Genomic DNA, 142,792 nt, shown 5'->3' on the forward strand with positions numbered 1-142,792 from the left:
AAAAAACACAACTCAAACATCCAGACAAATACAGTTTTTCAGCTCATCTTTCCTTCTTTAAAAGCCAGTCACAGGCTTTATCTGGCTAGGGCTCTGCAGAAGTCCAACTTGCTCCTCAGAGCAGCTCCTTCCACCAGCCCCAGCTGGCTTCCAAACAAAAAGTAGGACAGGCCCCACTACAGCTTCTTGTGGCCTTTATATTAGAATCACCTAATTCCTCTTTGGTGGGGCTCATGTCGTAATCAGGATTGTCTTGGGCCCAGGCACTCCAGCCTATGGGCAAGCCACCCAGTTACACTTGGGACTGTGGTGAAATATTTTACAATGGCTGAATAATAACTATAGTTCTGGGCAATGATGATTGCTGGTTTGAAGAAATGGATCTTTCACAACATTGCAAGAGTTATATATGTTTTTATTGTTTTCTGGTAGAAATTAGCAGGTTACTAATGCAGTGTCTCTCATGAGGCCATGAGGGGGTTTTCCTGCAGCCACAACAGCCTCCTGGGAAGTGATGGGGCGAGAGGGGGAGAGACAAAGAAGCATTGGCTTCAGCCCTGGGGTGCTTGGGAGGTGGGCTTCAGGATTTAGGGAGCCTGGCTGTGCAGACCAGGACTCCAGCCATGGGGCTTCAGGTGCCAACACTGGGCTTCTGCCCCCAGCTCCGGGCTCTGGCCACTGGTACTGACCCCAACCCTGGCCATGCAGCTCCTGACCCTGTCAGGCACTGACCCCCAACTCTGGCCATGCAGCTCCTGACCCTGTCAGGCACTGACCCCAACTCTGGCCATGCAGCTCCTGACCCTGTCAGGCACTGACCCCAACTCTGGCCATGTGGCCCCAGCTTCAGTTCAGGCTCCAATCCCTGGCTCTGGCAGCATAACGCCGGCCCCAAGCTCTAACCGGTTTCTAAGGCATAGAGTAAAATGCTGTTAAGATAGGTCACATGTATCTGGGAGGGATAAGCAGTAGGACAGAGTGGGGTTGAGGTTGTGTGACTTTCCCAAGAAGCTGTAGTTTATCTGCATGGCACAGCACAGATCTTATGGGGCATTGGGGGCGTGGTAAACCCAACTGCCGGGGTGAGGTCCAGGTCTGAGCTGGTAACTCCAGGAGGAGGATGGAAAGTGAACCTCTGCAGGAGGCTTGTAAAGAAGAGGAAGAGCTCCATTTTGGCAAGAGTCTCGCCTGCACAGATCCTCCGACCTGTAATGAAATTCACCAAGGATGGAAGGATTTCAAAAGTAACAGCAACACAACAGATTTGAGTTTTAACTCTAGGAAAGAGCTGTAGATAAGCGCTTAGCAATTATGAGCTAATTCATCCTCACAACACCATCTCAGAAAGCAAGTGTTATCACCTCCATTTTACAGATGGGAAAATATGACATAAAGTGGGTAAGTGACCTCTTTGAGGTCACACCGGATGTAACGGGCAAAGGAAGGACTAGAAATCAAAAGCTCCCCATTCGTAGTACCTTGCTCAGTCCACCAGACCATAAGGTCATCCAGGCAAGCTAGTGCCCATATGCAAGGGGACAGACAGAACCTCCTGAACAACCTAAAGGCTGGAATTCTCTCTAAGGACCATTTTAGCTTGCTCAAGGAATGGCAATGACAGATTTTGGCAAGAGCCATCTCCAGCTCTCCTTTGGCTCAGGGTCCAGAATCCACAGCCACTAAGGTTTCAGAGTGTCTGGTTCTGGATTTTGGTCCATCTCTGGAAACAATGTGATTTTCATGCTTAGTCCTTTCATGTATTTTACTCAGCAGGGATTGGAAGTGCAATGGAAGTAACAAACTCAACCCACAGAGACAAGGAATATCTAGCATTGCTCCGGAACAGCACTGAGAGAGTTTCGCCCAGCCCTTCCTTGAATGCAAAGGCAGATTGAGATCCAACATGATGCCTTAGAAGGGGGAAGACACAAGACAAAGGCAAACTGCTGTCCTTGAAGGGAAGTTACCTGCTGAAAAAGGCATGAATGCCTCATTCTTCACGAACTTTCCATCTGTGCTGAGGAAATGCTGAGGATAGAATTCTCCAGGCTTCTCCCACTGAGTCTTGTCACACAAAACAGAGGCCAGTAAGGGGATGATATAAGTACCCTAAAAAGTATCACAAAATAAAAATTAGAACAGTCAAAACTTTTCCATTGAACTGTGATTTCAACCAAAAAAAAGGTATTTTGTTGGCAACAAAAAAATTCGTGGAAAAATTCCATTTTCGGCAAAATTTTCCCCAAACTAAAATTTTTTACTGATAACCAACATTTTTACTAAGAACTATTTTCGAAAATATAAAATTTTCACAAAAAAATTATTTTTAATCCCAGAAACAGCTTCTCTGTTTTTTTCCTGGAAATTTCTGTGAAATTGAAAAAAAAACCCTCTCAATTAAAAATAAAATCCTTAAAATAAATAATAAAAACATTTGCATTTTTCTACTAGCTCTAATAAAAATATAAAATTGACGATAAACTGTGAGCTTCATTCAGAAAGATAACAAGCCAGATCATCAGATGGTGTAAACTGGCAAAGCTGTGCTCACTTCATTTGCACCAGCTGAGGATCTGATCCAGGAACAGTATCCTGCAGGTATATCCATTCCGGGGGTGCCCAGAGAAGGGCTCTTTCCACTTCTCACCTTGCCTTCTTAATATTTCATGTCTTCATAGCTGACAAACACTCAGGACAGCACCCCCCTGCCCTCTTTCCCATAAACATATCGGAGGTTTGATCCAGAGCACTGCAGACATCACTGCATGTATTACTTTGTGGTTTGCCTTATCTGAGCCCAGCAGCTAAGAAGTTTAAAGTTTGATTAGTCTGTGGATGGGAATTGTCCAGATTAAGTCAAGAATGCGGCCAGAAGTGGTGTGGCTGGCTTCCTGTCCTATGAGCCAGAACTGATTGTGTTGGGTAGGAGGTGGTGGTATGTTGTTTGGGAAGCACTCAGCTTCAGTGAACTCATCACCACGTGTGAAGCCAAAGTGCTCACAGAGCATTCAATCTGCTGTTAGTTTCATGATAGAACATCTTTAGTTTCTCTTAAAGAGAAAGGGGAATATTCAAAAAATGTCCTCCCTTCTCATCCAAATCTGCTTATGTGATTGTGTGTCTCTCTGGGGTTGTGCTAGCCCCAGTGAGAAGAAGGGCCTACTATCTTATCAAGAATTATCAGAGTAACTCCTTTAGCTCCAGTTAGATGGGCTAGAATTTTTGATGCTGAAGCCCCCAGGTTCAATCCCTACTGATCACCATGGTGTTTATGTGCATGAGGTCATGTGATTTCTTGTCTGGAGGAATTTAAATAATCCATTGTTATTCTGTTTTAATTGGTGAGTTTAAAAGTCCCAGTAATTAAAGTACCTCTTAAAAACTTACTTTAGGAATAACATAGCCATTAAGTCTGACATCCTCAGTAGTCTCATGAGGCAAGCTCATTGGCAGGATATTAGCAAACCTCTGAATTTCATGGATAACTGCGTCCGTATATGGCATTTGTGTCCGATGTTCATAACGAAGCTGGGCAGATCCTATAACTCTTTCGATCTCTTCGTGGACTTTTTCTGAACAATTAAAAGAGAGTGAAAGCAGGTGCTCAGATACTATGGTGGTGGGAACCCCTATGAGAAACTAGACAGAGAGAAGAAAGCATAAAACTGACACCTGCTAAACAATATAATCGACACTCTTTAGGACACAAACATCTTGTTTCTAAAATGCTGCTGCTGACAACCTTAGTTACCAAGGCTGAAATGGTACAAGGCTCAGATGGGTAATTTGGGAGCAGAGGTAAGCATGCCTCTTTTAGCAATGCATAGTAGTAACCTACTGAGTGCAGAGAAGATACTGTCTCTGTGCAAAGGGTCGGGCTTTTGCTTTGAGAGCTCGATCCTGTGAAGTGCTAAACATCCTCAAGTTCCACTGATTAATGAGAGTTGAGTGTGTGCCGCATCTGCTATGATCAGGCTCTTGAGGTTTACAATACACTGTGGTCCCTCCCATCCTTAGTGCAGTCTAAAATTTAGGGAGACCCTGTGTGGGGACATTAGGCAGCAAAGAGTGATTTAGTCAGAGAGCTAAATGACCAGGGAAAACTCCAGGGCCCTCTCTGAGTCTAGCAGCCTCAATAAAGAATTCCCTTTACTTTCATGACAGCCAAGTCTGTCTTCTCCCTACTGCAAGGGATGACATCATGCCAGAGGTCTTGCATTTGAACATGGGTGAGGACTGTTGTGTCTATATGTGTATGGACATAGTTTGTACAAAAGCACACTCAGTACATACAGAGCAGAGTAAGAGAAGTGATGAATAGTCAGAAGGGCTCAGAAATCTTACTCTGAATAGCTGGGTATTTCATCATAAGCAAAAGGCCCCAGCGGAGTGTGGTAGAAGTTGTTTCCATCCCAGCCGTGAACAGATTACTCACCAGGCTTTGCAAATTCTCATTTTTGAAATGGGAATTGGGATTATATATTTCCTGCAAGTACAAAACTCTCCGTTAAAGTTTAAAGAATATTGGTAATCAGAGAAAATCTGCATTAACCCCCTCTACCTTTCCCAGCCCATTGGTACCTCCTGCTGCCTGACGAGAAAGGCATCAATGAAACTTCTCTGGTCATTGGGATCTAATTGCTTCAGGTATTCGATGAAAGTCTGCTGAATAAAGGAGTACAGTTCTTCCATGTTATTAAAGACAGTCTTGTGATTTCCTGGTAGGAACCCAAGGGCGGGAAATATATTGAACACCTAAAGGAAGGGAATAGCACAATTAGCCAAAGGGAACACAGATTATAGTGGTTAACAAATAATTCATGATCAGCCTGTGGCTTTACAGTAATACGTATTGGGTTGATAAACATGGTCTTGTAAATAACAGGGCCTGTTTCTATACGTCTTCCACATGCAGATCTCCCATTGAGATTAATGAAACAACTCTTGGAACTCATCTCCTCCTTCTTCTTCTGCTTCTTCTTCATATGGCTGGTGTAAGTGTAGAGCAACCACTATAATTTTACATTCAGGAGGTTAAGCCGGCCAGGCTCCTGGGATGTGTCTATAACCTTTGTGCCCTACCACTTTATGCGGTCGCTACCACTGATGCTGTTGTGCGGATGATAGCAAAGGTTGGGGAGCTTGTGTAGGGCGGTCACCAGCCTTTTAACGCCTGTGTCAATTGACTTTTAGAAAGGGTGTAAACTCTCACGCTCGGGGCACAAGCCAGCCAGCTAACTGATGGTGGTGAGGATTATGGGCAGGGATTTCCATGGACAGGTTATTCACTGTAGGCAGGTTATTCCACCATTGCCCAACATAAGGGTTTCTTGCTTGTTCCCCTGGAGCATCTGGGGCTGCTTCCTGTTAGAGATGTTAGAGCTGCTCAGCAATTTTTAGATGAAATGGTTGAATCAGAAAATCCCAAATCACTGAAACTAGAACGTGTCACGGAAACCTATTGTTTCGATGACATTTTCAACAGGAAAGGTTTTGCAGCTCCAGAATGAATTTTTGGCCAACCCTCAAGGGGATGGGGGCGGGACACAAACAATTCCGCAGAATAGCCAATAGCCCTGTGTTTATGGCACTCGTGCAGGATATGAGAAACCCAGGTTCAAATGGCTGCTTTGCCTGATTCTCCCACACCCGAGTTGAGGGCTCTAATCATTGTGCTATTGGATAATCTGGGATTAGGATCTCTCTCCTTTGGAAATATTTTGAAATCCCAAAAATAGACACGGGATAAACCAGACTAATATTACCGTAACCATGGGACTCCCACAAAGCCGGACACTTTCATTAATTAAATAGATAAGCCTGATAAACTTTGGGTCCTCGTAATCAAACCGGTGTCCGAGCATTATCGACACAATGACATTGGAAACAGCAACATTCATCATCTTCATGGTGTCAAAGGAGCTTCCTAAAAAACATTAAACAGCAACATCCATCATTTTGTTGGTAACCAACAGGTTTCATACTGGAAACCATTGAAATAACAGGCCGCCCCTGCCCCTTTTGGGATGACTTGCATTCCTTGGGGCAATAGAAGGGAGCAGTCTCTGGGCTCCTTTAAGCAGAGGCATTACTGGTGTGCAGAGAAGGAGGACTCATTACACCTTTCCCTTGTGTCAGATCCTCAGGTCAAACTTCCCTGAGAGTCAGTCTGAGATTTGCCTTAGTGAGGAACTGGACCATTATTTTTAGGCTAATCCCCCAGCACCTTCCCCTCCCACCCTTTACACAGCAACCAATTGCTCCAACTGGTTCAGGCTCCTCCCCTAAGTTCTGACTAGTTGGAATCAAAGGCAAGAGTCATGACTGAGTTAATTTCCAAGTGAGGTGACTCCATGAGGGTGGGAGAAAGGGGGCTTCACAGGCCCCGATGTGGTTAAGGACTTTGAATGATTACCAGTGTTACACTACGAAGCTCAACACGTACTTACCTTTGCGAGATTCAAAATCCTTTATCAGATAATCACATTCTTCCAGGATTTTGTTCTCAATGGTCCTCCTGCCCATACCAAAATCCCGTAAGGTCATGAGAGTGAATCTTCTCATCACTTTCCAGTTTTCACCATGAGCAAAAATAACACCTGAAATATCATTCCTTAGATTTGAATATGAGCAGCCAGTATCAACTAACCTTAAACGTCCATAATGCTCAGCCTCCCAAACACCACAGGTTACATTTTCAGAGCAGTCCGCAGCAAGTCGTTATTAATTATGCATAAAGAGTAACTCGATCGCAAGGGCTGCTTTGCTTTCAACTTCACTTGGTCATGCACTGAGTTACGTGGCTAAGTAAGACAAGCTTGTACTCAACCCTGCCTCAATGCAGGGGCTGGACTAGATGACCTCAAGGTTCCTTTCAGCCCTACATTTCTATGGTTCTATAAACTTTTATGGGGAGATTCACAAAGGTACTTAGGGGCCTAATTCCCAATTTTAGGCTCCGCTTAGATCCTGCCAAACCCCGTAAGTGTCTGAACTCATTTGGTGCCAAAATTTGCAGGATAAACATTCCCTAGGCTCCCATGTTTCTGTCTCTTTCTAGGCATCTGGACACGTATCTCCTTCCTAAGCCCCCGTGCAATCCATGAACTGGGGTGTTCACTTGCCTATCTCACATTTTGATCCCAATAAAAGAAGCAGAGGTGATGGTCGTGGTACCCACCTTATAACTTTTAGCCCCATAGTTCTAGCACTCACCTGGGATGTGGGAGACCCAGTTTCACTTCCCCTCTGAGGCAGAGAAGAGATTTGAACATGGGTCTGCTACCTCTCAAGAAAGTGCGCTCACCATCCAGCTATGGGATAGTCTCCTTCAACCTCTCCTGTTGAAGCTGTTCCACTTTGAATAATTAGAGTCACTGGAGCAGGGGGAGTGGCCCCTGGATCCCTGGTTGAGTGCCCTGACCACCAGGCTAAGAGACATTCATTCTCTCACTCGCTGACACAAAGACTCTTCTCAGAAGTGGAACAGCCTCAGCAGGAGAGATTGAGAGCCCTACTTCAGAATATCCCATCGCTCAGTGGGTTGAGCACTCTCCTGAGAGGTGGGAGATGCCTCTCCCAGTCTTTTGTTCCCCCTCTGCCTTAGGAGGGAATTGAACCTGGGTCTTACACATCCAGGTGAGTGCTCTAACCACTGGGCTAAACGTTATAAGGTGGGCAGTGCCCCCAGCACCTCCTCCTCCTGCTGTTTTGTGTGGATTGTATTGAGACTTAGGCAGGAGATAGGTGTCCAGATGCCTAGAAAGATGCAGACACATAGGAGCCTAGGGCCTGTGAAGGCAGGCACCTAACACTGAGTTACACACCTAAGCTGTCTGACTCCAGGAGAGGGGTTTCTGCTTGCAGATTGCTAGCACAGCTAGGTGCCTCCCTGCAGCCCAGACTTAGGAACCTATCCCAGTGAAGGGGCAGGGCTTAGGAAACACCCCTCTCATCAACATCTCCCACTGGCTAATTTAGGCAGTTCCCTGCCTAGCATGCTGGGTTTTGTGAATCAGTTGTTAGGTGTCTAGTTCTTCCCATTCATTGTATAGGGAACCTACATGCCTGACTCAGGTTTTGTGGATCGCAGTGCTGTTCCTGTGATTTTCTAAGTGACTAAAAGTTAGGTGTTACTGCATTCTGCTTTGCAATGCCTATGATGGTAGCAAGCAAGGATGGCAGCTGCAAACAGGGAGTTTCTTGGGCCGGATAGGAAGAAGCTGGGAGTGAGGAGGGTACTCAGCCACTAAGGAAGATACTGGGTAAAGCTTAGCGGTGGCGTGATCAGTGCAGGGTTATCAGGGAAGCCTGTAGCAGGGGGTGGCCTGTTAAGAAGAGAAAGCAGGATCTGGGAGGATGCAGGGAAAGCCAGGACCAGGGAGGTGAGTTCAAAGAAGAAGCCTTGAATGGAGAGCTATCATATGAGATTTAAAGGCAGCAGCTTCACGGGTTAGTCAGAGAAACCTGTTGCGTCCCTGCAAAGCTGTCAGTCATGGAGCTCTGCAAAGTCCAGGCACTCCGTTGCCTCTGGGGTTATTGGAAAAGAAAATAGGTGGGTTTAGTGTACACGTTCTGCAGTGCAGACAGCCAGGAGTAGGCAAGCCTAATTTCTTTTTCTTTGAGTCTTTTTGTAACTTGCATGGGTTTTGTGGTGTTTCCACACTGACGTTTGCAAAGGGTAATGAGATGGTTGCCTCCAAGTCTTCCAGCTCCTTTATTTTCACCTCAGATTTAGTTTTGTTACCTTACGTTACATTTACTGGGTCTCTATCTTTCACCGATAGACAGGGACGGACTTACTCCATTGTTTAATAATGCCCCTTTGTATATCTCCTGTAACATTTTTGTGTCAAGTCCCCAGTGTCTTGGTCTTATCTTTGGAAGCAACAGAACTGCTGAATGGAAGTATACAAGTAAGAATGTATGCTCTCCAGACTGTTCTGATTTCTCAGCCCTGCAGAACACACCCCTGACAGAAGAAGAATGTTTCCAATGGTCAGAGCATAAAACAGTCTTATCATTAGGTAAGAAAGAAAAGAAATCTCACCATGTCCTCTTGAAATTTTTTCAAATATTGGGATTCTAGGCCTTTCCACAAACGCATCTGCCTGGTTCACAAGAGCCTCCTTCACCATCTTGTATCCCGACAGCACCACCATTTTCTTGGGTCCCATCTGAATGCTGAAGACTGGGCCATATTTCTCAGACAGCTTAAATATGGGGGAGAGGGGGGGAGAAGCATTATATGTTTCCATGCTACTGTTATACCAACTGTTGGGTTTCAATTGATTTTAAAACATACAAGCTAGAGCTGGTTTTTTTTCTTCTGCCTACAAATATAGCTGAATGAACAAGTGCCAGGTTCAGCATCCAGACAGGAGACCGTTATACACACTGCTGCTCTTTTGCTGCTGTTTATTTTGTTTGGAAAAAGCATTGTAAGGTTTTAGGTTTTGCTATAATATGGGCATAGAGCTTAAGAATGCCTAGTACATAGAGTGTCCGATGCCCACTGAAACAATCTTTAATGTACCCTCATGACATCCTATGAGGTAGGAAAGTGCTATCAGCCCATTTTACAGGCAGGGAACTGAGGCACAGAGCGACTTGCCAAGGTCACACAGGAAGTCTTTGGCAGAGCAGGAATTGAAGACAAGTCTCCAAGTCCTAGGCTAGTGTCCTACTTATTGAAACAAGGGACCAGGCTTTGCACTAATGTCTATGACAAACTTACCATGTACATTCATTACCTTTGTAACCCTGTTAAAAAAAACAGGCTCTACAAATGACACACTGCTTGGCTCCCTGGGAATTGCCCTCAGGAGGGAATTATGTAAAGGATTACCTATATCTGGTTTTACCTGCATACAGCAGTTACAGACAGTATAATGGGCTACAGTATACCATTAGAGCTGGACAGGAACTTATTTCCTTTTCACACATACAAATTTGACCAAAATGATTTTTATTGACATTTTTCAGGATTTCATTTAAAAAAATTAAATTTTTGATTAAAACAAAACAATTAACAATAAATGAATTTTTTTGTAACCAACTTTACTGAGAGTAGTTCTTTCACTTTGGCCTTGAAAAAAATTGACAGTGTATCAGTGGTTTTACTTTAGATGGGCTTGTTATTGTTATTATAAATGGCACCAAATATATGCTCCGTGCTTTGAAGACAAATAAGAATACAAGGTGCTTTCCCTGAATAGCTGACAATCTATGGCTCCAATCTTGCTTTGAAAGCTGCTTGTGCAGACCCTTCTATCTGCATGGACTCTCATTATTATTAATCATCGGTGTTACTGTAGCATCTAGGAGCCCCAGTCAGGACCAGAACTCCATTGTGCTAGATGTTGTACAAACACAGAATATAACAATGGGCCTTGCTCAAAGGGGCATAAAATCTATGTACCACTGGGTTCAGCATGACTTCATGGGCACAGGGGTCTGTGCTAGCAGATCCTGATGCAGGATCAAGGCCCAGATAGACAATGAAAAGATGAAGGATGGGGCATGGGATACAGCAAGAGGCAAGTGATGAGATGTGACTGTATCAGGCCATCTAACGTAAGCTCTTCAGCACACGGGCTGTCTCAGAAGAATGACCATACTGGGTCAGACCAATGGTCCAGCTAGCCCAGTGTCCTGTCTTCTGACAGTGGCCAGTACCAGATGCTTCAGAGAGAATGAACATTCCTGGGCTATTTTGAGTGATCCAACCCTGGTCATCCAGTCCCACATTCTGACAGTTGGAGGTTTTGGAACACCTAGCCCACGGGGTTGTATCCCTGGCTATCTTGGCTAATAGCCATTGATGGCCCTATCCTCCAGGAACTTATCTAATTCTTTTTTGAATCCAGTTATGCTTTTGGTCTTCCAGCTACTGGATCTCATTATGCCTTTGTCGGCTAACTTCACGGACCCCCTATTGTCAGAGACTTTCTCCTTGTGCAGGTGCTTATAAACTATCAAATCGCCTTTTAACCTTCCCTTGGTGAAACAGACCAGCCTTCTTTGGTCTCTTCTTTTATGATGTGTTTTCCAGACCTCCAGTCATTTCTGTTGCTCTTCCTTGAACCCGGTTCCATTTGTCAGCACACTTTCCATTTGTCAGCAGGAGTCATGGTGGGTTGGATGTGGGCTGCGGGAGGTAGTGGGGCCCAGGGATGATGGAGGAATGAATGCAGGGCCAGGAAGGCAGAAGGACCAGGGGCAATGGGGAGGGGGTTGGATGTGAGCTGGGGGAGGCAGCAAGGGCCATTATGCCGAAACCAGCGCCTGCTGCCACACAACTGGGGCTGGGGATCTGCACCCAGGGTCAGCAGCCAGGGCTGGGAGTTGGAGTGTGCGTCTGGGGATTGGTGCCCGGGCCAGCGGCCGCCACCAAGGTTTGGGGTTAGAACCCGGGGCTGGGGTCGGTGCCAGTGGCCAGAGCCCAGAGCTGGGGGCAGGAGCTGGGTGCTGGCACCCAAAACACCATTGCGGGTGCCCTGGTCTGCGCAGCCAGGCTCCCTAGGTCCTGCCGCTGGAGCCGCCTCCCAACCACCCCGGGGCTGAAACTCCCATAGCTAGAGAAGAGAACTGACCTTCCTCCTGCAGCGTTGTCCCCTTCCCACCTGCCATCCCCCGTCTCCAGGGCCTCTGCCAATGCTTTGCCATCTCCCCCTCCCCCATCACCACCTAGGAGGCTGTCATGGCCACAGGAAAACCCCCTGGTGGCCGCTTGAGAAACACTTTCTTGTTAACTGCTTGAAATGGGCCACCTTGATTACATTGGCCTCATTAGCACTACAAAAGTGATCTTCACCCCTTCTCGTCAACTGTTGAGAATAGCCCACTTGGACCTTAATTGAATTGGCTCGTTAGCACTGACCCCCCCACACACTTGGTAAGGCAACTCCCATCTTTTCATATGCTGTGTATTTATACCTCTCTACTGTATTTTCCACTCCATGCATCTGATGAAGTGGGATTTAGAGCACAAAAGCTTATGCCCAAATACATTTGTTAATCTCTAAGGTGCCACAAGGACTCCTTTTTCATTTTGCTGATACAGACTAACACGGCTGCCCCTCTGAAACCTGTCACTTCAGCTCAGCCATAGAGCACTTGCCTCACACAGAGTTTGCGGTGTAAGACCCCAGAGGGGCTTATCCCCAGTCATGCCCACCTGCTCCTGCTGCAGGCAGGGGGCTTACATGGGCAGGGCTCCATGGCAGACTGGATAAGCGCACCCTCTGCATGGTCCCTTCATGTCCATCCCTCTGGTTTAGCTTGTATTGCAAGTATTGTTAATTATTATCACTAACAAACTTTTCTGTCACATTCTCTCAGTGATGTGTGACAGGCATGCATAGCGCTGCTTTAAGATATGTTGAGTGAAGCCCAGCACAGATCAAAGTTCTAGATAGGCTAGATAAACATACATACAATTCAAACACTGGATTAGTCTTTGTCCCCGGGCATGGAGTGGCTCTTCAGAGACCGCTTCAGCTCAGTGGCTGAAAGTGCCCACATGGCCATAGGGCCCTTACACAGCACCTCTGTGTGAGGCAGGAGGACCCCAGAGGGGCTTATCCCCAGCCATGCCCCTCACCCATATCCTGCTCCATCCAGGCAGGATAAGTTCATCCTCCTCATGGTCCCTTCATGTTCACCCCCCTTACGCGGGGTTAGCCTGTACTGCAAGTATTGTTAATTATTATCATTAATGAACTTTTCTGTCACATTCTCTCACTGATTTGTGACAGGCTTTAAGATATGTTGCATGAAGCCCAGCACAGATCAAAGTTCTAGATAGGCCAAATAAACATACATATAACGCCAGACTGAAGGACCTGATCCCAGATTGGCTGAAGTCAATGGTAAGTCAGTGATCAGTGCCTCACTGACTAGCTAACTCTTAAGCCGTGCTACCCTTGCTTTGTCTGCGTTAAGCATTTCCCCTCGCAGTGCGCACTGCTTCTAAAAATGGGGACTCCTGCATTTTACTTAGCTTGCATTTTTCCATCTGCCATTTACAACTCTGAGATCAAGTATAGCCTGCCCAGTCCATCCCATTCGAAAGTGTTACCTCAAGCAAAGTTCGGTAAGGTCTCTTCAGGTTCAGCTGGTGTACATTTCCAAGGACGGGTAAAGGTCTTGGTCCTGGGGGGAAATTCAGGCAGGGTCTCTTATTCCAGCCCCTTTTCACAGTGAGAATAGAAACAAAAGTTACCACAAACAGCAGCAGTATGACAACTGGATCTGCCAGCGTCATTTCTTTGGGATTGATATCGTACTAGTCAGGAATTTTCCAAAAAAAAATTATGGGAAGAATGCAACCTAATCCAGCTGTGTCCGCAAACAGAGTGATCAGCTTTGTTAAAAAAGTCTGTACATAGTCTCTCCCTCTCCTATGATGCCTAGCTTAACCCTATTATTGCTGGTGAAAAATCATTCATTATGAAAACGTTATCTGCAGCTCCTTCCTTTGAAAAGTACTGTGGACAGAATGGCTGGACATCCTGGTTTACTGGGATTATCGTGGTTCTCGTGAAACTGGGGTTTAAGCAGAACAAAGGGACATCTGTCATGGCATGTCTCATGCAAACCTGGTCCTATGTTAGCTCACTTTCTGCTGGCTGCCACTTGGCTATCAATCATAGCCACAGTAATCGCCCACACATCGCCTTTGATGAAAGATAGTGACTATAGGGAGTGGCGAGATATGTGGGATGATGTTGTGACCATACTCTCAGTTTGGATGAGAAATGATCCTTGCTCTAGAGTTGCCACCAGCTAAGGAAAAAAGTGAAGGAACTTGTGTCCCATTAATGTTTTAAATAAATTGGCTAATTTGCATATTGGAAAAGAATTTGCATGCAGTCAGAAACTTCAACTTTAAAAACATGTGAGTGTGGATTTAATAGTGATGGAGTCATCATCCTGTTTCATCCTTGTGTGGGTGAATGGCACTGTCCCCTCACACTCTTCATCCTGTCCACCCTTTTGTGCATCCCTCCCCTACGAGGTGGCCAGAGAAATCCTACAGTCACTGAGTTGGTAGGCTGGGAGCAGCAGGGAAAAGAGAACAAAATGTTTTTAAAAGGATGTTGTAAAATTGGAGAGGGTGCAGAAAGGAGCCACAAAAATTAGTCAAGGGTGGCACACACACACCCCTCTTCTCTGATAGTCTCTTAAATGGTAATAAACTACTTTTTGGGGAGGAAAGAGTAGAAATCAGTTGAGATGGGCTGGAGCTGTTGTTGCTGTTATTAAAGTCCAACTCCATTTCTGAGAAGACAAAACAAGACATACACATGAAAAGGGGGAGAAAAGAACAGCAAGGAGAGAAAATGCAGCTTGTGTCTCTGGTGTTGACTCTCACTTGCAACCTCGCTGCTGGAGAAATACAAACTCAGCAAACGGTCTTATCAGCCAGTGAGAGACCTGGCAAACTTGTATAAGTATTGGGCTGTTTAGGGCATTGCTTTTAGCTGTCTCTTTCTGGTCACAGACTTACAGCAGTGTTGTAAAATATGCAGTCTTGGCTGACTAAGTCAGATTGTTATTAGACAGAAGGAAAAGTGTGAGGAGGGAGAGGAAATATACATAGGGAAGGTGTAGGACACAGTGGCCCCAGGGAAACAAAGTCTCATATCTCAGGTGATGTTTGGAATTTAGCCAGAGGTGGTATCTGGACCCTGCTTTCTGGCTTGGTCTGGTCAGGACAGCTCCCCAGATTAGGACAAAGAAGGCACAAGGGTGTCAGGCTAGATACTAGAGTCCCAGGAGAGGGTTGAGGTGGCAGCTATGATGGTGAAGCTCATTCCTTTTTTTTCTCTTGTCTTTCACTCAAGTAGCGTACTCCTCTGTCCATATTTTTTCCTCAGTGTCTTTACTTTTTTTCAAGAACTCCAAATGGCAGTGAGTGGTGTGTGGAATAGCCCATCCCCATTATTATCCACCAGTTAGGCCTAATTGCCAGCACATCAATTTTGGTTCATTGATTTGTGGTCCCATGCTTGGATCCCTAGGCCTCTTTGTTTGGACTAATTTAGTCGGTCTCCCTATTGCACCTTTTCCCATCAACATTTATTGGTATAGGTTGTAATGGGTGTTCATCCCACACTTTTCCTGAAGGGATTAATGCAGGCTAAGAAGAGGGCCAATTAACCAGACAAGCCACACCTGAGGGGAACCAGGTGGTTTAAGGAATCCCCTGACTGACTGAGGGAGCTCAGCTGAGGAGGGAGTAGCTAGGCTGGGTTTATAAATGTCGGAAGCCCCTTGTAGAAGGAGTGACAGGGAAATAGGCTGAAGTCACACCCTGCGGGGGGGTAGGGACTGGGAGGTATGTTTGGTGGCTATAGAATTAAAATAGGTGACAGATACTCCCTGGGAGGAGGGAGTTGTGAGGCTGGTGAGCCCCGAGAAGTGGGGAAAGCTAGATGGTGAGGTAAGGCATCAAGGTTCAGGAGGGTGCAGGCCTTGGCTGTTGATTAGAGGGTCCCTGAGGGGGAATCTGAAGTAGTAGGTGGGCATGGGTTCTTCTGCTAGCCTGAGGTGGGGAAGTGGCACCAGCTAGGCAGCGAATGAGAAGGCTGCCTGAGGCCATTTGTTAGGAAAGGTTTTGATACCCCAGAATAGGGAAAGATGCATAGTGACCAGGGCAGAGGGCCAAGTCACAAAGAAGCATGTGCAGTCACATGGATGGGGGAGAGAGAGGTAGTAGGATGTGAAGCAAGCAGCAGAAGGGAGCATCAGCCCTGGAAAGAGCTAATCTCCAGAGAGGCCAGGAGATAGCATCCCAGCAGTGAGTGGACTCTGGGGGTTATTGTGTCACCATGAACTTGTATTGACTTTTCCCCACAGTCAGGCTCACAAGTAAGGTAAACCTATAGGCCCAATTATTATAACATTCCCAAAGCATTTTACAAACTGAAACACAACATCTTTGGGGTGCAGGGTAGTAGCTAATATGTAGAAGACAACACCATTACAGAAAGAGGGGAAATTTAGGATTTGTCCTAGTGTATTTTCCCATTCTCATGCAAAAAATGCAATGAGATTTTTTTTTTAAAATGGCTACATGCAGAACCACTCATTACCTTCAATAGAAAGTACTCGTGAGATTTGGCCCTAAATTGGACAATACATCCCAGACTTCCAGCACGTAATACGCTGGGTGACCAGATGGAAGTGACATCTCAAAATTATCTTTGTATTCATGCTGGCATTGTTCGCAGATAAAATGTCTTTTAAAGGATGGACCCATATTAGCTTGTTGCTGATGAGAATTCATTTGAATGTAACATCTGAAAGAACCAAAAGCCATTTCTTTTGCATCACAGGAGAGAGATCTTTGCAGCACCTGAGAACTGCTCTTTTGATTAACATTCAGCATATTTTTATCTTTGATGTCTCTTGGGGGTGTTGCCAGCACCCAGTGCCGAGAGGCTGAACAACAGCTTGAGTTGGTTTGTTACCCGGTGTGCTACACCCAATAATCACAACGGGGTGGAGAAGCAGAAAAGTTTATTTGAAGCTTTAAAAAGGTACAGGGAGATTTGAATCTCAAATCCTGTACAACAGAGCAGGAAGTTACACAGGCTTTTATACATTCTTTTTCCCAGCATACTTATCCAATAGCAAGCTGCTTCAAGTATCCATATAGCCAGCCAATCCAGTTCCCAGCTAGTTCCCTGATTCTCTGTATTATTTGTTAAACTATACATAAAGCTGCTTTATTTAGCATTGTTCTTCCATATCTTCCCTGTTTGGCCTTGCTTAGTTTTAGGCAGTCTGACTCTGCAACATATTGTTGCAGATTTTTAGCATAACTGCTGTGTGTGCCTCCAGGCGGGGGGGCCAAGGACACTTGGGCCTAGTGCGAGGGGGCTTCATCGACACTCGTGGTCTTCCATCCCCTCGAGTTACCTAGTGGCCATGCCCCAGTGTTCCCAACAACTCCCCCCTTTGAGAACACTCAACAGCCTTGGCTCTGAGTTTTCTCACTTGGGCTACTTATTTTTTACAATATGACTTTGCATAAGCACTTTGTGATAGCCCTGAAGAGAATGACATATTAACTTTTGCAAAAGAGCCCTGACACATGATACTGCACAGCATAATACCAGTAATATAAGCAATACAGGAAAGAGAATTTTTAATAGCAGGCTAAATAAACCACCAAGCCAAGACGACAAACCCCAGCCTGAAAAGAAGGTTTGCAACCAATCGTTCTCTGGGGCAGTATAGGCAATTTGTGCTCCGGCTCGGGCATGGGCTTTAGCCTGTACCACCTTTTTATAGATTTTATAACTGCTATCATTTACATATACACAACATCGGGGCCCGACGAGGGCTCAAACCCCTGCTTGGGATGCCAAGAGATAGTCCAAAGCCAGCCTGTTTTGGAGGGAAAACGTCCTGAGCTGCTGTACCTTTTTATTTAACGTTTTTACTGCTGACTCTAAATTACTAACCGAGTCCTCTAACTCTAAGGCCACTTTCTCAAGTACCATCTGTAGCCTTATAGTATAGCAGCCTACGCATGCCATGGCTGGCCCGGTAAACAGTGGCGCTATTTTCAGTACAGAGCACCCTACCAGCTTTTTGGTTGTGAGGGGATCCTTTATATTGCCCTCCTATGCCGTAGTTAGTCGCCGCAGGGTCTTTTTTTATGACTCAACAGAGGTGTCTCGGGCATTTTTAATTGTGCCGTTTAAATTACACTCGCCATAGGGACCACTACAAACCCACCATTGGCTTGCTACATTGGAGATGTTAATTGGACGGCAAGTTATATTTCCAAACCCTTTTTTTTTTTGTGGTAAGATTATTTGTAAGAGTTTTCCTAAAAGGGGAGGAATCATTATACCCACACTGCTGGCCTCCCCTGTTGGTCTTTATTTAATACCCATTAGCCCACTGTGTAATAACACAGGAGCTCTTTTCCACAGGATGCCCATAGTGATCAGATTGGTTTCGGGTAAAACATAACACTCCCACAGTGAGTACTGCAACTGAATACTTCTGGTCCTGATAGGTGGCTTGCTGTAAAGAGGTCTTATTTCAGAACGGTGAGTCCGTTCTTTTCTGCTCTTTGGTGGTGGCTAATTCTGCAAGGGTCAAGGGCAGCATGTCAAGGGGCATTCCCGTTTTGGGGGATAGTGGAGTTGGAGCACATACCCAGCAATCAGTCTGGTTTGTTAAATTAGCAACATGGTGCGCAAGCAAAACAAAGGAGTTATGCTCCCGATATGCACAGTTTGGAAATGCCAATACAGAGAATAACAATGTTACCCAATTAATTATTACCAGAGTTTTCCCAACCCAGGGTCTTTAGTACCTGGGTGGGCCCATTTTAGCATTAAGGTGCCCGCTATTTGTGTCTTTTAAACAGTAGCTTTAGCTCGAGATCTCACTAGATGAGGAGTCAGCAGGTTGGAGGTCCACTGTCCTGCTGACGAGGGGGCAGGTACTGCCTTCAGACGAGAGTGATGGATCCAGTTCTTGTGTCCCTTGATCTTTGCCGCTGTATGGGAGATCAGCAGGACGGTATAGGGACCTTTCCACTTTTTCTGGAGAGGCTTGTCTTTCCAGGTGCGAACAAGCACAGAGTCACCAGGCTGTAAGGAGTGAACGGGAGAGTCCAAGGGGAGAGGCTGGGAATCCTTGGTATACCTGTGAAGAGACAAGAGAACAGCAGACAGGGAACACATATACTGTGACAAAAAACCATTACCCAACTCCCATTCCCCTGACAGAACTGGGGTGCCATTCATAGGCCATGCCCTTCCAAACATAATTTTAAAGGGACTGAGCCCTAATCTACCCTTAGGGAGAATGCGGATATGGAGTAGGACGAGGGGCAAAGCATCAGGCCATTGCAGTGAGGCTTCTTGGCACACTTTTGAGAGATGCCGTTTAAGGGTCTGATTGGTACGCTCCACTACCCCACTGGCTTGCGGTCTCCAGGGCGTATGGAGTTTCCAGGGGATCTGTAAGGCATGTGAGATGCTTTGAATGATTTTTGACGTGAAGTGTGTCCCGTTGTCAGATTTCATCCACAGGGGGAGTCCAAAGCGAGGAACGATCTCCTTAACAAACTTGAGGGCCACTGTCCTGGCAGTGCAGTTACGGCATGGGAAGGCTTCTGGCCATCCGCTGAACCAATCCACTATGACAAGGAGATATTTGAACCCTTGGGTCCGGGGAAACTCAGTAAAGTCCATTTGCCACACTTGTCCGGGGCCCGGAGTGGGTTCCAGGGCAGCTGGTGGCACAGGATGTCCCGGTCAGGGGTTATTTTTTTGGCAGACTAAGCAGTCTGCTTGTCCCTAGGCAGCCAGGGGTCGGAGTCCGGAAGTGATAAAGTATTTTCCCATTAGCTGGATAAGTGCTTCCCTGCCAGCATGAGTGGTTTGATGTAGTTTCTGAAGCACTGGCCGGATTGGGCCCTTTGGTAAGAGGACCTTCCCTTCTGGGGAATGGAGCCATCCCTCCTTTTCCCGGAGACTGAGTTTGTTAGTTAGCTGTCTCTCCTCCCCAGAGTACTGAGGGGTTGGAAGCTTCCCTACTGATGGGATAAGGTCATGCATATGGGCGTTCTCAGCCTGAGGGGATGGCAGGGTGGCAGCATGCTTAGCCTCTTTATCTGCCCGGGCGTTACCTCTGGCCACATCTTGATCCTCCCTTTGATGGGCTTTACAGTGTACCACCGCCACTTCCGAGGGGAGTTGTACGGCTTCTAGGAGCCGGAGGATTTGGGGCCCGTACTTGACTGGGGAGCCTTGGGCTGTCAGCATTCCCCTTTGCTTCCATAGGCCAGCATGAGCATGCAGCACACCAAAAGCATACTTTGAATCAGTAAAAATGTTGACCCGCTTTTCTTTTGACAGTTTAAGTGCACGGGTCAGGGCTATTAGTTCGGCAAGCTGGGCAGAGGTCCCAGCAGGCAAACCTTCAGCTTTCACAGTGTCATGGAGGGTCACAACAGCATAACCCGCCCTCCTTTGCCCATTTATTACAGTACTGCTACCATCAGTGTACCACTTATAATTTGCATTTGGGAGGGGTACATCCTTTAAATCCGGACGGCTGGAGTACTGGACATCTATGATCTCTAAACAGTTATGTTTTTGTTCCTCTGTTTTTGGCAAGAGGGTGGCTGGGTTAAGGGAGGGGCAAGGCTGTAGGGTGACTTCAGAGTTCTCTAACAGCTTAGCCTGGTACCGAGCAATCCGAGCCTGGGTGAGCCAAAGCCCTCCCTTTGCAGCCAATAAGGCTCGGACCATATGGGGAGTATAGATTTGCATAACCCCTCCCAATGTTAGCTTCTTTGCTTCCTTAAGCACTAGGGCAGTAGCTGCGACCGCCCGTAAACATGCCGGCCAACCCTTTGCAACCTGATCCAGTTGCTTAGAAAAATAAGCCATGGGATGTCTCCATGCTCCTAACAGCTGTGTAAGCACTCCTAGGGCCACCCCCCTTCGTTCATGTACATACAACTGAAACGGCTTAGAGAGATCTAGCAGGTCCAGAGCTGGGGCTTCCATTAATTTTCTTTTCAGGATTTTAAATGCCCTATCAGCCTCTGGGGTTCAATAGAAGGGGTCATGATCTGCTCCTTTTACACAGTCGTACAGGGGTTTAGCCCACAGTTCAAACTCTGGGATCCATATCCTGCAAAAGCCTGCCATACCCAGAAATGCCCTGAGCCGCTTACAATTATTTGGAGAGGAACTTGACAGATAGATTCCTTTCTTTTTTTTTTGCTTGAACGCTGACGCTCCCCTTGCCTTAGCTGTAACCTGATCCCTCTCCACCTCAGACAACAGGGTTCTCAGGAGGATATTACAGTCGTCTTAATCGGCTTGTGACTACTGAGGCACCCCTTAAAGACTGAAATAAACCTGCTTGGGTTTGTTGAGAATTCCCCAGCCTGTGTTTTAAAAGCTGCTAAATCTATTGGATTGAATGGCACATGGGTGTAAACTTGCATAGTGGTAGCCTGACGTCCGTCTGCCCCTGGGCAAGCCACAACAGTCTCGGTAAGCAAAGGATAGAGTCCCACCGAGGGGGCAATCTCTGTAACCCGAGGCATCCTACCCTTATACGGTGGGGGTGTGGGGGCCGAAGGGGACACCGGCTCTGCCATTACAGTGGGGGTGGGGGTCTGGGGACTAACATTAGCTGCTACCGAACCAGTTGGAGTCAGATTACAGCGCTGTAAAATATCTGGTTAAGTACATAAAGTCAGAAACAAATGTGCATACATATGTTCATTTCATTTACCCATTTACTGACAAAACAAAACTAATTGGAGGATCATGTTGTAATTAATTGACCCTTCTGGTGGCCACCACTTCTGGTCCTCTAGTTGATATTGAGGCCAGTCAACTGTACAGAATTGTTTTAATTGGCTCTTAGTCATTGGATCCGCACCAAATACCTTTCAGTTTGCTAGAATGCACTCTAGGGGCGTACACCGTGCCCTAACCCCTGAGCTCTGTCCCTGTCCCATACCTACAGGGTAACTCTGGGCATCCCCAGGTTCCAACAGAGCATATAATCCGGATTTTAAAAGGTTCCTACCTTATCCAAGGGACCGGTTTTTTACCGTGGCCTGCAGCTGCTCCTCCCCCATGTTTAAGGGACCGGTTCTTTACCGCCGTCCACAACAGCTTCTCCATTATATGAGTGCGTTGCACCATTGTGCCCTCTGGGGTCGATCAAATCGCGTCTCCTCCGAGGCCCCCGATGAACTCACCGGTGCGCGCTGGGCATCGGTTCTCGCCGCAATCCTTGACCTCCAGGAGGGGTCCGGGCAAGGCTAAATTATGTAGTTAAATGTAGTTAAATCAGATGTGTCCCAAATACACAAAGGGAGGCTGCTAACATAAGCATTGTATTTAATATACCATTCAATTTTCCCACTGCATTGTTGCTAAACTGTTGTAGGCCCAACGCAGGAGTTCACATTCCTAGGTACTGTGAACATCCCCATGGGCTCTGTTAACACAGGAACCAGTGCCATTCATTGCTTAATCATTGCTAGTGTGAAACGATGAGCGTGACAGTCATGGAGCTGCTGTGTGCTAATCTATGGAGTGATAGAACGTAGTTATTGAGAGACTGTATAATTTATGTTGTGGTAGTGAAATGTTTACTATACAATAGTGGCTGTGGGAGGAACAAACAGCCAAGCAAAGCAATACTGGAGCTTCTCAGATAAGAACACTTAGACATACACTTGGCCCATTGCCTTTCAAGTGTAAGCTTCAAGGATCATGGCTCCTCTGCCTCTGAGTTGTAAACATTGTTCTGCCAGAGATAGATTTACCAGATTAAAGGGCATCTCTACACTACAGTTAGGAGGTGTGATTGCAGCACATGTAGCCATACCAGAGCTCTCCTAGATCTTGCTAGACGAAGGCTAGCTTGAGTAACAATAGCAGCAGGGGCAGACAGCCACACTAGCTGTTCCTGTATGTACCCGGACTCCGCACCCTCACCCCCCTATCCCACCTCCTGGCTGCTGTGATTATCCTGCGACTGTTAGTCAAGCTACCTTTGATCTAGCTAGACTGAAGCTAGCTCAGGCATGTCTACAGGAACTGCAGTCACACCTCTTAAGTGCAGTGTAGGCATATCCATAGTGCCTTGCCCTGGGAAGGGGAGCAAGTCTCCAGGGCTGTCCAGAGAATATCATGGAGCTCTGACAGGGAGGAGAGAGGCTGACAGACAGAGTGGTTTTGCAGAAGCGTCTATAGGAAGTTTATCTTCCACATAGAGTCTGTAGTAAGACAACCACCTGGTGAGCTAGAGAGGCATGTAGTGTGCCTTATTATTAAAGACCACTTTTCTCTGAAATGCTTTTGTTCTAAATAATACTTTGCTTGAAGGAGGCTGTTTGGTCACCACTGTCATTGCCCCCCGAGGGAACAGAACTATAGGGTCTGGACATGTCTGCTGAGGTGGATACACAGAGGACTGCAAGCCAGGGCCTAGTCTGAGAGTGGGAGAATCATGTTATTTTGCCCCCCCCCCTTCCCGAGACAAGTGACAGCCCAGGGCCTGAGATCTAGATGGGGTGCACTTGAAGAGGCCAGGAGGGGTCAGAGGTCTGGTTTGTCCAGTAACTGTGGGTTGGTCTAATAAAAGATGTATACTCCGGGACAAGATGGGCCATCTTATAAGACAGGTCGCTTAACTAAAGGAATTGGGTTGTTTTTTTTTAATAAGAGGGAATGCAGGGGAGATGGACTACAGCAACAAAATGCTGGACTTGAATCCATTCCTACCTTTGTTTGATTTGCTGAACTGAGATGCCGTGGACGGGTATTAGCGTATATTAGATTGAGAGATTTTTAAAGCTAGAAGAAGGATTGTTATGATCTAGTCTGATTTCCCATATGAGGCTGTAATATTTCACCTAGGTGCAGTGGAGGAGGTAAGTGAATACTCAGGAAACCAATAACTTATACCGGTGCTTAGACTATAGGTCAGGGCTGGCTAAAAACCAGAAAGGCATGTGGATGAGTCTGAAAAATTGGCAGGGCAGACATTGAGAGTTCATGCTTTTAGACAATGATGTAGCTGGTATGTTCTCCTCTAGGACGTTACCCTGCACTGGAAAGCTCTGGCTATGTAACTTATTAGCTAACATGGTGGCAACAAGACGGTTATAACCTTTTCTGTGGTGCTCAGGAAGGGTATAACTGTGAATCATGGTGGCAAACTGATCTGTCAGACTCCAGGAGACAGGGTGTCCATTGTCATCTAGCACGCAGATGCTGGGGAAGCAGTGAATGAGGTTGGCAATGTACCCTGGCATTGCTCGCTGCCTCCCCGTCACCAGGTTTCATTCAGCAGGCTGGTATAAGAGACATCAAGGTAAGCCAGTCTTGGTGCAGGGTCCATCCTGGGAGAAGGAATAGGAAATGCGTTAGGCAGAATACTTCATCCTTAAGCCACTGAAGCAGAATTAGAGCCATCTTTCCCAGTTCAATGGCTTTCCTGTTCTACTTCAGAAAAGGAAACTAAAGAGCGCTAGGCCAGGCTAGAGATTGGAGGATTAGTGCCATTGCTGCATGAGAAGTCTAGATGGGAGGTCCAGTCCTTATCTGCCAGGTGCCCAGGGAGGTGTTATGTCTGAGTCCTGGGAGTAAGCTTGTAATACAGAGGTGGGCAAACTGCGGCCTGCGGGCCACATCCGGCCCACAGGACCGTCCTGCCTGGCCCTTGAGCCCCTGGCCGCTCCCCTGCTGTCCTCCCTCCCCCACAGCCTCAGCTCGCCATGCTGCCAGTGCTCCAGTGGCTGGGTCTGGCCGCAGTGGCATGGCGGCTGGCAGTCCTGGTGCTCCAAGGGGGTGGGGGAGTTGGAAAAGGGGCAAAGGGTCCTGGAGGGCAGTCAGGGGACAGGGGGGTTTGGATGGGGGTGAGGACCAGCGTGTGATCAGGGAACAAGGAGAAGGGGGGGTTGGATGGGTCAGGGGTTCTGACTGGGGACAGTCAGGGAGCAGGAAGTGGGAGGGGTTGGATAGGCGGTGGGGCCAGGCTGTTCGGGGAGGCACAGCCTTCCCTACCTGGCCCTCCACACAGTTACGGAGCCCTGCTGTGACCCTCAGGCCAAAATAGTTTGCTCACCCCTGTAATATGTGCACATGATGTTTTAAACGGTTTTAACTGTAGCAGTTCTAAGGACAAGAAATGCTTGTTGGACTGCACCACCCATGATCCTTTAGAGGGAGTTGAGGACCTGATTTGGAGAGTGAAAAAAAAAAATCAATCATGGTTACCAACACACCTCAAGGTCTGTCTTTTCTTAAAAATTAAGACCCTTAATATATACACACACACACACACACAGAGTGCCTCTCACTTCCTGGAGTTGCCTCCTCACTCCCAGGCTCTTCCTCATTCAGCCAGTTTGTGTCCCAATGACCTACCATTCTGCCTATTGTGGCCTAGTAGATAGAGAATTTGATTAGGACTGAGGAGACCTGGGTTCTATTCCCAGCTCTGTCATTGGCCTGCTGGGGAACCGTGGTCAAGTCACTCCACTTCTCTGTGCCTCAGTTTCCACATCTGTAAAGCTCTTTAAGATGGGGTCTCAAAGTCATCTGCAGTCAGAGAACCTCCCCACTGTGGCCTGCAGAGGAGATGCACGCCGGCACATTGCTGGCAATGTCTGCTACAGGTACTGCCCCCGCAGCTCCCACTGGCTGGGGGAGAGGGACATCACTAGGCACCGGGCAGAGTCAGCACCACTTCTCCTCCCGCCCCGCCCCCACCATGAATATAAACAAGTCAAAAAAATCGAACACACAACGATCTGACGCCCACCTTGCTGCAATCCTGAAGGTTTCAACTGCTCAGCCACTGAGGCCAAACGTCAAACTGACAGAACTGAAGTGTTGCCAGGTGTCTGGCAAACACTAAAAACTCTGGCACGCGAAGAATTGTATAACGTTGTATGACCCTTTTATTGCTAATAAATTCAAAATAAAAATATAATATAAACGTTTTCTTTTCTGAACACCATCTTCAGTGACATTATTGGCCTGCTGGGAGGATTTGAGGACTGGTACTAGCCCTACGGTAAATTGAGTTTGAGACCCCTGTTTTAACATCTAATGAAAAGTGCTAGATATGAGCTAAGTATTATCATATTTATTGAAAATAGGAAGGATGTGATTGGACATACTGAGTTCTGACGTCTGGCAGCATGTCAGGGTCTGGGAGGATAAACATCTGGAAAGAGGATAGTTTCACATTGTTGGTAGGTCTAAACAAGTCAGTGTTGGATGCTTCATATAATCCACCCTGGAGCCCTGTGTAGGCAAAGATAAATAGTGACTCATTTAAAAAAACAATGCACATGGAAATAAAAAAATCAAAAAACAAAGCTTGGATTCACTATGAAGCTGTTTGCACATCTGAAATCTTCAAAACCCTCTGTGTTACTGCACTTTTTTCTTCCCCATTCAATACATTCTCCACAATTTCATAGATGTTAAAGCCAGAAGGAGCCATTATGATCTACTCTGACCTCCTGCACAATGCAGGCCTGAGAACCTCACCAAGTAATTTCTACATCAAGCCTGTAACTTCTGTTAGAGAGAGCACATCTTTCAAAAAGACATCCAGTCTTGATTTAAGGATTTCAAATGGTGAAGAATCTAATCTACTATATTCCCAGGAATCAGCCAAGTCACCTACTCTGCAGGGTGTTGGAGAGTGCAAGCCTTGCTACTCCCTTCCCACTCCAAGTTGACACCACCTAAGAAGCTAAAGGAAAGGATTCAATCACAACAGGCTCCACAGTGCATTTGCTCTTCTGGAGCTCAGATTAAAAAAATGTTTTGATCTACCTCTATCTGCTGCCTGATGATGACAACTTTGAAATCTGGCCACGAATCCACCACCACTTCCTTCCCGAAGGGATTTCCTTTGTTGATATTCAGCACTGCTCCATAAACCTGCCAGATAATGTAACATGAAGTAGAGATTATAAATTGTTTTGTGCTTTAGAATAAGTTGTACTTTATGCCTTTACATTTGGTTAAGGTATTTGACCACGTATTGGATATGGAGTCTGAAATTCAAAACGGCATGCCTGACAAACAGCCCTTTGTTTAGCTTCTTGCTAAAGTTTTCAGGCCCTTTGGAACTATGGTGGAAAAGGCAGCTAACAGTCAGAATTGGTTCAAACAGGTTCCACCAGGGGAGCTGCCAGTTTTACCTCAGAACTTTGGTGCACTTGTGCCTATATGAACTCTGAGCACCCGCTGCCTTGTTGCTGTCCATCCTAGAGGCAGCCACAGTACCATTGTATTTGCGCAGCTACGTGGACTAGAAGATCAGAAGAGCAGCAACTGAAGACAACAGCATTAAGAACTGAGACTGTGCTACCAATCTCTGAACCCCACATTCTTTTCAGAGAAAGGTACAGAGGTCCTGTTGATGGCTCATCCTGCGATGATTGCAGAGCCAGGCATTTCTTTAGCATCAACAGATCCTGTTGATCTCCTACTAAGAAGCAGTTGAGATTCAGGGTCCATCAGTTGGCCATGACAATGGCGTCTTAGCATCTACTGCCTACCACCACCTAGAAATGGTGCAGTATCTGGGATTTTGTTTTAGGTTTATTTGTTTATTGCCAGGGTATCTATTTGGTTGGGCCTGGGTTTTAAACCCAAACTATCAAACCACATCTCACTGTTTCTGTTTTAAATAAAAGCTGTCATCTGTTTACTTTATTCTTTTCTCTTCTTTATCCATTTGCATTATGGGATAGGGAGGTACACTATCTTTCCCTTCTAAGCCCTGGGTGATGGACCCTTATTCAGTATCTAAGAACCTGCTACTTAGCTGCAAGGTATAGCTGGCCTATACCATCCTCATCATAGTTAACGTTGCAGGGTTAACATTAAGAACCAGAGAGACCATTTTGAGGCCTGCCATCTTGGCTGACACACATGAGACTGAACCAAGGACTCCCAGAGCTAAAAGCACAAATTCCAAGAGCTGGAGCTAAAGAATCAGGCTCTCCAACAGATCTGTGTCCTCTGTTGATCAGACACAGAGGGAAGTCCATTAGACACACACTGAGCAGTGGGTTACACCGTCACATTGGTGAATCCACTGCTCTCAGGTACAGGCTTCCTTGATAGTCAGTTGTAGTAGCAAAGAAACTTCTCTTCCCCCACCCCCCCCGGCTCTGCTTCCATCTTGCCCAACATTCTGATTCCCCAAAGGAGATAGCTCAGAAAAGAGAAGATCAGATCTATTACTTTGTGTGATTTGGGGAAGTTCTGCATTAACATTTTCTCCAGCATCTGCAGTTTCATGGAACAGTTCAGCACCAGCATCTTCCCAAAGCATGTAGCAATGGCCTGAGTGGGAACAGCTAGACATATATAGGTCTTATCCATATGTATCCTTATATGAGGGGAATGCCCAGGCTTGAGACTTCAGCCCTGAGGCTTCTGCTGAGGCTCGGAGGTGGGGGGTGGGAGATCAATGGGTCATTTGTTTTCAAGGGTCTGGTGGGTATCTATGGCAAATTGAATGCACTAAACTCAAACTCCTCAAGATAGGAAAACAAATACTAGATATGAAAGAAAATCCAGGAAGTCATAAAGAAACTTTGTCTTTGGACATACCCCACTGAAAAGGGAGTTGCTGAGATGTTTCTGCTGTTAGACTTTTTAAAAGAACAGAGTGAAAGGGATCAAAATGCTCAAGACCAAATAATTACTCATTTGTCTGGATTGTATTCCCATTATGGATATTTTCCTGGTGTTTAACATGATCTCCTGATACCTGTTGGATTCTTGATAACAGTTAAGGCTGGAATGGTGTTAAGTATAGCTCAACAAAATCTCATAGAATTGTCAAGTGATCACTATGCTAAAGACCAGGTTTCATATCTAAAATACCAGGAATTCTAGATTTCTGTTAAAGAAGAGTATGGAGAACTCAGTGATGAAGCTATGAAAGTGCTGCTTCCATTCACTTCAAGTTATATCTACGTTTGGGTTTTCAGCAATGTTCTGGGAATTAATTCTGGGAAAATTAAGTACAGAAATATTTAAACTTGGAAAATGACTTACATCTGCAGCTAACAGAAATTTAGCCAAACATCGTGCAACTATGCAATTTGAGACAGGCCCATTTTTCTCACTAAAATCTTAGACTGTGTCCAGACATGCTAAAAAATTCATAATTTCAAATGACAGTTTTAAAAACCCAGATCAGATCACATTATATAATTAAACTGGAATTGAATAAGGTTGCAAAAATCCAAGCTATAGTGTCCCTCTTGAATCTAGTGTCCTGAACTCTAGAATCTTCTGTCCTCAGTTGGTTAAAAAAACAAAACGGTATTCAGTTGTGGGGAGCCACTAAATTTGAAAATATCTGTAAGAGCCACATTACTAAAAAGTTTGGGAACCACAGGTTTAAAGAAGAAAAATGTTTTTCTTGATAACTGGGAAAACTAAGTTATAGCTCATTGAATATCTGCTCACTGCTAGCTAGATCACAATTTGATTTAGATGGTTGTGGTGGTCACAGAACTTCCTCACATCTTTTATGGTTCAACTGCCATAAAGCCTAATCCTAATGAAAAACATCTAAAAGATTTTTGGACAGTCTTCAATCATGGATATGGTATTTCTGTCTTAGACATCAACTTCTTGATTACTGCAGAGCAGGGAGTGATTCCTCTACACATTCTCATATGAGATGCAGTGCTTGAATTATGGGGGCAAAAGCAGGGGGGCCCTTCACGAATGGGGACAGTCCTGGCTCCTGGAGGCAATGTTGAGCAAAGTGCCAGAGTATCCATTGGCCAGCTCCTAAGCTGGCATCCTCTATGCTGCTGAGCTGAGCTGCAGAAGGACGGTCTTCTTCCCCCTGCACTTACCCTTTGCCCTCCCCTCCCCTCCCTTCCCCCCCCCCCCCAACATCTCCCTTGCCTGTTAATTCCCTCCTTTTGCCCTTGCCTCCTGGACATGTAATCGCCCCTCCTGCCCTATCCCTATATCCCCAGTTACCCTCCCAAAACATGCTTTCTGCTGCCTCCCTGACTCATAATTCCTCCTTCAGGGCCCTCTCCTGGAGTGTGCACATTCTTTCTTCCCGCCACTCCCCTTACACCCAATCAGACTTCTGTCTCCACCTCAAACCTGCCTCCCCTGACACCCCCTAACTCCCCTCCTGCCTCCCCTAGCCCATCTCCCACCCCCATGACTCCTAGCTCCCCTAGTCCTGCCCCCATCACCTCTTAACTCCCTTACTCCACTTCTCTTCCAATATCCCCTTCACTGCCTCCAGCCCTGCTGCTGCCTGTCCCCATTCCACTCTCACCCCCCCCCACACCCAGCCAGACCCCTCTCCTGAATGTGGAGCTTCTAGACTGGCAGAGTTGTATCTTTGCCCCCCTCACAACATCCCCTGTGATGACAGTTCCCATCCTCCACCATCTTCCCTCCCGTAGCTCCCCAGGGGCCTGACATCCTGTTGTGGTCCAGTCCCCGACCTCGCTTCTCCTCATTCCCCCCCCCCCCCCCAGCCTGCTGCTGGCCAGGACACCAGGCAGCATCTCTCACTTCCTGCCAGGACCAAGGTGCTTCTCCGGAGTGGGGCACAGGAACCTGGAATCCACCACTGAAGCGCAAGCCCTGGCAGCGGGACCAACTGTGGTCAGTTCCCTCCCCTTGGAGGGTTGGCCCCAGGGCCCTTGACTGCTCCAGCAGCCCCCCCCTCTCCGTGGAGTCCAGACAGTCCCCTCACTGCATCCCCCGCAAGAATGCAGCGCCTTTGAATAAGTCAGAAGGGGGAGCCCATAGAAGTAGTAAGGGAGCCCAGCCCCCTAATCCGCTCCATAAATCACCATTGATGAAGCGTGGCTTTTACATGCTCAAAGAGAATCTGGCATCAGTACCTGGCGGCAGTTCCCCCCTCCCTGCCTGGTGTTGCTACTGGGGTCAGGTTGCAGGGGCTTCCCCTACCCCACCTGCCAGCCAGGGCTTTAGGCAGCAAATTTGTTCCAAGGTTCCCCCCCACCATTGGCAGGGCTGGATTAACTTCTTGTGGGCCTGGCGCCAAACATATTTGTGGCCCCCCCAGGGAAGGATTGTAAAAAGGGGGTGGAGGCAAAAGCACAGTGGGGCAGGAGCTAGGGTTAGTCCCTGGGTCAAGGGAGGGGCAAACTGCAAGCACAGCAGGGCTGGGGGGAAGGGAGAAACAGGATCTCCATCCCCCCACGCCCACATAGAGCGGGTACCTACCTGGTTCTAGCCCATTCTCTTGTCTCTCTCTGCACTGAGCTGCCCCTCCTCTCTTCCAGCCCTCTGGGGTGGGTGTTGGGAGTGAGAGGAGCGGAGGCTAATGCGGTTATTCCTATAACTGGACTTTTAGTTTCCGGTCTGCACTGCTAACTGGACACTCGGGTTCCGTTTTCTACTGGAGTTCTACAGGGCTGCCAGAAAGGCCTGAGATGGGGAGCGGCAAGCAATTATTTTTAAAAGTGAAAGGGCTAAGCCTAAATGGGGGGGCAGGGAGGGAAGAGAAGAGAAGAGAAAGAGAGAGAGCGCAAGTGGTGGGTGGGCTAGGGAGAGGAAGCAGTGGGCAGGGCCATGTCTGCTGTACTGCCCAGGTAGGTTGGCGACTGTGTGGATCAGCTGACACAGTATCCCCAGCCCAGGTGACGTGACAGCCAGGGGTGGATTTAGAGTTGGTGGGCCCCCCCAGCCCTGTGCTCAGCTTCATTTTCGGGGGCCCTCCTTGTGACCCAGCCAAGAACATTATTTTCATTTACTTGCTATTACTTGGAGGATGAAGAAAAAAAAGAAAGTGAGGTACTTTGATTGTTCATGTAGTCCAACTTATTTTTCCCCACAGACCACTTGAAAAAATCACAGAGGGTCTTGACGGACCACTTAATGAGCTTTCCAAATATTGTTAAAAAAATGCTGGGGTACTGGATTTACCAGTTGACTGGGGTCCCTGGGCATGGGCCACATTGCCACTGCCTGAGCACGCCACGCACCTACTCCTCCCCCCAGTGCCTCCTGCATGCTGCAGGACAGCTGATTGCAACAGGTGGGAGGTGCTGGGCGAAAAGGGAGCTGATAGCAGGGTTGCCAGTGGGTGCTCAGCACCCACCTTCCCCCGCTCCCCTCTCCCCATGGGTGGTCCAGCCCTGGAGCACCCCTGGAGTCAGCCCTATGGTCATGCTGGTGGGGGGAGTGGCACTATACGTGAAAGAAAGCACAGAGAGTCAAATATGGTAAAAATCTTAAAACGAAACAAACTGTACCACAAAAATCTCAATGGTCGAAATTCCATGCTTGCATAATCAGAGCATAGCAGTAGGAACGTACTGCCAACCACCTGACCAGGATGGTGATGGTAAAATGCTCTGGGAGATGAGAGGCTATTAAAAAAAAAACAAAAAAACACTTAATAAAAAGGGGATTTCAGCTATCCTCATATTGACTGAGTACATGTCACCTCAGGACAGGATACAGCCATAGTGTTTCTAAACACCATATGACTTTCTTGGAGCAACTAGTCCTGGAACCCACAAAGGGAGGACTAAATCAAGAATTGCCTCTAAGTGGGTAATTGTGGCCATATATTTAATTATATTACTCTCCTTGTGAGGGGGGAAAAAAACAACGAAAAGCCCACCACAGTAGCATTTAACTTCAGAAAGGGAACTACACAAAAATGAGGAAACTAGTTAAATGGAAATTAAAAGGTACAGTCACAAAAGTGAAATGCCTGCAAGCTGCATGGAAACTTTAGAAGCACCATAATAAAGACTCAAATTAAATATATACTCCAAATTAAAAGCATAGTAAGATGACCAAAAAAGTGTGACCATGGCTGTGATGGTTCCTCTCAGGGTGCCACCTGGAACTGGGGTACTGCTGAGTCCCCCTGACCCACCAGCCTGGGTTCCCTTTACACTGTACTGCCGTGACAGGCTGCCAAGCCCTCTCTAGGCTGCCAGGCTCTCTCCAGGCTCCAGCCTGCACTTTCACCAGCACACATACAGGTAGGGACATATGCAGACACTCTAACCAGCTACTACATAGGAAGGCTCCAGTCAGGATACTTCCCAGCTACTCAGGCATGCACCCCTCTGGAGCGTAAACCCACAATTATACTGTCTTGCATTGCACAAGGAACGGTGCAGCATAAGCTAATGAACTGTCCCAGATTGAGGTGTCATTAGAGAAGGTTTTGGAACAAATTGGTAAATTAAACAGTAATAAGTCCCCAGCAACAGACAGTATTCACCCAAGAGTTCTGAAGGAACTCAAATCCAAAATTGCAGAACTACTAACTGTGGTATGTATCATTTAAATCAGCTTCTTTACCAGATGCCTACAGGCTAGCTAATGTGACACTGACTGGTTGGGTAACAGAGACCCCCTTGGGACTGTCACCTGATGTGCTGAGACTACCTCTGAGCCCATTTTCTTTGCCCGTTTGCTAACAGTATGCAGCTAGCAATATTTGTTAAAGTGTAGGTGTTTTGGCATTTAGCCACCAATGCTATGAGGCAGTGTGCTTTAGTTTCTCCTTCCACACAGCAGCGCAGGCCTGTTATGCTTTTGTTGCTGTACAAGGTTCCAGCCTGTTTACAGGTATAAGCTGAAAAGCAACACGCTTGTGGGACTGTTCTGTCACCATCCCTAGCATGTACAAAAGTTTTCCCCACAAATCAGGTATGTTATACATCTTTAAAGGGTTTACCGTTAGTATTAACCTTTGTCTTGACCCATAGATGAAGTAGCAAAAGACAAGATTTAACAGCAAATCTACGGTGGACAGGCGCTGTTCACACAATTTAGCTTGTTCAGTGTCTATTGCATTTCCCCAATTCCTTTGTGTACCATGGTAGGGGTTTAGACAGTGTCTTTTTGGAGGAGGCTCTCAATTCAGGCACGTCTTTGAGGCTTTGGCAAAGAAAGGGTGCACTGCAGCCATGCCTGCCCTCAGCCCCTCCCTCTGTACATTTCTTTTGGTTGGACTCCATGCCTTTGTGAAGCTTCCCAAATGCAAAGTTTTTCTTCCCCCAGCCTTGAAGAGACAGTGTTATCTTTTACAAGGGTAGAAGGAATAACATTCTGTAATGGAGTGCTTCGGTTTGGTAAAATCCCCCTGGTCACCCCACTCTGATCCCAACAGGTCAGCTGGGTGGACACTCTCCTCCAGGAGATCTGACCCCCAGTCTTTCCTTAAAACTGGATCCACAGGTGAGAGGTCTGGCATTTCAGATGCAGATTCTGCACACTCCTCCTGGTGGAAAGCCTCCCTACAAAAGGTGGGCAGGCCCTCCTGACCCCCCCCCCCCCCCGCACACACACCTTCTGTCTGGACTTCCTTTTTGGGGGACATAGTGGCTGCCTCAGAGGGGAGCCCAGAGAGGGAAGGTGACCCTGATCCAGCTGTAGGCTATGAGTTATGACAGACCCTTCATGGTCCAGCAAAATCCACAACCCCTTTCACTTGGGTTGGGCTTGCTTCCAGCTACAGAGTCCTTGGGATCTGTTCCCACTACAGCAGTCACCAGGACCCCAACTTCCATCTCTGGGGTGCATGTCTGTGCACCCTGGGGCAGGACCTGTCCCCTGCTGACCTGCAACTTCCTGGCAGTCAGCAGCTGGGAAGGCCTCCCTGTTACAAGGTGAAAAGTTCTCCTCCCCCAGGGAGATGATCATGGGACAGGAGCTAGCTCTATCCAGCCGCTCCCGCAGGGACTTGCCTTGAGCCCTGGGCTTACAGGAACTGGTTACAACCATCCCTGCTGCTACCACTGAGCAATTAAAGAGACACTTTTACCCTCCTCTCTAGGGCTTTCAGCACGAGATTCCTTCTTGCTGCTAACAAACCCTGAGAGATTCTGCCACATCAAAAAAAAAAAAAAAAATCATTCCCCAGTAGAAATGGTGCAAAATTGTGTGCTACTGCTGCAACAGTCAGTTCAGCCTGCAAATCACCAGTTTCCATGTGTACCTTAGCTAAAGGTGCAAGGACTTGGTAACCTCCCACCTATTCTAATTCTGCCATTTTCTCTGGTAACAAACCCTTCTCATGGATCAGGTCCCTCCTGACCACAGAAATTTCTGCACCTGTATCTCTCCATCCTTGGAGCACTTCGCCATTAAGTTTAACAGCATACATATGTTCACTGCTTGGTTGTGTAAAAGCAAGCTTTACAAATCCTGTGTGGAAAGAGGAAGTAGCATGGGATACCCCTGTGCTCTGAAAAGCAGCAGCTTCACTTGTTACCTGTTGCTTGTTTCCACTCAGCCAAGGACATTTATTGCTCAGTGGACGTACAATGATAGCACCGTTTGGGCTCCTCTGCTTGTACAGGAGATTTGGGATGAGTAACAGAGGAATGGGGAGGTGAATGCCCAGCCTCCTTTCCCCCCTGGGTAAAAATGGTGATTCTGCTTTCCACCAACCCTGTACCCCCCTCTGCCAATGGTTTATGTTTAATTGCAGCTTGTGACTGCTCGTAAGAGTCTACAAACTCAGCCAATCCACCCACTGCCATCACCTTGTTGTCCCACAAGGCTAGCTGCCTCTTTCTGTCTCCTGCTGAGCATCTTGCTGTGCTAGCCTCTGAGACTGAAGCCCAGTGTCTGAACTCCAGGGCTAACCTCTGGGTTTCCATGGCTCTATTGTGAGCAGCTTTCTCCCTGGCTGCCTCTGCTTCTTTGAGCTTCATTTGAAACTCACAGTCCTTTGCCTTCTCTTCTGCTTTCAGTCTGGCCAGCTCTTGTTTTGTAGCTGCCTCACTGGTAGTCATTTTCCTGCTTTCTTGTGCTAATGTCCTTTACCCGAATCAAAACAGAAAACAAACTAGTAACCACTTGGTCTGTTCTCTAGCCACCACACTTAAAATCACTACCAATGTCTCAAAGCAATCAGCTGTGCACAGATCCTGCTTGACTACACCACTGACAGGGATGGTCACCTGATGTACTGAGACTACCTCTGAGCCAGTTTTTTCTGCCAGTTTGGGCCTCCAGAACCCTGCCTTGAGCCAGACAGCCAGTCTGCTCCAACACAGGCCCAAGGTCTGAACCATGTGCCCCAAACCTGTAGACTTAACTGAAAACAGCTCAAGACTTGCTCCTGTCTCTAAAACCCAGACATCCAGGTCCCAATGGGATCCAAACCCCAAATAAATCCATTTTACTCTATAAAGCTTATAGAGGGTAAACTCAAATTGTCTACCTTCTATATCACAGAGAGATATGCACAGCTGTTTGCTCCCCAGGTATTACTTACTCTGGATTAACAAACAAAAGTATAACAACTAGGATTTAAGTGGTTCCAAGTAATGACAGACAGAACAAAGCAAGTAACCACAGCAAAACATGCTAATCTAAGTCGAATACATTTAAGAAACTGATTACAGAGATGTTCCATAAGCTTCTTTCACAGACTGGGCTCCTTCCTAGTCTGGGTCCAGCAATCACTTACACCCCTGTAGTTACTGTCCTTTGTTCCAGTTTCTTTCAGGGTGGAGAGGACATCTTTAAGCCAGCTGAAGACAAAAGGAGAGGCACTTTGTCATTGTGATAAATGAGGGGGGTAGCTCCCTTTTATGGACACCCAGCCAGTTAGTAGCTATAGAATCCTCCTTAGCAGATGTACCCTAATTGCCTTAACTGTAAAGGGTTAAGAGAAGCTTAACCTGAGTTGGCACCTGACCAGGGGAACCAATAGGGAGGCTGTACCCTTTCAAATTGGAAAAACTGCTGGGGGTGGAATTCTTTACCCCTCAGGCTGGAGAGAGGGGAAGGCAGCAACAAGTTTTAAGCCACGTATGGGAAATCATCAGCATCATTCCTAGAAACTCCTCATTTGGAACCCCAGATATGTAAGTAGCACAGGAAAAGTTAAGACATTAAAATGTGCATTTCCTTCCAGGTTCTGACCTCTCTTGTATGCATTTGTTAGTTTGTTTTCCTTTTCCAAAACTAAAGGTTTCCTGGGAATTAATGAAATAAGAGGTGAGTACAGAACTCTGAGACTTGCACCATAAACTTTTCTTATCCCTGCCCATTTCCCAGGATAAACCTAGGCCCTACTGAACCAGATGCAAGTGCCTTTGTTATGCAGTGGACTAAGAGTCTAAGGAATACTGTCCAGCTGATCAAATGAAATGTTGATCCTTTAACTTCAGGTTCCCACATAGGTGTTTTGATTTACATTTAAAGACAGACCTAATTTTGCTTGAAAAAAGGAGTATTTATTGTGGCTTAGTAACTATTCTTTAAATAAAATATCTATTACATCATTCAACTTCAAATAGGATTTTATTTTCTCTTTAGAGTGAATGTTGAGTCCATAGAAGTACTAAATTCATATCTCTGATATGACAGACCTAATAATGAAACAATCCTAGTCTTCCAAAAGACAAGAAAAGAAACCCAGACCTTTCAATGCAATATTAGAGCTAGTGGAATCTCCCTCTAGTCAGTCAGTTCTCTGAACCACAAAAAAAAAATGTTTGAAAATGGAAAATATCAGCCATAACCCAGTTTATTAATAGACAATATATACACTATTTAAAAGTGGTCCTTCTGTGGATGAGCTAGGTTCTACATGTCTGCTCTTTACGCAAGTGAAAAAGCAGCATGTCACTAATGTCCCACTAGGCAACAATCAATATATTGTGCCAACACCTAGCTGATAAAAGATTGACTAATAGACACTTGGTGATTGCAGAAGGCAAGTCTTTAGAAGCAAAAAAATTGTCACAGGATCAACACCTGCTGGACCATGAAATAAAGCCTGCCTCAGCATAACTTTGTGTATGCATTCCTCAAAGGGAGTCCACCTTCTCATAGGCCTGTTCAAGGAGGGTCAACATGTTCTTCATCTCAGCTGAGTGCTGGATGGTGCTTAGGTCCTTCAGAATACCTTTCTGGTCTTGGATTTTCAGAATCTCCTCCTGAGAAGGAAGAAAGGAAGGAAAATGGAGAATGGGTGAGAGAAATACAAGACCTAACCATTTCACTTAGGGCACGTCTACAGGGAGCAACACTGCGCACTATGAGAGTGCGTTTTAGAAATCACACACCTCCCTCTCTTCCCACCCATTGCACATTGCTGCTATGTGTAGACAAGCCATTAAGAGTCCAGGAGAAATTCCATCCAATAAGACTTTATTTCCAGTGCAGTCCCAACTGTCTACAAGGTGACATGAGGGTAGTGATCCTTAACACTTGGATGGAAATATCTCACAAGGGACCATTTAATAAACTTCTCTCTGGGATCAGGGATAGGCAGACAGTTCTTATTCAGAGTAGTTTACAGACTATTCAAACGCAAAACACATTGCTCTGCCAAGGAGAGGGGAAATGCTAACAATTCCCGCTAGAAAGGGCAGTATGGCTTCTGTTGTCTCCTCCTCATTGGCTGGGAGGTCTCTGAAAACGTGGTGCCCTGTCCCTGCTCACCTGCAGAGTGGGTGCTGTCAGACTGTGCTTTGGGAGTTCTGGAAGGCTGAGGACTCCTGTACCATTTTTCTGGAACACCTAGAGAAGCAAGAAAAATAAAATGTGATCACAGATGCAAACAGATTCTTTATGTGCCACCATCCTCCTACTTTCTTAATCCTGAAAGACAGAAATCCCTGATGTTTAGAAATCCTTGAAAATGCACACTCCTAATCCCAGGTGTGTCTCTCCTACACAAGGCCCTCTGCTGACGGATCATGTACTGGTTGGTTCCAGAAATATGCCCTCCTGGGATCAATGCAGCAAATCTTGTTATAAGATACCTTCTTAGCCTTGTCTTCAGCTTCCTCCAACCGGTTCCTGAGACTCTGGATTTTGTCCTGCAGGCTCTGAATATTCTCGTCTGTGTTCTCAGCAGTCTGCACAGCTGTTGTTATTTCTTCCTGGGTTAAAATGGAAAGAATACAACAAATACATTTAAAAACGGTTTATATGCAAAACATTGTGCTAGAGTCCCACCCAAACTGTCCTATCTTTAACTTCCCTGACAAACACGGATGCTCAAGAAAGAACACGAAATCAACAGAATTAAAAGGATTGAAGTCTTTTCTATCACCTGACAGCATTTGTATGAAGCAACAAAAGAGCTCTATTACGACTTGGTCGTTGATCTTTGTCTGTGAACAAGAAGCTTGGATTCAGTTCCAGCATGGAATTAAGAATCCAGTCTCACCTTCTCCCAACCCCACAGCTGCTCTTCTGTTAGACACAGTTTGACTAGATGAGCCAAATAAGCCAGATAAGCTCCTGTTAAAATACCATGATGACAGCCACCTTATGCATCTACATGAACTCTTGCAGGGGAATCAGAGAGGAAGACAAATGCTCTGAGAAGTTGAAAATGATATTGTAAATAATATTTATGTAATAGAATGTCAGGTTCTATGCAGAGATGTTGAGTTCTTTTACTGACTCAATGACAGACCAGGTGGCTCCTATTCTCTCCAATTCAGAAGGTTATTTCTGCCTCCAAAAGACACTCAAAGGGGAAAATCCCTCTGAACAGCCAGCTCAGGGTTATGTTTGATGTTGCCACTTAAAGTAAACCATAAGAACAAAACACTGGAAAGGGGAAGTTTGAAGCAGATGAAGTGTGAGAGGCACAGGCACGGACTGTCACCTGCGTACGCTGTAGTTTTTGGTAGGTTTCAGAGTAACAGCCGTGTTGGTCTGTATTCGCAAAAAGAAAAGGAGTACTTGTGGCACCCTAGAGACTAACCAATTTATTTGAGCATAGGCTTTCGTGAGCTACAGCTCACTTCATCGGATGCATACTGTGGAAACTGCAGAAGACATTATATACACAGAGACCATGAAACAATACCTCCTCCCACCCCACTCTCCTGCTGGTAATAGCTTATCTAAAGTGATCACTCTCCTTACAACGTGTATGATAATCAAGGTGGGCCATTTCCAGCACAAATCCAGGTTTTCTCACCCCCCCCCTTTTTCCAAAAAACACACACACACAAACTCACTCACCAGCAGGAGAGTGAGTTTGTGTGTGTGTGGGGGGGGGGGGCGGAGGGTGAGAAAACCTGGATTTGTGCTGGAAATGGCCCAACTTGATTATCATACACATTGTAAGGAGAGTGATCACTTTAGATAAGCTATTACCAGCAGGAGAGTGGGATGGGAGGAGGTATTGTTTCATGGTCTGTGTGTATATAATGTCTTCTGCAGTTTCCACAGTATGCATCCGATGAAGTGAGCTGTAGCTCACGAAAGCTTATGCTCAAATAAATTGGTTAGTCTCTAAGGTGCCACAAGTACTCCTTTTCTTTTTGCTGTAATTTTTCTTGTCCTTCCCAGAACATGCCATATTGGATTTCTTCCATAACATAAGAAAGGATGCCTCTTTTTCCCTGCTACCCACAGGCAAGAACAGTGGAGGCAGAAATCCAATAGAAACAAGACGTGGATAACAAAATATTGTTTCAGCATCTTCAGTACTTCCTCGTCTGCCAGCAAGTTTGGTGGGATTTTGTTTTAAAACTGAACACAATGATTCTTCATGGTAGGTGGCCTTACACAGCACTTCCTGATTAACTTTCCATCAAGCACAGAGCCCTGCCTCCTTCCTGCTCTGTGGCAGATGAGCTAAAGACAGTGATTTGCTTGTCTGTGGAAGTGTCAAATTGGATATAGATTGTTCCCTGTAGCATTAGAATATGGAATGATAATCCACAGCCATTTTTCGACTTAGTCTAAGAAACAAAGAGGAAGCAGGAACAGATTTTAAGGTCACCAGTTTGAGTCATAGTGGTCATTTGTGCTATCTTACTCACCACCACTATGGAGTTTCACGGGGAGAGGGGCGACACTATACAACACACTATAAATTCTGTCGCCTCCTCATTACACCGTCCACTGCATCTCAGCCTCCAGAGTAACCACAGCACGAAATCTCACTGTCTAATAGAATGCTTGTGTGAAGACCTTGAAAGGATGAGGGATCTGGGTTACTAATCAGTTAGATTAGTGATCACCACCACAGAATCCAATTATGTGCCAAATTTACACCCCCACCCCAGCAAGAAACAGGCAATGTGGTTACTTGTAAATTTGTGTTATCCCAAACTACCATAACAAGGGGAACTGCACATCAGAGATCTGCTCAAATATTACTACCTAACCACAGAAATGTAGGGCTGGAAAGGAGGTCATTCAGTCCATCCCCTGTGCTGAGGCAAGACCAAGTATGCCTAGACCATCCCTGACAGGTGTGTGTCCAACTTGTTCTTAAAAACCTCCAATGATGGGGATTCCAGACCTTCTGTTGGAAGTCTATTCTAGTGCTTAACTACACTTAGTTAGAAAGTCTTTCTTAATAGCTAACTTAAATCTCCCTTGCTGCAGATTAAACCAATTAGTTCTTGTTCTATCTTCAGTGGACATGGAGAACAACTGATCACTATCCTCTTCAAAACAGCCATTAACATATTTGAAGACTTATGTCCTCCTGTCAGCCTTCTTTTCTCAAAACTAATCACATCCAGTTATTTTAACCTTTCCTGATAGGTCAGGTTTTCTAAACCTTTTATCATTTTTGCTCTGAACTGTCCCCAGTTTGTCCACATCTTTCCTGAAGTGTGGCACCCACAACTGGACACAGTACTCCAACTGAGCCCTCACTAGTGCCGAGTAGAGCAGGACAACTACCTCCCATGTCTTACAAACAACATTCTGTGATAGGGTATATCAGGCCCTTTGAGGCTCCCTGCTGGAAGCCTTAGGATCCTAACCATACCCCACCACAGGAAAAGGAGCAGTGAAAGCCATGTCCTCCAAGCTATAATTTCAACAGGCCCAGAGATGATGTGAAGACTTTTAGTTCTGAGTCTTATCCCCTTCTTGGGGGCTAAGGCCACTTCCCGAGTGGCTGATGGGGGGACCTAACCCTACCCACTACTCCAGGTCCCATCTACTAGTAACCCTCTCAAAAAAGGAAATTAGGTTGATTTAGCATGATTTGTTCTTTACAAATCCATGCTGGCTATTCTTTATAACCATAGTATCATATAGATGCTTACAAACTGACTGTTTAATAATTTGTTTCCGTATCTTTCCAGGTATGGAAGTTAGGCTGACTGGTCTAGAATTCCCTGTGTCGTCTTTGGTCCCCTTTGTACTGTGATGCACATCAGAAATTTTTTTTTAAACAAAGTGCCTGATAAAAGAGGTGAATAAGACCAGGATTGAGTGAACCTGGACTGAATTTCCTCCTCATCCCAGGAGACTGTAGTCTCTCCAGTGCACAGTTGGGATCCTTCAATGCAGCAGTGTGAAGTGAAGCTCAGGAATGAGAACATGCACACCTGAAGTTCCCCTCCCACCCCTAGAGTAAATGGTCCTTCCATTGAAAGGCTAGAATCTATTGGGGAGCAGAACAAGGATTTATACTTTTTTTTATTCCTATCCCATACCCCCTTTGCCCCATGTCTCCCTTACCTGCAGTAGTGCCACAGCCTCTTCATTGAATGAGAGATTCTCTTTCTCTGCCACCTTAAGACTCGGCACATTTTTCAGGTTGCTTAGCTTCCCAACAGGCACCTTCAGGGTCCTGTAACGTCTCAGAAGCCTTGATTATATATATATATAAAAAAGCATCACGTGTTTGTTCCTTAAAAATAAGGTAACCCACTAAAGACCTGTATAGGGAGACGACATGTTCATCACATACCAATCCCAGAGCTTCTCTCACTCAAGTAAAGGGCCCAAAGTGTTCAAGAAAGAAAAAAGGGAGAGTGGGCTGAAATTCTCTTTCAAGAGTGGTGTGGGTTTAGATGCCTGAGCACAGAACTAGGAGCCAGCAACTCTAGAAGTCTTATCTTGGCTATGACGGTGTTGTCTGCTGTGGTCTCACTTAATCCCTTTGGCTCAGTTTGGCATCCGTAAGGTTAAGTAGGTTAGTACTATTCTCAGGTCTTTAAGATTAATTAATTTTTGTGAAGTGCTGTGGAAGTGCTTAGTGTTATTATTTATAGAACCCTGCAAATTTGTGGATATCTGCTTTATATCCATGGATGCAGTTGTGGTGTTTACCATCTTTGCAGACTGGATGCGGATCCAAATGTTTGTATCTGTTGCAGGGCTCTCAGTGAGATAGGGCGCTGATGCGGATACATATAAAAGGTGGAGTGCGGATCGGATACAAGCTAATTATTGCGGATGCTGATCGGGTGTGGATGGAAATTTTTGCATCTGTGAAGGGCTCTAATTATTTAAACCAATGAAGATCAGTTTTGACATGTGAATTGATTTTTCACTGAGGATTCTGATGCTTAAAACAAGTATTCGTAATGGTTCATCCTTTAGTTTTGCTAATTCTTTGTACCTTTGCTCAGTCATCTTTTTACCATCTACTAAAGCCAAGACTCTTTTTTTGAGGGGGGAGAAGGGGGAAGAGAGAGGAGAAGGAGCTGGAATTGCTCATAAATGTCATCTTTTTAAGGCTGGATTATCGTAAGTCTTTACTGCAGTAATGTCTAATTATAAAAGTTCAGGATGGAACTCATACCCAGTGCTACAGCCCATATGCTTACAAGCACTGACCTATGTCAATAAATTATTCCCATCATAAAATATTTACATTGCGTCTCAGTAAATACAACATTAACTTGCAAAGAACTAAATAGCCTTGGATTTAAGACAAACATTATAACCCCTTTCAGTTACTGGAGGTCAGAATCAATACCCTATTTAATTGTTCTTGATATAATATAAAGGTACTAGGAGCTAGGGTTATGTTGTGGCTATGCTCCTGGATATGAAACTTACTTCTAAGTACTATCTGTGCTGTTCTGATGGTTTCACCATTTAAAATAAAACTAACTAAATGCTTATGTGCAGCACTTCCTGTTTCCCAATTTGGACCCATTCATTTGAGTAACTTTATACAGTGTCCTGTGCCTTTGTTAAAGATACTACATAGACATGTCAGAGCAAGAGCTTTACACCTGTTTTCAGAAGTGGCCATTAATTTTGGAGGTGCCTTGATTTTTGGATGTCCAGTGTGAAATAGCTTGGTCTGATGTTCAGAAATGCTGAGCTCCCACAACTCTCCCTGAAGTTAATCAGAGCTGCGAACACTCAGCACCTCCAGAAATCAGGTGATGGCGTCTCATGTTGGTCCATCAAGTCTGGTATTGGCCTCTGGCAGTAGCCAGTAATCGCCACTCCAAAGGAAGACAAATCTTTCACAGTATAACTGGCTATCTGAGCAATGAAGTACAAGAAGGCTGCACTTTATGCCCAACACGAGATTACCCTTCTCCACGCATGCTATTAATGGTCACAGCTCTTAATAACCTGAGTGAGGGGTTTTGTTTTTTTTTAAACCGCTGATGTCACAAAATGATCGTGGCTCTGAATTGCCAAATTCAATATCTCACTTTCTAATACAGTTCTAGAGCATATAGTTCATTCCAGCAGCTCTCAGGAATGCTGTCTGAGTGCCTGTTGCCTATATAAGGTGGTTAAAGGGAGGCTCTGCCACTTTGAACAAATCTTGTTCATCCACTTCAGCAAATATGCTCTTGAGATTTCCCTTTCTTGATCATACAGCAGCTTCCCTCTGATAGATTTCCTGAAGGTGACAGCTCCCGGGAGTGAAGGAACATTTCTAGGTATACATTACAAAGTCACTGAGAGCCCTTAGGTCTCTTCCATACCACTCATTACCTTTCCTTCAGGAGGTTGAGGTGCTTTTGAATGTCATCTTTTTCTTGTATTGATTTACTTAGAATGGATCTAGAAGGAAAAAGCAAAATGTTAATTTCTCCCACAGAACCTATATATATATATATATATATGGAACTTCCTAGAATGGGATTATATGATCAGCAATGTCACACAAGACATGACTATCTAGCAGAGCTTCCATGAAATAATATTGCTGAACTGCAAATATAGCCAGTTATGTTGTCAGTTTACCTGGGTATGTCTATTTTTCCCACTATCTATTAAATGTCTCAAGGCCTCTTTCTACCCCAGGCTGAGAACACCTTCCAAATCTCATCTCATGCTTTCTAAATGAAGAGTTCCAGTACCAGATGGACCTGGTGTCTTGTGCTACAGTGTTTTGAATTCTCAAGAACTGATTAGTTGCTCGGACACTTTCAGAATGATTTTTTTACTAGCTATTACATTAAGCCTCCTAATTACTTGAGGAAACAATGAGATTCCTGGTCTTATGTGGTTGAAGCCTTGGCTGAGGGATGAGATGCGGTGGTGCTTGATACTTGCAATATTACTGAATCCATCATGCCTCCCAGGTGGTCGATGCTACTGGCTGGGAGTGGCTGCCATGCTGCTGTTTTGCCAGGGGCCAACTTCACCTTTTTTGTGCCCCGAGAACCTGTTTCTGTTGGTATCAGAAAGACAGAGAGAAGGAGAAACAGTCAAGATGTGACCTATCGGACTTGGATAAAAAACTTTATGGTAAATCAGTTACTTCTCTGACCCCCAAATGACTGAGCTATCAACTCAAGAGCAGATTTTCTGCCCCAAAGAAACAGCATCTCAGACCCCTGTCCACACTGTCAGTAGTAGTTATTTCTAAAGCACTGACAGTATGTTTGGTGATGTAAAACACACAGAAGATATGTGGTCCCTGCCCTAAGAAGCTTTCATTCTATTATGATTTCCTCCCAACATAATTGATAAAACTGGTGAAAGGATTGAGAAGTAAGCCCCTAAGAAGCTATTTTAGCTACTGGTCCATAACACATCCTCCTCCCCAGTGACACTTGAGCTAGTGACATTAGGCACCAATATATGACTGACTCAGGTTTGATTTCCAGCCCTGATTTCTAAACTGATGGATGCAGCAGAAGTTGGAAGTGCTGCAGAGATGGCATGTTCTATTTGAGAAGGAGAAGGGAATGTTTTCTGTCACTTAGCAGTGACTTCTCCAGACTGATTAAGGAGCAGTTTTAAAGGTTCTAAAAGGAATAGATTTAGATGGTAAACTCATGAGTAAGGCTACAATTTATTCACAGGTATTTTTAGTAAAAGTAATGGACAAGTCACGGGCAATAAACAAAAATTCACTGTCCGTGACTTGTCCATGACATATACTAAAAATACCGGTGACTAGATATTGGGGGGAGGGGAGAGCAGGGGAAGAGTGCTACTTGGGGGGAGGGGGTACATGGGGCCAGTGGCTCCAAGTGCCAGGGGCCACGGAACGTGGATGCTCCGGTGGCCAGGGACCGCTGCCTAGGGCTGCAGACTGCAGTTGCTCCAGCTGGCCACCTGCCCGGGGGCCACGGCCGCTGGAGCAGTGGCTGATGTAGCTGTCCCCGGGGCCGCTCAAGCAGTGGGTGGTGTGGCTATCCCAGGGCCACCTGAGCAGGTAGCCCTGGGGCCAGTCACACTGGCTCCTGCAGAAGTGATAGAGGTTGCAGAAAGTCACAGAATCCGTGACTTCCACAACCTGTGTGACAGACATGGAGCCCTACTCATGAGGGCAGGGACCTTGTCTACTTCTTTGTATATTAAGTACCATGTACACAATAATCCAGTAGCCATCAAGGGATCAGGAGCAAGTTAAAATGAGGACCCTTGTGGTCCTGATAGACACACACAGGCCCCACCACAAGCAGGCAACAGAAAAGAAACATACTATTTGGAAGTAAAATAATATATTTTAATAAGAAATAGAAATGCATCTTGGCTAAGATTATACAGAGGCTAATTTATTTTTTGTCAGGCACAGAAAAAAAAAGGAGGCCTATTTGTAATCCTATTTTGATAAAACTTATGAGTTATTTCCGGTTCTCAGTGTTGCTTCAGAGTATGGATTTATGGGCAAAGCACTAAAATATTGATGGGATACAGACATGCACAGAAAATAAGGAAATTTGTACCTTCTGGGGACTGCTCCCTCTGTCGCTTCTCTCTCTTCTTGGCTGGCTGTGTGACCTGGTAAAAAGGAAAATTTACACCACAGAAAGAAATGTGTCCAGGCAATCTTCGACTTTACGACGTTTGACTTACGATTAACGGCACTTACGATGCTTCTGAAGTGACACCCTGATTGACTTATGACAAGTGGTTTTGACTTTTCGATGCTCGGTTCCGCAATGGAGTGGATTGCAGTTCCGAGTTATGACGCTTCGACTGACGACACAATTTTCAGGAACCAATTGTGTTGTAAGTCCGAGGACTGCCTGTAAATGTTTTCTGGTGTATGGGACCATCCACTTGCTACCAAGGACCCACTTGGTAGTAAGGACTGTGGAGGCATTTGCTTACATGACAATGGCCTTTTGCCATTGGTCGCCTCTCCTGTAGTAAAGGCTTGTTTTCTGGTTTGTGCAGCCATAGTCATGGAGCACACATTCTCAAATAAGAGCATATCTCTTACAAGTTCTGCAGGCCTCTTTCAGTCTTAAACAGGAGGAAGCAACTTATAACCAGACCTCTTTAACTCTCACATTACAGAAGCAAGTCTGCAGATGAGAAAATGTAGGGGCTTATTTCTCCTAATCTCTTTTCAACAGCTTTTTGGGACCGTGATGCTCATAAGGCTGATTGTGACAAGGAACATCTTTCAGATAGAAAGCTGTCTGTGTCAATCTTGTGCCCTGAAGACCATGAGCCAGAAGTGATCCACTTTCTCCAAGAAATTACTGAGCTAAGATTTTATTGCTCTAATCACCTACTCCAGGGATGGCCAACCTGAGCCTGAGAAGGAGCCAGAATTTACCAATGTACATTGCCAAAGAGCCACAATAATACATCAGCAGCCTCCCATCTACTCCCCAGTGCCTGCTGGCAGCCCCCAACAATCAGCACCTACTCCCCCACCGCCATCAACTGTTTCACGTGCACAGGAGGCTACCGGGGGGGGGGGGGGAGGAGTGAAGGCATGGCAGGCTCAGGGTACGGCGCAGGAGCCTTGGGGGAAGGGGTAGAGCGGGGGCAGGGCTTGGGGCAGAGCAGAAGGTTGAGCAGTGAGCACCCCCCAACACATTGGAAAGTTAGCATCTCTAGTTCCAGCTCCGGAATCAGTGCCTAGGTAAGGAGTCGCATATTAACCTCTGAAGAGCTGCAGGCGGCTTTGGAGCCACAGGTTGGCCACCCCGATGTAGTCACTAATGAGTTCTAGAATACATCCCTTTAATAGATGAATGGTCAGTTCTGTTTTGTTAAGCTATGGGACTACACTGCCCCCTCCTGGCCAATCACATAAAATTCAGATAGCTACTTCCTCCAGGCCCTGAGGATTTTTTCATGTCTTTTCCAGTCAGTCTGTGTGTTGCAGAGAGAAGAGGTGCATGCTTATCTTGAACAGAGTGGATATTTGCTCAAGTTAAGCAAATATTCAAAGAAAAGCTCTCCTCCACACACACACACACATTAGTAGAAGGATGGCATATTCTCTCTTCCCACTTGAATAATTTAATTTCTTTGGGCTGATTAGTCTGAAATGTAATGACCTCTTTCTCTTGTCCCCGTTTTTGTCCTCCATCTGCTTTTTTGCTGGAAGGTTCTGGGTGCTGCTGTGACTTGCTCCTCTTTTGTGCTGCTCCTTCTCTGACAGACTTCCCTGCCTTAGGGGGACGAGCACAGTGATGTTTCATGATCTTTAAAGCAGTGGGGAGAGAAGTAGAGGTCAACAGAGACAGAGATTTATAATCTATAAAGAAGTGCAAAACACACATCTATTGAACAGGAAGTCTATGTTGAATACAGCATAACCTTTTGTGTATTTGAGTGCATCGCTCCCTTGGTAAATGTCTCCAGTTGCTGCCTAATGTAGAAGCCATTGGATATTCTACATGTGCCCACAGACACCCTTGCCCCCATTACTCCCCAGACCCATTAGCCAACATTTGTTTGTTATGTGATCATAAACACTAATGTCATGCATGTTACAAAGACTATTTACATTACATCCTCCTCCTACCGCTTCTCCTAGGCGGCTCCTACTGTGACACAGGGCTGATGCCACTTTGCCAAGGCTTCTGGCCGCAACCGTCGTGACATGGGAGTCAATGTCATGACGCTGAGTCTTGTGGCAGTGACTGTCGTGACATGATGGACAATGAGAGCCTTGCAGGGGGGACTCTCGTGACTTCACAGAGACCATGTCACTGCCCTTTTTCGCAGCAGCTACTGTCATGACATAGAGATTATGTTCTTGCAGCGGTGACAGTCATGGCCTGGGAGAAGGTCACCGGGCTGGGTCTCCTGGCAGTGACTGTCATGACATAAGGGACTGTCGTGACAGTAGGTAGGACTAATCTGAGTAACTGGGGCCCCCTTTGGGTGGGCTGAGAGAGATATGGCCATAAACATACGGTTTATGACTGGAAGGGGGATCCCTGACGCTATGAAAGACTACATCCCCCAGCATGCATCGCCACCCCGGCCATAGAACGTTTACTCCAGTGGGCACACTGCATGCCGGGAGATGTAGTCTCGGCCACCTTAACGCCCCTTCTCACCTCACGGCTACCTGATGCTGTCGCGTTGACCAACCCCCCGAAAAAAAAGTCCCATCGCGCGGCCCGTCACGGCCCCTCCGAGACTCACCACTCCTCCTCAACGACCCCAGAGCCAGACCAGGTGCCCGGCGGAACGCCGCCGAGCCGTTACAGACAGCGTTCCCGCGCTGTAGCGCGCATGCGCACACCGAGGCCAAGCCAGCGCGCCTGCGCACTCGGGGTGGTTTGGGGCTGACGGGCAGCAGGAGCAGGACGGGGGTTGGGGGTAAGGGCATGTCCCGACCGTGACGCCATTGGGGAGCGGGCCCCGGCCGTTAAATCCCCTCCCCCACCCCCCTTTCCTTCCGCCCCGGCGGCTTGGCAGCCTCCTGTGGGCCCCCGGCCGCTGCATAACACCCCGCGACCTCCCCACGGCTGTTGTCAGCCCCCCCCCCCCGGGCTGCTCGCGAGGCCCTTCGCTTTAATTCCGGGAGTCCCCTCCCCAGCTGCGCCTGCCCCACGCCCGCCGGCTAACGCGCCCCAGCCCTGTCTGCCACGGCCGCGCCCGGCCGGCTCCTGTTCGCTTTGGGATCCGCCGTCAGGCCTGCCCCCCCCCCACCCCCGCGCGCCTTTTCCGCACTGCTGCGGGACCTGCAGCTGCGCGCCGGATTTTCCTTCCCAAGGGCCGGGCTCTGCGCTTGTCTCTACTGAATTCCCTCCAGCTGGTTTCGGGGCTGGGGGGCGTTCGTTTTACTCCCTGTATAGTTGTTCTGAGGTCGAGTGTTCCTCGGGGAGGGGTTTCCATCCTTTGTCTCTGGCCGTGACTCGCTGTGGGAATTTAGGCAAGCCACTGAACTGCTGTGTGACTCAGCTTCCCCCCACCTGAGCTCTTCCCATGAAAGACAACATGGCAATGCACAGTATTTATTTATATACTTTCAGTTTCCTCAGCTTTTCTCACATTGGTGGCCCACACAGCGAGACATGTTGAGGGCCAAGGATGGGCTTCTGCGCCTCTGGCCACACCACTCCAAGATCATGTGGCGCTCCCTACACCGGCAACCTCTGCATCCAGAGTGGGCTGCTATGGCTAAAAAGCAGCTGAAGGGCAAAAATCCAGAGGAATTGATATGGCACACCCCAGAAGGAGTTGCCATCAAGCCTTTATACTCCAGAAGGGACACAGAAAACGTTCCTGAGGAGCTGCCAGGAGTGAAGCCTTTCACTCGGGGACCCTATCCCACTATGTATACTTACAGGCCATGGACTATCCGCCAATATGCTGGTTTCAGCACAGTGGAGGAGAGCAACAAGTTCTACAAGGACAACATCAAGGGTAAAGCTAATATTAACCTTTCTATCTCTGCCTGCGTAAAGGCAGCAGCTGGGCTGCGTTCCAGGTTAAGCCTAGCAAGGATAGTGCAGAGATCCTGGAACAACTTAGTCTTGTGTCATAGCCCTATAGGGGACAAATTTGCTGTGGAAAACCTGCTAATTTTTTTTGTCAGTTTTAGTTAAACTTTTAATATTCATCCTGGCACTCTAGATTTAACTATTATACAGTGCATTTTAAATATATTTACATTAGGGATGTAAATACTGTTTTAAAAGTTAACCATTTAAACAATTAAAATTTTTTTTGTTTAAACGGTTAGCCGATATGGCTGGAGCTAACAGTTAAGGCGGTTAACCGGTAAGACTAATGCTTACCGGTTAATGTTTTACATCCCTAATTTACACTTTAGGAATATCCAGCAGCTTAGCTCAGAGCATAGTAGGCAACCCAGTTTCCCAGAGATGACATTTTCAGGTTTTTGAGAGCAGATTTCCCAATAATTCTTCAAAGTGTTAAATTTCCTAACCAATCTCTTCTATACAATGAAATAATATACTGTTATAACAGTCTGGATGTCAGAAGTAATTCAGCCACTGTTGAAATGAGCCACCTGGGCTCATTCTACTACATCTTTTTTCTTGCCCGCAATACAGCCCAAAATTTTATTGAGGAGAAGGGCAGTATAATTTTACCAGTCAAAACAATAGTGAAAGTCCCATTAACTAAAAAGTTCCAAATACAGAGTATTTGTTTCACAACTTATTCTTCAGAAAGGCTTTTTTGTGTAAATGTTGTCCTCAAACCATAGTTTTATCACGGAGCAAGAATGTTACAAATATATTTTTATACAAGTGTTTAAGTGGGAGTCTGACCTAGTGGTTGGCAAATGAATTTGTAGTCAGGGTTTTTGGTATTCCTGTTTCTGCCATTGTCATATCACACATTTTTTCAGTAAGTGGGTATATTAATACTTAACCATCTAACAGGAATGTTTAATCTTGTGTAATTATTTGGAAATACTCAGTGAAAAGTTCTGTATAATTGCACTGCATGGTGGTGGAGTGATGATACTTTCTATCTATCCACAATCCCAGAATTGCTGGATGTTCCTGCAAACATGATCAACAGTGAAAGAAGTGTGTCACATTTCTATCATTAGGCTTCAGAGATAACATCCCCCTTAGATGAATTGGGGGCAGTTCATATCTCTATGAAAACTTAATGTTGAATCTCCTACACAAAGTGCAAGTACAGGAGGAAAAGGAATCCTCCTCTAAACTTAGTGCTTTGACATGGAGAGGTTATATACCCACGTCACTGCCACTAGTACAGTTCATGGGTTTTAGCAGCAGCTGGTAAGTGGAGAGTGTAAGATTCTGGATACAAATAGCAGTTTATATACTGGCCGCTCCATGATACTGCCTCTGTAACACCATTAAATTCCCCATTCATAAATTCTGTGGCCAGAAGAGACCACTGCCATCATCTAGTCCAGGGGTTGGCAAACTTTTTGGCCTGAGGGCCACATCGGGTTTCCAGAATTGTATGGAGGGCTGGATAGGGGAGGCTGTGTCTCCCTAAACAGCCAGGTGTGGCCCGGCCCCTGCCTCCTATCAGACCCCCCTCCGTCCCTGCTTCTTGCCCCCTGACAGCTCCCCCGGGACTCCTGCCCCATCTAACCTCCCTGTCCCTTGATGCCCCCCCCCCCCCCCGGGACTCCTGCCCCATTCACTGCCCTCTGCTCTCTGTCCCCTGACCAGCCCCGGACCACCCACCCCTGACTGCCCCCTGATGCCCCATCCAAGCCCCCCCTCCTTTCCTGACTGCCCACCCGGGACCACTCTCCCATCCAACCCCTCTGATACCTGCCCTCTGACTGTCCCGACCCCTATCCACACACCCGCCCCCTGCCCACCACCCTGAACTCCCCTGCCCTCTAGCCAATACCCCCTACCCCCTTATCACGCTGCCTGGAGAATCAGTGGCTGGCAATGCTACAGGTGCACCGCCCAGAGCACCGGGTCAGGCCGTGGCTCTGCAGCTGCGCTTCCAGGCTGCCCAGAGCATTGTGCCAGCAGCGCAGTGAGCTGAGGCTGTGGCGGAGGGGCTGGGGACTAGCCTTCTGGGCCAGGAGCTCAGGGACTGGGCAGGAGGGTCCCACAGGCCAGATGTGGCCCGTGGGCCGTAGTTTGCCCCCCTCTGATCTAGTCTGACCTCCTACATAACACACATGACATGACGCCCCACTACAGAGCTTGTTTCTGCTGCCCAGTGGCAGCTCCACTATGTTTTGGGCCTTTTATTCCCTACTTGGTGCCAGCAATTGGCCCTAAAAAGCTATTTTTTCATTCTCTGACCACAGATTCAGAGCTGCATTGATGCACATTGAAAACATGATTATCTTTACCACAGTAAGAGTTAGAAACTTTTTTTGAATGAAAGTTTAAATTCCACAGAAACTAATAGACCTCCAGAGAAGTTTGAAGATAGCCTGTGACACCACAAATTGGATCAGTTGAGACCTTGACTACATAAAATAAAGTTAATTACAATTCCTAAAGCAAACTTGTTTTACTGTTTGTTTTCATGAACCTAGCTGGACAGCAAGGATTGTCAGTTGCCTTTGATCTGGCAACCCACCGTGGCTATGATTCAGACAATCCACGAGTCCGTGGTGATGTTGGAATGGCTGGAGTTGCCATTGATACGGTGGAAGACACCAAGATCCTTTTTGATGGAATTCCTTTAGAGAAAATGTCAGTTTCCATGACAATGAATGGTGCAGTAATTCCTGTCTTGGCCACGTTCATCGTAACTGGGGAAGAACAAGGGGTGCCTCAAGACAAGCTTACTGGGACAATCCAGAATGATATACTCAAGGAGTTCATGGTTCGAAATACATACATTTTCCCTCCAGAACCATCGATGAGGATCATTGCTGACATCTTCCAGTACACATCAAAGGTATTCTTTATTTTAATTCGCTTCTGTTATATTATTTATGCAGTGCCCAAATGTGCACAAGACACTTTACAGAACAAAGAGAAAGATACCATGGTAGCTAGTAACAAACAATGCAGGATGGGAAGTACAAGGTTTACAATAATAAGATCATATGGCAATGGGGTATGTACATCTTGATCATTTGGGGAAAATTAGATATTAATCACTATCGGTAGACAGCAAGGAAGAAATGAGATTTAGGAAGGATGTGCGTGGTGCACTGGAGAAAGCTTGACAAATGGGGATTGGCAGGTTGTTTTGTGCGTAGAGGTCAGCATGGAAGAAGACAAAGGTAGGAGACAAGGGAAGGCTGGGCCAGAGTGCTGCAGAGTCTTGAATACAAGCAGAAGTTCGATATTTTTGAAATGCAGGACAAGGGGGAGCCAGTGGAGGGATTAAAAAAGAGTGGTTTTAATGTTGGCTGCGGAAGACTATTTTGGCTGTACCATTTTAGATAGGTTTGAGGGGGACAGTGTAACCATCAAGGAGACCAGAGGATGAGGTTTTAGTAATCGTGGTGGGAGATAATTAAAGCTCAAACAACTAATTAGCTGTTGGGGCAGAAAAGTAGAAACAAACTGGCTATATTAAGGAGGAAAAGCAGCAGAATATCAAGGTGATGAGTAGAGTATAAATGTCTAAGTAGAAGACTTTGGCCAGAAACAAGTTTACTTTTGATTTGTAATTTACAATGAATGGGGTTGTCTTTAAGCATTATGGGCTAGATTTATAAAAGAACTTAGGCACCAACTTGCCACTTCAGCCACCTAAATCCCAGAATCAGTCCCCACTGGGATTCACAAAGGCCCTGCTCAGCTATCCCTGAGCCCTGTAGGCCCTTAAACTTGTGCAGCATCTTAGTTTTGGAGTAAATGTTCCCTAGGTGCCTGTTTCTGCTTTTGCCAATGCTGTTCCATGCCAGTCAGCTGAATTTGTAATCCCCACAGCAATGAAGTAGCAGATCAAAGGTATTCCTCAACCTATTTTGCCTTTGGGCCTGATCCAGTAAGCATGCTCAGAACTCACTTACCGGTTCAGGGCCCTTCAGACAAACTTACATAAAATGGCGATGGGTGAGGAGGAGTAGGACCTCCCTCATAATTTTTAGCTCAGTCATTAGGGTACTCACTTGGGATGTGGCAGACCCCTGGTTCAAGTCCCCGGTCTACCTGAGTGGGTAAAGGAATTTGAACAGGATCTACCACCTTTCTGGTAAGTGCCTAGCCAAATGTTGAAGCTGTTCCACTGTGCAAGAATGGTTGCACCAAAGAGAGAGCAAGGATGGGAATGACTCTGTAGCCTGGTGGTTAGAGCACTCGCCATCATCGTGCCTAAGTTTCTTTGCGAATCTAGCCCTAATAGTACAATTATCTGATTCTGCCCTCCCTGCAATATTGCTTTTTTGTTAACACAGAACATGCCAAAATTTAATTCCATTTCAATCAGTGGGTACCATATGCAGGAGGCAGGAGCTGATGCCATATTGGAATTAGCTTATACTATAGCTGATGGATTGGAGTACTGCAGAACTGGACTCCAAGCTGGTCTTACCATTGATGAATTTGCACCAAGGTAGGTAAAACAAATTCACAAGTACTTAGCTGATTTTTGGAAAATGAATAGAAACTCTAGGTTTTAATTTCACGTTTGGACTCTGACATTCCTAACTGTGCTAGTAACAAAGATAATTTCCATGTCACAGGCTGACTTTTTAACTAGCATAAGATTGCAGTGGCAAGGAGTGAGATCTGGTACTCCGGACACTGAGGTTTAAGCACTTGCATGAGAGGAAAGTGATCAGGAACAGCCAGCATGGATTCACCAAGGGAAGGTCATGCCTGACTAATCTAATCGCCTTTTATGATTAGATTACTGGTTCTGTGGATGAAGGGAAAGCAGTGGATGTATTGTTTCTTGACTTTAGCAAAGCTTTTGACACGGTCTCCCATAGTATTCTTGTCAGCAAGTTAAGGAAGTATGGGCTGGATGAATGCACTATAAGGTGGGTAGAAAGCTGGCTAGATTGTCGGGCTCAACGGGTAGTGATCAATGGCTCCATGTCTAGTTGGCAGCCGGTATCAAGTGGAGTGCCCCAAGGGTCGGTCCTGGGGCCGGTTTTATTCAATATCTTCATAAATGATCTGGAGGATGGTGTGGATTGCACTCTCAGCAAATTTGCGGATGATACTAAACTGGGAGGAGTGGTAGATACGCTGGAGGGGAGGGATAGGATACAGAAGGACCTAGACCAATTGGAAGATTGGGCCAAAAGGAATCTGATGAGGTTCAATAAGGATAAGTGCAGGGTCCTGCACTTAGGACGGAAGAACCCAATGCACAGCTACAGACTAGGGACCGAATGGCTAGGCAGCAGTTCTGCGGAAAAGGACCTAGGGGTGACAGTGGACGAGAAGCTGGATATGAGTCAGCAGTGTGCCCTTGTTGCCAAGAAGGCCAATGGCATTTTGGGATGTATAAGTAGGGGCATAGCGAGCAGATCGAGGGACGTGATCGTTCCCCTCTATTCGACATTGGTGAGGCCTCATCTGGAGTACTGTGTCCAGTTTTGGGCCCCACACTTCAAGAAGGATGTGGATAAATTGGAGAGAGTCCAGCGAAGGGCAACAAAAATGATTAGGGGACTGGAACACATGAGTTATGAGGAGAGGCTGAGGGAGCTGGGATTGTTTAGCCTGCAGAAGAGAAGAATGAGGGGGGATTTGATAGCTGCTTTCAACTACCTGAAAGGGGGTTCCAAAGAGGATGGCTCTAGACTGTTCTCAATGGTAGCAGATGACAGAACGAGGAGTAATGGTCTCAAGTTGCAGTGGGGGAGGTTTAGATTGGATATTAGGAAAAACTTTTTCACTAAGAGGGTGGTGAAACACTGGAATGCGTTACCTAGGGAGGTGGTAGAATCTCCTTCCTTAGAGGTTTTTAAGGTCAGGCTTGACAAAGCCCTGGCTGGGATGATTTAACTGGGAATTGGTCCTGCTTTGAGCAGGGGGTTGGACTAGATGACCTTCTGGGGTCCCTTCCAACCCTGATATTCTATGATTCTATGATTCTAATCAACAGGTATTGCAGCCCTCTGGTGTCTCTTCATATTGTAGTTTTATTTATGCCTCTCTATATTCAACCAACAAAACACTGTTTGAAATGTTCTTAAAAATTCTGTTAATATCACAAGAGAATTCACATAACTGAGGGCATGCCTAGGTATCAATTTTCTTTAGTAGTAATAATTTGAATTGGCTCCAAGGATTTTGTTCAACTCTAGATGCTGTCAGACTGACACCAGAATCACAAGTCCTGATCATAACTGCAGATTATGAAAAGTTACAAATAGAGATGGCGCTATGTAGGCTGACAGGTATCCAATATTAAATTAATGTAACACTTGAGGTTAATCAGAAGGCCTAGAAGAAGCATATTTAATGTATGTTTGTGACTTCCATTAATTCTAATTGGAGTTAGACTCTCACTGAATTGGGAAATAGATTCTTAAACCTTTGGACAGTAGACTCTGCATGCTGAGTGAACTCAAAGATCAGGACTTACAGTGAGCTGTAATGTTGTCTCTTTTGTGTGAAGTAAGTTCTCCAGTCCCCTCATTTGTATATTTAGACAGGTTTTATTTAATTGTGTTTCAGTTGCCATATTAGTCTCTCTTGAAAATTAAGACCTTCATCCACTGACAGACACAGCAACTGTGTGAACTTCCCTTCATTGCCCTGTCAGAATGCCTGAAACCTGATTCGAAGAGAGCACTTTTAGGGTCGAGAGGGTAACTCTGTGTGCCAATTGCATCCTTGACACTTCTGAAACTTTCATGACAATGCATTGTATTTCTTTTCTCTCAAAATCATAGAATCATAGAATATCAGGGTTGGAAGGGACCTCAGGAGGTCATCTAGTCCAACCCCCTGCTCAAAGCAGGACCAATCCCCAATTAAATCATCCCAGCCAATCCTTACAAGCATTAAGTCTCTGTGCCACCCTGTGAAGTAGGTAATTACTATTTATTTTGACAGCCTTCAGAGTAGCAGCCGTGTTAGTCTGTATTCTCAAAAATAAAACTAAGAGTGACCACTTTAGATAAGCTATTACCAGCCGGAGAGTGGGGTGGGAGGAGGTGTTTTTTCATGCTTTGTGTGTATATAAAAAGATCTTCTACACTTTCCACAGTATGCATCCAATGAAGTGAGCTGTAGCTCACGAAAGCTTATGCTCAAATAAATTGGTTAGTCTCTAAGGTGCCACAAGTACTCCTTTTCTTTTTAGGGCCAGATGGTGATCCTAGAGACTGCTGTTCTTCCTCAATAAAAATGGAGAATTCTGGGAACTATATTGCTCATTATCCTATACAATTAAAGTCCTGGACATGTGCTCTTATTGCAGACTGTCTTTCTTCTGGGGAATTGGTATGAACTTCTACATGGAAATAGCTAAGCTAAGAGCTGGGCGACGGCTTTGGGCTCAATTAATAGAGAAAATGTTTCAGCCCAAGGAACCCAAATCTCTTCTTCTAAGAGCTCATTGTCAGACCTCAGGATGGTCCCTTACCGAGCAGGTTGGATTTTGAATTTTAAATGCTTTTCTACAAATGTGATCTTCTTAGGAGTAAAACTGTTCTACTGATTCATACATACTAATACAGTAAAAGCTTCTTTTATTTAGCATGTTGGGGAAATAGAGGGTGCCAGTAAGTGAAAAATGTCAGTTAACTAAGAGGGAGGGAGTTTGGGTGCAGGAGGAGGTGTGGGATGCCGGATCTGGGGGGAGCTCACCTCGGGCGGCTCCCCAGAAATGGCGACCTGTTCCTAGTCGGAGGCGCGGCAGGCAGCTGTGCACACTGCCTCCACCCACAGGCGCCGCCCCCACAGCTTCCACTGGCTGCAGTTCTCGGGCAATGGGAGCTGCAGAGCCGGTGCTCGGGGCTGCCTACCCATGCCTCTGCCTAGGAACAGCAGAAACAGGCTGCCACTTGGTGGAGCCAGCTGAGGTGAGCACCCCCTGGGTCCGGCATCCCGCACCCTCTCCTGCGCCCAACCCCTTCCCCTGAACCTCCTCCCACACCCAAGCTCCCTTCCAGAGTCCATGCCCCTCCCCACACCCGCACTCCAAACCCCTCGTGGCCATCCCTCCGCCTAGGAGAAGCAGGGACATGCTGCTTCTGGGGAGCCACGCGGAGCCAGGTAGGGGGTCTGCCAGCCCCGCACCAACTGGACTATAAACTGAACTTTCTATGAAGATTAGAAATGTCAGTTTATAGAGCTTTCCGGTTGGTACAGGTCTGGATAACACAGCTTTTACTGTATGCCTGCCCGTCTGATGCTTTATTGAGACAGCAGTGTAGCAGATCTAATAGCTTTGGGGCTCTGTGATGTCCTCATTTACATGCTGCCCAGGATGACTTTGTGACTAAGTTAAAAGAGATCAGACTAAAACATTTCTCATTTAAATATCTGTATTTCTTTCATCTGGAAATGTTTTGTATCTGACATCATGTCCATATCCAAATCAGAAATTTAAGGGGCAGCATCAACAAAATATGCTGACTCAGCTAATATGATGCAGCCCCACAAAAAAATGAGACACCACAAATGAATTCAGAACTTAAATCAACTCCAGTCACAGGTTAAACTAGTGACAACTGCATACTATGGTGACTGATGTATCCTACTGGTTAGATAGAATAGAAACTATTGTTTGAATATTGTCCAAGTGTTACTAGAGTGCAGATTTACAAACCCTTCCCACAGCCTGTTCTGCGCAGTAATGTCCATGTTTGTGAATGGGCAGAATGTAAGGGCTTTGTCTAAACAAGACGTGATCCAGCATATGTTAGATACACCTGTTCCCAGTTGATTTGAGCTAAACCAAAATAAGTCATTCATACACAACCTTTTTGCACTGGTTTAACTATATCATTTTTTTTTAAAACTACTTAAACTTTCTTGTGTGAATGAGCCTGAAGAGAAGTTCAGCTGCCCTGAATATGGCCATGTATGTTTCACATTTGTTATGTACGAGAAATGTACAGACTTCCTCCTGGGGCAGATATTGTGTGAAAAGAAGTGCCCTAATGAGCAAATAAATTAATCCTAATTTCATGCCTAAAGTGTACTTTTTTTTTTTTCTGGGCTTTCCTGTTTGCTTTCCATCTTGGCATCCTCCCTTAATTGTTTCTTTAGTCTTTCCAGTCCCATGTGCTAAAGAGAGGAAAATCCTTCTGTACAAGATCGGAATTCATTTTTTGTAGTTTTGTCTAAATCTAATCATTCTACCGTCCCCTCAGATCACCTCAGTATGTGTATTATCTGTGGAGAAGTAGAGCTGTGCCTGGTTTTTAAATGAGTTATGTATGTGGAACTTGATAAACTGAACTGAGAAATGTCGTTTTTATTAATTCTGTAGTATTTGTATAATTTTATTTGCACAAGTTAATGAGTTCCTTGCATTCATTGTACTAATATGAGCATTCTGTGGCAGCTAATTCAACACAATCTTTTCAAAATCCTGTTGCTGTCACTTTTCCAAATGAAAAAGTAACATAGCCTTTTTTTGTGATATGCATAAATGTATTCTCCATCTAAATTATTACTCTAAACAAAATGAAAAAGTGATATTTAGATTAAAAACTTTCAACAGGTTCTAAAGCAGTCAAAAAAAAAAAACAGTAAGGGATAGTATGTAGAGCAAAGAACTTGGAGGGAGGGTTGGAATTGCTTAGATTCTTTTTCAGCTCTTGGTGTATGACCTTTCACAAATCATTTATTTTTCTGTAAAATAAGTATAATAAAAGAGCGGCTTTATTAACTGACTTAAAGCAGTGGCTTTTTTAGGCCCTCTGATAAAAGGCACTGAATAAGTACAAACAGTGAATCCACCTAGAAATGTGAAATCAAAAACTGTCTGATCATTTGAATGACAAACCTATGAGATGCCACGAGGGATTAGAAGGATATTGTTTTATTTACTTGGCCAATACCTTTATAATTTGGATGTTTGTTTGTGGATCTTCATCTTTCAATAGAAGGTTCCTTATATGTATCAATTTGGTGGCATTCATATGACTGCTCTTTTCTTTTTCTAATTTGGCTGGTTTTTGTATAATATACATTTTTATGATCCAGTTATACCAAAAACCTAACACTTTTTTCAATCCATTTGTTTGAGGATAAAATAACCATCTCAGTTACATGGCAGCCACTTCGTGCTTCAGAGATTTCCTTTTGCTTTTAGGATCCCTACAACAATGTTATCCGTACTGCAGTTGAAGCAATGGCAGCCGTATTTGGAGGTACTCAGTCTTTGCATACAAATTCATTTGATGAAGCCTTGGGTTTGCCTACAGTGAAAAGTGCTCGCATTGCTCGGAATACCCAGATTATTATACAGGAGGAGTCTGGCATTCCTAAAGTGGCAGATCCATGGGGGGGTTCCTACTTGATGGAATCCCTTACCAATGATGTCTGTGAGGCTGCTTTAAAGGTCAGTTGTGCTGCAGGGTTTTTTTAATTACAGGGCACTGACTGTTTTAAGAAATGCCTTTTAAGCAGCTATTTGGTGTGAGAGTAGATTCTTAAAAGGGAACAGTGTATTGCATTTATTTTTAAGTTCCCTACCATTAAAGTCCAAATCCAGCACAGCATGTTACGCATGAGTATAGCTTTAAACATGCATAGTCCCATTGAAGTGAGTAGGACTACTCACTGCCTAGCGTTACAGATGCATTTAAGTGGTTTTATAGAATCATAGGACTGGAAGGGACCTTGAGAGGTCATCTGGTCTAGTCCCCTGCACTCATGGCAGGGCGAAGTATTATCTAGACTATTCCTGACGGGTGTTTGTCTAACCTGCTCTTAAAAATCCCCAATCATGGTGATTCCATAACCTCCCTAGGCAATTTATTCTAGTGCTTAACCACCCTGACAGGAAGTTTTTTCCTTGTGTCCAACCTAAACCTCCCTTGCTACAGTTTAAGCCCACTGCTTCTTGTCCTATCCTCAGAGGTTAAGAAGAACAATTCTTCTCCCTCCTCCTTGTAACAACCTTTTATGTACTTGAAAACCACTATCACATCCCCTCTCAGTCTTCTCTTTTCCAGACTAAACAAACCCAATTTTTCCAATCTTCCCTCATGGGTCATGTTTTCTAGACCTTTAATTATTTTTGTTGCTCTTATCTGGACTTTCTCTAATTTGTCCACATCTTTCCTGAAACGTGGCTCCCAGAACAGGACACAATACTCCAGTTGAGGCCTAATCAGCACAGGGTAGAGCAGAAGCATTACTTCTCGTTTCTTGCTTACAACACTCCTGCTAATACAGGAGTTTGCTAGGTTAAGGCCTAGGAGAATACAGTACATATTTGGAATTAAACACATTCTAAAGGGAAATATTTCCACATTGGACAAATGAGCCAGACCTGTTAAGTCTGGAGACCTCTGATTTTTGGTGCCCTCTAATAGGATCCTGATTGGGTGCTTGCATCTCCCAGGGAAATTCAATGGGAAATGAAGGTGAGATGTTCCACCCATGTGCACACCTAAGCGTCTACAATCTCAACTAAGGTGCTGCAGTCTATAGATTGCAGCAATCTACCTGAGACTATAAGGATTAGAACTGTTTTTTGGTACAGCATCTCTTCCCCTCCCCATACACTTCCTGCCAGAAGACCTCAGGGGGTGTATTGTGGAAGAGCATCTTAAACACCCTGTGTGTAACAGGTTGGGGGTTTACGGAGTGGGAGCTAAGGCTGTGGGGAGAAGAGCAGCAGGGCACAGCCTGCAGCAATAGCAGAGCAAGACTTGAAGATAACGTGGTACAAATAACCGTCGTTCTAGCGTGGACATGAGTACAGACTAACACGTCTGTTACTCTGAAACCTTTACTTGCATAAGTAGTTCTACTGATGTCAATGGGACTACTCAGATGGGTAAAGTTATAAGTATAACCATTTGCAAGTTTGAGGCTTTAGACCTTAATTCTGCAACTGTCTCCATATGAGGGGATCATGGGACTCCATACAGAGCCCCATTAAAGTCAGTGTGGCTCTGCATGGGTGCAGAAGTTCTGCCCAAGAAGAGTTAGTTGCAGGATGTGGGACTCAAATTGGATACCGTTCAAGAGCAGAGGTGAAGGAGCAGGAAATCTGTTTCTTATTTGCTTTGTAAAATAACATGCATTAATACACTGTTTTTTTTCTTTTTGTGTTTAAAGTAAGAAAGCTAAATTATACAAATATAGGTAGATTATTAATTTAAAGCATGAGACTTTTAGGTAATTGTACTAATAAGGATTTAGATAATACTGACTGTAAAAAGTGGGTTTCATGAATCTTGCTACTAACCATTCTCTTAATTTATTCTCGTTACCTTTCTTAGCTTATTAATGAGATTGAAGAAATGGGTGGAATGGCCAAAGCTGTAGCTGAGGGAATTCCCAAACTCCGGATTGAAGAATGTGCTGCCCGACGACAAGCCAGGATCGATTCTGGTAAGGGCAGAGAGTGGGGGAGAGAGAGAACTTAACTCCGGAGGTACTGTTTTAAAATGTTATGTTTTTTTGTTTGGAGATCTGAGCTTTAAACAGTGTTTTAATTAATTTTCACTTCTTAGACTAGGGATAATGGAATGTAATTAATAAAATGAGAAATTTTAGGTTGAATATGAGTGAAAACTTCTTGAGAAGGGTCTATTAGTCTGTGAAATAATCTCCCACAGGAAGTGATGAAAGCCAGATTGCTTGACACATTTAAAACTAGGTTAGACAAAGCTTTAGACCACATGGTGAAGGAATATCCTACAATGAATAGCAATGAACTTGCCTGAATTTTGTAATAGTGTATCTTAAATCATGGCTATTGAAGTAAAAATATAACCGCCAGCAGATGTCATTAATGAATGTGGCTGGCAAAATTTCTATCTGAGCTTTAAGCAACTTTTGTTCTCTTATAACAATGGCCAAACTCCCATTGACTTGGATTGGAGGAAAATCCGGCCCTTTGGTATATGTCTACTTTCCATTTTCTTAATCTCATTTCAAATATTAAAAAAAATAGAAAAGGTACAGAAACCACCAAATAAAGGAGCTTTATTATATGATCTCTTTTATTTGGAAAATACATTTAAAGGAGATCTTTAATTCAGAGTAGTAAGGAACAACAAACAGAGGTTCTGTGTCTTTTTTTTTTTTCTACCAAGATGAATTTATTTTTAAATGGTGGTTATAGTCTTTTAGTTAATGCGAGGCAGTTAATGTTAGTCGACTTTGGAAACACAACCTGTTATAAAACCCCAGTCAGCTAAAAATAGAATGTTAAATTGTTTGGTCATACATTGTAGTTTCTGAGGAAACTGAGATTTAAAGCATCTTCACATTATTTGTCAAAGACTAGGACTTTGATTTAGAGATGAAAGTTTCCACACCCATCATACTTAGCAATCCAGTCCCTTCCCTCCCCCACCATCCTTGTTCCAATTTTTAAAAAATCATGTGTGTATCTATACTAAAATTGGTCAAAGTCTTCATAAGTGCACAACTTTTGCAGGCAAAACGGGGGAATCTTATGGACCCCCAGAAAGCGTTCACATGCACTATAGGCCACAGTCTGAGAACTTCTGCTCAGTAGTAATTTAAGATGTGTATAGAACAGGGGTAGCCAACTTTTACCATTAAAGTGCAGCTCACAGAGCCCCTCTCCTCTGTCCCCCCTTCAATATTCCACCTACCTACACCCATAGTGACCACGATGGTGTTTTTTGGAAGATCACCGATGGATTGCAGTTTCCTCAGGAAGTCGGTGGTGTCTCAAAGATAGCTGGGAGTGCTGGTAGCATAGGGCCTGAGCAGAGAGTCCATATAGCCAGACAATCCTGCTGTTAGGGTGCCAATGTCTGAGATGATGGGGTGTCCAGGATTTCCAGGTTTATGGATCTTGGGTAGCAAATAGAATACCCCGGTCAGGGTTCTAGGCATGTGTCTGCACAGATCTGTTCCTGTGCTTTTTCAGGGAGTTTCTTGAGCAGATGGTGTAATTTCTTTTGGTAATCCTCAGTGGGATCAGAGGATAATAGCCTGTAGAATGTGGAGTTAGAGAGCTGCCTAGTAGTCTCTCGTTCATATTCCAGCTTATTCATGATGATGACAGCACCTCCCTTGTCAGCCTTTTTGATTATGATGTCAGAGTTGTTCCTGAGGCTGTTGATGGCATTGTGTTCAGCACGGCTGAGGTTATGGGGCAAGTGATGCTGCTTTTCCACAATTTCAGCCCATACACATCGATGGAAGCAATCTGTGTAGAAGTGTTGTTTCGACCTTCAGGAGGAGTCCACGCAGAATCCTTCTTTTTGTAGCGTTGGTAGGAAGGATTCTGTGGGTTAGTATGTTGTTCAGAGGTGTGCTGGAAATATTCTTTGAGTCGGAGATGTCGAAAGTAGGATTCTAGGTCACCACAGAACTGTATCATGTTCGTGGGGGTGGAGGGACAAAAGGAGAGGCCCCGAGATAGGACAGACTCTTCTGCTGGTCTAAGAGTATAGCTGGAAAGATTAACGATATTGCTGGGTGGGTTAAGGGAACTATTGTTGTGGCTCCTTGTGGCATGTAGCTGTTTAGATAGCTTAGTGTTCTTTTTCCTTTGTAGAGAAGCAAAGTTTGTGTTGGAAATGACTTGTCTAGTTTTTGTAAAATCTATCCATGAGGAAGTTTGTGTGGAAGGTTGGTTTTTTTTATGAGAGTATCCAGTTTTGAGAGCTCATTCTTAATCTTTCCTTGTTTGCTGTAGAGGATGTTGATCAGGTGGTTTCACAGTTTCTCTGAGTGTGGCACAATCTCTGAGCATAGTCTGTGTATCTATTTACCTATTAAGACTGTGACTAGGTCCCCCTTCCATCTTCTCTTTTTTTAGACTAAACATGCCCAGTTCTTTCAAACTTTCCTCCTCATTTTTTGCTCTCCATTTGGTTGTTGGACTCTCTCTCCAGTTTGTTCACATCTTTTTTAAAGTGTGGTGCCCAAAAGTAGACCTTGTACTCCAGCTAGGACCTCACCAGTGCTAAGTAGAGTGGAACAGTTATCTCCCATGTCTTACATACGATGCTCCTGTCATTAAAAATATTTAGTAAAGTAAGTAGATGTGATTCTGACTGCAGGTAGATTTAAGGAGAAAGAACATGCCATTTTTACATGTCACTTTTCAGCATAAAAAACAGTCAAATATTCTTACATTTGATCATCTTCATAATAAAATGTGACAAGTGTAAACTTAAATCCTTTCTTGAGAGAAGTTTTAAATGCTTTGGAAGGTAGGACTGCCTAAAATACATAGTATTTCATTTAAAACATCAAACAATCACTTACCTAGCTATATAAAATATTGTAACCTTTCCAAAAAGCTCAGCAGTTTTGAATATAGCCTAAATTCTTGATCTTTGTGTGGGAAATCAACAGGTTCTGAAGTAATTGTTGGAGTAAACAAGTACCAGTTAGAAAAAGAAGAGACAGTTGAAGTTTTGGCTATTGATAACAGTTCAGTCCGAACCAAGCAGATTGAGAAGCTTGAAAAGGTAGGTGGTACTTTTTTGAAAATGCAAATTCTTGTTGTATTTTAAGTAGCTCTGTGTGAAATTTTCTTCAGTGAATTTTCTATTTGCCAAAAAAAAAAAACATTTTTAAGAGCGCCAAACTGTTCTTAAACTCAGCAATTTAGAGACAGACGCTGTCTGTAGCACTTCAGTTTCTCCTCTGAGGCTGATTCCTGAAATCTAGATTCTTTGCATTTTGCTTATTGTTCTCCTTATTTAGTTAGATTAAACAAAAGTTAAACTGAATTTAAATTAAACCATGGCTCTTTCCAGCAAGAAGGAAATGATGTAGTGGATTCTCGAGCCTTTTACCATTGGATGCTTGGGTTCAAATCCTCCCTCACACACAGAGAGATGAGTTTGGTCTGATCATGACCTCTGCTGGATATTTGTCAAGATGACAAAAGAAAAAATTCAGTTTGGTATAATATGTAGTATCTGCACCGAGGAGGTTCAACAATAAAGTAGCAACCTTCAACATACTGATGATAGCTGTATTCTTATTTGATTCCAATACAGGCATCTTCGACCAGGGAACCTTACCAGGCTCATATTGGAATTCCTTGATTGCCTTATAGTTGCTTACTTGAACTGAGTATTTTTCTCTCCTTCATCTAAGGTAAAAGCAAGCAGAGATGAAGCAGCAGCCCAGCAGTGTCTCACTGCACTAACAGAATGTGCTGCCACAGGTCAAGGCAACCTATTGGCACTGGCAGTGGAAGCAGCACGCATGAGGTAGAGTAAGAAAAGTTGGAAAACGTAACCAGTGTTAAAAGTTGACTGTTTCCCTTTAAAAAGAACAGGAGTACTTGTGGCACCTTAGAGACTAACAAATTTATTTGAGCATAAGCTTTCGTGGGCTACAGCCCACTTCATCGGATGCATGCAGTGGACAATACAGTAGGACGATTTTATATACGCAGAGAACATGAAACAATGGGCATTACCATACACACTATAACGAGAGTGATCAGTTAAGGTGAGCTATTACCAGCAGGAGAGGGAAAAAAAACCTTTTGTAGTGATAATCAAGATGGGCATTTCCAGCGGTTGACAAGAACGTGCGAGGAACAGGAGAGGGGAAAAAATAAACATGGGGAAATAGTTTTACTTTGTGTAATGACACATCCACTCCTTTTATTTCTTTCAACTTTTCCAATAATTCTTGGATATGTAAGTTGCCATATTTAATACATCACAGATAGATACACCCTTTTGGCTTTTAAATGGGATACATTTTTTTTTTTTTTAATGCAGGATAATATCCTTGACCATGAAGGTGTGTGTTTCAGAGGCCCAGATGGGCATACCCTTTGCTGTGGTTTGGTGGTGTTAGCCAAATACAACTACTTTTTCAGTCTCTTAAAACTATGATTAATTTATTTTCAAGGGCAATATTGGGAATAAAATTACCCCTAAAAAGTTGCTGTTGACACAAATTCTGTTTACAGCTCAAGCTCTTATCAGTTTCAGACTATGAACGGGTTTCCTTGATGTACTGCTTTGCTGTTTTACGGGTCAGAGAGCATGAAAAGTGTCTGAGATGTGAAAAGGGATGGAGAAAAAAAATCTTATCACACTCTGTTTTTTCCTCCTTCCTTGCACCACAAATTGGTGTGAAAACATTTCTGACTAATATAGAAAACTCGTATCTACTTTATTCAAAAGCACTTGCTGTCTTTGTCTCAAGTAGTAAAGCATCTTCTGTAGTCATTCACCATTCTCATCTCAGCCACATTAACAATGGTTTAGGCTATGTCTACTCTGCGATTAAAAATAACCCACCACACTGAGTCTCGGAGCCTGAGTCAGCTGACTCAGGCACGTGGGGCTTGGGCTCTGGGGCTAAAAATAGCAGTGCATGCATTCAGGCTGGAGCCCAGGCTCTAAAACACTCCCCCTCATGGGGGTCTCAGAGCCGAGGCTTCAGCCCTAGCCAAAATGTCTACACTGCAATATTAAAGCCCAGCAGCTCAAGTCCAGTGAGCCCAGACCAGTTGCGGCCATACTGCAAGTCTTTTATTGCAGTATAGACATACCCTTAGTTGCTATTTCAAGCTGAGTTTTGGTCTTTGGACTGTCTCCCGTTTGTCCTCTGCATGTGCTCCTGGAGGTTTCTAATGCAGTCACAGTGCCGAAAGTGCCCCTTAATAACGTGGATGGGCCAAAAATGAGCAAATCAAACTTAATTGCATATCCACATCCTTAGAGCAGATCTTTAGCCTTCCATCTTCACTCTGATTCTACCACTACTTCATCCGCAACAACCATATGTGCAAACATCTCCTTTCAAAAGAGGAGAGCTTGTCACAACTCCCTCTGAAGCATGTCATCACAACTCTTGGAGTTGGCAACATCACTGGAAGGTAATATTGGACCTCACAGGAGTTAATGTCATCATCATAATTCCCCAGTTAGTTCTCTGTAGCTTTGTTATTGTCCTGCAGTATACTTGTCCTTAAGCACTGTGCTGTTGAACAGAACTGCACTGACTAGTATGGAAATGTGGACAAATGTTTACTGGAAAGTAGATAGACTAATAAGAGATTGATAATCAATGGCACTACTTAATGCCTGTGCAGAAGAATATTTTGGAATGTTTCATCTAATAGATGAATGTACCACTAGTAAACACATCACTATAGAACCTTACTTTTGATTAACAAACCCCATGTGTGTGGGTCCCCTGCCTTTTGAGAGGTTATGGAGAAAACCCTTTAGCAATTAAGGATTATCTATAGGCAGTAGGTGCACTGCAAGACCCTTCCAATAATCAGCAATCAGTGTCCAGTAGAGTCACATCCTGCTCCTATTAGCCAGTGAAGCCTCTGGACATAAGGGCCAGTTTAATGTTTAAATTAACAGAGCAATAGATGGTTGGAATGCAGAATAAGAGAGAACCCAGCTACCTACACTCCCAGGAACAGCAGGGAAAGGATTGCCCCTGCAGAGATGGGCAGAGGGGGAGGGAAGAAGATGCCAGCCTCTGACCCTGGCAGAAGCAGCAGATTAGATTCTAAACAGTTTGGAACCCGTTGAAATGACTGGTGTTATAAATATAGACCAGTACGATGCAAATATGAGTCACAATCCTTGTCAAAGAAACCTGAATTTCTAAAACAGAGTCTGAAATGACTTTGTTTCCCTCTTCCTCCATTTCGCTAATTTTCCAGTAGTTATTTGATATGGGTGCATTGCAATAAATGTGGATGAATGAGTATTGACATTTTCTTGTTGACCTTTATGAACATGACACATTGATTCTGTGAAATGAACAAAATGATTTAAATAGTCAGTGACAGCTGATGGAAAACTATCTCTGGGATTTCAGTTCTTGGATGGGCTTTAGGTGAGCCTACATATTTATCTAAATTACCTTTCAACATTCAGATTAAATTTGACAGGGATGTGGGATGATTTGACTCTTAGCGGAATTTAAAATTGTGGAGGTAGAAGAAAATAAAATGAATATATAATATTGCATTTGAATCTGAGTAATCAAAACTAAATGGATTTTAGTTACAAAGTAATGGAAAGTTTTGTAAAAACTGAGATCTGTTAGTGTGAAATAGTTTGAAAATAACTAACTAGACCTACTAGGAATATGGTTTGAGCAACAAAACCTAACGGTAGTTTTTAACTCAACAGTGTAAGACTGAGTGCAAGGTTCTACCCACTTGACTGGGATTGGAGCCCATGTTCATTATAACAGTGTCTGTCTGGTGGTGTTCAGGTCATTTGATTCTCCCCACATTACGAACTGGACCCTCACAATTGGAGGCTGATCACAACCTCCTCAGACTTTATAGGGAGGACATTGGTTACTTCCATCTGTCTCCTGAGGTCAGATATAGCTTCTCTCAGAAGTATGTATTAGTAAATGACACAATTAGTAGAAGTCCAAAGCCAAGTAAAGATTTCTTAAGTATAATCAGCTGTTGTTGGTAAACTGCAGTAACAGAGGAAAGCATAATATAAAGGTAGTGACAAAAGCTGCTTTAAACTATAGCCAAATATATTGCTTCAGAAGCAATACCCATATGTTAGAGTATTGAAAATATTATCTATGGTTCAGCAAAAAACTTAATTTGTCTGACCCAAAGTTCAAAGGTTGTCTTAGGTCAGTATCCTAGAGAGGTGTAAAACATATCCCAGAACAATATGTTCGTCAATCCTCATTCAGTTTACAGAGAGTATACTTTTATTCTCCCAAAGACCAGCTTTATATTTGAGGGTCTGATGAGAACACTTGATAAAACCGCTGTCAAGTGATTACATTTCTCTTCCAACTCTGAAATGCACAAATGTGAGGCCATTGTCTCTTCATGTACCTCTTTAGTATGGAATTAATTATTCCCCATCTTCCTTCTCGTCTTTGAAAAGGTTCATTGTCAATGCTTATACTTTCTTCCAGTCAGACTCTTGAGAACACCAACTTCTTACGCATTGCGGGTTAATATTTTCCTTTCTGGAGCTAGCAGATGTAAACTCCTTGTGCAGTACTTCATTATCACACAAAGGGAGAAAGGTGCTTTACATGTGGCATGACTCAGGATATAGAAACATATCAATTTAAATATGCAAGACCAATTATTTAAATGAACTCATATCAGACCTGCTAGATGTAGTCTGTCACATGTCATTAATCATACATTCTCCAGATTTAACAAATCTAGTTTACAATAATTTTGTTCCTTTGTTATTTCACCAATCTACTTTAGTTTTCCATGCATCTTACTCAGAAACCATGAAGCCCAGGTTTCAGTCTGTTACTCAGTTCTGCTTTAATGTCAATTATGTAGCTATTTAAGAATGACAATCTAGTGGTAAATTGTTAGTTCATTCAGAAAGAAATCCTGATTAGCTGGCATCGTAGCTCTTTCTTTCATATTAAAATTTACCCCCTACACTTACTTATTTTGAAAATTCAGATTTTTTTTAAAAAAAATCTGTTTCTGTCCATTGGCCTCACAGAGTTTGATTAGAAATGCACACCTAAATTTATGAGGCCAATGGGCTACCAAACAGCCACAAATACTTAATCTATAGTATCCATCAGCACATATGTGAAATTGACTTGGTGGTTCCGTTGTGTTTTATGTTGCCACTAATGCCTCCGAGAAAATAACTGCTCCTGTTCAGACACAAGGACCTGTTCATTAATTTAATAATATTTTTCAGTTTTATAGCACCTTTTAGGATTGCAAAATGCTATACAAGCATTAACAGCCTGATCTATAAAAGAGGTGCATGCTGACTTCTCTCATTAACTTCAGTAAGAACTGTTGGTGCTCAGGCCCTCTGAAAATCAAGCTGTCAATTTTATTTCTCTGACGACATTGTAAAATAGATGTAATGTTGCTGAAAGGTAAACTGCATTTTTGAAAAATTAAGTGACTTGCCAAAGTCATGTGATGAGTCAGCAACCAATCCAAAAACAGAACCCAGATCTGTAGCGCCAGACATTGTCTCGGTAGATTGCAGCCTGACCTAAATGGATTTTGGGATACAAATGGTCAATTTTTTCGCTTCTGTTTTAAAGCACTCTCTTGGCTGATAGTGGCATAACACCTTTCTTTCCTTCTGAAGAAAGCTGTGAGGTTAGATGAAGATCGCTCTAGTAACATTTAACTTCAGATTGCTGGCTCCCTTTTAAAGCAGGGTGCATCTTCCATGTAGATGTGTGCTTGAATTATGTTTCTTGTTCTTCTGATTTTAGAAGCATAGGAATGGAAGGGACCTTGAGAGGTCATCTAGTCCAGTCCCCTGCACTCATGGCAAGACTAAGTATTATCTAGACCATCCCTGACAAGTGTTTTGTCTAACCTGCTCTTAAAAATCTCCAATGATGGAGATTCCACAACTTCCCTAGGCAATTTATTCCAGTGCTTAACCACCCTGACAGTTAGGAAGTTTTCTTAATGTCCAACCTAAACCTCCCTTGCTTCAATTTAAGTCCATTGCTTCTTGTCCTATCCTCAGAGGTTAAGAAGAACAATTTTTCTCTCTCCTCCTTGTAACCACCTTTTATGTACTTGAAAACTGTTATCATGTCCCCTCTGTCTTCTCTTTTCCAGACTAAACAAACCCAATTTTTTTCAATCTTCCCTCATAGGTCATGTTTTCTAGCCCTTTAATCATTTTGTTGTTCTTCTCTGGACTTTCTCCAGTTTGTCCACATCTTTCCTGAAATGTGGCACCCAGAACTGGACACACTACTCCAGTTGGGGCCTAATCAGCGTGGAGTAGAGCAGAAGAATTACTTCTTGTGTCTTGCTTACAACACTCCTGCTAATACAGCCCAGAATTATGTTCACTTTTTTTGCAACAGTGTTACACTCTTGGCTCTCATTTACCTTGGTCCACTATGACCCCAAGATCCCTTTCCACAGTACTCCTTCCTAGGCAGTCATTCCCCATTTTGTATGTGTGCAACTGATTTGTTCTTTCCTAAGTGGAGTACTTTGCATTTGTCCTTATTGAATTTCATCCTGTTTACTTCAGACCATTTCTCCAGTTTGTCCAGATCATTTTGAATTTTAATCCTGTCCTCCAAAGCACTTTTGCAACCTGACCCAGCTTGGAGACCAGGAAGGGATTGGGTGCACTGCCACGTGGCGGGGAACTGCCACATAGGGGCGGGGTTTTGATCCTGGAAACAGCAAGATGAAGTCGTGTCTACGCAGTGTGGCTATGTGTGCCGGAAGATGGTGCTTATCAAGGGAATTGTGAGTCGGGGGCTGGGGAGCGCTGGGTGGGGAGAGTGGGGCAAGCCCCCGACCCAACTCCATGGCGGGAGCTCGAGGGCCAGATAAAAATGTCTGATGGGCTGAATGAGGCCATAGTTTGCCCACCCGTGCTCTAGCTAGTTTGATCCCGTTTTGTGCCTTGGCATTTCTAATTTTGTCCCTACATACTTCTGTTATTTGTTTATATTCATCCTTTGTAATTTGACCTAGTTTCCACTTTTTGTAGGATTCTTTTTTGAATTTTAGATCATTGAAGATCTCCTGGTTAAGCGGACCTCTGGTTTACAACAGCACAAAGAGAAACAGTTTAGACTATTGCTTTTCTTGCAGTGTATTTTAAAGTTTTAGGATGAATTATAAATAAAATACGTAATTCACAAAAATAAGAATAGCCTTATTTTCAGGGTAAACATGCTTTCAGAAGTTCCAGTTAAGCACTTTTAAAAATTGTCCAAAATACATAAGAGTCCTGAGTCACTTAGGCATTTTTGAAAGGTTTACCTGCAGTATCCATAAGATAAAAGATGTGCACCTTGACTAACATGAAAATATATGCTTAACTGGGATTAGTTAGCCAGGCTTTACCCATGACCAGCTGATACAGTGTTGAATATGATTTGTCACTCTTTATAATAATAGCAAAGTTGTGGCCAGTGTCCTGGTAGGTAAGGTTTTGTTCTAACTTGGTGTAATTGTCTAGTGAAGACAGGCCAATAAAGGGTGATATTCAGCTCAGGTCCTACACAAGTCCTACTTATGTCCACAAAGTAGGACTTGTGACCATTTACAGTAGAGTGGAATTTAGGCCTGTGGTGTTCAGTAGTTACCTTTTATAATCACATAGCTAAGTCTGCCAAATATACAACAGATGTGTTAAAAGTAGTGTGTGGGAAGGACAGAGCAAAAGATAGCTGAGGATTTGCTGGAGGCAAGAGATCTACATGAGATTTACTTTTGGATTCCTGTGAATACATTAGGAAGTCATCTTCAGGACATATTGGATGCCAAGCATAGGGCTGGTTTCAGAGTGGTAGCCGTGTTAGTCTGTATCAGCAAAAAGAACGAGGAGTACTTGTGACACCTTAGAGACTAACAAATGTATTTGAGCATAAACTTTTGTGGGCTAAAACCCACTTCATCGGATGCACGTAGTGGAAAATACAGTAGGAAGATATAAATAGATAGATATACACAGAGAACATGAACAAATGGGCGTTGCCATACCGACTATAACGAGAGTAATCAGTTAAGGTAAGCTATTATCATCAGGAGGGAAAAAAAACTTTTGTAGTCATAATCAGGATGGCCCATTTTCAACAGTTGACAAGAAGGTGTGAGTAACAGTAGGGAGAAAAAATAAGCATGGGGAAATAGTTTCTTTGTGTAATGACCCATCCACTCCCAATCTTTATTCAAGCCTAATTTAATGGTGTCCAGTTTGCAAATTAGTTCCAATTCAGCAGTTTCTCGTTGGAGTCTGTTGTTGAAGTTTTTTTGTTGTAGTATTGCAACGTTTAGGTCTGTAATCGAGTGACCAGGGAGATTGAAGTGTTCTCTGACTGGTTTTTGAATATTGTAATTCTTGACGTCTGATTTGTGTCCATTTATTCTTTTACGTAGAGACTGTCTGGTTTGGCCAATGTACATGGCAGAGGGGCATTGCTGGCACATGATGGCATATATCACATTGATAGATGTGCAGGTGAACGAGTCTCTGATAATATGGCTGATGTGATTAGGTCCTATGATGGTGTCCCGTGAATAGATAAGTGGACAGAGTTGGCAACGGGTTTTGTTGCAAGGATAGGTTCCTTGGTTAGTGTTTTTGTTGTGTGGTGTGTGTGGTTGCTGGTGAATATTTGCTTCAGGTTGGGGGCTGTCTGTAAGCAAGGACTGGCCTCTCTCCCAAGATCTGTGAGAGTGAGGGATCGTCCTTCAGGATAGGTTGTAGATCTTTGATGATGCGCTGGAGAGGTTTTAGTTGGGGGCTGAAGGTGACGGCTGGGATTACAGATAATACCCATTAGAACTTTGGCCATCTCTGACCAACTCTGACTATCTCCTATTAAAAGCATATGGAGGAGAAGTTACAGCTTGTCTAAACTGATATTAAGCAGTGATATCCAGATTGTCCTCTGACATTTTTTTGTTTTAAGACTTAGAGGTATTTACTCTTTAACTAGGTCATAAAAACAATTTTGAGTAAGAGCATTCCTCATAGCTAAATGTAATAGTACAAAATTTGCATGTTCCAAAGGATTAAATGTGATTAACTACAGCCAAATGGTATATATGTATTGATGAATTGAGAAAAGATTACAGCACAGATGGTAGAAAGACAGTGTAATTGAATGGGATATTGTCTTTATTTGTGCATTTATAATTACTGTGCTTTGGAAACATGCTTGATGTCTGTTTTCTACTTTGACTAAGTTTGCAACAAGTCATATGCATTTCTTTGTGTGTGTGTGTCTATTTCCCCTCTCTCTTTTTTTCATCTCAATACATACTAATATATGCCAGTGAATATATTTTTGAAATACATAATTGTTAGCTTGCTCACTCACCTACTTCATACCATTATGCAAACCTGTGTTTCAGTCCTTGTCCTAGCAGGGTCAGAGAGCACTTCTGAGGTGGTGGTTATAGCTGAGCTGTTTAACTTCTGAAGAGGAGCTTCTTTCTCTTCTTAATTAGCTTGCTTTTTTCTGTCAATCCCTTGCCATTGGTTTCTGTGCCACTATAATTTGGGCACAGTATTGTCCCATCACCACAGGTTATGTACTATAAATTTGGGCGGGGGAACTAATTAATTTTTCACAGAAAAATGGAATTCATTAGATCAGGGGTGGGCAAACGTTTTGGCCTGAGGGCCACATCAGGGTTCTGAAACTGTGTGGAGGGCCTGGTAGGGAAAACTGTGCTTCCTCAAACAGCCTGGCCCCCGCCCCCTATCTGCCCCCTCCCGCTTCCTGCCCCCCTCAGAACACCCCAACCCCTGTCCACAGCCCACTCCCTATCCAACCCCCCCCTCAAGCCCCATCCCCATTAAACCCCCCCTGCTCCCTGTCCCCTGACTGCCCCAACTCCTATCCACACCCCTGACAGGCCCCCCGGGACTCCCACACCTATCCAGCCCGACCTGTTCCCCATCCCCTGACTGCCTTCCCAGAACCTCTGCCCCATCCAACCGCTCTCTGTCCCCTGACTGCCCTCCTGGGATCCCCTGCCCCTTATCCAACGTCCCCTGCCCCCTTACCATGCCGCTCAGAGCACCAGGACTGGCAGCCACGCCGCCGCGCAGTCTAGAGCACCAGGGCAGGCCTGCGGCTCTCACAGCCGCGCTGCCCAGCAGGACCTCGTAGCCCCACCGCCCAGAGCACTGGCAGCACGGTGAGCTGGGACTGTTGGGGGAGGGGGGACAGGAGGGTAGGGGCCGGGGGGGGGTAGCCTCCCCGGGCAGGAGCTCAAGGGCTGGGCAGGAGGGGCCGGCCCGCGGGTCACAGTTTGCTCACCTCTGCACTAGACTGTAAGCCACTGGGGCTAGAACTGTCCTTTATTATGTTTATACTGCACCTGGCAGAGTGGGCCCCAGCTTTTTTGCTGCTGCAGCAAATACAAATGTTGCTGTTAATAATATAGAAAAACTAAGAATAGCATTGTTCTGTACCAGCACTGTTTTTCTGAGTTGTCCTCATACAAAGCAAAGCAGCTGTTGATTGAGAAATCAGAAGATTTGGAAAAATAAGAAGTTAAGTATGATGGAAAAGATGCACAATCTTGGAGACTGAAGGAAAAACAGTGCTGTGGAAGCTGTGGCTTACATCTCAATCAATTGAGCAATATATAGAAGGAAGTGTGTAGGACAGTAAAATATATGTAAGGGGACTGTTGCGCCCTTACTAACATTCAGTGGGGGTGTTTTGGTTGGCCAACTGCCAGTACTAAAAAGGGAAAGGTCTATGGGAAATCAGGACCCTGAGACTGATAGTCCCCAGGAACAATGGGGAGAGGCCAATGCTCCAGGTCAGCCTGAATGACAGGGCGAGCAGGCTAATCAGAGAGTCAGGAGGCCAGCGAGGTCCTGTCCTCCATGTGAGCTGGATTTGCCTGGGTCAGACGGAGTGGGGCTGAGCTAAGGAGAAAGCAGGGGCCCAAGCTGAGCTGGGGAGCAGAGCTGTGCCAGATCCAGAGGGACCAGAAAAGCAGCCCAGAGAGAGCAGACCCTGTCCTGGGAGCAGAGCTGCAGCCCCAAAGCCAGAGGCACAGCCCAGAGAGAGCAGACTTGCCCTGGAAAGAAAGCTGCAGCAACCAGAGCCAGAGGGGCCAGAAAAGCAGCCCAGGAAGCAGGTCAGTGCTGGGAGCAGAGTCACAGAAGCAGCCTGCAGAGCAGACCTGTCCTGGGAGCAGAGCTGTAGCAACCAGAGACAGAGGGGCCAAAGAAGCAGCCCTGGGAGCTGGAGGCAGAGCAGCAGCAGCAATGCAGAGACAGAGTGGTGGAGCTGGGTGTGGTGAGCATCTGGGGAGAGCGAGGGGGACCCTGGGCAGAAGGCGCAGCACAGGGAGATGCCTCAGCCAAGAGGCTCTGCAGGCCAGGCTTGGATCGTAACCCCGACAGGCGGGGGTGACACTGGGAAGAAGAGTCCTACCACTTAGAGCCTGAGAGCATGTGGCCACCACCAGAGTTAGTGTCCAAACCACAGCATCCCTGCAGCACAGCCAGGGCCTGAGCAGGAGGCCTGGGACTTACAAGGAACAGACTGTGAACTGCCCTGATATTCCAGAGACACTGTTTGTGTTGTTCCCTGCCACAGAGCAGGTTGATGTGTTTCCTTTAACCTTTCCCATTTTTCCTTATTCTTTTTAAAATTTAATTGTTGATTAAATAACTTGCATTTGCTTTAACTTGTATGTAATGGTCAGTGGGTCAGAGAAGTGCCCAGTGCAGAGAGAGTACCCCGGAGTGGGGACACCCTAGCCCCTGTCCTAGGTGACCACAACAGGGTTGGGGGTCAAGACCCCCAGGAATCCTGGGCCCACCCTTGTTGGGGTTACGGGGACTCTGCCAGACAGGAGAGTGGAAGGGGAGTCCTCAAGGGCAGGGAGGTCACTCGGTAAAGGAAGTGGGAGCGAGGACTCAGATCCTTTCGCGAGCCCACTTCACCAGGGTAGTGCACCAGGAAAGTTTCCCACAATAGCGGGACTATTCCCCCGCTTACATATATACAGCTTGTGAAAGTCTTAGTAGCCAAGTAAGATATAGTACAGGGAAAAACATCGGAGCACATTAAGTGTAACATATTTTACTCAGACCTCAGAATGTTCTTTCTTCAGATGGCTACTAATGACTGACTGCAGTCAGGGCTGTCCTTAGGCATATGCAGAATATGCGGCTGCGAAGGGCACCTGAAAATTTGGGGCACCACCTCTTCCTATCCCTGTTCTGACCCTTCCTGCAGGCTCCCAGCTGGCTGCTGCAGCCTGGTGACTCTTACTCCTGAGGGGATCTAGTAACTTAAAAGTGAAAAAGCCTCCAGCCTGTCAGATCTATTAGCACAACACTGAAACTGTTAAAGTCAAGTGGTAATGAAGCCGTTTAACAGGCATTTGCCAATGCCCAGGTATATACTGTCAGTCTCTGAATTTACTGACAAAAGCTGTTGTGCATTACTGTAATATTTACTCAGAACATGTTCGTCTACAAGACCTTAGTTTAAAATTTGCTTTAAAAATATTTCATTAGTTAGTTGGTGAAAATCACATCTCTAAAAAATCCTTGCATAGATTTTTAGATGCACTATCATATTTAGCTTAAATGCTTGGATCTTCAGACATAGTTTTTTAAATAAATCCTTCAAAAGACCCCCTTTATCTAAAATACACATTTTAATTACTATAGGGGAAAAAAACTTGCTTCCAAAGTCGTCCTGTCCTTTCTGTCCATCCCTTTCTCCCTTCATCCCCCCTTCCCTCTCCCCCCCTCCCCCTGAAGACAGCCCTTAAAGGGACAACACCCCTTTCCTTCCAGATAGCTGGACAAAGAGTTTCCCTTTCTTTACTTCTGACTATCTGCTGAACTAGTTTTAAGAGAACCCTCCAGCAAAATCGGTACCTTAGTAAGATATAAAATCCTTTGTTATGCCTAAAATCTTTGGAAACATATTTTTTAAAGTTGGTGAAATTTCATAAACATGTCTATTGCTATGGAGATCATATAAAAGTAAATTAGTGTTCCCTTTTTCTAAAAGCAATGAACATTGTTATGACTGTGACTGATTAATTTCAGTGAGTTAAATATGTAGTAATCTGAAATGATTACTTTATGAAGGCTTAAGAGTACATTTAAAATATAAAATCAGCTTAGAAATACTGATTAAGAAAATGTAAAACAGAGAAGAGCTGCATCGTGTAGTCCATAATATTTAATGTTGTATTCAGCAAGACAGCTGACTCACCCTTACTACAAAGTTTTTGCAAATAAATGTCTGACAAACTTCAGGGCATATCGAAAAACCTGTGACTGACATTTCTTATTCCCAAGTTTAGTGGTTTTAATTAGGTACCTTTTGCATGTCCATTCTGCATGAGGGAGAGGGTACGGGAGTGTCTGTGGGGAGCTGTGACTCTCCGCCACCGTGAAGCGGGCCGAGCGTCTCGCTATCCTTTGCTGCCTCGTCCCTCCTCCCGCCTGGGCTGAGAGCCCAGGCTGCCGTTCGCATAGGGGCACCATTTTAATAATACTACGTAGGGCCCCATAAATCCTAAGGACGGCCCTGACAGCAGTGAAGGTTTTTTATTCCAGCAGTTTGTTTGAATTTGCTCTTCTGATTAATCATCAGGCTGTTGCTGGGGATTTCTGCATTGTTTTGATTTCAGTCTCCTAAGGATACTAACATTTTAACTCTGTGTATTTTAGGTGTACCGTTGGAGAAATAACCGAGGCAATGAAGAAGGTGTTTGGGGAGCACAGAGCCAGTGACCGAATGGTCAGCGGAGCTTACCGCCAGGAGTTTGGGGAGAGCGATGAAATTCTTCATGCTATCAATAGGTGAGAGTTCGCTGCTGGGTCAGGAAGAAGGAAATGACCTCATAGTTAATGTTAGACATTTGTGTTGCATGTGTGATCCTCTAGAATCCCTAGATGGTGCAGTCTATGTAATGAGACAGCATATCGTGAAGGCTCCATAATAGTGGACTCTGAGCATATTTGCAGAACAATGCAGGAATTTATATGTATGACTAAACATAAAAAACAGGTTTTTACAGGTTGTTCTTGCACCCACATTCACTCTCAATAATGTCTATAATGTTATAGGACCAAATTCTGCCTTTGGATACTTTCAGGCAGCTTTAGTTAAACTCAGTGGGAGTTGCACATTCATATCACCAAGAGCAGAATTTTACATGTCTTTGAGAAACAGATACCATTTGTGTCTTTTTCCAGTTTCTGGCGTTGTTGCTAGCATTTTAGGTGAGGTGATTGAGGTGCTCTATTAGGTGTTTCTGTAATATGAATTGATGATCTCCACTCAGAACTGCTGTAGACCCTGCACTTTACCTTAAGAGTTGCAAGATTCCTAAAAAGGAAACTCCTGATTGGGTCATGCTGGTGATCTCCACAGCATGACTTGAAGGTGGTATTGCTGCTGGATGGAAGCATCTCTTTTTAAAGGCAAAAAAAAAAAAAAAAAAGCACGAATTTACGTGTAGTGTTGTGTTTTTCAGTGGACGCAGCTACACTTTTTCCATACCTCCTTATGTATCTTGCCTACTGCTCATCTTTTCTGTACACGAACATCATGAGTATTATACATCTGTCACAGTTACAGGCATAGAGGCACCTCTGTCCCATTTATGGACTCTGAGTGCTCCTCCTCAGGTGTCAGATCTCATGCCTTTACCTGTCCCAGGGTGTAATTTTACAGTTCTCCCACTCTGAGAGCAAACCCTGGACTACAGTACCCTGTGTATCCACTGTGCTTATCCTGCAGGTCTGAGTTCAAGCACCTGCAGTTCTTCCCTTGGATAGTTGGTGCCCAGGAACAAAGCAGCCTTCTTAAAACTAAAGTCATTGTTCTGCAGAAGGAACAGAGCATTAGAGAGAGCAGGATTTTAAAACAACAAGCAATCTACATGCATGTCTATTTTACCTAAACTGTTACGAATCCCATGGTGGTAACTGAGGCGGGGCTTAACTTCTTCAGAAACCCCAGCAGGTGCATGTCTCTCAGCCTTGTTCCCTTGAGCAAATACCCCCTTGTCTTGAGAGAGAGAGAGAGAGTGTTCCTTTTGAAACCTGATGGAGTATTTTTGTTCTCCTGTGTTCCTGGCCTTTTCCTGTTCTGTCATTGTCTCTTAACAACAGTCAAGTGATTGATGATGGATGTCTTATCTTGAACCATTCTTTCCCTTCCTGCTTGTTTTTTTCCCAAGGAGCCCACACTTAAACTAAACCAATATATTCATGCAGCAAACAGCTTAAAAAACAGCAGTATTCATAAATTTTTACAGAGCTGCTCTAAATCTGTCACTTCATTATTAGTGGAATTAATATGATGACTCCTATTTAACAGAGCAGAGTAAAAGGATTAGCATCCTTATGCTTTAGAGACTGCAGTGGTAATAGATGGACAAAGTCATATTTATAGGCCACTTCACTTGTAATCTCTAGAACAGAGGTCTATATTGTGTGTGTGGTACTCAGGGTCTTTTGAAGTCAATGAAACTGCTCGTGCTTAAAGTTGGACATGCTTTATACATCAGCGCCCCAAATAGTACAAGATTTTTTGCTTCATTAAGAGCAGCAAAGCAGGGTTGGGAATGAAAAAACAAATCTGCAAACTAAGCAACATTTTATTACTCAAAGCACTTTTATAAAGGGAACCTGTCATTGTCCATTCAAAGTGAAATACTAAAATGGTGAGCATGCTGCATGAACCAACCAAGTTGGTTGCTAGTGTAGTGTAAGGTGCAGGAGTTGCCACGAGTAGCCTGTCTTTTTTTTTTTTAGACTCTTTTAATGAATGACAGTGACGTAGAAGAATAAAATCTCTTTTTTAAATAGAGTAAACAAGTTCATGGAGCGTGAAGGGCGCAGACCTCGTCTTCTTGTTGCCAAGATGGGTCAAGATGGCCATGATAGAGGAGCTAAGGTTATAGCTACAGGATTTGCAGACATTGGCTTTGACGTGGACATAGGCCCGCTCTTTCAGGTATTATTTAATCAAATCTGTCCCTTAAAGTGTATTTTGAATGCAGCTTTTTTCCCTGCAGTTCTTGTTCAGCAGTCACTTTAGCACGAATTGCTGTTTGTTGTTTAATTTCTCTCTTTAGACACCCCGTGAAGTGGCCCAGCAGGCTGTAGATGCTGATGTGCACTGTGTGGGTGTGAGCACATTAGCTGCAGGTCATAAAACTCTTGTTCCTGAACTCATCAAAGAGCTGAAGGCACTTGGCCGGCCTGACATTCTTGTCATGTGTGGAGGTGTCATCCCCCCTCAGGTACTGCTCTGCATCTGTTTCAGGAACAAATATACCTTACAGCGTAAGAACACTCAGTTTCAGCCTGCTCTGTTTTGTTAGCTATTTGCTATGCACTCTTAACATCATAGGGGAATTACAATGCTGAAGGCTTTCCTACACAAGAGTCAGTTAGGGTCAGTTTCAAGTTTCATGCTAGTCACAGAAAAAGGTTGCTGATGTCAATTTTCATGCAAGTTAAGCCCTGGGTTGTCACATGTAACTGTTCTGGCTTAACTTGTAACGCTCTGGCAGAATAAAGCATTAAGCTGCTTTTGTTCAGAAAACAACTAGCCGCATGGGGTTGTTTTCATATGGACTTTTCAACTGTTTCCCGATTTTTAAAAATTAGAATTATTCAGTTCAGCACTGAAAGCTGTTGCACTTTGTAAATCAGGCAACTGGGCTTACTATATATTTGATGTATGCTCCCAACTCAGTTCTCCCCTAAAGGATTTGGAATTTTGTTCTGCTCAGAAAAAATAAAGGTTCACCACAGTTACACGTACCAGTCACAGGTGTTAAATGAACCGTGTAGAGTAGTTTCCTTTTTCCGTGACTGACTTATGTAGGGGCAGATGCTGCTGTACTGCCAAGTGCAAATGTTTCCACTAGATGGGCCTATTCTTTAGTCCTCCTAAGCAGCAGTACTTCACTCATATATAAGCCAGAAGCTATGGTGGAGGAGCAAGAGTCACTTTCCAAAACTGCGTGCACTACAAGTAGAAGCAGGAATGATCTATTCAGCCTGTTACTTCAAGAGTAGAGGGGAATCTTCAGAATAATATTATTTTGTTTATAGTACCTTTCTTCCCGAAGGAATGTAAAGCACTTTGCTAATTAAAGGCCAGATCTTGTCTTAGAATACTTTATTATTTGTATTGTGTGTAGCACCTAGGAACCCCGGTCAGAGACCAGGACCCCACTGCGTGAGGCACTATACTAACACAGATACATAGCCCATAGTCTTACTGGTTCTCTGTACTTGTCCTCCCTTGGCAGGGTTGGTGTTGGCCATCCCTCCACTCCACCGGTGCTCCCGAGGTTGTTCACCATTTTTCAGATTCCCACACAATCACTTCTATGCCTTCTGCCACGAAGCCCTCTAATGCCTGGTTTAACCCACCTGAGCTCCTCTAAGCCCCTTTCCTGTTCACATTTAAGTCCCTTTAGGAACCTCTTCTATGCTGCCTGAAATGAATCAAGTTGACCAGTATATAAATTACATATTGTTCTCTTTCCCCTGATTTCTCTCACTCCTTTGTCCTTAGATTGTGAACTCGTTGGAGTAAGGACTGTACTTAAGCATTTGGGAAACTCGTAACATAGATTGGGTGCTACCACAGAAAATTAATGATAATTTGCATATTTTGATAATTATTTAATAATAATTAAATGCAGCCAGCTCTTGGGTGAAACATAGCTTCTGTTAACCTTGCACAGCTACACCACACACCAGTTTAGATGGAGAAGTGAGAGAATATCGGAGCCGCTTTCCGTGTCCCTTTGAAAATGTCAGGGAATCTGACATTAAACTGACAGAACCCTTACAGTGAAATTGTTCAGAATTTATGTTGTATGTTTGAGCTTTTATTCTGCCGTTCCCAGTGAATGCTGCCTGTTTCTGGGAGCAGTTGCAAGCCTTCAATCTTAGTGCTCTTTGGAGAATTACTCATAGATGCTGTAAGGGTATAAAGAAAAGGAGCACTTGTGGCACCTTAGAGACTAACAAATTTATTTGAGCATAAGCTTTCATGAACTACAGCTCACTTCATCGGATGCATTCTGAAACCTGTAAGGATATAGTTCATGTTCCAGTATTTAACTATTTAAATCTCCTTCTGAACAGGATTATGATTTCCTCTATGACTCTGGTGTCTCCAGTGTGTTTGGTCCTGGGACTCGGATTCCAAAGGCAGCTGTACAGGTGCTTGACGATATTGAGAAGTGCCTGGATAAGAGGCAGCAATCAATGTAACACTGAAACATCACGCCACAAAATCAGCCTTATAATAACCATTTACAGTACATGATCAATCATCAGCTAGGAAGAGCTAGCCATGTAGCTTTGGTTACAATGCCTGGTGCCTTGTGTGCTTTCTAAGAAAGCTGTAATTTCTCAGTCATGTTCTATCTGTGAGGAATATTTCGTATGACTGTATTTAAAAATTGTCTCTAAAAGTACAAGGGAGTTCAGTAAAGGTATTCAGATTGCTTCAAGAATTTAGCTAAATAAAATATCTATTCTAATATTTTGTGTCGGGGTTGCTTGATTTTTACTCCACTACCCTAATTGGTCTGTTTTACATGTACATTTTTTTGTTTGTTTTTTGTCATATATTTGGCAGATGCTTTAGGCCCAGAGACCTTCAGGTAAAACCACCTGTGTTCAGCATAGAGGTGGTCAAATCCAGTAGAGTTAGTGGCATTTGGATGTTAATGCAGTAAAGTCTAAGGAGCAAATCTTTGTCTGATTTTCCTTTAGTTGGAAAAGTATACGAAAATAAACTGCAAATACAGACACTGTACTGTGTGGCTATGTCATAAGGAGCAGGTCCTGCACTGCCTCCTCTAGGGACATGGAAACACCTAAATGCAGCAGAGAACCAGTGTAGTCCCACCGTGCTTAGGGAGGCCAGAACGAAGATGGGGTTGCACGGCTCTGCTCCAGCCTCCAGTTCCAACCTCTGCTCCACAAACGATGCCAGCCTCCAGGTCCTTTCAGTTCTTCCATACATGCGTGGGTACCTCTTTCTAGTGTTGCCCTGCCTTCCCCATACTATCCTGTGAAGCCACCCCCTTCTCCTCAGGCAAATCCCTCCTGAAACCTCACTTCTGTCTCCTCTGCAAGAAAGGAGTTAATCTGAGATATTTTAAAAGTTTACAAATGAACACTGACTTAATACAGCATTGAACCTTCACTATGCAGAAGAAAAATGCTGCTTTTAACCATCTGAATTTAAATGAAACAAGCACAGAAACAGTTTCTGAACCTTGTCAAATCTTTTTTTAAAAACTTTCCCTTCATTTTTTTAGTCATTTACATCTAACACAGTACTGAACTATATTTGTTTTGGTTTTTTGTCTCTGCTGCTGCTTGATCGGGTACATCCAGTTCCAAATGAGGTGTGTGGTTGACTGATCAGTTCATAACTTTGGGTTCATAACTCTGAGATTCTACTGTAGAATCATAGAAGATTAGAGTTGGAAGAGACCTCAGGAGGTCATCTAGTCCAATCCCCTGCTCAAAGCAGGACCAACCCCAACTAAATCATCCTAGCCAGGGCTTTGTCAAACCGGGCCTTAAAAACCTCTAAGAATGGAGATTCTACCACCTCCCTAGGTAACCCAGTCCAGTGCTTCACCACCCTCCTAATGAAACAGTTTTTTTTAATATCCAACCTAGACCTCCCCCCACTGCGACTAGAGACCATTCCTCCTTGTTTTGTCATCTGCCACCACTGAGAACAGCCTAGCTCCATGCTCTTTGGAACCCCCCTTCAGGTAGTTGAAGGCTGCTATCAAATCTCCCCCCACGCCCCAACTCTTCTTTTCCGCAGACTAAATAAGCCCAGTTCCCTCAGCCTCTTCGGGTAAGTCATGTGCCCCATCCCCCTAATCATTTTCGTTGCCCTCCACTGGACACTCTCCCATTTGTCCACATCCTTTCTGTAATGGGGGGCCCAAAACTGGACACAATACTCCAGATGTGGCGTCACCAGTGCCAAGCAGAGGGGAATAACCACTTCCCTCGATCTGCTGGCAATGCTCCTACTAATGCAGTCCAGTATGCCATTAGCCTTCTTGGCAACAAGAGCACACCGATGACTCATATCCAGCTGCTTCTTCAAGTAGTGTCCCTATGGGTGCTCCACTTTAGAGGTGCAGGGGCACACAGACACCTAATCTGAGATTTTTAGTAGCGGTGTCTTGTTGAGCCCGTGCATGTGCTCTCCCTCCCTCGTGGTCTGCTTCAAGGCTATTTAGCTCTGCACAGGCGAACCCCCCTCACTTCCTTCTCTACCACCTTTAGCCTCTGACTGAACGAGCAGTTGTCTCTTCCTTATCTGTGTCATTAGCATTCTACTTGGACAGGACTAAGGACTTCAGGAAATCCCTTAAACTCTTCCTTTCGTCCACAGAAAGATCCAAAAGCTCTGTGATATCTCCTCAAAGACTATCCAAATGGGTCTCTAGTTGCATTAATCACTTAGTAAGGGCGCAGCTTGCTTCCGTCCATACGCACTCCATGAGATCAGTTCCTACCTCAATCACATTCCATAGGGATACCCCTATCTCCCCAGTCTATAGAGCAATGATTGGGGCCTCTGTCCATACTTCCGCAGAACATTATGCGATCACTGAAGATTTGGCTGCTGACACCATCTTTGACTCCACAGCACTCTCTGTAGTAAAAGACTCCAGGGGTGAGTGCTGCTCCAGAGTCACCTAAAGTGGAGCATCCATAGGGACACTTTCGAAGAAGAGGAGGAAGTTACTCACCTTGTGCAATAACGATGGTTCTTCAAGATGTGTGTCCCTATGGGTACTCCACAACCTGCCTTCCTCCCCTCTACTTCAGAGTTCTCTATAGGGCTCTGTGGTAGAGAAGGGGTTTGCCTGTGCTCTAATCTCCAATTAGAGGTGCAGGGGCACACAGACACCTAAAGTGGAGCACCCATGGGGACACACATCTCAAAGAAGCATCATTACAGCACAAGGTGAGTAACTTCCTCTTCTCTTCCACTGTAATCCTCACATCCTTTTCTGCAGAACTGCTGCTTAGCCAGCCGGTAGCTGTGCATGGGATTATTCTATCCTAAATGCAGGACTCTGCACTTTGTCCTTGTTGAACCTCATCCAATTTCTTTTAGCCCAGTACTCCAATTTCTCTAGGTCACTCTGGACCCTATCCCTACCCTCCAGCATTTCTACTTCCCCTTCCACCCACCCCTGTAGACTTGGCCTTAGTGATAAGAACTGGGCTCACAGCCTTCTGTAACCTTTTGGTCCGTTTTCCTCCTCCTCCTGAGTTCCCTTGTTGAAAGGGTCCCACTGTGTTAATTATGCAGGCATTGAGGGTCCCTTTGTCTTCTGGATTCTCCATTGATATGGGTTAGTTTCAGCCAGTCCTTAAGAACTCATTCATATAATCCCAGACAGTTGCATGACACAAACCCTTTGGTCTCCTGCTCTACCCCAGGAGCAGCATTTTAACCCTTCTGCACCTACAGGGTAACCAGGCCAAGGTGATGAGTACAGCGTCCTAAAGAGACTTCCTAAAAAAATCAGACAATTCCCACATTTGTCGCAGAGATCCTGCTGTTCCAACCCATGTCCAACCTCATCCCCTTTCATTCTGTTGTTTGACATTTTTACACACTGCGTCACATCTTACCCTGACATTACAAGTACCTTCTCTTTATTATTATTATTCTGTGGGAGGCTTGACAAGTCCATCCTTTATGTAAAGTGAAGTGTCCCGCAGCTGGATGAACGACCTGCTGAATTTACCAGTCCCATCAATATCCTCTCCTACTTGCTACGAGGATTGAAATTGATGAGATCTTTAATTAAAATAGGCTGTTGGATGGTGCGTGTGTACATGTAATCTCACCACTGCTCAGAAACACTGCTGCATTCTTTTCTTTATCTTCTTAAATAAAGTTAACAATATTGATCCCAATCAAAAACTAGACTATGTGCTCTGTCAGTTTGATTCGAGAAAGGCGTATTGACCTGTGGCAGATGTCTGCTCCTGGACACCCAACGAGTGACGGAAGTAAAAACCACCACTTTCTGCCTTAGGATGGGATGCAGCCTCCTGGCCAGGAGCACAAGCCTAGCCATGTGCATTTGTGACGTCTGTGTTCAGTTATTGCATTGCTTTTATTTCTTTCTCCCTGCATATACTTCCCTCCCCCTTCTCAATTATGTATATGATCCAGCTTGCTTTTCTCTGAGTTTAGCCAGCTAACTAATGCACATCTCTTGTTTCATCTGACCTTTAATAGAATCTCTCTTCAAAACCTTTTACATCCTCTGGGCTGTATCCTGCTCCCATTGAGGTAATTCAGAATTTAGGGTAACCATGACTTATTCACTCATATTTGTGGCTGAGTGCTCTTCACTTTCATGTTAGGGCAAAGGGTTCCCCTAGCCATAGACACCGACTTCCCCTCGGCCCGGTGGGTGCTCGACCCGCCCCTGTCGCTGCCCCTGTACCGCCCTCGCTCTGCCCCCATTCCACCCCCTTCCCCCAAGTCCCCCCCCCTTCTCCGCCTCCTCTCCTCAGCATGCTGTGGTCCCGCTCCTCCCACTCCCTCTGGGAAAGACCTAAGCACTGCCAAATAGCTGTTAGGCAGCAGAGGGGGGTGGGAAGCGCTGGGAGGGAGGGGGAGAAGTGGGGACACGGTGCACTTGGGAGAGGATGAGGAGGAGGCGAGGTGGGGGTAGGGGGAGCTTGATTGCTGGTGGGGGGCTGAGCACCTGCTAATTTTTCTCCATGGGTGCTCCAGATTTTCAAAAGCACCTGTGTGATTTAGGAGTCCAAGTCCTCCTGAGTCACTTAGGCCCCAATCCTTATGCATGCACTTACCTTGACACACCGTGAGTAGTCCTAGGGCTACAACTCAGCCAGAGCACTATTTAGGGACTGTCTGCGCTCCCCACTGCATGTTAGCCAGTTTATGGGATTCTTTTCCCCCCAGTGTTCATTTCTGGGGGCTGGCCCTTTAAATCTGGCAGAGAGCAGCAGTTATGGTTCTCAAGTGTCTACTTTGTCACTGGCTGCTGCTTCCACCATACACACTACTCTTCAGTTCCCTGCTCCATGCCTGCTTACGTGCGCTTTGAGCAGGAAGGGGTGAATTTCATTCTAAAACCTAGTTCATTGCTTTCTTGGTCCAGCTTCAGAGATAATGATGTGTGCCACAGTTTCAGGGTAATACTACACCTGTATTTCCCCTTCATGGTCCAATAAAGGCACCCACTTTAGGCTTCTAGTTCCCAGCCATCACCTATGTTGGGCGGAGATCTGAGTGTCATTCCCTCCTGAACAGCGATTTTAAGGCTGCACAACTCCCTGCTTTACATTGTGATATCCCCAGCAAGTCAGACTGCCTAAACAGGCCAGCACCTGTGAAGGCTATGACCATTGTATCACCTGCAGTTATAAATTAGCACATAGCTCTTTCTAAGCAAGCACATTTATTCTTAAGATAAAAGCATTACAGAGAAAACGTATTAAAACAATAAAAGAACCCACATGCATGCTAGAAAGCTTACCAGAAGTCTCACCTATTCCAGCTTTCAGAATAGCAGCCGTGTTAGTCTGTATCCGCAGAAAGAAAAGGAGTACTTGTGGCACTTTAGAGACTAACAAATGTATTTGCACAGCTGAGGTTATGGGGCAAGTGATGCTGCTTTTCCACAATTTCAGCCCGTGCACGTCGGTGGAAGCAGTCTGTAGAAGTCCAGTCTGTTGGTTCAACCTTCAGGAGGAGTCCACCCAGAATCCTCCTTTTTGTAGTCTTGGTAGGAAGGTCTCTGTGGGTTAGTATGTTGTTCAGAGGTGTGTTGGAAATATTCCTTGAGTCGGAGATGTCGAAAATAGGATTCTGGGTCACCACAGAACTGTATCATGTTCGTGGGCCTAGAGGGGCAGAAGGAGAGGCCCCGAGATAGGACAGACTCTTCTGCTGGGCTAAGAGTATAGTTGGATAGATTAACAATATTGCTGGGTGGGTTAAGGGAACCATGTAGTAATTTAGATAGTTTAGTGTCCTTTTTCTTTTGTAGAGAAGCAAAGTGTGTGTTGTAAATGGCTTGTCTAGTTTTTGTAAAGTCCAGCCACGAGAAAGTTTGTATGGAAGGTTGGTTTTTCCATGAGAGTATCCAGTCTTGAGAGCTCATTCTTAATCTTTCCCTATTTGCTGTAGAGGATGTTGATCAGGTGGTTCCGCAGTTTCTTTGAGAGTGTGTGGCACAAGCTGTCAGCATAATCTGTGTAGTATGTAGATTGTAATGGATTTTTTACCTTCAATCCTTTTGGTACGATGTCCATCTGTTTGCATTTGGAAAGGAAGATGATGTCTGTCTGTATCTGTACCAGTTTTTTCATGAAGTTGATAGATTTCCACTCCATATGGCTAAATTGAGTGCCTTGCATAAACGAAAGGTTTCAGAGTAGCAGCCGTGTTAGTCTCTGTATCCACAAAAAGAAAAGGAGTACTTGTGGCACCTTAGAGACTTAAATTTATTTGAGCATAAGCTTTCATGAGTTACAGCTCACTTCATTGGATGCATGCTGTAGAAAATACGGGGAGATTTATATACACAGAGAACATGAAACAATGGGTGTTACCATACACACCGTGACAAGAGTGATCAGGTAAGGTGAGCTATTACCAGCAGGATAGTGGAGGGGGGATGGGGGAAGACCTTAAGCCAAGCTCTACGATACAACCACATTTGCTCCAACCCCTCAGACAGAGACAAACGCCTACAAGATCTCTGTCAAGCTTTCTTACAACTACAATACCCACCTGCTGAAGTGAAGAAACAGATTGACAGAGCCAGAAGAGTTCCCAGAAGTTACCTACTACAGGACAGGCCCAACAAAGAAAATAACAATGCCACTAGCCATTACCTTCAGCCCCCAACTAAAACCTCTCCAACGCATCATCAAGGATCTACAACGTATCCTGAAAGATGACCCATCACTCTTACAGATCTTGGGAGACAGGCCAGTCCTTGCTTACGGACAGCCCCCCCAAGCTGAAGCAAATACTCACCAGCAACCACACACCACCCAACAAAAACACTAACCAAGGAACCTATCCTTGCAACAAAGCCCGTTGCCAACTCTGTCCACATATCTATTCAGGGGACACCATCATAGGGCTTAATCACATCAGCCACGCTATCAGAGGCTCGTTCACCTGCACATCTACCAATGTGATATATGCCATCATGTGCCAGCAATGCCCCTCTGCCATGTACATTGGCCAAACTGGACAGTCTCTACGTAAAAGAATAAATGGACACAAATCAGACATCAAGAATTATAACATTCAAAAACCAGTCGGAGAACACTTCAATCTCTTTGGTCACTCGATTACAGACCTAAAAGTGGCAATTCTTCAACAAAAAAACTTCAAAAACAGACTCCACGGAGAGACTGCTGAATTGGAATTAATTTGCAAACTGGATTCAATTAACTTAGGCTTGAATAAAGACTGGGAGTGGATGCGTCATTACACAAAGTAAAACTATTTCCCCCACACACACACACTGTTCCTCACATGGTCTTGTCAGCTGCTGGAAATGGCCCGTCTTGATTATCACTACAAAAGGTCTTTTGCCCCCCGGCTCTCCTGCTGGTAATAGCTCACCTTACCTGATCACTCTTGTTACAGTGTGTATGGTAACACCCATTGTTTCATGTTCTCTGTGTATATAAATCTCCCCACTGTATTTTCCACTGCATGCATCCGATGAAGTGAGCTGTAGCTCATGAAAGCTTATGCTCAAATAAATTTGTTAGTCTCTAAGATGCCACAAGTACTTTTCTTTTTCCTATTCCAGCTTAGGGCTCTGGAAGGTTTTAGTCCTTCAAATCCACAACTGGGTTTTCCTTATGGTTACGAGATCATCCATATTAGCTCCAGAACGAGAATGTCGACTGGGCAGATCAGCCATTTCCTTATACAGCTCAGGCCTTTGAGCTTGGTCTTCAGTTATGGGTAATCAGCAGGCAATGAACTCCTCCTCAGGGCATAGCTTTGAAAGGCTGGGGTTTTGCATAACCAGGGATGGGAACTAGCATTAACCTTGCCTTAGGGATTCCCCAGGAAATCTACTTAATACCCTTTGACCCAAAAGTCCATACTGGTCAGGCACATTTTCAATATAGTCTTTTGAACTCCTCAGTCTTACATCTGTCACATCTCCACCACTCAGGAGGTTACTTACAGTGTCAGCCTGCAATAATATATAAACTAATACAATAAAGGCTTTAAAGGATATTATTGGAAATTACAGGATGTCACAGTAACTATCCTGCCTTCCTTCTCTCCCTCCCTACTCCAACAAGTCTGCTCCTCTCACTCCCCAGTCTTCAGCCTATCCCCTACATGCATCTGCCCCCCCCCCGACCCCTCTTTTCCCTGTTAAATTACTGTGTAGACTTCTGTTGTCGGGCTAGAGCCCAAGCTCTAGGATCTGAAAATCGTTAAAAAAAATGGATGCCCTCAATCAAAACACTTTATTTTGATAACTCTGTTTCACTTTTCACTTTTTTTTTTTTTTTTTTTTACTATAAATTAACTGACATTTTGGAATGAAAAGTCATTTCAAACCAAAAACTGGAACTTTTCATTTAGAAAACGTGGAAGTGGGAGGTTTCAACAATTTCAAAACTTGGGGGTGGGGGAGGAGGTTTAAATTTTTTTTTGAGCCAGGAAATTTGTCAGATTTCCCACGAATGGGCTCAGTTTCGACAAATCAGCATTTTCCAACAAACAGCGTTTCTTCGGTAAATTCACGACAAACTCCACTGAGTTTCGTGTGTAAAAGACTGTGACAAAAAGTGATGGGCAAGACAGGAGGGAGCACCAGGGAGTGGGGTTCTGCACTAATTTGAATATGACCCATGCACATCTAGGCCTGGATCCTTAAAGGTATTTAGGCTCCTAACTTCTACTGATCATTTCCTAGAAAGCATCTGAGCCCATGTAACTTCTGTTTAGTAGCACAAGTGAAGCAAAGAGTGAATGAGTGTAGCTAAGCAACTCATTAACATGAGGAGGAGCGTGTTTAAACCCATGTCTCCTCAGACACACCCATTCTTTGCCAACCCTCAACTTTGCAGACCGAAGAGCCTTGGGATTTGCTTCCCCTTCACAGGACTACACCTCACCTTTGTCCTTTCTCCTGTCAACGTACAGGGGCCTGAGACTCCTCCTCTAATTGACTTCAATGAAGTACCTCCCTATTTACACTAGAATAAGCAGAGAATCCGGCCTGCTATCGCTACTCTCCCTTCCCTTACAAGACAGTGACCTTGCACCTCCTGCTGTGTGTCACAGGACTTCCACTCAAAATTGAGTCATTTCACTGTCAGAGCTGCGTTGCTTCTATTCACCACTCGGTTCCAGTCTAGGAGGAACACCACAGGCACCGGTGTCAAAGGAATGGTCATTCTTTGACAAATAGTATCCTGTGTGCTTCCTTATCCTAAAAGATGATTTCACGGTTCACATCTTTTTGTGTTCTGCAGCAGCAGACCCTTTCTCTAAGACTGCCTCATTCCTACTGAGCTGCCTCAGTCTAGACCCGCCCTCTTAAAGAATCCTTGCCCTGACGTGCCTTTCTGGAGACTGGCCCTTTAAATTTGGCAGAGGCAAGCCACTGTAGCCCTAAAATGGCCATTTTGCAAGCAGTTGCTGCATCCTGTAGCTCTCTCTTCCAGCTGATGAGTGTTCTCGGTTCCGCTATGTTCGTCCTTTCTTATTGCTGGGGAAGTGGCATATTCTCTTTCTTCTTTGTTTAAAAGCATCTAATTTGGGGCAGCGGGGTGTCAACTTCCAGTATTATCAGTTGTTTTCTCTTGAGGCACCATCATGAGCTGCACAGAGATTCCAGCATAAAGTCAAAAGCATAAGGAAAAAAATAAAAACCAGTAAATCCTCTTTCAAGCACAGTACTTATTCTTCCACAGTAGTTAAGCTAAAGCTGGTTTCGTTTGGTTTAGGGCAGAGAGGAATCCACTAATATTTTAATTTTCATGAAGTGAAAGTCCTTCAAAACACCTCTTTCCTTGCTGCTTAACTTTAAAAATAAATCATAGTTCTTCACAACATGTCACTCAATTTACGACAGCAATTTATCATAACAGACATCATGACGGCCCTCCTGTACTGATTCCCTATAATACAGGATGAAGCAGGCTTTTCTGCTGTGTTTGTAAAGCCAGCTCTGCTGCTTATTGGGTTGAGGCCTCCCCGTTGTTCGCCTTTGCAGTTGGACAAACACATGCGTTTTCTCTACCCATCCACATCATCGACATGGGGTTTTCGATTGAGTTCTCCGTGTTAAAGAAGTGAGCTCGCCAGCCACAGCAACACTTCATTTGCTTAATTTCACGCCGGAAAGTTTTGCTGAAGACGTAGTAAATGAAAGGGTTATAAGCTGTTGAAGACTTGGCAAACAGACACGGCAGTAGCGTAATGACAGGATGTAGAGATTTGCTGGAGTTAAAGATTGACCAGAAGCTGACTGCTGTGTAGGGTGTCCAGGCACCGAGGAATCCGATGCTGACAAACACAGCCATCTGAAAAAGGCACAGTGTGTTCAGTCCTCAGCTAACACCGCTTTTCCCCTTCCCTGGCTGTGGTACGTCACAGGAGGTATAGTATGGCCAGAGAGCGTGGACCATGACGGCGAATGGAAGTATAAGGGCCCTGAACTACAACTCTCGTGAGAAACTGCTGACTCAAAATATTTCAGTATTCCATACAGAGAAAACAATTTTTAATGAACAACTTTGTTTAGTCAAAACCTCAATTTTGTCATAAAAAAGCTTTGATGGAAAATTTTTGACCAGCCTTACTCAGCACCATCTGGTCTCTATGTCCATGAAAAATACTGTAGGGCTACAAGGCAGAACCCTACTCAAAATGATACCTTAATATGGTCTAAACCCATTTCAGCATGACTGGAGAGACTTTTATACAAGCATAAATCAGGGGCATTGCTGTATAATGTAGGTCTAACGGGCAGCATAGTACATGAGGTATATAATTCATGGCAGTGTAGTCATGCTGTTGAAACCAATGTGGACCCAAGTGCTCTCTGGATGTCTGTCCACAGTGTTAGTTACATGAATAGAACAAATTAATGAATCATGGCTCTGATCCTGAGGCAGGACACCTTCTGGTTATCATTGCACTCCTGTGATGGGGTGTGTACACCACTCCAGCAAAGAGTGTGTTAGTTGCACCTGGAGTGTGGGCCAGGCCTAATTTAGGATTTGACCCAGCTGGGAAGGAGCTGGGGTGGCTAATAGAGAGGAAGGACTTCAGGGGAGTAAAAGAGAGGCCAGCAGGCCTGAGGGGAGAAGGTTTGGGGAAATTCTGGTAAAAGACCAGGCGAGATACTGAGAGGGATAGAGCAAGGCCCTGTGGTGAGCCTTGATAGAAAGACAGGAAGCGGCCCTGCAGGGAGAAAGGCCTGGGAGGAGTTGCTTGATATAAGCGTCTGAACAGACTCTGAAGAGAGCTGGGGAAAAAGGCTGAGGGACAGGACAAGGCAGCGAATGGGTACAGGGAAGCAGCAAGGAGCTTGAGGGAGCAAACCTTAGCTGCTTGCTACAGGGTCCCCGACATGGAACCCAGAGGACAGGGTGGGCCTGGGTTCCTCTGCTGGCCACCAAGGAGAGTGTTGTGAAAGCCCCCAGTGAGTGTAAGAACTATTAAAAGCCCAGAGATAAGGGATGGAGGGTCCACTGAGCTCATGGGAGGCTGAAAACCTGGCCTGAGGTCATCATCAACCATTGTTTGTGGGACTCTGTTCCCCCAGAAGGAGACTGAACTTGACCTGGCTGGAGGGCCAAGCCACAAGAAGAAGCAAACTCCCGCAATGCCAGATTGGCTGTCAGCAGCAGGCACCGGAGGAACAGAGCCTGCCCTGGGTGGGAGCGTGCACAGATCGGTGAGTCACGCACAATGCATGAGTGTGTCTATCATGCACCACCTACCCCTGGGATGGGAGGCCAGCTGGGTCTTACCAGTGGTAGGGCATGATCAGAGCGTCATCATTTATCAGAGCATAAATCAAACCCCTGTGGACCTAACTACGAGGTCTCCTTTCTGAATTGATGAATGCTGACAAGCATCCCCATCACAAAACCCAGCACTTTGGAATGGCACGAATTGATTTGCCTTGGTCGCCATCTCAGCTGAGGCCAAGAAATGAACGCAGCTGGAGACTGAACAACCCTTGCTGTCCAAGGTTGGGGATGGGGAGAACAAATTATGTAAATTTGTAGAACTATGGGGTGGAATCACGCAGTAATGACTTTCTCCAAAGAGTAATTAGGCATCAGTGCTTTTATCACTTCTTTCTAATACAGCAATTACTATCTAGAAGACTACATCTCTCCTCATGAGAGGCTGCCACAGCTGCAGTCAGCAGAGGGTCAGGGCAACTAGAAGGGTATGCCCCATTAGGGCCTGAATCTTTAGAATTTGCTTTTCCTATTGCTCCATGTCCAGGTCAGGTTCGCTAGTGGTCCAGGTGTGCTGCTAGACCCAGCTGTCTCCCTGGTCTCTAGGGACTTAGGAGATGGGTGAGGCTGAAGGATGGTTAGAAGGGGGGGCAGTTCTGCAGGTGATTTGGGTAATGGTGTTTATTAAATTTGGCCAAGATTTTAAATAAATAGGAACCTGATTAGCTGTGTTTTAAGGCTCCTAATAAGTGGCTTGATTTTTCAAAAGTGATGAGCTCTCATCTGTGCTCATTAACTCTAGGCTCCTACAACTGCCAGCCTCGAGTATTAAAAGTTCATGAGTCAGGTCCCTAAAATCAGTAGAACAGCTTTACAAGCTTGAAAATTTAAAAAAAACTAAACAACACATTCAGGGTTCTCTATTTGCCTTCTAATTCTTGAGCCTTTATGGGTCACCTTTTCCAGCTTTTCTCTGCAACCATGAGGCTAGAAACTTTTCTTTTAAATAAAAGCTGAGATTCTCAGGTAATCACTCCATAACTCCAGGAGCTGGGACTTTAAGAAAAACACCAAATACTGTGAGACTTGCAATAAAATTGCAAGAATTGACAACACTGACATGTCTAACCTTGTACCTCTCTTAGGCCCAGATCCTCAAAGGTATTTAGGCACCTAACTCCCAATCAGTGGAAATTAGGTGCCTTTGAGCATCTGGGCCTTAAATTAATCTTGGCTATATGTTGCTTCTGGGGTAGTGTTATCCTGGGGTAATTGCTAGAGCCTCCTTATTTTATTATATGTAGTTTCTCAAAGAGTACTCAGAAACTGGGCTAGGCACTTCTGTTTACTGTAGCATACAAGTGAATAAAATAATGACAAATTACACTATGCACCAGCAGGTGAAAGTTGAGGAAATAAAAGTTCTTTGAATTGGAGAGTACTTTACGTTGGAAAACTTAATGTTTTGTTCCCTAATCTTACAAAATAACATTCAGCCCTTCCATGCTAGGGTTCATCCGAGGTTTTCAAAGCACTTTCCAACATGAATTCATGGATTTCAAGGCCAGAAGGGGCCACTGTGATCACCTAGTCTGACCTGCTGCAGAGCACAGGCTAAAGAACTTCGCCCAAATTCTGTATCAACCCCCTATTTTCCATTGGAGACATGGCATGGCTACAACAGTTAAACCACACCGTATGCTTGTGTAGCAGGCAAAACTATCACTTTGCCCACCTTTCCTCTGGAGGAGAGCAGCTTTTTGACAGTGTACATTAACCCACAGCCCAGTGGCTACAGCACTCTCCTGGCATGTGGGAGACGCAAGCACAAATCCTTTCTCCGCGTCAGACAGAGGTGGGAATTAAAGCTGGCAGTAGCATAGCTAGGGGGGGAGCGGGGCAGCGGCCGCTGCACAAGTGGCGCCTTGTCAATGTCTTGGCGCCTTTTAAATTTCCCCCTGTTGAAGGAACAGGGGGAGCGATCCAAAGAAAAGGCGCCACCCACTCCGGTGCTTTTACTCACCCGGCGGCGCTCCGGGTCTTTCGCACTGGTTAAAAGGTACGAGCTGTGCACCTGTCAGCTTGTCTGGAGCTGATGCGGGAGGAGTCCTTAGGGGCTTGGAAAGTTGTACTCAATTCTTTATGGCTTCTTAGGCCACAGAAAGGAGTCATCAGAAGCTCTCAGATACTCTGAGTCTCTTATAAAAACAGCGTGGGTGACAGGTATAGTAGGCCAGGGGAGGCTAAGCCTTCCCTAACAGCCAAGTTATGGGTCCGCCCTGAGGCCCCCCTTCCGCAGCCCATTCTTCCCCTGTGGTCCCGCCCATGCTGCTGGTCTTCCCACCCTCCCTCAGTCTCTCCCTCAAAGCCAGCAGGGCCTAGACTGGGCTGGCTGAGGGGGCTGGGGTTGGCGGGCTGGGGCTCAGGGCGGCTGGGACGGAGCTCCTCTGACCGCTTTGGGAAGCTCGGGGTTCCGGCAGGAAAAGGGGGTGGAATGGGAGGGGTCTCAGGCAGAAGGGGCAGGGCCAGGGGCTAGCCTCCCCGAATAGGGGGGGTTCATGCGCCACCCATGAAAAACAGCCTAGCTGGATCAGATTGGAGAAATGCCACAGATCCTCAGATAGGTGCAAAATAAGGTGGGCAAGAGAGTCCCACTCACTGAGTGTGAAGGGGGCTAGATGGGTTCCTGCAAGGGTCACATCACACAGGGCCCCTGCTTGCTTTGACCTGTTCTGGCTCTTCAGGTAACTCACCAGTGTCAGCCTCCTTTCCAGCTTTGCCGCATTAGGGATCCTGTCAGAGTTCTGTATCTCCTGATATGCTTTGCGAACCTTCCACGCTATGCCCACGTAACAGCTGAGGATGGTCAGCGCAGGCAGGAGTGTGCATAGAATGAACATGCTCAGGATGAAAGAGAAGCCGTTGGCGGAGTTGTGGAATTCGCTCCACGCTATCGTGCAGGAGATGCCGAACGGTTCGGGGCCATAATAACCCCAACCCAGCAAAGGCAGAATGGCCCAGAGCAGCGAGCCCAGCCAGATGAACGCAATCAAAATGCAAACGGCGTTCTTGTTGATTGTATTGCCTGGAAGAAAAGGAACAGCAAGTCCATCTGAATCTCACGTTAACCCCATGATTTCAGGGCTAGTTTAAAGGAATGAAAGATTTGCTCCGTGGGACCCATTGGGCAGTGCCCTTTGTTTGCCCTCTGATGTATAAGTGTTGCTGTACCGTGCCAACCACAGCGGAAGTCAATGGAGGTGTCCTGGCTTTCACAGCCCTCTGTGCCAGAGCCTCAAACTGGCCTTTTCCCATCCAGTGCAGCCGGGGAATGGTGCTGCGAAGGTGGCTGAGCTATCGCTGAAGCTCCCTGATCGTTGGCTCACTGCAGGTACATCGATGCTCTGATAAAATATCCGCAGCACCAAGTCTCTGAGCCCGGGTCAGCTGACTCGGGCTCAGGCCACAGAGCTGAACATTGCAATGTAGTGGGGAGGGTCTCAGAGCCCAGGCTCCAGCCTGAGCCCAAACATCTACACTGCAATTTTAGAGCCCCGTGACCCCAAATCAGCTTACCCGGGCCAGCTGCAGTGATGCCTCAGGTCTTTCATCACAGTGTAGATGTACCCTGAATGCCAGGCTAGTCCCTGGAACAACTAAGAGCAGCTGCAGGGCTGCTGCTCTGGAATCGTACCAGCCTACAAGGGGCCATTCCAGCAGCCCAGGATCGCCAGAGTGCAGCATTCTGGTTTTACCCCTTTCTCCCAGCCAGATCCTTGCAGGTAGGGGGTGCATGAGTCAGGAAGCAGGTTCCGACCAGCCCAGTTCCCCTGTAGCCAGGAAATCCAGGCCAATGCAAAGTAGCCATAGCAATGCCAGGAACTAGGCCTTTGTCTCTCATTGGTGCTTTCCTAATGTTACTTGTTAAGTGATGCTCGGTTGAACCAACTCATTCTAGTTAATAGGGCACATGTCGTGGTGGACTCACTCTGCTTCCCCGCACCCCAGAGGCTATTGTCTGTCTCTTCTGTTCTGAAGCCAAGTCGCCGCCTCTACCATATGGTTTCTTTACTCATTTCCCCCTAAAAGCAGCTGACAACACAACTTTTAAGATAATGAAGTGCAGCCTACTTGGAAACAGCTGTCAGTAGCCTGCTGTAGAGGGGCTATCATATTGCTTATAGTTCTGAGTGGCTTCTGCTGCACTCTTCCTTCAGGGACCTCAAAGATATCACTTTAATGAAATGCCCAGCTTCCACCCACACAACGAGTGGGGATCCTAACAGGTCACCAGGGAACAGGGATAGACAAACCTTAAAAGAGTCTGAGTTTCAGGACAGATAAGCACCAAATTCTGGTCTGAAATCATCACTATGGCATTATGTGTATTACAGCAGCACCTAGAGGCCCCCTTGTCCAAGGTGCTGTACATGTACTTAGCGAGAGAAATTACAGCCTAAATGGACGAGACAGATAAAGGATGGGAGGAAGGAACCACCTGCATTTACATATGGAGAACTGAGGAACAGAGACTTAGGGCCATATCCACAAAGGTACTGGGGTGATACAATTCCTAGCTCCTATGTACCAAGCAGCCTAATGTAATCCACAGTCCTGCATTAGGCGCCTAAGGAAAGGATCCTTAGAAGCCAGCAAGATGAACTGGGAGCCACCTCTGACCTGAAACTGGCTCTCTCAACATAACAGCCCAATGTTCTACTATTGTGGTCCCCAGATGACTCGTCATGACCCAGGTCCACAGGAGCAGCCATGCGTCAGCCCTCCACTTGGCAGCTTGCTGACAACTGCTGACCCCAGGACCTATGAAGTCCTGCCACAGTTTGAAGCTCTGCCCCTGAGGTCCTATTGGCAGAGTCCCAAAGCAGCCAATTGGCCTGCCTACCCTATTTAAGCCAGCAACAGGAATAGGAAGCTGTCTGAACAACACGTTTCACCCTGTCCTGGACTGTGCACCTTGTGCTGCCTCCTCCTCCTGCGTCTCCCACAGCCTGACTTCCTGGCATCCCAACCTGGCTTGGCTCCTCACATCTGATCTCCGGTTTGACTCCTGTCTCTGACCCCCAGGTCTCCTGACCCAGCCTGACTCTGGTTACCAACTCATGGTTCTGATCCCAAGTTTGTCTCCTGCCTTTGATCTCCCAGTATCCTGACCCAGCTGACTCTCAACTCTTGACTGTGGACTCCAGCTCTGACCACTAGGTCTGGCTTAGGGTGACCAGATAGCAAGTGTAAAAAATCGGGACAGGGGATGGGGGGTAATAGGTGCCTATATAAGAAAAAGCCCCTATAATTGGGACTGTCCCTATAAAATTGGGACATCTGGTCACCCTAGTCTGGCTGCCTATGACCCAGCCTTGACACTCTTCAGTGTTGTATTTTATTACTTACTATTAGATGTGGATGAGTTGGTTACAAGGAACCGGATCACAGCCATCATACACAAGGTCATCATGCTGGAGACGCCGAAGAGGAAACCCATCAGGGCGTAATATATACAGGACGCATCTCCTCCCAGCCAAGCATGGTTCCATGCTGAGGCAATGGCCAGCGGGTACATGCTGATGGCCATTCCAAGATCCGTTACGGCTAAATTTATTATAAGCAGCTCGGGGGACTTGAGATGGGAAGAGCGCTTCACTGCAGTAACAAGGACTGCTGAATTCCCCAGAATCGTCAGGATCCCTGAGAGGGGAGAAAACAGTGTAGATAGTAATAATTATCGATGTATTTGTTGACATGCCAGTAATATGCTTGATGCTGTGAAAGACACAACCAGTGCCAGTCATTTGTAAGAGGGCAGTTGCCCTCCCCCAAAACCTTGGTTTGCTCCACTGACTTTTCATAGGTCTATATTCTCCATGATGTCTTTCCGCTTTTCACCCCTCCCTCCTCCACAGACTTTGCAGGATATGAAAATAATCACATATAATATTCTAGATGCGGACATGACTGTGCTTTCCCCACCTCCCCCACAAGAACTTTTCTGAAAGGACGTCCCTGCAGACACAGAACTAAGGTCGCTGGGAGACTTGGAGGCATTTGGCTAACGATGTGGCTCTTTGCTCCCTCTAGTGGCTAGACAACATAGAGGGTTGCATCTGCTACTGTAAGCTGCCAGGCCTGGTCATCAAGTTCATGTGGTAGTAATAATAATACTTAGCTCTTATGTAGAGCTTTTCATCAGTAGATCTCAAAGCCCTTCACAGTCTTGAATGCATTTATCCTCATAATTGTGCAGGCAGACCCAGGGTCAGTCCCTGCAGCTGACTTGAACAGACATTGTTAGTGAAGGATGCTGCAGAATTGATCACGGCACTCATTGTTTTGCTGCAGCCAGGCACCTGGCATTTTGTTTTGCCCCCAGTCCTTGCTGGGACCTGCCTGCAGCTGCGTCTCTTCTCTCGGGTGGTGTCAGTCTGTTAGAGTTGGTGTAAAAGCAGTGAGAATGAACTAAGAGTCAAACCCAGACCTTCCTGTGGTACCTAGAAGCACTGTTTTTGCCTAGAGGATCTGTGCTGATCCATCTGTATAGGATTTGTGTGAGATCTTAAAAAACTAAACAACTAGTGCACAGAAATGCACTTGGCTTAAAATATACAGGGCCAGATTCCCTGATATGGTCTGGCTTATTTGCACAGCTCTTGCAGTGCAAAGCAGCCACAAACCTGGCTTCATTGGTCCTTGCTGGAGCCACCCAAAGCTGCCAAGACATACCAATGAATCGGGCCTGTGATGTTCAAAACACAGTGATTTTGGGGCCAGATGTTTGCTTTATTCTGTGACCTTACTGAAGAAAGAGCAGAATTTGACCCTTCACCTAATAAGACTCTTCAGTTTTTGCAATGCTTCTTTTAGTGAAAATCTCCGCTGAATAAACTTCCTTTCTGAAGCTTTAATAGCTCTGCTGACATCATCAGAAAGTTCTCTTTTCTGAACTCAGGACCCAACATTCCCAGGCCTCTACATGCAGAGCTGCAGGACTGGGCTCTGAGTCAGGGTTACCATACGTCTCTTTTTTGAGCCTCCTTTCTCTGTCCAGCGGTATTTTTAAAATAACAGGAAATGTCCCCAGTTTTTGCAGAGCAGACAATCTGCCGTTCCAAAAGAGCCCTGATTGGTCCACTTCCCAATTGGTCCCTCCCCTGCATCTGCAGCTGATTGGTCCTTTCTCCTGTAAGCCACAGCTGCTGGATCCCACCCACCCAGTTCTCAGCCCTCAGGAGGGGGTCCCGCAGGGAGGTGCTGACTAACGTCTGTCATTGCATCTGTCAAGGTTCCTTCCCCACTCTGAACTCTAGGATGCAGATGTGGGGACCTGCATGAAAACCCCCTAAGCTTATTTTTACCAGCTTGGTTAAAACTTCCCCAAGGTACACACTATTTTACCTTTTGCCCTTGGACTTTATCGCTGCCACCACCAAGCGTCTAACAAATATATAACTGGGAAAGAGCCCGCTTGGAAATGTCTTTCCCCCCAAAATCCTCCCCAAACCCTACACCCCCTTTCCTGGGGAAGGCTTGATAAAGATCCTCACCAATTTGCATAGGTGAACAGAGACCCAAACCCTTAGATCTTAAGAACAATGAAAAAGCAATCAGGTTCTTAAAAGAAGAATTTTAATTGAAGAAAAAAAGTAAAAGAATCACCTCTGTAAAATCAGGATGGTAAATACCTTACAGGGTAATCAGATTCAAAACATGGAGAATCCCTCTCAGCAAAACCTTAAGTTACAAATAGACACAAAAACAGGAATCTACATTCCATTCAGCACAGCTTATTTTATCAGCCATTTAAACAAAACAGAATCTAACGCATATCTAGCTAGATTACTTACTAAGTTCTAAGACTCCATTCCTTTTCTGTTCCCGGCAAAAGCATCACACAGACAGAGAGACCCTTTGTTTCTTCCCCCCCTCCAGCTTTGAAAGTATCTTGTCTCTTCATTGGTCATTTTGGTCAGGTGCCAGCGAGGTTATCCTAGCTTCTTAAGCCTTTACAGGTGAAAGGGTTTTTCCTCTGGCCGGGAGGGATTTAAAGGGGTTTACCCTTCCCTTTATTTTTATGACAGCATCTTTGGCTTGCACCAGCCACCCTGCCACCATGAAAGGGAGTGACACTGCCCGTCACCCCCAGTGAGTACCCCCACCGCAGGTACCCCCTCCAGCTCCTGCCACTCCAGCAGTGTCCTCTTTTTGGGAACCTGAAATATGGTAACTCTAGCTGGCCTGATTGGTCATTATGCTAAGTGCCACCTGGGTTATTCAGAGTGCATTCAACACCCCTTGTAGCATGGTGTCCATTATGTCCACATGGCATGCTTCATATTTCTCCCAAGCCCATAATAATGATTTAACATCAGAGTTTGTTCCTTTGCACTATGGCTATGGCTAGACTAGGAGCTAAGGGTGGGGTGTTAGTTAGCTAGATGACACTGAAAATTCTAGCCAAGCAAAGTAATTGTACTTTTAGTATGTGCTAAACTGTTAGGGAAGCACAGGCTTTAACTGGACCAGCTTAGCACGTGCAAAAGTATAACTAACCTTGTTTGGACTGGAGTTTCACAAGGTGTCAGACTGAGCTAACTAACATTCTATTCAATCCAATATCGGTCCTTATTCCACCCACATCAGGGTAGTATCTGAGCACCTCACTCAGTTAAATCCTAGGCTGAACTAAGAATCTATTGTTAAGGGACAGGCTATTTTAATGATGAAAATAGTTACAAGTTGCAAATTCCTATAAAAGCCTAAGAGGAGCACAGGGGATGATAGAAGTAACAAAGCCGTCCCCTCTTTCCTGGAGGATGTTTTCACCTAGCAAACTGCTACACTCTAGTGTCATTTTTCTTGCCAAAATATCACTAAAGCCTGCCCAAAATACCAAGAGCAAACAATTGGGTCTGTTTTCTTTTCAAGCAAGTACGGTTCTGTAGCAACGAGTTTAATCTAAAGTTTTACTGTGAACATGCTCTCTAAAGTCAGCAATGAAAAGAGGAAACAACAGATTCTCATTATTTACAATGCCTTCCCTTTAGCTGTAAAAGCAAGACTGTAGCAGTGTGTTCATGAAAAAGATGCAGTGATGTATTTGTAGGGGAAGTCGTCAGGGAAATTTCCAACCTCTGAAAAATACACAGTGTTCCTTGTTTTCCATAGATCCCCAGCTGGGGAACATATTTCCCCCTCCTCTGTAACACTTCACATTATCATTTCCGAAATACACCTTGATTTGCTATTTCCCTCTCTCTCCTATTTTGCGGCTAGGAATTTAGACTGGGATTTTCCAACAAGCCTAATGGAGCTAAGCAGTCAAATCCTATTGAAATTCAGTGACAGTTGGGTGCCTAACACCCTTAGGCTCTTTGGAAAATCCCAGCCTTAACGAACAGATCACTAAGATGCTATTCGGAAGCGTGCAAGAAACCCACAAGTAATAAGGATCGTGAGCTGAAGCCACACTCTGTGTGGTACATATGTATGGTGTACCCATGTACTTCATTGTAAATCTACCTTCAAAAACACAAATAGCCAGCTATATAAAACTCACATGCTATTTGAAAACCCTCCCGCCCTTTTATACAAGCTTGTCCTATTAAAGCAGAGCTGTTCTTAAAAAGAAATGATACCCCTAAGCAACTCTAGGATCAGACAAAAGATGCTGTCCTGTACAGACCCCCACAAAACTGCCTCTGTTTTTGATCATCAAAGTGACCCATAGAACTCCAGCACCGGGATGCTGAAATGGAGGCAGGTGGTTTACAATCTTGGTTCTGCAGAGGAGACCTTCTGCTGGCAAAAGTTAATTTACCAAAATTATGGGCAACAAATTCTGGAAGGGATAGTAAACATTGCGCATCAGGGCTCAAGCCAATCTCTAACTATTAGAGACCAGGATGAGACCAGGGGTGGGATAAAGGGCAGATTATCCCGTCTGCCTATTCTTGCACCTTCCTCTGAAGCTTGTGGTGCTGGCCACTGTCAGAGACAGGACACTGGACTAGATGGACCATGGGTCTGATTCAATCTGGCAGTTCCTGTTCCCTAAACAAGCATCGGTGACTGAGGAGGGAGAACTCACCTATGATCAGAAGAAACACTCCTGCTCCGTAATCCACTGTGGGGTGGAGTTTGGAGAGATATTGCTGCTCCATGGCCCCTTGTGGAAGTACAGTAGGTAAAGATTTAAATCAAAGGCAAAGCAATGCTAGTAGGGACGGTGAAGAGGCTCTTCCTCATGGTGTGTGTGGCATTTGTCCACAGGTGCCGGCAGAGAGGTGGGGTGCAGTCAATGTGAAGGGTCCCCCCTGTGCATTCTCATCTCTCCATTTCCCTTGTGCTCCCTGGCAGGAGATGAGGAGAGTGGAGATGGGGAAAGCGCTCCTCCCTACGGAGTGTCAGAGCTCGGCACACTCACAGCCTGACTGGCTACCAGAGCCTCCCTCCACCCACACCCGCTCTGCTCTCTGGCTTGTCAAGCAACCTCTCTGTGCAAATCCCCTCTCTGTGCACTGCAGTGGGCAAAAAGCAATTGCAGCTCATCCAACAGCAACTCTAGGGAACTAGACGCTCTGGAGCAGGGGGCTTTTTATTGCTTTATGTCTGAGGCATGGAGATAAGAGGGCTGAGGAGGTTTCTCTTTGCTCTGCCCTGTTACAAGAGGCAGGGTACGGCTGCAGTGCATGGGGGTCGCAGTCCCACTCCAGCAGGCAGGGCTTCCGGAGGCTGGTTATAGAACGTCTGAGCACAATTCAAGGATTGTGCAGTGCATGTAGCAGCAAAGACCCAGGACAGAACTAACTGTTCTGAGTCGCTCTGGATAGGTGTGTAATTACTGGGAATGGGCCCAAACTGAAATCCCAGATCTAAAACCCCAAACCACGAGGGGTTTAGCATCACGTCCACATTTTGCAGCTGGCTCCTCTTTATAATAGTCCGCACCTCAACTCCAGATTCCCAGACCAGAATAAATATGGCAGAAGTTTGGCTCCAGATCCGAAACTTGTAGAGTGGATTCCTGCCTAGTCACTTATATATGAAGGTCCTGATTTTTCAGAAGAACCCTCTGATTTTGTACATGCATTTTAAATATCAATCTTGCAGGTACATTTTATAGCACTTATTAGGTGTCTGACTACCAGATGTGTGAGGGTAGCCAGGTAGATGGACATCAAATAATAAGTGCTATGAAAGAGCCCAGGTATTTGTGGGTGTAAAATTGGAGAATGAATTGAGGCACTTTTGATAATTAGAAGGTGGTCTAAAGATCCCTTCTACTTGCAGATTTGGCCTCTGCCATGGACAGGGGAGGTTAGCCTAGTTCAGAGGTCCCCAAAGTGTCGGGCATGACCTTAGGGGGGCATGGCGGAACCTTCGGGGGGGGCACAGCAGGGCCTGGGCCAACCCCAATGTGGGGGTGGGGTGGGAGCACCACCCAGCCCTTCCCCACCCCCAGTTCTGCTCTGGTCCCACCCCCAGCTGCATCCCCAGCTGCCAGCCCTGCATCTGGTCCTGTCCCTAGGCTCGGCACAGCTCCGCTCCCAGTAGGGCTGCCAGGCATCCGGTTTTCAACCAGACTGCCTAGTCAAAAAGGAACCCTGGCAGCTCCGGTTGGCGCCACCAACCGGGCCAGTAAAAATTTGATCTGCGGCACAGCCCGGAGTCCCCTCCCACACCCAAACTCCCTCCTGGAGCCCACACACACCCCAAACCCCTCATCCCCAGCCCCACCCCGGAGCCCATACCCCCAGCCAGAGCCCACATCCCCTCCTGCACTCTGAGCCCCTTGGCCCCAGCCTGGACCCCTCTCCTGTACCCCAAACCCCTCATCCGCAGTCCCACCCCAGATCCCGCACCCCCAGCCGGAGCCTTCACCCCCCTCCCACACCCCAACCCCCTGCCCAAGCCCAGTGAAAGTGAGTGAGGGTGGGGGAAAGCGAGCGATGGAGGGAGGGGGGATGGAGTGAGCAGGGGGGGCCTTGAAGGGGCAGAGACTCAGGGAAGGGCAGCCCCATACCAGCCCCCATCCTCAGCCCTGCTCCTGGTCCCAGACCCACACCCAGCTGTGACACCAGCCTTAGCCCCCTTACCCCGTCCGCATTCCTCCCGAGCTACATCTCTGCTCCTGGCCGCACCTCCAGGGCAGGGCAGGGGAGGGCAACCTTCAAAAGTTTGGGGACCACTGGTCTAGCCTCTGGCACTGCCCTCAAGGGACTCTACCAGATGTGAATCCGGGTATCCATGCATGAAGAGCAAGCAGGTGGAGTGACAGGTATCTGCTCCTCCTCTCCAAAGGCTCATATCTGCAGGGTCCCACAGGGATCTGTACTATCCCCTCTTCTCTTTAATATCCCCATGACACCACTGGAGAGAGAGTGAGATGCCGGGTTCTCAGCTGCCTACAGTATTCTGGTGACACTCACCTATATATTTAATTCTCAACTGATGCAAGCCTCACACCCTTTTTAAACAAAGTTGTCCTTTTAAAGCAGAGCTGTCATCAAGAAACCCTAAAGCTACTCAAGGATCAGACCAAAGATGCTCTCCTGTACAGAATCTCATGAAACTGTGCCTCCCTTCTCTTGAAAGGCAAAGTGACCCACGGAGCTCCAGCAGGGGGGTCCTGAAAACGGGAGCAGAATGCCTACAGGAAATTAGCTCTTAGATGAAGAGCAGCTCGCTCAAGCTAAGCCCAGGCAAGACGGAAGTAATGCTGGTAGGAAAAGGGAAGCACTTTGAAGAGCTTACCAAGGCTTGTCTCTAACTTCCATGAAGGTATATTGCCACAACAAAGTGGTGCAAAGCCTCAGGTTCCTGTTTGACTCCCTGCTAAGCCCGTTTGATCAGGTAGCATCAGTTTCTAGAAATGCCTTCTTTCATCTCTGGCTTGCTAGGAAACTTTGTCCCTTCCTCCCAGATGAGGAGCTGGCAACATGCATTTGTCACCCCCAGGCTGGGTTCCTGTAGTTGATCGTATCTGAAGCGGACCGTGAAGACAATGCACAAGCCGCAACTGAATGTAGCTGTTTGTGGCTGAATGTAGCATCTGGTCCCTGCTCTCCCCGCCAGGAGCACAGCCAGCTTCTGATATCAGTTCAAGGCCTTGGTGCTAATTTTCAAAACAACTAACGGCTCAAGCCTCAGCTTCATCAAAGACTTAATTTCAGTCTGGAACCCCCATGACAGCTGTGCTCCTCTGGCCCACAGCAGGCCACAAAGCCCAGGATGAGGCATGTGAGAACTGGGGACAAAGTGTTCTCTGTCCAGGGGATTTAGCTACAGAACTCTCACAGGGTGACACTGTCCCTTTAAGAAGGAAGAGCTCAGTGCACCTGTGACTATCAGCTGACCTCCAATCACCTGGGTCATATAAATGGAGAAAGACTGAGCCAGTCCAGGGTTCAGTTAGGAAAAGGGATAGGTGAGAGCTGCCTGAGAACAAGAAAGTGGCAGGTGAGAGCTGCCAGAGACTGGAAGCCTGCAGGAAGTCCCCGAAGGAAGCTGTAGTTGGTTCCTGGGGAAGGCTGAAGAGCAGCAAGAGTGGTTTGCTAGCTAATATCCCCAATGCAGCAGGAGTTGCCTGCTGACTTCAAAGCTGGAAAGTTGAAGCTGTGGGCCAGAGAGGGCTGAAGCAGATGTGGCAATTCCGTACTACATGGGGAAACTTTACTGCATTAAGTGTATGTATCCTTGTGGGCCAGGGATTGTGTGTAATTATGTGGAGGAGGGTGACCACAGCCTTCTAGGAACTATGAACAGTGGGGGGTGATTAGGCAAAGTCACCTGAGTTGTGTAACCTCTCCAGAGAGGTACTACCATGGGGAGAGGCTCACTATGCTGAGTCCAATAGACCAACAGACAAAGATAGAACTTCTGAATAAATAGCTTGAGTTTAAATTGACTCAGGGGCTTTCTTTTTGATCCAGCAAATGGGCAGGACTGTCTGCCCATGGGTGGGGGGAATCCTTAGGGAAGGTTGGGAAGGACTGACATCTGCCAGAGCCTGAGGTCAGGGTGATCTAAGGTAAGCTTTTTGCAAACATGTAGGTTCTTTTATTATTCTGATGTTTTCTCTGTTATGCTTTTACCTGAAGAATAAGTGTGGGCACTTATAACTGTGGGCAATTATGCTGTTTATAGCGTCTGAGGAGTGGGGAAAGCAGGCCTGCTTGGGCCATCTGACTTGCTGGGGAACTCGCAGTGTAGGCAGGGAACTGTGCAGCCTGGAAAAACCCCAGTCAGGATGGAGACACAGGTCTCTGCCAAAGAGAGTAGATGGCTGGAGAGCCAGGATCCTAGAGTGGGTGGCCTCAAGGGGGAAATACAAGTGCAGTTCCCCTGAAATGTGATAGCAAGGGAGCAGCTGAGGGGCTTATGCACTGATGCCTCCAGGCTGGAGAGCTGGAGTGGGCTGAGGGCCTGGGGGAATGGTGGATGCTCCCCTGGTAAGGATGAATCCCCAGCTGAGAGGCTATGGGGTTTCCACTGGGAAGAGTGGGGTTGCCCTCCACCTGTAAGGGCTGAAGGTCCTAAAAAAAAAAGACAGGAGAAGGCCAAAGAAGAGCCTGGGTGGTGCTGAAAGATGCTGGAGCATGGTATGAGCTATGTTGATGGACAACAGGATGTGAGATTTTAAGGATTATATCCATGGGATGTGAGAAATGGACTGTTTGGGACTTTCGTTATGGATTCTTTGTACTATTTATGGTAATAAACTGGCTCTCAGGAGGATATTAGTGAGTCAAGAAAGCTTGCATGGGGCTCCCTCTGAAGAAGGGACGCTGAGGGAGATTTCCATTCTGCTATGGCCTAATGCTGGAGGGTGCTCCAGGTGGGGCTGCACTGTGACAGGAACAATCTTCCAGAGGAGAACAGGCAAATCCAGAGTCTGCCCATCTTCAGGAAACATTGCAAAACCTTCCTGTTAGAGATGTACACCATTTGAACACTTTTATTCCCACCAACCTGCAGAAATAAACCCTACCCAAGCATGGTTTTGACCCCATAAAGGGAAAAGTGCCAGAAACTGTGAAGTTTACTAGGGAACTTGCTATTGCAAATTATTTTACATGGAAAGTGCTCGGGTGATTGGTGGCAGGATAAGATGCTTAGTGTTGGTGCCTTTCAATATTGGATCTTCATAATTTGATCTTCACTCAATTGATTTGGCTGCCAAAGTCATGGTGGAGCATTTCAGTGAGGGACCCAAAGCTTTTATAAACAGAAGACCGCTTAAAGAAGTCACCAGAATTGAAGTTGTTTTCAAAATAGCCTGCGCACACACGTAGTCACATGAGTAGTCAGAAGACTTTCATTTCTCCCTGAACGTTCCAGTGCACAGATTGATATCTGCGGAAAATGAATTTAAAAGGGTGGCAGCTACCACCAAACTCAGCTTGTTTTGTGCTCTAAATGAATATTTGCACGTTCTTCTTGTGGTCTTCTGTCTCCAAATGTTAACCGCATACGGGAAGGATCTTAGCAGTAACAGATTTCTCCTTGCAATTGTACTTAGTCTATGTCTACACTGTAATAAAATGCCTGCGGCTGGCCTGGGTTAGCTGATGGGGGCTCAGGCTGAGGGGGCAAAAAATTGCAGTGTAGATGTTGGGGCTTGGGCTGGAGTCCACCTCTGCAACCCCATGATGGGGGACAAACCCTAGAAACTACTGTATCGGAGGATCAGTGGTTCATTTAGTCTGGTATCCTCTCTCTGACACAGTAGCTGCTACCACCATAAGGTGTCTAACTGTGCTATAAGTTAGCATGGGTGGAGCCTGTAAAATAGTGATTAGCATATCTAGTAGCACCCCCCCTTTCCCCATTAAGAAATGGATATAAAGTGCCTTTAAATTGCACACACAGCTCATCGAAGCTAGCATGTGTTCATCTTCTTTACCCTGAGCCTTTCCTCCATTACACTTCCCTTGTAGTCATTTCCAGTCTGTGTTGTCTTGTCTAATTTTAGGTTGTGAGTACAATGACCTCCACTAGAGGTCAAAGGACAAACATGAGAAGTTTGCAAACCTATCCATTCCCTGCCTTTGGTCTTCTGGGCATTTTATTTATTGTGATGATGTATTTAACATCATCCGAGAGAGACTTTCCGCCAGAAAGTCAACACAGCAGACCATATACTCAGGGCAATAATTCTACCAGAGACTTGACTTAAGCTCAACCTGCATAGATGTCAGTAATGGGAGAGGCTGGATGGCCTTGTAGTTAAGGCACTAACCTGCAACTTAGGTGATTTGGGTTTGATTCCTGGCTCTACCACAGTCTTCCTCTGCAACCTTGATCAAGTCACTTAATGTACCTGTGCTTCAGTTACCCATCTTCTTGTGTTTTGTATCCTTTCTTTCACCTGTTTGTTGACCCTGTAAATTCTTCACAGGAGGGACTATCTATTTGTATGTGTGTATTCAGTGCCCTTGCAAACAGGATGCCTCTAGATACTATTGTAATACAAATAACCTACCTCAGGTACTTATATGCACTCCCCCTAAAGTATCTGAGCACCTTGCAATAGTGTATTTATCCTCACAGCTGTGAGGCAGGGAAGTGCTACTGAGGGAGCAGACAGGTTAAATGATTTGGTCAACGTCAGCCAAGAGAGCCACCTGACCTGAAGCCAGGACCTGCTCTAGGCACCAGCAAACCAAGCACGTGCTTGGGGAGGCACAATTCTAGGGGCAGCATTCCAGGTGTGGGGTTTTTTGTTTTCTGCTTGGGGTGGCAAAAAACCTAGAGCTGGCCCTGCCTGTAGCACAGGGGGGAATTGAACTTGAGTCTCCTAAGCCACAGGTTAGCACTCTTCCTTTTTCGTACTGGGAACAGAGATGCCAAAGTTATCCCAGACATGGCATATGCCATCCGCTTCTGAAAAATACCAGGTTTGAAGAGAGGTAAAAGCTACTGTCAGAGGATTAATGGCATTTGGCTCAAGAATGTGAACTTTTGATAAGAAAAAACACAGCAGACCCATGGCCCCAGCACCTCAGAAAGACAAGCAGAGGCAATTTATATTACCAGATGAGAAGCTAAATAAATGACCGCATACCAGAAGCAACACTTGTCCTCACCCACAACTATTTCATATTTGGGGACAATATATACCTTCAAGTCAGCAGCACTGCTATGGGTACCCTCATGGCCCCACAGTATGCCAACATTTTTTATGGCTGACTTAGGGGATGAGAGCTAAGGAAGCGTTGCTCTAACGCCCCTACTCTACTTGCGCTACACTGATGACATCTTCATCATCTGGACCCATGGAAAAGAAGCCCGTGAGGAATTCCACCATGATTTCAACAATTTCCATCCCACCATCAACCTCAGCCTAGACTAGGCCACACAAGCAGTCCATTTCCTGTACACTACTGTGCTAATAAGCGATGGTCACATAAACAGCACCCTATACCAGGAACCTACTGACCACAATACTTACCTACATGCCTCCAGCTTCCATCCAGGACACACCACACAATCCATTGTCTACAGCCAAGGTCTAAGATACAACCACATTTGCTCCAATCCCTCAGACCGAGATAAATACTACAAGCGCGCTCTCAAACATTCTTAAAACTACAGTACACACCTGCTGAAGTGAAAAAACAGATTGACAGAGCCAGAAGAGTACCCAGAAGTCACCTACTACAGGACAGGCCCAACAAAGAAAATAACAGAATGCCACTAGACATCACCTTCAGCCCCCAACTAAAACCTCTCCAATGCATCATCAAAGATCTACAACCTATCCTGAAAAATGATCCCTCACTCTCACAGATCTTGGGAGACAGGCCAGTCCTTGCTTACAGACAGCCCCCCAAGCTGAAGCAAATACTCTCCAGCAACCACACAACAAAAACACTAACCCAGGAACCTATCCGTGCAACAAAGCCTGATGCCAACTCTGTCCACATTTAGTCAAGTGACACCATCATAGGACCTAATCACCATCACGGGCTCACTCACCTGCACATCTACCAATGTGATATGTGCCAGCAATGCCCCTCTGCCATGTACATTGGCCAAACCGGACAGTCTCTAAGCAAAAGACTAAATGGACACAAATCAGCCATCAAGAATTATAACATTCACAAACTGGTAGGAGAACACTTCAACCTCTCTGGCCACTCAGTAACAAACTTAAAGGTGGCAATTTTGCAACGGAAAAGGTTCAGAAATGGACTCCAGTGAGAAACTGCTGAGCTTCAATTAATATGCAAACTAGATACCATTAACTTGGGTTTGAATAGCGACTGGGAGTGGCTGGGTCATTACACATATTGAATGTATTTCCCTAAATTAAGTATCCTCACACCTTATCAACTGTCTAAATGGGCCATCTTGATGATCACTACAAAAGTTTTTTTCCTCCTGCTGATAATAGCTCATCTTAACTAATTTAGCTTCTTACAGTTGTATGGCAACTTCTACCGTGTGTGTGTGTGTGTGTGTGTGTGTGTGTCCCATTCTATGATCCGATGAAGTGAGCTGTAGCCCACGAAAGCTTATGCTCTAATAAATGTTAGTCTCTAAGGTGCCACAAGTACTCCCGCTCTTTTTGCAGACAGACTAACACGGCTGCTACTCTGAAACCTGCCATGATTTCACAATCACTTTCACCTAAATTATCTTCAACCTGCAGATTCGCAACTAATTCCTCCCACTTTGTCAAATCAAGTTTAAAATGGCTGTCCCCCTGGTTAGTACTTCCACCTTCTGAAACAAGAAGCTGTTCCAACATATTCCGAGAACTTATAGCAAAACAAGATGTTTAATATTGCTTTTCCAGCAGATACTTGGGAATTTACTACCAGGTCTTGGGGTTTTTAATATTTCTGGTCTAGAAATGACTCCACTTCCTCATTTGGTGGTCTAAAATAGTCACATACCATGATGTTGCACCAGTTTGTTTTTCCTCTTCTACCTTTAGCCAGAGACTTTCAACTTGTCTACTTATCTCCTACTTCTGGCCCTCAAAGTGTACATAATCTTGACGATTAAGGCTAAGATTTAGTCACAGAGATCACGGATTCTGTGACTTTACTGGACCTCCGTAATGTCTTCAGCTGTCAGCAGCTGACGCTGTGGCTGGAGCCTGTATGGTTGTTTTAGTAAGTCACGGGCTCTGTGAATTTTTTTTTGTTTGCCTGTGACCTGTCCGTGACTTACTAAAAATAATAGCCTTATTGTATAATGCAATACCTCCTCTCTCTTTTCCCTTCCTGAACAAGCTATAAATGTTCCAGTCATGAGATTTCTCACCAAGTCTCAGTGATGCCAATTAGTTATAACCTTAGCTTGTGAACTAATACTTCCCGTCCTTTGTTTTGTTCCCCATATTCCTTGCATTTGTGTAAAGATATCTAAGACATCAAGCAGATTCCCCCCACTATTTATCCCCATGACTTTATATGTCCAAACACCAAAGAAGGAGGGGAATTTGGTTAGAGTAACACAAGGGTGTAATTGGGACTAATGAGGAGAAATTTGTGTCTTAAAAATAAATAATGAAGTTCAACATAAAGATAAGCTTCCTAATTGCTCAGTACTCAACTGTCTTGCTTACAATTTGTGCCAGTCCAGTGAGCCAGAGACAGATTATCTCAAAGTTCAAAACTGTTTTGGCTAGGTACAGCTTTGGGTTTATTTCTGATACCAATCCGTAACCAAGCTTCTGTTAAGATCCCTCTGATATCTGAAGAAATCTATTTACAAATTTATACAAAGCACAGGTAAAATTCTAATAGATTCCAAGGCTATGCTCATCTAGTCTGACCTCCTGTGTAATACAGGCTCCTAAGTCACTTAGGTTAAGTCTGTGTGAGTTAGGATAACTTTCAATATAAGACTGGAAAACTTTGATCCACATAACTGTATTTTGAGCACCTGTCAGGTTTTTTTTGTCCATTTTTAAATACCTTTCTTCCTTCTCCTCCTATAAGAGAAATAGCTTGATTTGTGTAGGAGAAGATAGTGACTGGATTTGTGTGTGTAAAGAATTTATCAAGGGAAAGCTAAATCAAAGGAATATTCCAAGACCCTCTCTCTCATCATTAGACCCAAGACAAATGCATTTGAACTGATACTGCTCAAAAGCTCAACCAAAGTCACTTTCAGTAGGTCAGAAGTTATGGTACCTGTAAACATATTCACTGCATGAATCCCATATGCAAATTAAGGACCTGTTCTGCTAACAACCATGCTGATCAAGTACATGCTGTACAGTCAGAGGATGTCAGGGCTATTCTTTCACTCTCCTCCACAGCAACTTTGACTTAGTTATTCTTTCTATTAATTGTCCACGCCTACATCACCATCAGTTAAATAGTAAAGACTTACGACAATTGACTGTAATGTTCTATAGATCTTCTATCCAATAATTTTGAAGGGGTTTAAAAATGTTAATGGAGCAAAATCCTCCTTTTATAAATGGGAAAATTGAGGCTGAGTGGTGACATGATGTGACTCTAACTTTTTACACCCACTTTACGCTCCCGTTGCACTGGAGTAAATGGCAGTACAAGGTGCAAAACAGTGAGCAATCAGGCCAAATTCAAACCTGGTATAAGCCAATGCAACACCACTGTCAGGTCTAAATTTGGTCTAGTCTAAATGGAAAATAACCTCCTCAATACATAATACATGCAAATGAGATTTGCACATTTCAGATACGATGTGAAAGGCACTAATATTAATTGAAATATGTTAACAACCCAAAGCAGTACACATGAAGTAGGGTGGAAAAGATGGAAATGCGATATGAAAAGGTTAATTCACTATGCAAGTACAAAGCATATTATAGCTACTTATTTCAAGGGCGTGAAGACAGATGCCAATACTACAAGATGGGGGATGAACTGGTACATAGTTACCACTCAAGAAAGATTTTTGAGTCATTGTGGATAGTTCTCTAAAAACATCCACTCAATGTGCAGCAGCAGTCAAAGTGAACAGAATGCTGGGAATCATTAAGAAAGGGATAGATAATAGGACAGAAACTATCGTGTTACCTCTATATAAATCCATGGTACGCCCACATCTTGAATACTGTGTGCAGATGTGGTTGCTCCATCTCAGAAAGATATATTGAAAAAGCTTCAGAAAAGGGCAACAAAAAATGATTAGGGGTATGGAATGGCTTCTGTATGAGGAGAGATTAATAAGACTGGGACTTTTCAGTTTGGAAAAGAGGCAACTGAGGGGGGATATGATAGAGGTCTATAAAATCATGACTGGTGTAGAAAAAGTAGATAAGGAAGTTGTTTACTACTTCTCATAACACAAGAACAAGGGGTCACCAAATGAAATTAATAGACAGCAGATTTAAAACAAATAAAAGGAAGTATTTCTTCACACAACACACAGTCAGCCTGTGGAACTCCTTGGCAGAGGATGTTGTGAAGGCCAAGACCATAACAGGGTTCAAAAAAGAACTAGATAAAGTCATGGAGGACAGGTGCATCAGTGGTTATTAGCCAGGATGGGCAGGAATGGTGTCCCTAGCCTCTGTTTGCCAGAAGCTGGAAATGAGCAACAGGGGATGGATCACTTGATAATTCCCTCTGGGGCACCTGGCACTGGCCACTGTCAGAAGACAGGCTATTGGGCTAGATGGACCTTTGGTCTGACCCAGTATGGCCATTCTTATGCTAACTCTTTTATTACAGTGGCTTTCTGAGCTCAGTTCCCACCATTATAGATATGTATGCTATAATTTGGTTTCAAATAAGGTAGTTTAGCTAAACTATCATCATAATTCTTTTGAGGTCAATTTGACTAATAGGTATATCTATCCTTTTCAACAAGGATAAGAAAACCAATAAGCAATCTGTTTCTAAGCTTTCTGCTTAACTGCAGGTGATAAACCTTGTTGTAATTGTGATGTTCTATAACTTAATGGCAAATATACATCGCTATTCATTTCTTTACTCTTTGAACACCATTTTCAACTAGCCCATTAGATTGCGGGCAACCTGGACTTGATTTGTAGTATGTTTGAAATCGTATGCTATGGCATAACCTTCCAACTCCTGAAATAGAACTCTTCCTAGGCCTTGTTTGGATGTCAATTTTAGAAGTCTGACTATCCAATAGTTGTAATACTAGAGCTGTTTTTATTGACCATTCCACTTCCATTTTTTATTTTTACAAAGTAAAGCCCTTACACCTCTAACCTAGCAGAAAAACAAATGTATTTTTCTACAAAACTGCCACCCAAAAGTTTGTGCAATGACTCCTTATTTTTAATTCTTGCCCTAAATTTCCATTTAGTTTTAAGTTTCAAGGAAACCGCTTCCCTTCCTCCCACTCCCAATGAGAATGTGTTAAAAGCTACATGGGCCTGAAGGGCTCTAGAGGTTCTAGCAACAGCATTGCCCACTCGCTGCTTTGAGACCCTTCATCCCTCCAGTGACCATCAGGTTTACAAAAATGTGTTCATCGTCTTGTGTTTTGCTTTTTTCACCCATTCAGGCATAACCTCTCAGGCTGGGGACATTCCATCTGGGCAAATTAGAGAAGGATCCAAGAAGAATCAGGCTCCTGAAAATGTTAGTCTATAACTTTCCACTGGATCCTTTGTCCTTTCAGCCCATTTTGTTGTCTTCATTAGCCCAAAAATATAACAAGCAGCCTTTTCCCCACCTGATTGAGAAGCAGGAAAATGAGGGGAATTACAAAGCCTTTCCTGTTGGCTGTAAAATAGACAAAATAACCAGGTTCGATTTTTGACCTGGGAGGAAATGGAGGGACAAAGCAAGGAACAAATGTAATTGTTTTAGTATGTGAGTTCTGTTCATTTATTTTAGTTCCATCTAGGAAGGGAAGAATAAGTCTGCTGTGATTCTGAGACTGAATTTGTTTCAAGAAATATAGTTCCAGATCTTGTTCCCTTGTTAAATCCAGTAGCTTAACTGGCTACATGGGGATTTCTCTAGAAAGACCAACCCTCTCTGTCACCTGTAGAGGAGGTATGTTTTGGTATGCTGATACTCTAGCTATCCCTGTCTTTCTTCTTCCCCGTCCCCCCTCAGCTCTAAATTATGTTGAGTCAAACTGGTGTCAAACCTAGTATTGGATAGGTATTGGGTATTAAAGGTGATGTAAAATTGCCCTCGTACCTGTAGCTGCACTGAGTAATGCCCTGGCATAGCTGAGGTGCTAGCCCTTTTACAAGATAACTAAAAGCCAGTAAACACACAAACAAAAATCATGGAACTACTTAGTGGTTACAAATCACCTACTATGGGGCAAAATTCTTCTCCTACCCCACTTATGCTGAAACTGGCTCCATGTAAGTATTGGAGACCTACATGTTACTGAGCAATGTGTCCAGCAAACAAAATCTCCCTCCCGCAAAGTATGGCCCGTTGAAAAGCAGGAGTGGTACAGGGGACACGGATCGTCATCAGAGCTGAAATGTTTCATGCAGCAAGTGGTTTCCTCTGACAGAAAACTTCATTAAAGAGCACGATGGAGGTACATGCATGCCCCAAAAAGACAAGTTTGGATGCCAGGCACAGCAAGGGTTAAGAATGCTGCAGAGCTGGAGGTGTACCTGTGTCCCCTAAGAGAGAGAGCCAATTCTTGATCCCCAGGCACAGCAGGAGTAGGAAATTCTGCAGAAACACTGATCCCAAAGGGAACGAGCATCTCCTGTCTCTGTCAGCGTATTGGACACACAAGAAAAAGGGAGGCTAGCTCTCAGCCTTTTAAAAGGGCAGCTATTTAGACCACCAGTTTTGTCACCCTTACCAATTTGAGTAGTTCTCCTGAAGTTAATGGGAGCTGTGAGTGCTCAGTTACTTTATATATCTATTCCCACACCTCTATTTTGAAAGATACGCTCTGTCTGAATATCACTGCCTAGCACCTTGAGCTAGCACCATTTCCACCTGTGCACCATGGACGTAAATTGTAGCTTTCAGATATGGTAGCATTTTATGCTCACTTTGCACAGGTGTAAATGATCTCAAGGTGTGAGAACAGGAGGATCAGCCCCTCTGTCATCAGCAGAATTAACTTGCAACCAACTAATATGTTCCACCATTCTTTTGTTCTTGGTTGGTGGGACTGGTAGGTTAATTTCAATATTTAATACATTTCCCGTGCACACAATAGCTTCTAATCCTTCCTTTCTGTGTTCAGACAGTGCTCAGATATTGTTTGCTGGTATAGATTTATGTCTCTCTTCTTCCATAGAGAAGGACTTAATGAGAAATATGAAAAGAATCATCTGGCTTTAGAAATGCCAAGTGCAACTTTAGGCTATCACATACTAGGTGGGTGTGCTTTTAGCTTAATAAAGGAAAAGAGTCAAATAATGCCCTCTAACCACTAAAACCTTCCCTAGGGTTTTAAATGTTTCAGACTAGTCCTCAGGAGATCGTTCGAAAAACACCCCACACACACCCTTCTTCCCCTCAGGCCCGTCCCACACAACTGCTTGTATATTATCCACTTATTACAGTGAAGTAACAGCAGAATTTAGCCTAAAGAGAAGGATCATATCTTGCTTAAAAGACTGAATCCTGAATCTCCTGCTCTGGCACAGACTTATTTTGTTACCTTGGGCAATTTCCCATGTTTCAGATGGGATGATAACTTTCATCCACCCTACATCTGTCCTTATCTACTTAGATGGTAAATTCTTTGGGGCAGGGATTCTCTCAAGCACAATAGGGCCCTGATCTTAGTTGGGGGGGCTCCAGGCTCCATCATAATACAAACTGGATCGCTAAAACAATGTGAACTTAGCCTCCTTTCACATGGGGAGGCTCTGTTCAGATAGGCTGAGCACCCATAAGTCTCTCTGACTTCAGCTGGAGCTGTGGATACTCTGAAAATCAGGCCCATGGAGTATTTTCTATTCTACGTGTTGCCAAATCGCACTATATTTGTGGGGGTTTCTTACAGCCCCAGTTCCTAGAGTTCTGTGATTACAGCAGAATTTCAGCTTTGGGATGTATGTGTTGGGGGGTGGGGGAGAGTTTTGGGGAGTGATGGGGGTGGAGAGAGAAATTCTAAGTCTCATTATGGAGAAAAGCTTGAATGTCTGAACCTTAAAAGATCAAGATCCAGAAGGCAAAGAACCCCAAATGTATCAGATTTTCAAATCTCGTGATTTAAAGCTAATGCCATGAGACCTTTTTCTTTTTTTGTGTGGAGATTTTCATGATTTTATGAATTCCTCTTTAAAAATATAGCTGAATATACTTATCTTATGTAGCCCTATTACCATAGTATCCAAGTCAATTTTTAATGTGGGTATTCTCACACCAGCAGTGAAGGAGGGCACCATTTTGCAGATGAGGAGCTTTAGCACAGATGTCAGGTGACTTGCCCTAGGTCATATAGACGGTATGCGGCAGAACAGGGACCTGAATCCAGCTCTCCCAAGTCTTAGGTTAGTGCTATAACCACTGAACCGGTCCTCTTTATGTTAAAATTAATAGCTTCAACTGTCCAGAATGTGCAACAGCCATGAATTCACAGTGCTGTTTAGAACTTAATCTCCCTTAACCATGCAATCTTAATGCTACACTTTCACAGGTTAAGCAATTAATTTCCTTAAAAACAGGAACCACCATACTAGGTCAGACCAATGGTCCAGCCAGCCCAGTATCCTGTCTTCTGATAGTGGGCGGTGCCATAAACTTCAAAGGGAATGAACAGAGCAATTACCAAGTGATCCATCCCCTACCATCCAGTCCCAGCTTCTGGCAGTCAGAGGTTGAAGGGTTTCATCCCTGACCATTGTGGCTAATAGCCATTGATGGATCTATCCTCCATGAACATAACTAGTTCTTTTTTGAACCGCGTTTATAGCTTTGGCTTTCACAAAACTCCTGGCAATGAGTTCTACAGATTCTCTGCATTGTGTAAAGAAGTACTTTGTTTGGTTTGTGTTTAAACCTGCTGCCTATTAATTTCATTGGGCGACACCTGCTTCTTGTGTTATGTGAAGGGGCAAGTAACACTGTCTCTGCACTTTCTCCACACCGTCATGATTGTATAGACCTCTATCATATTCCCCTCTCCAAGTCATCTAGCCTAAGATGAACAGTCCCAGTCTTTTTACTCGCTCCTCATATGAATCCCTAATTTTTTTTATGCCTTTCTCTGTATTTTTTTCTGATTCTAACATCTTTTTGAGATGGGGTGACCAGAACTGCACCCAGTACTCAAGGTGTGGGTGGTACCATGGATTTATATAGTGGCATTATGATATTTTCTCTTATCTATCCCTTTTCTAATTATTCCTAACATGCTGTAGCTTAACTGCCACTACACATTGAGCAAATGTTTTCAGAGAACCATCCACAATTATGCCAAGATCTTTCTTGAGTAGTAACACTATTTTAGACCGCATTTCATATGTGTAGTTAAGTTTTTTTCTTTTCTAATGTGCATTACTTTGCATTTATCAACACTGAATTACATCTGTCATTTTGCGTTAGCACTGTGGAAAGCTGACCAGTTGTTTCTACTCTTTGTTTCCTATTTAACCAGTTACTGAGGCCTTGTCTACACTACAGGAGAAATTCGATCTAAGCTACGCAATTTGAGTTGCGTGAATAGCGTAGCTTAGATCTACTTACCGCGGGGTCCACATTACGCTATGTCAACAGGAAACGCTCTCCCATCAACTCCCCCTACTCTTCTTGATCCGGTGGAGTACAGGAGTCGATGGGAGAGCGATTGGTGGTTGATTTATCAGGTCTTCACTAGACCCACTAAATCGACCACTGATGCATCCATCGCCTCACGTTGATCCCCAGATAAATGTAGACAAGCCCTGAGTCACTAGAGGACCTTCCCTCTTATCCTATGACTGCTTGCTTTGCTTCAGAGCCTTTGGGGAAGGGACCTTTTCAGAGGCTTTCGGAAAATCCAAGTTCACTACATCTACTGGTTCGCCTTTGTCCATATGCTTGCTGACACCCTCAAAGAATTCTAATAGACAATTTTAAAGAAGAATGCTGTGATTTAATAAGCATTTAAGGGTATAGCTACAGTGCAGTGTGGTTACATGCAGGAGTAAACAGACTGGTGCTAGTACATTACTAATGGCCCCCAGGAGCTCAGTAGGTTGAGCTAGCCCGCTACGAATGATAGTGTGGACATTGCAGCACTGGAATTGGTTCATGCTAGCCAAGCTTAAATTCAGGGGGTCAGGCAGGCTTGGACTCTGGCTAGTCTGAGCTGCCAGCCAGTGCTGCAGCATCCACATGCTGCTGTTCTTAGCATGCTAACTCCAGCTGAGCTAGCAAAAGTTTGTCTGCCACTGGGAGGAGGGATTCCCAGTCTAGGTAATGTTACATTCCCTAAATGGCTCAAATCGGGCTTTGAGGATCACGTTACACTGAGCAAAAGGGTGGGAAGAATGAGTTCACACCTTTTTGTTGTGTGTATGAGAGTTCTTTGCAGGGTTGCATTAGCAGTGCAGAAGCACATTCCTTTGTTAATACCAGGCATCTCTTCCCATATCTGGGCAACTGAAAGGCAGAAACAATTATTTTTTTGTCAATAAAAGGTTAAATGATTCAAAATCACACCCAATATAACAAAAATGGTGGTAATCCTTAAATCCTCTTCTTTCTGGCCTCCAGAATCTTCTCCTGTCCTTGAAGCTACATCACCTTTTATGGTGGCTTGAGCTGCCTGTTTCACTGAGACACTTACAATCTCCTTTGGCAGATTGTCCCAGGAGCATCTGGGGGAGATGATAGAAGAGATACTATAATGCATGAAGAATAACTAGCAAGCACAAATTTTTCTTTTCTCACTGTAGCCAACCTGAGAACTGTAAGTGCTATCTGGTCAGAATGGAAGCACTTCATTCTGCATTCACTGACCCCACAAGCTGACCATGCAGTGGGGAATCAGACCTTTGTACTTTAAACTTGGTTCAGAGTTGCTTCAAGCGCCCCCCCAGACCAGGACCCACCAACTCAAGGCAGTACCAGACCCTGCAGCCCACCAGATGCAAAACTTGCCGTCCTGCTGCTATGGTGATCAATACCTTTCAAGATTCTTAGGTCCTACATGTGTTTACCACACCATGTGGTATACCTCCTCCAGTGCATCAACTGCCCATAACTTTCACCCACATAATCACTGCACTCAAACTTACACAGAAAAATAAAAGATTAAAAAAATCATATCACACAGGTCACTTTCATAAAGTGAGCACTTAATAACTGGTCTTTCAATATTTGTCCTTCAAGGAAACCTGTACAAGCCTTGCACCATAAGTTCATAACTCTGCTGTACACCAAAACTCATGGACTTAATAGAAACACTGGGTTTATGGCTCATTATACCAACTTATAACACACCACACTGCCTGCTACCCTTAATTACCAACTTTCAAACTCTTTATGCAGAACAATCTAACTACCAATTGCTCACTACATTTCAAGTCACCGCCTCCAACATGCATTACCCCTTTTGGCTTAACAATCTGTCCCAACTTGTATTTAGCTCAGACACTACTTCCTTCCCCAGACCTGAAGAAGAGCTCTGTAGCTTGAAAGCTTGTCCCTTCCACCAACAGAAGTGGGTCCAATAAAAGATATTACTTTATCCACCTTGTCTCTCTCATAGCCCAGGACAAACACAGCTAAACACTGCAAACAGTCTATGTGAATGTCTTACCTCGAATCCTGCCATCTTTTGGCAAAAACCCTAGGCAAGCCTCCTTTACCCAGTCACCTCTAACCTCTGGGTGTCAGTCTGTTTTCCTTATGTCATAAATATAAAGGGAAGGGGAAATCCCTCCTGGCCAGGGGAAAGCTCCTCACCTGTAAAGGGTTAAGAAGCTAAAGGTAACCTTGCTGGCACCTGACCAAAATGACCAATGAGGAGACAAGATACTTTCAAAAGCTGGGAGGAGGGAGAGAAACAAAGGGTCTGGTCTGTCTGTATGCTGCTCTTGCCAGGGACAGAACAGGAATGGAGAGATTTCAAAGGGGTTTACCCTTCCCTTTATATTTATGACACCTTAGCTTTCTCTCTCCCGGCTCAAGGGAGTGTCTAGTCTAGGGTCTCTTTGCTCCCCTGTGTTCAGTAGGAGACAAACTAAGCCAGCTCTACACAACAGAGTTACGACATCATCAGGCAGCTTAAATCAATCGACTCTGTAAGTGTCTACACTATAGCGTGGCTTCTGCCAGTGTAAATCCCCCCACTACTCTGACCTAGTAACTCGACCTGGACGAGAGGTGTAGCATTTAGGTTGATGTAGGTAGAGCAACACAATGTCTGTGTAGACACTGCATTATTTACATCACCTGTCAGCACTGCATGGGGGGCCCAGGCTGTCAGCCCAGCACCAGGAGCCTGAGCTGTCAGCTCTGCACCCTGCCCAACTTAAATTGGTGCAAGCGCTCCTGGTGAGGATGTGCACCACCAACAGAAGGAAGAGAGTGTGGACATGAAAAAAACCACAGTAATTACTGCGATGGCTGTACATCCACCTAACACAGGCCAATTCATGGTGTAGTGTGGACAAGGCCCTCATCCATTGAGCTCAGTAGGGGCTGGGAAGTAGAACAAAAGTAAATCCCTCTTAAGTGTTAGTAGCAGGGTGGCTTCCAACAGCATGCATTAACTAAACCAACATGGTCATACAGTAAAATTCCCAATAACCAGGGCAACATAGAGTATTCATAAATTATTCAGAGCTGATGCATTTCCATCACACCCATTGCCATATTATTTGAGAGAGTTCTTGTCATTAAGGGGTTATCTTTGGATTCAGGAGACCAGGGTTCAATTTGCTGCTCTGCCACAGACTTCCTGGATGACCCTGGGCAAGTTGCTTGGGATCAGGTTCTTCAGAACATATTTAGGCACCTAAAGAGGCAGATAGGCCTCGAGTGGGATTTTCAGAAGTGTGAGGGCAGGTTAGGTGCCTAATTCCCATTGATTTCAATGAAAATTAGACTCCTAAACTACTTAGACACTTTTTAAAGTCCCACTAGTCACTATTTGCATCTGTAGGCACCTAAATACTTTGGTAATGGGGGCTAAATAAGTAACTTCAGTAGAGCTCAAAGTGTAAATTGTGACATTAGTTCTGAGTTCTTCAATGCCCAGCTCTCCTGCAGCTGGATATTGACCAGCCTCTTGTTACCAGCCTGAATCCATGTCGCTAGGAACACAGGGCTGTTAGGCACCCTACCTTCAGTCTATCTTCCTGAACAAATGAAATACTAAGGCTGGGTGTATCTTTTCCTCTCTGTGAAACAGGATTCAGATGTGATGTGGCCAAAGGAAGATGCTATAAATAGTGATTTGGCCTGGGATTATTGGAAAAGATAACAGAAACAAACAGGCCAATACTGGGACTATTTATCCAATCTCCTCTCCCCGCTACTCCCCATTCACATTTAGGGAGGAGGGATAGCTCAGTGGTTTGAGCATTGGCCTACTAAACCCAGGGTTGTAAACTTGATCCTTGAGGGGGCCATTTAGGGATCTGGGGCAAAAATTGGGGATTGGTCCTGCTTTGAGCAGGAGGTTGGACTAGATGACCTCCTGAGATCCCTTCCAACCCTGATATTCTATTAATCTATTTATTCTGTATCTTCATAATTTCCCCAGTCTCTCTTTTAGTGGGACTGGTTTCTTTTTCAGAAACTTGGAAGGGCAACAAGGTTGAAGCCAGGGCTCATAATCAGAAGAAGCGAGGCTTCAACTCTTAACTACAGCCTGACCACGGCTGCGCCATAATCATTGCAAAAAAATCACTGCCGAAGAAAGTAGAAATAATGGAAAAGGGTAAAGCTAAAGCTCTGCAAGCAGGGAACCATTTACACCAAATAAAGCCAAGATCTCCCCGATCCTTGTTTGTTTACACATTTTCCTTCAAATTTAGATTATTCCATCCTAATTTAGTACTTTAAAAAAAAATACAGGAAAAATACACAAGGGACATTCGATTAGACATTACAGGTTTTTTTTCTGAGATTAACAGGAAGCACACAAAAAAATAGAATGCTTTAAGCAGATTTCATTAATATAAGTGCAAAACATGTTTTCATCCATCATTTTTGCCTTGTGAAAATGGCTGCTGGGTAGAACAATAGAAGTGATTGAAGCTTTCACTGAGTAGGAAGGACTTCATATTATATAGGACTATTAATGAGGTGACTTGTTCGATCAGAAGAAATTACATTTTCAAAGGCTACTTAGCAACAAAGCATAGCCTAATGGTGGCTCTGCAGCAAATCAGCCACGCAAGCACACATTGCTTTTTTGTTTTTTATGTCTTCCTCAATATTGCTGAGCTGAAGGAGCTTGCTAAGGACAGGTGCTAGTAGGACATTTACTTAGCCTCTGTGGCCTTTGTCTGAACTGTCTCAAGCCATTACCTGGTGTTTCTTCCTAGGAGGACTGCCTGTCGCACGCTCTGATGAGACACTGTTGCTTTTCCTCCAGGAGATGTAAACAGAGCTCAGGGAAACTCGGTAGAGTAACTTGTTTTGCACACATTTTTAGCACGTATTTTAGAAACTGCAAGGTTCAGACTGATGGATTTCTCTCTGGTTTCAGTTAGTGTGTAGCCTTCAGCCATTCCAGGTGAGACCATACTAATACATAGCTCTTATACTGATGAAAAATGCTATATATCTCAAAATACTTTACAAAGGACAGAAGTATAATTTGTCCCATTTTGCGGATGGGGAAATTGAGGCAGCAAGAGGTTAAAGTGACTTGCTGAAAGTCACCCAGCAGACCAATGGCATATCCAGAAATAAACTCTGAGTCCCAGTCCAGTGCTCCAGCCATTGGGCCACTTCTGATTCCGTCGTTACAGCCCCTGCGTGGCGTTGGGTGCTGAAGTTCAGGAAGCTGGCTGTATTTTAAAGAATCCTTATTGAGGTTACAGGGACAAACCATCCCGATGTGTAGAAAGAATAGTAAATATGGCAGGCGACCAGCTTGGCTTAACAGTGAAATCCTTGCTAATCTTAAACACAAAAAAGAGGCTTACAAAAAGTGGAAGATTGGACAAATGACCAGGGATAAGTATATAAATATTGCTCTGGCATGTAGGAATGAAATCAGGAAGGCTAAATCACAGCTGGAGTTGCAGTTAGCGAGGGATATTAAGAGTAACAAGAAGGGTTTCTTCAGGTATGTTGACAATAAGAAGAACGCCAAGGAAAGTGTGGGCCCCTTACTGAATGAGGGAGGCAACCTAGTGACAGAGGATGTGGAAAAAGCTAATGTACTCAATGCTTTTTTTGCCTCTGTCAAGGTTCCTCCCCCACTCTGAACTCTAGGGTACAGATGTGGGGACCTGCATGAAAAACCTCCTAAGCTTATCTTTACCAGCTTAGGTCAAAACTTCCCCAAGGTACAAAATATTCCACCCGTTGTCCTTGGACTGGCCGCTACCACCACCAAACTAATACTGGTTACTGGGGAAGAGCTGTTTGGACGCGTCCTTCCCCCCAAAATACTTCCCAAAACCTTGCACCCCACTTCCTGGACAAGGTTTGGTAAAAAGCCTCACCAATTTGCCTAGGTGACTACAGACCCAGACCCTTGGATCTTAAGAACAATGAACAATCCTCCCAACACTTGCACCCCCCCTTTCCTGGGAAATGTTGGATAAAAAGCCTCACCAATTTGCATAGGTGACCACAGACCCAAACCCTTGGATCTGAGAACAATGAAAAAGCATTCAGTTTTTTACAAGAAGACTTTTAATAAAAAATAGAAGTAAATAGAAATAAAGAAATCCCCCCTGTAAAATCAGGATGGTAGATATCTTACAGGGTAATTAGATTCAAAAACATAGAGAACCCCTCTAGGCAAAACCTTAAGTTACAAAAAAGATACACAGACAGAAATAGTTATTCTATTCAGCACAATTCTTTTCTCAGCCATTTAAAGAAATCATAATCTAACACATACCTAGCTAGATTACTTACTAAAAGTTCTAAGACTCCATTCCTGGTCTATCCCTGGTAAAGACCAGCATACAGACAGACCCAGACCCTTTGTTTCTCTCCCTCCTCCCAGCTTTTGAAAGTATCTTGTCTCCTCATTGGTCATTTTGGTCAGGTGCCAGCGAGGTTACCTTTAGCTTCTTAACCCTTTACAGGTGAGAGGAGCTTTCCCCTGGCCAGGAGGGATTTCAAAGGGGTTTACCCTTCCCTTTATTTTTATGACAGCCTCTGTCTTCACGAACAAGGTCAGCTCCCAGACTTCTGCACTGGGCAGCACAGCATGGGGAGGAGGTGGCCAGCCCTCTGTGGAGAAAGAAGTGGTTCGGGACTATTTAGAAAAACTGGACGTGCACAAGTCCATGGGGCCGGATGCATTGCATCCAAGAGTGCTAAACGAATTGGCGGATGTGATTGCAGAGCCATTGGCCATTATCTTTGAAAACTCATGGTGATCCTTGGAAGTCCTGGAAGACTGGAAAAAGGCTAATGTAGTGCCAATCTTTAAAAAAGGGAAGAAGGAGGATCCTGGGAACTACAGGCTGGTCAGCCTCCCCTCAGTCCCTGGAAAAATCATGGAGCAGGTCCTCAAGGAATCAATTCTGAAGCACTTACATGAGAGGAAAGTGATCAGGAACAGTCAGCATGGATTCACCAAGGGCAAGTCATGCCTGACTAATCTAATTGCCTTCTATGATGAGATGACTGGTTCTGTGGATGAAGGGAAAGCAGTGGATGTGTTATTCCTCGACTTTAGCAAAGCTTTTGACACGGTCTCCCACAGTATTCTTGTCATCAAGTTAAAGAAGTATGGGCTGGATGGATGCACTACAAGGTGGGTAAAAAGTTGGCTAGATTGTCGGGCTCAACGGGTAGTGATCAATGGCTCCATGTCTAGTTGGCAGCCGGTATCTAGCGGAGTGCCCCAAGGGTCGGTCCTGGGACCGGTTTTGTTCAATATCTTCATTAATGATCTGGAGGATGGTGTGGATTGCACCCTCAGCAAGTTTGCGGATGACACTAAACTGGGAGGAGTGGTAGATATGCTGGAGGGTACGGTTAGGATACAGAGGGACCTAGACAAATTGGAGGATTGGGCCAAAAGGATTGAGCCATTGGCCATTATCTTTGAAAACTCGTGGCGAACCGGGGAAGTCCCGGATGACTGGAAAAAGGCTAATGTAGTGCCAATCTTTAAAAACGGGAAGAAGGAGGATCCTGGGAACTACAGGCCAGTCAGCCTCACCTCAGTCCCTGGAAAAATCATGGAGCAGGTCCTCAAAGAATCAATCCTGAAGCACTTGCATGAGAGGAAAGTGATCAGGAACAGCCAGCATGGATTCACCAAGGGAAGGTCATGCCTGACTAATCTAATCGCCTTTTATGATGAGATTACTGGTTCTGTGGATGAAGGGAAAGCAGTGGATGTATTGTTTCTTGACTTTAGCAAAGCTTTTGACACGGTCTCCCACAGTATTCTTGTCAGCAAGTTAAGGAAGTATGGGCTGGATGAATGCACTATAAGGTGGGTAGAAAGCTGGCTAGATTGTCGGGCTCAACGGGTAGTGATCAATGGCTCCATGTCTAGTTGGCAGCCGGTATCAAGTGGAGTACCCCAAGGGTCGGTCCTGGGGCCGGTTTTGTTCAATATCTTCATAAATGATCTGGAGGATGGTGTGGATTGCACTCTCAGCAAATTTGCGGATGATACTAAACTGGGAGGAGTGGTAGATACGCTGGAGGGGAGGGATAGGATACAGAAGGACCTAGACAAATTGGAGGATTGGGCCAAAAGAAATCTGATGAGGTTCAATAAGGATAAGTGCAGGGTCCTGCACTTAGGACGGAAGAACCCAATGCACAGCTACAGACTAGGGACCGAATGGCTAGGCAGCAGTTCTGCGGAAAAGGACCTAGGGGTGACAGTGGACGAGAAGCTGGATATGAGTCAGCAGTGTGCCCTTGTTGCCAAGAAGGCCAATGGCATTTTGGGATGTATAAGTAGGGGCATAGCGAGCAGATCGAGGGACGTGATCATTCCCCTCTATTCGACATTGGTGAGGCCTCATCTGGAGTACTGTGTCCAGTTTTGGGCCCCACACTTCAAGAAGGATGTGGATAAATTGGAGAGAGTCCAGCGAAGGGTAACAAAAATGATTAGGGGACTGGAACACATGAGTTATGAGGAGAGGCTGAGGGAGCTGGGATTGTTTAGCCTGCAGAAGAGAAGAATGAGGGGGGATTTGATAGCTGCTTTGAACTACCTGAAAGGGGGTTCCAAAGAGGATGGCTCTAGGCTGTTCTCAATGGTAGCAGATGACAGAACGAGGAGTAATGGTCTCAAGTTGCAGTGGGGGAGGTTTAGATTGGATATTAGGAAAAACTTTTTCACTAAGAGAGTGGTGAAACACTGGAATGCGTTACCTAGGGAGGTGGTAGAATCTCCTTCCTTAGAGGTTTTTAAGGTCAGGCTTGACAAAGCCCTGGCTGGGATGATTTAACTGGGAATTGGTCCTGCTTCGAGCAGGGGGTTGGACTAGATGACCTTCTGGGGTCCCTTCCAACCCTGATATTCTATGATTCTATGAAAAGAAATCTGATGAGGTTCAATAAGGACAAGTGCAGAGTCCTGCACTTAGGACGGAAGAATCCAATGCACCGCTACAGACTAGGGACCGAATGGCTAGGCAGCAGTTCTGCAGAGAAGGACCTAGGGGTGACAGTGGATGAGAAGCTGGATATGAGTCAACAGTGTGCCCTTGTTGCCAAGAAGGCCAATGGCATTTTGGGGTGTATAAGTAGGGGCATTGCCAGCAGATCGAGGGACGTGATCGTTCCCCTCTATTCGACATTGGTGAGGCCTCATCTGGAGTACTGTGTCCAGTTTTGGGCCCCACACTACAAGAAGGATGTGGAGAAATTGGAGAGAGTCCAGCGAAGGGCAACAAAAATGATTAGGGGTCTGGAACACATGACTTATGAGGAGAGGCTGAGGGAACTGGGATTGTTTAGTCTGCGGAAGAGAAGAATGAGGGGGGATTTGATAGCTGCTTTTAACTACCTAAAAGGTGAATCCAAAGAGGATGGATCTAGACTATTCTCAGTGATAGCAGATGACAGGACAAGGAGTAATGATCTCAAGTTGCAGTGGGGGAGATTTAGGTTGGATATTAGGAATAACTTTTTCACTAGGAGGGTGGTGAAACACTGGAATGTGTTACCTAGGGAAGTAGTGGAATCCCCATCCTTGGAAGTTTTTAATGTCAGGCTTGACAAAGCCCTGGCTGGGATGATTTAGTTGGGATTGGTCCTGCTCTGGGCAGGGGGTTGGACTAGATGGCCTCCAGAGGTCCCTTCCAACTCTGTTATTCTATGATTCTAAGTGCTGCCTTTGGTGTAACAAAACTGATTTCCTGATCTCTTCTGCTGATTAAAAATTTCACAGCACTCTAAGAGTAGGGTATTAATCCTGGAATACATTCCAGTTGCTCAATGTACTTTCTACCTACCTGAAATTCCCATTGTAGCTCGGTTTAGATAACATACTTTTCATTTTCTTTTTGCTGGAATTGCTGCATGGAGTTGCTATGTACTGCTTATCCAGAGGTGGCTGCATTTCAGCGGAGGATGACATCAATCCTGTTTATATTCACTGAGTTTGTGGAGTTTATGTAAATGTCAATTGCTGTTCTCTTGGTAGCCATTGATGAATCAAGGATATTTTGAGGACAAGCCCCAAGCTAGTCTGTATATGCTGCTGAACAGCAATTTGGAACATAGGCAAGGACTATATTATATATCTTGTGTGAGCACGTTGAATGCTTCATGTCTATGTGCCTGGAGTCACTGCAGAGACACATCTGCCGTGTGCAGGCTAGACAGATCACAAAGAAAGGCTGGCACTCAAATTTACACTGCATTTGTTGAGCCAATTTGCCAACACGTAGCACTTTTTCAGTCTTTATAAGGCTTTACAAATATCATCCAGTTGGGTCTCATAGGGAACAAAATCCATGTTGACTGTTTTAAAATCCTTTTTCTGTGGTGTTAGGCTTTGTGCCTATTAAGGTTAAACAATACTTCGATCACCATATCCAGGAGACCTTGGCCAGTTGGGAAGGTAAGAACTGCATGTACCGCACCTAGTTGGACCTGTGACAGACAGGGTACTGCAGCCCAAGGCCCAGTCTGAGAGAAGGAGAATCATGATTCCATCCCAGGAAAAGTAACCCTAACCCTAAGGCCCAACACCTGAGGGAGATGAGAGAGGGGTCGCTGTGCAACTAACAAGCTCGACAAAGGGCGATATAGAAATGTTTGTTATAATAAAAATAAATTAAATATAGAGTCACTACAGCAGGTTTTCATGTGACTGCTCTTTATTTATTAGCCCTATTAACTTCCCTCTCATCAGATATCAATCCTAAAATGCCTTATACAGTCAGCTTACTGTAAATAAATGGAGTAAAAGCCACTTCTTGTGTTTCCCTACACAGAAATAAGCAGCTTTATGCATTAGCCATGCAGTCCAATACCAGGCTACACATCACCATGTCTCATTAAGGCAGAATGTGTGTAAATTGGAGTCCATCATTATGCTGCATTAACCATGTTACAGAAATTAGTAAACAATTTCTGCCTTATTTATTTCTGAGAAGAAAATAAGCCTGTGACATTTTTTTAAAATTAGCTTTAAGCAAGGAAACAAAAAGTTTCTTTGCTTTCCCCAGCTGACAGTCCATCTTCTTTCTCTTGACTACTGGGCCCAGTAAACATACAGGCCTGTGTGTAATGCTTAAAAGCATTCAGCATAACGAGCTACTTAATGCAACATTTTGCTGAAAAGGCCTGATCATGACTCAACTGGCTTGCATAGACTGGGCCTGATTTCTCATTTACATTTAAGCTGCTTTACAGCACTTAACAGTGTAAAAGGACCTTAAAGGGGACATAAAAAGGCCTCTTTACACTACCAGAGCTGTGTAAGGGGCTTCAGTGTAAACATGTTTTATTTCTCTATATGTTGGGGATAGCCAAATCCATGTGCAAATATGAAACTTTCCATTGTTGTTTGTTGTATGCAGTGTTGACAGCCATGTTGGTCCCAGGATGTTAGAGAGACAAGGTGGGTGAGGTAATATCTTTTATTGGACCAACTGACGGTCCGATACTTCTCTGTGTAAGCTCGAAAGCTTGTCTCTCTCACCAACTGACGGTCCGATCAAAGACATTACCTCACCCACCTTGTCTCTCAAATTTTTCACTCTCAGTAAGGGGCTTCTCTGTCAATTTCTGCTTAATATAACCTTTCCATTTTAGTAAACCTTTTTTTTATGAAGAAGCCCATTCATCTTTGAACCAAAGGTCAGTTTTGTCTTCCTGAGTCTGGAAACAGCCTAAAACAAAGAGGTCTGAACTGCCTAAGGCCTCAGTGCACACGCTGAGCAGCTAGACTATACACTGCCAAGGAGTGCCTCTGGAGTTGGGGCAGAAGAAATCTCCTCCTCCCCTACATATCTCCACAGCAGTATAACTGCTCTGTGGCTGCTACTCCAATCTCAAAGCTGAAGAAGCATTTGTGTTGCTTGCTATACTGGGGTGAATGGCTAGTGGATGGCGGGAGGCTTCCATCATGGTACTGGTCTATGTGGTGTGGAGGAGAGGCATATCTCCCTAAATCATGTCCATTCTTTGCAAAGTGCTTTCTTGCCACAAAGGAGGGAGGCAGGATTGGCCCCCAAAATTGTGCCTTCTCCCCTATCATACCTATGGGACGTTAACCCTCAATTCTGTCTCTAGGAATTGGCTTTACCCCTCCAAAATACTATGTCTGGGACTTCCAGTAAGTTTCAACCATCCTCCTCTCACCCCTATTCCCCTCATATTTTGTGTAGTGTAAATACAAGTGTACATAGATCAGGCATCTGGTTGGATCATTTAAAGGGCTGGTATATGCCGTTACATTCTTGCACTTATCATCATCAGTGATCCCTTGATTCGAGGATGATCTCAACCATGGATGTACATATGGGTCCTGAGATGATTCAGCAGTCCAATCCTGGAACCACAGATCTGCCTGCAGTATGTATAGACATTTCCCAGAGGGTCAGCTGCCTGCTGGGAGTAAGTTCTTTCTTTTTCCTTCCTTCTCTCCCTCTTTTCAGCTTCAAGGGCAAAGCGCTTCTCCTCGAAGCAGGCCACTGCCTGACGGAGGATATGTTGCTATTGGGGTCAGTTGGTGACTTGCTCCTCCCAGCTTGTAATGTCCCCATCAGTTTTCTTGAGATATGCTTTGTGTGTCTTTGTAGCATTTCCTCTGACCACAACGGGATCTCTGACCATGGGTGATCTGAGAGTAGAGGACTTGTTTTGGGAGGCAAGAGTCTGGCATCTGCACACAATGTCCAGCCCAGTGGAGTGGATGCATGAGGGTCATTCCTTCAATGCTGGTCACATTGGTTTCAGTGAGGATGCTGGCGTCAGTGTGGCGGTCTTCCCACACGATGCGAAGGATCTTCCGGAGGCATCATGGGGGGCGGCATCATTGGAGGCACCTCTCCAGACTCTTGAGGTGCTGTCGATAAGTCACCCAGGTTTCACATTGAAGGACATAAATCCATAACGTGTAGAGGTCAAGCACAGGAGTTTATTACGTACAGCACTGCCGGAGTGTCACCTTGCTTATTAGGCTCAGAGACACACTCAATCAATTGATTACAATGGAATATATGGATTTTCCATGGGCAGGGGAAAGTGACGGGGTAGGCAGTCCCACTTCCCCAGATAGGTCTAGCAGCAAGACATGATAGCACAGTAGCCAATGGTCAAAGGTTACATGATGTCTCCACCCATGGTCTCAAGTTGACAAATTAACATTTAACATTTAATTAGTACTTTAATAAATGTATTAGTATAAAATATATATGTTGAATTCTGATTTGGGGTCCATAGGAATGAAGTAGCTCCTTTGATTGTCCAACAGATACATATCTAGGGGTAAAAGCAAAGAAACAGTGAAAGTATATGGCAATAGAGATTGTCTTTCAAGTTGTTCATTTGTGTTTTAAGGCAGGCATTGATCCCTGGGAAAGGGAGGTGGGAGGAGGCCATATCTTATACTGACATGCTTGAACCTTTCATAAACTCAAGGTTGGATGTGTGGGAAGAACATCTCCCTACAGAAGAAACGAACACATCAGAAACAGGGCTTTTTTGTTTTATTTGCAACTTTGAATAAGACACAATTATTGCCCCCAACATCTGGCCTTGTGCTGACCAGGCATATCTTAGCAAAAGCAAGATATCCATTGGTTATTCTGCTTTCTCTTAGCTATTGCTAGGCCTCTGACCTCTTGACCGAACTCTGGACTTTGGGCCTGTACACAAATCCATAGACCAGGTTATTACATCAGCAATGGAGTTTAATCCTTCACACATCCATGCACTCATATACAGGTGACCAGATGCAGGCCTGGCATAGCTTCATTTACCCTAAATGGAGTTGAATTGTCAGCACTGAAGTTGACTGTATGTGCAATGCCTGTGCAGACACCTGACTTTTGTGCTTTTAAACTTTCAGTATGAAGACTGCTTTAATATACCATTTTGGTACTGAATTTCCATGTGTATTTTATTAAAAATAAGCTATAGTCAAGGGCTGAGATGTTTCTAAAATGCCTATTACTGAAAAAAAAAGCAGACTGACAGGATGCAGGACTAAAGCTTAGACTCTAACAGACACAAATAATTGGGAGTTGGGGTGGAAGACATAAGGTCAAATTTGTCCTTGATGGTGTTTAACTCTAGTGAGAGTTCATTCAAGGATGAATTTGGCCCACAGCTCCTTGCTTCATCTTCTCTATCCATGGTGGCTTTAAAAAAAAAAGTGCATCTTTAACATATTCATTAGCCCGAAGTAAGCTTCACACACAAGGTGAGTAATTGACATTTACATTTTAACAAACATTCTTTTCAATCTTGGGTTGCCCAGCAACTGACAATTTGGCAGCGGTGACTTTTTAAAATCATTAACCTTGTCAATCCACAGGCAGCTGTTTTTCCTAACATCTGCTGCTGACCTCTTTCTACAATATGCTTGTGACACCTGATCATAAGCACCGACTCTGTGGGTGCTTCGGGGCTTGTGCAGCCACCGAAAGAAATCGGGGGTGCTCAGCACCCACAGGGCTGGATTAAGCTTTTGTGGCCTTTTCGGGTGCCCAGACCATGGCCCTGCCCACCATTCTGCCCCGAGGCCCCACCCACTGCTCTGCCCTGAGGCCCTGCCCATGCTTGGCCTCTTCCCTCCTAGGCTCCGGCTGCCACTTGCACCGGGGCGGGGGAGGACCACCCACCAGCAAAAACAAAAGTCCGTGCCTGTGCAAGTGATTTGCTAATGACTCTCCATTAAACGGTTAGTTCTGAAAATTAAAAAAAAACCCAGACAGGTAGCGCTGCCTATAATAACCTGTGGTGTCTATTACATTTTCCATTGTAAGATCCTGTTTTCAGTTGCTTATAACTGCCGGATTTAAGCTGTTCCCACTGAATTTCCCAAGCTGGGTACCTGTTTCAGGCTTTGAAAAAACAACAACCAACAACTTAAGTTTCAGCTACAATGGCTCAGTCCCTTCCAAAAATGAGGTTACAGGAAAGTGTTTTGCCTGTATAGAAAATCCTTTTAACTCTTCTGCTGAGAAGCTCTAGTGCCTCTATGCTTCAGAAGAGGGACCTAAAACTTGCCAGGAGGTCCATCTTGGTGCCAGCACTATGCCTTTGATGTTCCCATGTAAAACTGCCCACATTTGGCTAAGTTATAAGCCACTGACAAATCTGCACATGCTTAGTAGAAGCTTAGACTTGTCGGACTTTGGCAGCTAAATTCTCTCACTGAGCATGTTCCACCCCCTCACAGCTCCTATCTGCCACTGGACTGCACAGAGGCCATCCCCACAGAGAGACAACATCCTCCAGCCTGGGACTGCAGGGCCTGAGTAGGACTTTTCTAGCAATTGCTCCTCCAAGTTGCTGGGGGACAGTAGCTGGACATAGTGACTGAGAGCCAGCAGACTCTCTCTCCTGTGCTCTCGGCATGCCCCCTGCAGACATGCCAGCCGTGTGGGGAAGGAGGGAGCAGCCGAACTCTTATGCAGAGATGTGAGGGAAAAGATGCAAGGTGGAAGGTTGGGAGTTCAGAGGAGAGGGGGAGGTAAGGCTATGAAGAGCAGAAACCAGCGGAGAGGTGGGGCAGGGTGTAGAGGCAGGAGCAGCTGATGTGGGAGGGCTAGGAACTAGGGATTGGGGAGGATGGCAGGGGTGCGGTGGAGGAAATTAGCAGAAGCTGGGGACAGGAGCAGGACCAGAGGGAAGAGGAATGGGACAGGAGCTGAGGAGGGGTGGGGGACAGGAGCAGGAACAGGGTGGGAGTAGGCAGGGGTTTGAAGGGCAGATGGGAGCAAAATAGGACAGGGAGAGGCTGGAGGGAGGACCTATAAACACAAGAGCACATTCCCCTACAGAACCTGGAACTGATCTCTTTTTTTCCTGAGTCTCAACATTTCTTTGCCATTTAGTAAAATAGCTGAGAAACCCACTGGCAAATTTTCTCCATTCCTTATTCAGGTGCGCACAGAAAAGAATAGCCTTCTACTGCTAGCAGTTATTCCAGTTATTCCATTAGTGCAGGTGGTAGAGGACTGTTGTGAATCTCAAAACCAACCTTGTTGATGACTCTTGGGTATGGAGATGTCCCACATGACTACATTTTTGGTTTTTCAATTTTTAATTGTTTAAAAAAACTTAAGAAGTTACATTAAAAATAACAAAAAGAAAAGGAGTACTTGTGGCACCTTAGAGACTAACCAATTTATTTGAGCATGAGCTTTCGTGAGCTACAGCTCACTTCATCGGATGCATACCGCAGTTTCCACGCAGCATCCGATGAAGTGAGCTGTAGCTCACGAAAGCTCATGCTCAAATAAATTGGTTAGTCTCTAAGGTGCCACAAGTACTCCTTTTCTTTTTGCGAATACAGACTAACACTGCTGTTACTCTGAAACCTGTCGTTAAAAATAACTACACTGAAAGAACAAAAAGATAGCAAAGTTATGCACTGAAAAGTTAGGAAATACCAAAATTAAGGTTGCCCGTGTAACCTTAATTTGGCCACCATGTGCATATGTGTTATAAAAACAACGAGGAGTCCAGTGGCACCTTCAAGACTAACAGATTTATTTGGGCATAAGCTTTCGTGGGTAAAAAACCCACTTCTTCAGATGCATGGAAGAAGTGGGTCTGCATCATGTATCTGAAGAAGTGGGGTTTTTACTCACGAAAGCTTATGCCCAGAAAAGTCTGTTTAGTCTTTAAGGTGCCACCAGACTCCTCATTGTTTTTGTGGATACTGACTAACACGGCTACCCCTCTCATATATGTTATGATACAGATAAATATGATCATATACTATTTTTCTCCTTTTATTACTGTATTAATACTAGTTACCTGGCTAACAGTGGTGTTATGAGGCTTATTTCATTAGTGTTTGTGAAAGGCAATTTACAATACTGTGTTTTACTATATCCCTGTTTTCTCTTCACCTTTATCTGCCTGTGATGTAAAATTAGGCAAAGTTGTTTGTACTTTTATAAAAGGGAATCCCTAGATCTTGAAATTCCTTCTTTAACTAAACATTCCTCAAGTCGGCCTCCTAGCCAGCAGAGAGAGAGACTGCCTGGTAGATGTCAGAAGGACACAGTACCATGCAGAATATGCACAGAAGAACTGCCGGAAGATGAAGATTAAGTACAAATTCAGAAGAATGGATCCTGCTAATGTTACCATATAAAGGCCCCACAATTCCCACACTTTCTCAGGAGTCAGTAAAAGTGTTCCCTAGGCTGCTGATTTTGACTATGAATTTTGCATAAAAAGTTCATTGCTGTGTATGAAACTGAAGCAACCCATGTTGCTGATTAATAATCACAATATTCATTGTTATGGTAATACTTTGCCCTTCTATAGCAACTTCCATGCAAAGCTCTCATAGTCAGGCCTGCCAACAGCAATTCCAGGCCCCAGAACAGTCAATGGGCCCCCACGCATGCACAAGCCGCACCGGGGCAGACGTGGTCCGCCTGACATTTGGGCGGTGCTGCACCTGTGCTGGCTGGTGCCCAGTGAGCTGCCAGCTGCGCTGCTGGGAGCGCTCTTCCAGCAGGGCCAGGGCTTCCACATGCCCACCCAGTAGGGTTGCCAACTGTCTAACTGTGCAAATTCAAAGACCTTGCCCTGCCTCTTCCCTGAGGCCCTACCCCTGTCCCACCCCTTCTCCAAGGCCCCACCCCTGCTCACTCCATTCCCCCTTCCCTCAGTCATTCGCTCTCCCCCACCCTCACTCACTTTCACCAGGCTGGGGCAGGGCTGTGGGGTGCAGGAGGGAATGTGGGATGCAGGCTTTGGGAGGGAGTTTGGGTGTGGGAGGAGGTGTGGGGTGCAAGCTCTGAGAGGGAGTTTGGGTGTGGGGTGCTGGCTTTAGGCTGAGGCAGGGGGTTGGGGTGCAGGAGAGGGGCAGAGGGGCAGCGCTTACTTCAGGTGGTTCCTGAAAGAGACTGGCACGCCCTCCTGGCAGTGGCTCCTAGGCAGGGGGGCCCAGGAGGTCTCTGTGCACCACTGTCCACAGGCACCACCCCTGCAGCTCCCATTGGCCACTGGTCCTGGCCAATGGTAGCTGTGGAGTCGGCGCTCAGCGTGGGGGCAGTGCATGGAGACCCCCCCTGGTCCCCCAGGGGCCATAGGCCTATTCTGGCTGCTTCTGGGAGCGGCGCAGAGTGAGGGGAGGCAGGATGCCTGCCTTAACTTCGCTGCGCTGCCAGTGGTGGCAGCCAGCCGCGGGCCCCCGGACCCTTTTAAATCGCCCAGGCCCCTGAGTGATTGCCCCCTTTACCCCCACCCCATTGGCGGGCCTGCTTATAGTGATTTGTGAACAGTAAAATGACTTACCCATGCTCAGACAGGAAGTTCACTAAAAAATCAGAAACAGAAGCCAAATCTCCTAACTCTCAGTTCTGTGTCTTAACCACATGACCAACTTTCCTTCTTAGTCACGTTAAATTGAGTTCCAACTTGTTATATAATGACAGGAAGATCAAATTGGGTCAGTAAGTAATGAAAAAAAAGAAGACACAAGAAGCTGTTGCTGCTATCCATAGCTGCTGCTTGCTATAACACTGAGCATCTTCCTGCAAACAACACAAATCCACATCAGTGGGTTTTGGTGTCATAAGGCATCTTGTGTGCATCTTGGCTTCCCTGTGGACTGGGGCTCTAGTGAGGTTTGGGAGAAGAAGAAAAGATCAGGGGCAGCGTGAAAACAGAACACCATACCAACAAGATTTAAAACGTGAAACAGTAGCTTAATCCACAAGCGCAGTGTTTTTAGTGTTAAGTCCAGCTGACTACTACTATCAGAGGATTTCTTAAAGGGTTTCAGTCTTTGTCACGCAAAAAGCCCAGTGATGTGCTCCTGAATATTAGGTTTAGGAAGACTTTTTCTCCCCTCTCTTCAATTTTCCATTTTAGAGCAAGTCATGATTTAATTAACAGCTCATACAAATTATTTTTATATTATTCAAGTTACTGACAGTTTGAATTAGCACTAGGGACTTCTGAGATCATATTCTCTCTTGTTGTTCATACTGATCAAAATAACAGCTCTCTAACTCAGCATAACCTAACATTGGCTCAAATTTCTGTTCTTTAGGCCAATCTTCTTTAAAAAATAAAAAAAGTCACCAGTTCGGGTGCCTCAGTTTTTGCCCAACGTAAGGTGCTTTGGGTCTGATTTTTCAGAAAGCACTGAGCATCCAAAACTCGAGTGGAAGTTGATGGGAGCTGTGGGAGTTCAGCACTGTCTGAAAATGGAGCCCAAGTTGTCTAAAGTTGGTGACTTTTGCAAAATTTGATTAGGCTTTTAGGTCATGGAAATGTAGGCCTGGAAGGACCTAATGAAGTCACCAAGTCCAGTGCCCTGTGCTGAGGCAGGACCAAGTATACCTAGACCATTCCTCACAGGTGTCTGTCCAACCTGTTCTTAAAAACCTCCTAAACTGGGATTCCACAGCCTCCCCTGGAAGTCTATTTTAGTACTTTACTACCCTTGTAGGTAGAAAGTTTTCCCTAATATCTAACCTAAATCTCCCTTGCTGCAGATTAAGCCATTCCTCCTCCTCCTACCTGCAGTGGACATGGAGAACAACTGATCACTGTCTTCTTTATAACAGCCCTTAATGTATTTTGAAGACTTATCAGATTTCACATACCGCCATCCCATCTTCTTTTTTCAAGACTAAACATGCCTAGTTTTATTTAACCTTTCCTCGTAGTACAGGTTTTAGAAACCTTTTATCATTTTTGCAGCACTTTTCTGGACTCTCTTCAATTTGTTTCAGAGTAGCAGCCGTGTTAGTCTGTATCCGCAAAAAGAAAAGGAGGACTTGTGGCACCTTAGAGACTAACAAATTTATTTGAGCATAAGCTTTCATGAGCTACATCTCATTTCATAAGGTGCCACAAGTACTCCTTTTCTTTCTTCAATTTGTGCACATCGTTCTTAAAGTACGGTGCTCAGAATTGGACATAGTACTCCAGCTGAGGTCTTACCAGTGCCGAATAAAGTGACAGGATAATACCTCCCATATCTTACAAACGACACTCCTGTTGATACACTCCAGAATGATATTAGCCTTTTTTGTAACTGCATATTGTGGACTCATATTCAATTAGAGAGCCACTATATACTCCAGATCCTTTTCAGTCGTACTACCACCTACCCAGTTATTGCCCACTTTGTAGCTATGCATTTGATTTTTCCTTCCAAA

At 45.0% G+C, this 142,792-nt stretch overlaps 5 protein-coding genes across 10 annotated transcripts; 1 reads left to right on the forward strand and 4 right to left on the reverse strand.

Moving 5' to 3' along the window:
- Positions 1–398: 398 nt before the first annotated feature.
- Positions 399–13,372, reverse strand: LOC140908508 (cytochrome P450 2K1-like). Its single transcript, XM_073335754.1, has 9 exons — positions 13,082–13,372; positions 9,050–9,212; positions 6,450–6,599; positions 5,766–5,926; positions 4,582–4,755; positions 4,345–4,486; positions 3,388–3,572; positions 1,968–2,109; positions 399–1,206 (listed from the first exon to the last, which is right to left on the reverse strand). The coding sequence occupies exons 1-9, from the start codon at positions 13,265–13,267 to the stop codon at positions 1,019–1,021; spliced, it is 1,491 nt and encodes a 496-aa protein (XP_073191855.1). The 5' UTR covers positions 13,268–13,372; the 3' UTR covers positions 399–1,018.
- A 3,138-nt stretch (positions 13,373–16,510) lies between these two features.
- GLYATL3 (glycine-N-acyltransferase like 3) lies at positions 16,511–27,872 on the reverse strand. Its single transcript, XM_073335349.1, is given in 6 exon segments — positions 16,511–21,829; positions 23,689–23,829; positions 23,832–23,920; positions 25,774–25,832; positions 26,373–26,480; positions 27,795–27,872. Coding segments are annotated over 6 exon segments (576 nt in total). The 3' UTR covers positions 16,511–21,728.
- An 8,075-nt stretch (positions 27,873–35,947) lies between these two features.
- Positions 35,948–49,915, reverse strand: CENPQ (centromere protein Q). 4 transcript variants are annotated; one of them, XM_073335757.1, is made up of 10 exons: positions 48,484–49,063; positions 48,014–48,160; positions 46,439–46,493; positions 44,814–44,931; positions 44,250–44,318; positions 42,018–42,147; positions 38,330–38,449; positions 38,007–38,084; positions 37,343–37,498; positions 35,948–36,085 (listed from the first exon to the last, which is right to left on the reverse strand). In XM_073335757.1, the coding sequence occupies exons 1-9, from the start codon at positions 48,697–48,699 to the stop codon at positions 37,370–37,372; spliced, it is 1,062 nt and encodes a 353-aa protein (XP_073191858.1). In that variant the 5' UTR covers positions 48,700–49,063; the 3' UTR covers positions 35,948–36,085; positions 37,343–37,369. The 4 variants fall into 4 exon arrangements, with proteins under 4 accessions (XP_073191858.1, XP_073191857.1, XP_073191860.1 ...); XM_073335756.1 differs by lacking the exon at positions 35,948–36,085 and having other exon boundaries at positions 36,506–37,498; positions 48,484–49,062; XM_073335759.1 differs by lacking the exons at positions 35,948–36,085; positions 48,484–49,063 and adding an exon at positions 49,633–49,915 and having other exon boundaries at positions 36,730–37,498.
- On the forward strand, positions 49,219–84,452 carry MMUT (methylmalonyl-CoA mutase). 3 transcript variants are annotated; one of them, XM_073335751.1, is made up of 13 exons: positions 49,219–49,289; positions 49,946–50,339; positions 52,936–53,303; positions 54,757–54,914; positions 57,744–57,915; positions 60,591–60,839; positions 62,734–62,845; positions 65,801–65,916; positions 66,554–66,669; positions 79,600–79,731; positions 81,748–81,895; positions 82,017–82,184; positions 84,052–84,452. In XM_073335751.1, exons 2-13 carry the CDS (start codon positions 49,988–49,990, stop codon positions 84,178–84,180), a joined length of 2,220 nt encoding a protein of 739 aa, XP_073191852.1. In that variant the 5' UTR covers positions 49,219–49,289; positions 49,946–49,987; the 3' UTR covers positions 84,181–84,452. The 3 variants fall into 3 exon arrangements, with proteins under 3 accessions (XP_073191852.1, XP_073191853.1, XP_073191854.1); XM_073335752.1 differs by lacking the exon at positions 60,591–60,839; XM_073335753.1 differs by lacking the exon at positions 57,744–57,915 and having other exon boundaries at positions 60,591–60,648.
- Positions 84,453–94,188: 9,736 nt separating this feature from the next.
- Positions 94,189–106,103, reverse strand: LOC140908372 (opsin-5-like). Its single transcript, XM_073335350.1, has 4 exons — positions 106,031–106,103; positions 101,341–101,634; positions 98,685–99,016; positions 94,189–94,536 (listed from the first exon to the last, which is right to left on the reverse strand). Exons 1-4 carry the CDS (start codon positions 106,101–106,103, stop codon positions 94,189–94,191), a joined length of 1,047 nt encoding a protein of 348 aa, XP_073191451.1.
- Between the last annotated feature and the right edge of the window lie 36,689 nt (positions 106,104–142,792).

The sequence above is a fragment of the Lepidochelys kempii genome, chromosome 3 (genome assembly GCF_965140265.1).
Source record: "Lepidochelys kempii isolate rLepKem1 chromosome 3, rLepKem1.hap2, whole genome shotgun sequence".
Lineage (NCBI taxonomy): Eukaryota > Metazoa > Chordata > Testudines > Cheloniidae > Lepidochelys > Lepidochelys kempii.

What these genes read in the sequence shown, in the direction of transcription:
- LOC140908372 (XM_073335350.1), bottom strand. Translation starts at nt 106,103, where the DNA reads ATGGAGCAGCAATATCTCTCCAAACTCCACCCCACAGTGGATTACGGA. An exon ending in CAACTCATCCACATCTAATA is followed by an intron (nt 99,017 to 101,340) that starts GTAAGTAATAAA and finishes CTTTTCTTCCAG; the next exon opens with GCAATACAATCAACAAGAAC. An exon ending in TGGAAAGGAGGCTGACACTG is followed by an intron (nt 94,537 to 98,684) that starts GTGAGTTACCTG and finishes TGCCTTTTTCAG; the next exon opens with ATGGCTGTGTTTGTCAGCAT.
- MMUT (XM_073335751.1), top strand. Translation starts at nt 49,988, where the DNA reads ATGTTGAGGGCCAAGGATGGGCTTCTGCGCCTCTGGCCACACCACTCC. An exon ending in TCTTCCAGTACACATCAAAG is followed by an intron (nt 53,304 to 54,756) that starts GTATTCTTTATT and finishes TTGTTAACACAG; the next exon opens with AACATGCCAAAATTTAATTC. An exon ending in AGATTGAGAAGCTTGAAAAG is followed by an intron (nt 65,917 to 66,553) that starts GTAGGTGGTACT and finishes CCTTCATCTAAG; the next exon opens with GTAAAAGCAAGCAGAGATGA.
- LOC140908508 (XM_073335754.1), bottom strand. Translation starts at nt 13,267, where the DNA reads ATGACGCTGGCAGATCCAGTTGTCATACTGCTGCTGTTTGTGGTAACT. An exon ending in GGATTTTGAATCTCGCAAAG is followed by an intron (nt 5,927 to 6,449) that starts GTAAGTACGTGT and finishes AATGTTTTTTAG; the next exon opens with GAAGCTCCTTTGACACCATG. An exon ending in GTGGGAGTCCCATGGTTACG is followed by an intron (nt 4,756 to 5,765) that starts GTAATATTAGTC and finishes CCCTTCCTTTAG; the next exon opens with GTGTTCAATATATTTCCCGC.
- CENPQ (XM_073335757.1), bottom strand. Translation starts at nt 48,699, where the DNA reads ATGACAGTAGCTGCTGCGAAAAAGGGCAGTGACATGGTCTCTGTGAAG. An exon ending in GAGGGAGCAGTCCCCAGAAG is followed by an intron (nt 44,932 to 46,438) that starts GTACAAATTTCC and finishes TGATACCAACAG; the next exon opens with AAACAGGTTCTCGGGGCACA. An exon ending in CTCAACCTCCTGAAGGAAAG is followed by an intron (nt 42,148 to 44,249) that starts GTAATGAGTGGT and finishes TATATAATCAAG; the next exon opens with GCTTCTGAGACGTTACAGGA.